At 42.7% G+C, this 121,896-nt stretch overlaps 1 protein-coding gene across 1 annotated transcript; it reads right to left on the bottom strand.

Moving 5' to 3' along the window:
* Nucleotides 1-324: 324 nt before the first annotated feature.
* On the bottom strand, nt 325-71,782 carry LOC148818499 (unconventional myosin-XV-like). The gene is made up of 71 exons (XM_088936875.1): nt 71,251-71,782; nt 70,414-71,115; nt 69,565-70,344; nt 68,325-68,691; nt 68,118-68,220; nt 67,452-67,526; nt 66,356-66,850; nt 63,198-63,280; nt 62,366-62,429; nt 61,360-61,469; nt 60,620-60,694; nt 58,261-58,351; nt 56,410-56,513; nt 56,041-56,104; nt 55,611-55,724; nt 55,022-55,183; nt 54,644-54,757; nt 53,175-53,233; nt 52,915-53,038; nt 51,770-51,865; nt 50,955-51,086; nt 48,706-48,831; nt 48,026-48,103; nt 46,766-46,920; nt 45,604-45,649; nt 45,264-45,388; nt 44,335-44,452; nt 42,793-42,968; nt 41,803-41,887; nt 41,232-41,285; nt 40,014-40,095; nt 39,179-39,309; nt 38,459-38,554; nt 37,746-37,981; nt 35,704-35,882; nt 31,343-31,415; nt 30,505-30,696; nt 29,683-29,798; nt 28,650-28,741; nt 26,978-27,098; nt 25,696-25,779; nt 25,208-25,269; nt 23,264-23,437; nt 22,866-22,950; nt 22,032-22,188; nt 21,377-21,470; nt 20,738-20,888; nt 19,054-19,169; nt 18,553-18,612; nt 18,307-18,382; nt 17,138-17,253; nt 15,899-16,017; nt 14,004-14,145; nt 13,508-13,619; nt 13,321-13,395; nt 12,373-12,595; nt 10,799-10,924; nt 10,630-10,702; nt 10,054-10,126; nt 9,743-9,816; nt 9,150-9,232; nt 7,947-8,077; nt 7,535-7,629; nt 6,947-7,024; nt 6,037-6,133; nt 4,222-4,382; nt 3,713-3,846; nt 3,198-3,331; nt 2,675-2,808; nt 1,978-2,118; nt 325-914 (listed from the first exon to the last, which is right to left on the bottom strand). Exons 1-71 carry the CDS (start codon nt 71,780-71,782, stop codon nt 813-815), a joined length of 10,209 nt encoding a protein of 3,402 aa, XP_088793001.1. The 3' UTR covers nt 325-812.
* Nucleotides 71,783-121,896: the final 50,114 nt, after the last annotated feature.

Genomic DNA, 121,896 nt, shown 5'->3' with positions numbered 1-121,896 from the left:
CTTGTAACAGGGTGAAAGAGAATTGTTAAGCCCTATTCTAGAAAGCAAAAGGTCCCCAAAGGAACAAGTGTTCCTTCATAATGTTCTATACAGAAATCAAACGAAGAACAAATCAGGAAAGAAGTTCAAGTCTGAGAAGCCCATGTGTGTTTTCAGTCTTCAGATACATAAGCCCCAGGCTAGACTTCCATTCAAAAAGAACATTAAGTCTAATTTTATCCCCCAATGAAAACATTTTAAGTAAAAAAGCTAGATTTCAGAAACAGATCCGTAGAAACGTTTAATGTTTTACAAAAATATTACTTCAAATTATGTCTTCTGAGATGAGGGCAGAGCGTTCACAGAGAAAGGCGTAAATATTGCAGTGAAGTACAAATGTTTGTTTGTTTTTCGGGCAGCATGAACAATCAGAATAGAGCGTGTTAGACATCAGTTGACTTAAAACAAAACACCTATTGCACTTTCACTTTGAAAATATAAATTTATAGTACAAAAATCTGTAAGGCAAGTGGACGTACAAAAAGATAACGCAGAAAGAAAACGAATAAATATGAAAGAAGGAATTTCTTCTTTCAGGACATTTAAGTTAAAATACGTTTGGATTACATTAGGGTTGGTGGTTATGCATTTGTGAAGAAGCATTCAGTAAAAATAAATGATTACTCAGATAAATAGTGAAACTAATAGATAATTTGTTTTAAACACTTAAAAGCAGTTTAAGAAAACATAGGTAGCTGAAATCAAGCATTTTTGTCTGATGATGCATGATGTAAAAGCCATGTGCATTCTAAATCATGAAGGGGGTTGCTGGGTCAGAGGAGAGTGATTTCGCTGGGGGGCAGAGTCAGCCGTTTCTCCCGGGCCGACAGGAGATTCTCCATGTGCATGGCAATGACGCGACACAACTCCAGTCCCTGCAGGAACACACACACACACACACAAGGAAACTGGAATGACACAAGGACCAAACCAGAGCTGCTTCTGTACATGGTTAAACCTGGTCTTATAGTTCTCACAAACCTACATACAATGCTGCCCCCTGCTGGCCAAAATAGAATACGTCTCTGCAATTGCCAATTTAAATGCTTGGCTGACATTTGTCTTGAAACACATCGTCTACACATATGTGCTATGTCCTGTTGGATAGGGCTTGGCTATCTTTCTAGTGTAATTTTATCATTATGACAAAATAACAGTTCCAGTTATCAATCATGCATACTGTATACTGTACAAGAAAATACGAATTTCTCTTAAATGCATAGAATAAAGACAATCCCTTTAAGAGCTGATTTTGTGATATTATGTACTCCAGAAACTGCCTGGTACTTTGCTCACAAGCACATAATGATTCATGGTCATAATTCCACTACCTAGAAAACAACAATTATTGTCTTTTGGGGAACTAAAAAGTAACAATATCTGCAAGGAGTGCCTCGTTACAGTTGAGCATGAAAAATAGTAAGGATTTGATTAATCGAGGTGAGATTTCAGGTGCAGATGTCTCGAAAAGCATAAGAAAGGCAGTAGAAAAAAAGTGAGTGAATGCATTTGAACTGAGAAATGAACAACTGCACATACTGTATAAATACAGGTTTTGCCTCCTGTGGGCAACAGAATAGAAATCAACTAAGGAACAGAACATAGTGCAAAACATTCAGTTCTTAATTTATGGTGTTGTTAAAGAGAAATACAGGAGGAGCTCCAATTCTAATCTTGCACTTATGCTGTCTTACATATAAATACTCATTGTCTGCCCACAACTATGCTCTTTTTTAGCCTCCCTCCACCCCATCTTCACTCTGCAGCTACCTCCCTGGTTCATTCCATGTAAGTGAGGATTGTCACAGCTTTCATTCCTTAGCCAGGTGAGTTAATGCCAAAGTATTCAATATACTATCCCCTTATATTTGTCAGCCTGTTTCAAAGAATTTGACCAAAACAACTGAAACTATTCTTGAATATACTGTAATAAAATACCTGCTCAAGCTGCAGCTGGGTGATGCGCTGAGACATCAGATCTCCCAGCATGATCTCCACATAGGGGAAGCTGGAGCCGGATGTGGGCCTCTGTGTGCGAGTGGACTGCACTTCCTTCAGGGGGAACTTCATCAGCAGCTCCTGAAAATAATGGGGGGTGGGGGAAATGGAGAGAAGCCATATTTGTGTATTAATCCTACTCCGTTGGGCCCCTGAGCAAGGCCCTTAACCCCAGCTTCTCCAGGGGAGCTGTATAAATGGCTGACCCTGCGCTCTGACCCCCAGCTTCTCTCTTCTCTGTCTGTGTGTCTCATGGAGAGCAAGCTGGGGTATGTGAGAAGACAAATTCCTAATGCAAGAAATTGTATATGGCCAATAAAGTGATCTTATCTTATCGTGTGTGTCTCCCAACAGAAATGTGCCTCCAGACTTCAAGAGGAAATAATATGGGCTGTAATATGGGCTAAAAGACAAAGGACAGTTCTTGGAATCTATTCCATTTGTGTAATGCATGACTCTCACTATGTGCATGTTGTTCATTATATTTCAGATTGTTTGATGCACATAAAATGGGTGCAGAATTGTATTTCTGCTAAGTACACAATGGATGTGTTAACACCTGCATGCACAGGCACCACCTCCACTGGCTAGACATACAGCCCTCCGAACAACAAAATTAAAAATTGTTACTGCATACATGAGTGTCCTTGTTGATGAAGTTGAGCCCGTTCTGGTTGACGGCCAGGATGCAGGGAGCGACGATGGAGCCGTTGCTGCTGCTCTGGATGTAGAAAAAGGTGGAGCCAAACATCGGGAAGGCGCTCACCAGCCCTGGGGTGAACAAGCAAAACGCCACCACATGTCACCTCCGTACGCACAGAAACAAAGACACGCAGTCACGTACAGCCACAGCAGCAAAGACAGCTCTGTGGGTAAGCTGCCTAGGAGGTAGGAGCCCATTTAAACCTCCGCAGTGAGATCAAACTCACCCCCCACACAGAAGTGAGATAGACATGTGAGAAAGTGGCTCTCCCAACAGTGACGAACGTTGACATTATAGAAACCATGGACAGCAACTAGAATACTTGAACAAATCTCCCTGGTCCTTAAGGGTAGGATGACTCCAGGGCACACAGGTATAGATCTCCTGCTGCTTACAGGTTTTGATGTGAACCAGAACATGTTGCCTGTGCAATCCTGCTCTATGACTGCGGTCTTACCAAGAAACTGCGCCCTGGCCTGGTGCGGGCTCAAGGCCTGGACCTGCTGCATGTGCTGGGTCACCATGTTGAGCCAGGGCTGCGGCCGCTGCTGCCCATACAGCTGAGCTGGGACGTAGTCCTGGACCTCCCGGCTGACAGGCACAGGGACACAGACAAGAGGACAGAGGGGAAACACAGAGGTTACTGCAGGCCGATAGAGGCTGTGCCGGGCCTGCAATGGAAAGGGTAGAGTCTCGAGAGGAAGACAGAAGCGAGGTCTCTCTGGGTCGATATCAATACAGAGCACAGGCCTGGGGTGTCTCAATGGTCCTCAACCCATTAAGCACGTGTTTATCAGCTTTTATTTTCTTACACATCCCTGTTACTCAAGCCATGGAGAACATATAGAATTAGTCCATGTTTCCATGAATTCATTGACCTGCATGGTCCAGAAACCTCTATCCTCAGCTGTAGGCCTATACTGCAGTGGCTAGTCAAATGGGAAGAGGCTGCTAGGTGCCCTGTAGACCTACACGGTGGGCAGGTAGATGCTGTCCTTGGCACGGTGCTGCAGGGCCGCCAGCTTGGACACCTGTTGCAGCTGCTGCTCGCTGACCTTTCCCTGAGGCACAACATTGAGCAAAGCCTTCAGATAGTCTGGGAGGACCTGAGAGAAGAAAAAACCCCAAAGTCAAACACACTGAACCTGAAAGAAATCGGAATACACCTCTCTAAGGTTGTCTTTCATCTCCTAACGTATTCTACAATTTACCACAGACTTCCTGCAGATATTACTTAAGTCGTAAATATAAAACCTTTTTTTTTTTACAGCTGCTTCTTGAAAACTGTTCGTTAAAACAAAACAAAACAAGTTTTCAAGAAGCAGTCGTAGCCACACAAAGTTTTGCAGCTTCTTAAAATAATGGACAACTGCGGTTTGGTTTCCTATAAGTGGATCTCGCAGGCATTTTTTTTGGCAATCGCACAAAAAATGTTCTTACAAGATGCCGGCTTTCTGCGGCCTAGCCTGCCTGCGCCCTACCTGGTTGTAGTGCATGGTGACGCAGAGCTCGTTGTCAAATTTCAGCGGCTGGCACCAGATCACCCTCCTGAACCAGAAGGTGTAGTTGCTGTCAATCTGCTCCGCCTCTGTGGCGATATCCAAGATGTACTCTTTCTTGTTCAGCGGACGGACGTTCTGGCCTGAGAAGAGCACAAATCAGCTGTAGAGAAGCAGCCAGTGCACAGCGTATCATGGGTAAAATCAGATCTTTGTATAATCTGCACGGCATATTACAGAACATACCTGCCTTAATCGGCAATACAATCGGAACGAATGACATAACAATGATTTTTCAGACGTCGTATTTTTTTATATGAATATTTGATTTAATTGGCAGTCAAAAAAAAAAACGGCGATCAAAAATAAGAACAAAGCAACCCCTCCAACCCCCTTCTCCCACCCCTTCTTACAACGGCAACCCACTCCTAAAAAGCAGAAGGAAAAAACACAAAAATCCCACGACTATAACAATGATAAGAATATTGAAATCTATGTCGAGAAACAGAAAAGCTCATTCGCGCCATGGGAGAGCACCACGGGTCAGCCAGTTGTGTTAGCAGGCATAGTACAGTACAGGAACAAGTAATAGGTTTATTCCATGCTGAAAAGAGAAGAAAGATAACACAACGTTTCAGCTGTGGAGCCTTCTTCAGGTGTGAGGGTATATTGTAATAGTACAGTATATTGTAAATATTGTAAAAGTACAGTAACAGCACAGAGGCCACAAAGGTACAGTATGAAGCAAATTCCAAAACGGTTCTTATTTTCTTATTACATGTGAAAACAGCATCCACTGTATATGGCTCTGCAGATCCTGTGTCCTTAATATGCTGAAAACGTGGAACAAGATACATAAAGACGTTAATAAACTGAAGACTAAAAAAGTGAAGTGTGTGAGGGGTTCTTGTTTTGTTTTTGTTGAAGGTAGTTTAGAGAAAATGTTTAAGAGAAAGACAATACCCCGTCTCCTATCACTCAACAGCTCACCAATGAATACATATACTTTAAATATATTACTTCTGACTTCCTTCCCGGTTTTCTTGGGTAAAGAGCCTGCTCCACCCATCACACTACCAACACCAAAACCACAGCTCTTCAGCTCATGTAATGGGGGAGCTCAGCCTGTGTCACCAATGGGAACATGTCCTGTTGCCCCTCAAGCCCAACAAGTTAAAACCAAAACATTCTCTTAGATGCTCATTTAACACAAACGCATTAATTGTTTTTATCTCCTGAACTTAAAGAAAAATGCATGAACCAGCTACCATTGACTTCTGCAATGAAGAGAGTTATAAGCAAGAAAATGATGAACTTCCTAGACAAGTTTTTTAGGAGGAGTAGCTCTGTGTTTTATAGTCCTTACAACTCAATACAAAAAAAAAATGAAGTAATCACGCCCTCTTTTGGTGATACAGTGTAATTACATCACTTTTTCTGGAGAATTTGCCTGATTCATTGACATCTCTTCTTGCAGCTTCACTTATCGGGACAGAACACATTTCTTTGATTTACTTCTCATTTGACCAATAAAAATGCTTCTAATCAACAAAGTTATTTGGAAGAATCGGTAACAGAAAATCATAAAAAAAATGTTTTGTTTGAAAACTCTGCTATTTGTGATCTTTGTCCTTTCAATTTCTTAGACGATTCCTATTCAGCGCCTGTGGTCTAATGGATCAGACAATCTTCTCAGCCACAGACTGTGAGTTTCTGTCTAATTCTGGGAGAGGAGTGGTGATGTTTATATCATTTTTCCTCGACAGTGAAATCCAGGATTGAAAAGGCATCACTCACCCCTGTTCGTGACGACAAAGATGGCGTACTCGTCCATGGCCTCCTGCCTGTGCAAGCCCATTTCATAGCACAGCTCCTCGACGACGTCGAGGGAGATCTGCGTGCAGGGGAAAGAAAAAACTTTACTTTATAAACTTTAATAAATACCTTTAAAGGTGGCTTCTCAAATCGCCTTACAGGGTGACAACAACGATAAATAAGAAGAATACACAAGATAAAACACAATTACAATATACAGAGGAGACCGTGGATGGTGGTACTAAGAAAAGCAGAGGGGTGAAGAATGGAACCAGTTCAGTAAAGGCTTTTCTGACGAAGAGGGTTTTGAGCCTGGATTTGAAGGAGTTTAGAGAGGGTGACTCTCTGATATCCTTTGGGAAAGAGTTCCAGAGCTTGGGGGCATAACAGGACAAGGCCCTGTCACCCACAGAGTGTAGACGGGCATGGGGGACAGTTAGGAGACCAGAATTAGAAGAGTGAAGGTTGAGAGGTGGGGAGTAGGGCGATAATAGTTCAGAAAGGTACTGAGGTGCCAAGCCATGCAGAGCCTTATAGGTGAGCATGAGGATTTTAAAGTCTACACGGAATTTGACCGAAAGCCAGTGCAAGGACTCCAGGACAGGAGTAATGTGAACACTTTATTTTCACAGTTATTTTGTAAACTTTCTTCAATCCAAAACAAAATGCAGCCTCTGACCAGCCCAGTTATTAAGTTTCCAAAACGATCAGAGCTGCCCCTGAACCTTACCACATTTCATTCCTCCTCTGCTAATGACTGTTGTCACACCAGCTTTTCACAATATTGTCTTTTTCCTTTACAATGTCACAGAACGCTGCACATGCACTGCCAGGAGTGTCTGCACTTCCGTTATCTTTCTCTCCGCAATGCGTCCTAGGATGGGAGACTTACTGAGCACGTTTTGATCTTCAGGTGTCGCTCGATTCCTCCAGGAAGTAGAAACAACTGCCTCTTGGAGCTTCTCCCAGCCTGCGGAAGTCAAGAGCAGCGCTGATCATCACATGGAGGCACACATTCCTGGATCAAATCAAAACTTCACACCAGCAGGCAATCTCAGTTACAAACTGAGCACCCTGTCGCCAGGTTTCTAAGATATATAAACAAGAAGCATCTGGCAAACCAAACTGTCACACTTAAGAGGGTCATACTTTTGATTTCATTGTTGGGGGTTCTTGAAGTAAAACAGATGAAGATCTTTTGTTTAAGTCTTTTCTGGTATATGTTTTCATAAGTCATTTGGCAGAGGCAGAAAGGACATGGCTTAGATATTACAGCCTTTACACACTAAAAATCATTAGTTTAGGCTTTTAACCAGGATGAAATCTTACACCACTATGAAGCTTCTCCAAATAATTCCCTCTTATTATTTACTGTAAGTGAATACTAGGACTCTGAACATTAACAAGCCTCAGTCCTAAGTCCTGCCAGCAGTCTGCAGCTGGAACTGTGATTGAAATGCGTGTTTCCCAGAATACTGACCACCATGGCCTTAAGCTCCATGCCACTGGGAAACTGGCTCCGGCCTCCAAACTGGAACGTCTTCCTTAGGTTCTGTTCACAAGCTTTAGCAATTCCTGTCAGCACAAGCAAAATCTATGAGTGGCATCTACTTATTTTTTTTACATTATTTATTCAAGAGAAGGCATTTTATTCCTCAACGGAGAAAGTCTAAATCACTAAATCCGTGGAAAATGCATCAATGATTTAATTAGCAAAAAACAATTTCTTTCATTAACCTCAAGTGCAGGCTATATTAAAAAAAAGGATTATAGAAATGCTGGAGAAAGGGTATATTTATTACTGTACAGATATGACAGACTCTGTTCACTAACTCTGCAATAGAAATGAAAAGGGATTATAGAACTAAGAAATGCCGGTTCAGGCAACATGCCTTGGAAATGCAGCCCCGGGCTCCTGCAGACGTCCTGCAGGAACTTCAGCAGGTAGGGCTTCAGCACCTCCGAGCAGCGGATGTAGGCAGTGAGAATGTACAGCAGCCTCCACCCCCTCTGGCAGCTGTCCCTGGAGAGCACAAAGCAACACAGCCTCTTTCACAGTGAGCCCCTTATTGTAACACCAACTGCTAACACTAAAGACCAAAAGGCCTTGTCTCATTTGTAGTCTTAAGTTAACAATCAGCCTATTATCATATAAACTAGTTCAGGTGGGTAGCTGCGTCAGCATGTGTAGGCTGCAAAGGAAAGAAAAAACCTAAAAAGCAGAAGGAAAAAACACAAAAGTCCAACAACTATAACAATGATAAGAATATTGAAATCTATGTCGAGAAACAGAAAAGCTCATTCGCGCCATGGGAGAGCACCACAGGTCAGCCAGTTGTGTTAGTAGGCATAGTACAGTACAGGAACAAGTCATAGGTTTATTCCATGCTGAAAAGAGAAGAAAGATAACACAACGTTTCGGCTGTGGAGCCTTCTTCAGGTGTGAAGGCTGAAGAAGGCTCCACGACCGAAACGTTGGGTTTTCTTTCTTCTCTTTTCAGCATGGAACACACCTATTACTTGTTCCTTTGCATCATATATACAGTACTATGCTTGTATACCCTTTATACTTTATACCCTGTCCTCTCCACATTGGATTGTTCAGGAATGCTGCCCCTACAATATGCCTGTACTATAGTTCCCTCTACAATAAGCCTCTACTACAGCTCCTACACTAAGTCTTCACATTAGGATGCGTCATATAGCCCCCTCCCATTACACTGTGTCACTACATCGGTCTGCAGCTGCCAAATAAATCATTAAAGCAAGAACAAGTGATCCCTGTTAGTTTTAACTGAGAAATTTACAATGCCTGCCTTCCAAATGCCATCCCTGACATACTTTATCTATTTTTATTTATTGTACAACTGAAACATTCATTGGGGATAGCCTCGTGCACCTAATCTACTTTCTTACTGCTATAGTATCTCTCTTCTTCTGTCAAGTGGGCACTGGAATGGTGGTTCACAGGCCATTGATGAACCACCTATGGGTCCCAGTATGAGCAGAGCAAGATGAATGAAGTGCCCATGTACAGTACAAGAAATAGTGTTTTCCGTCACTGGAGGTGGTGCAGACAATGAGGACTGCCTTACGTTTTGGAGCTGGTGTTGGAGGTGACCTGCTTGATGACCTGGCAGTACGCCTCATCCTTCAAAAGCCCGTACTCTCCACAGAGCTGCAAAACAGCGGCCATAGAGTTCACAGCCTGCACCCGGAACAGCAGTGCTACTGCATGGTCAAATGAATGTTGCATGGATTCTGTACACAGGAATTTAAATACTTGAAAAGAACAGCTCCAAGGATGTCAGATCAGATCACTTTATTGGCCATATACAATTTCTTGCATTAGGAATTTGTCTTTTCGCATACCCCAGCTTGCTCTCCATGAGACACACAGACAGGGAGAGAAGCTTGGGGTCAGAGTGCAGGGTCAGCCATTTATATGGCACCCCTGGAGCAGTTGGGGTTAAGGGCCTTGCTCAGGGGCCCAATGGATAGGATTCCTCTGGCAGCCATAGGATTTGAACCGGCAACCTTCCAGCCACAGGCGCGGATCCTGAGCCACAGAGCCACAGCTCCGCCATCAATATGATGTGATGTGATGTGATGATTTTGCTTATAGAGCAAAAATCTGGCGGAGAAGCCAGATAGGATATACCAGTCAGGCAGGGGGTCTAGTCTGTACCTTCAGAATGGTGCAGACAACATCCTGCTCGGTTTGACCTTTCAGAGGGTAATCGCCCATGAACTTCATCACAGCTACACACAAAAAGGTAAAAAACAGTCCAATGTTATTGATTTACAAAATAACAGCCATCCTCATAGTCATACGTAGTGAATTTAGCCTGAACAGTTATTAGGAACTAGGCAGATAATGTACAATTCTAAATGGTGTATGCTTTACATAGAATATTTTCTTGCTGTGAATTCCTGAAAACGAAAGTTTCAATTAAACATTGAAATGCTCAACAATTATTGCCAACTGTACACACTCACCCAGGAAAACCTCTGCAGCAACTTTGTTCATGCCTTCGTCACTGAAGTCTATTAAAGACTCTTGAATCGGAGACTGCGTCAGGAATAAAGACAACAACGTGACAGGGCAGTCCAGTGACAAAGGCGGTGGGGGGTCAAAGGTCAAAGACAATTCACCACAGAAATAGAATGGACAATCCTGAGAAGGCCAGGCTTTAGGGAAGTTAACTTTTTAAAACAGTACTGCTGAAAACATAGTTTACCACACCTCTTTCAGACATTTTACCATCTGCATTTAAACAAAAAGTGTTTTTTAATATCAAAAAGTTTCTTTTCTTATTTATAGATGTTAAATTCCTTGGTTATAGGATGGGAATTAATTGGGGGGGAATTCTTTTCACTTATTCTTTCTGTCCATGGCATTTGTGTGAGATGACAATACAGCTCTGAAGAGCTGTTCTAGTCCCACGGAGTTTGTGTTTGTAATTGTTTAGTAGCTGAGAGCACTTTTTCTATACTGTACTTTATGCAGCTTGCCATTAGATAGGGATAAAAGTTTTAAGCAGTGTGTACTGCGTATGTTCATGCAATCCTTACCTTAGTGTATTTCACCATTTCAGCAGGGTCTCTGGAATCTTTGCCTTTCTTTGACTTCTGTTTGTAGGATTCTCTGGAACCCATAAAAAAAAAATAGATTTTTTTCTCTATTATAAACTGGTTTAAAAGTGGAAGAGCCTGAGGAATGCAGCCATTTGTCCTGACTGACCTCTTTTTCCTCTGGGCTTCCCTGAAGTACTTCTTGGCAAACTCGACCATGGTGTATTGACTGTCCTGCAGTATTCGCTCATCGATCTCCACAGCTGCGTATTCCCCTTGGGCCTCAGCATACTCGCTGCTGGCAGGAGACAGCTGGAGAGAGCACCCGGCACTTAGTGGCCATTAGTGCACATAGACGCTAACACACATTATACTGGCTTCTTCAGCCGACTCTCCTGGCTTCTCGTAACTCCCTCTGCTACCAATCAACTGCATCTGCATTCTGCTCTTGAGCCTCAAATCACATTCCTGATGGTTGGAGGGTGTTCCAGCTTTAATTCTCAGGACCTCTGGTGTCTCGATTGATCAGATGTATTTGCTTAATTGGAAAGATTTTGTTTCCAATTTTTTTTAATATTCATGGAACAGTAAGCACAAGGCCTAGACAAGGGTGTTCATCTTGGTCGAATGATTAAACCCATGAAGAAAATGAAAGGGGGGTTGGAACAAAGAATTAAAGACACCACTAACCACCCAGGAAAAGAGTTGAAACCTCCACTTTAGATGCAAACCGTGGTTCACAGTTCAGTACAGAGTTAGTTCTTAACAGCAGGCCGAATCTTCTTTTGGGTCCGATACTTGCAGGTTTCATGCAGCACTGTCTCAGGGATGAAGTAGGACACATATAACACATATAAGCACATGTTCAAGGCTATATAGCGTAAGTACAGTACTTATATGTATGGAACAATTACTGCAATATGTTAACTAAGCTCTGTATTGTATCCATCTGTAGCTCTGTATTTGTATGTTAGCTCTGTGTCGGTCACCAAACTAACTCAAGGTCTGTTAAAGTATAATAAGAACTGACTTTCTAAAAACAAAAGTAATTGATCTGCTCCTAAAAAAAGTTATTAAGAGAAGAAGTGCTCAAGTTCAAAGAACAAGATGTAAACCAACTGATTGTAAAACAAACCAAACTGTCACAGACTACACGAGACTATACTGTACAAGAAGGGTTAGAAAACATCAGCAGTGTGTCTGTTCTTCGGGGCGGTGAGCTACTGAGCTTAATAAAGGCTGTATGTGCACAAGGCTGTCTCCTGCCCTTCTGTTGAAGAACTTCTCACAACGTGGGAGAAAATCAGATTACTGTGCTTCTGGCTGTAGTGAGAGCCAAGCCCCGAGCCCCAGGACCCATGCACCGAGCTCCAAGACCTGAGCTCCGAGACCCGAGATCCGAGACCCAAGACCCAAGCCCCGAGCCCCAAGCCCTGAGATCCGAGATCCGAGACCCGAGACCTGAGCTCCAAGACCCAAGACCTGTGCACCAACCCCCGAGACCCATGCACCGAGCTCTGAGACCTGAGACCCGACACCCGAAACCCGAGACCCGTGCACCGAGCCCCGAGACTCGTGCACCGAGCTACGAGACCCAAGACCTGTGCACCGAGCTCCGAGACCCGAGACCTGTGCACCGAGCTCCGAGACCCGAGACCTGTGCACTGAGCTCCGAGACCCGAGACCTGTGCACTCTGAGATCCGTGCACCAAGACCCAAGACCCAAGATCCGAGATCTGAGACCCGAGAGTGGACAGTACCTCGATGCTGCGGTCCAGCTCGTGGGCGGCGGCTGCGGACGCCACAGCTACGGCCACCGCTGCCGAGGCCGCCACCCGGCCCTGCTTGTCCTTGGGCTCCTCCTTCTTGTCCACGGGCAGGTTGATGAAGTCGGGGGCAGCCACCGGCTGGACGTACTCCGCCGGGAATATCCCCGACCTGCCGTGGATCGCTCCAAACTTCCAGCCTTTTCACAAATAAACACATTTCACTCCAGACGTGCAAAGAGAAGAAAGGGGAAACAGACCACAAGAAGTGACACTTCGTGCAACTCGGCGTCACAAGGGAATTCATTTCATGGTTCCTACACTCCAGTGGGCTCATACTTTCACTGGGATGTGAGAGCCATTCATCATAAATATTCACTCTAATGATGCACAGCTTCTGGGACTCTGTACTAATGTGCCTCGTGTCATGACAGCCCTGACATCAACAGCAAACCAAACAGTGAACCGCATATGGACTCAGAGGTGCCCTTAGTTGGAGTATGTTTATTAAAAAGCAGTGAGCATAAAGCTACATTTTCATAGTTCAAGTTTAAAAAGCATTTCTAAAGTAAGTTGTGAAGTAGCTCTCATTCTTTGAGAATTGCATTTGTTATAAAGGTATACCGATGGACTTTACTCCATGTTGCAGCTTAAATATCAAAGCTCCATATCATAATTAGTTCTTCTTACTCGTGATTCAGATGTTTTTAGGTTAAGGAGCTTCCCAACCAAAATGATAAAGGAAGACGTGAAACAGAACAACCTTAAAGAACTCGAATAACATTTTGCTTGGACTCATCTGCATAAGTAAATAACATGTACGAGTGTTTGCATCCGTCTGTGCAATGAAACTAGGCAAATCTTTAAGACGCATCCAATTAAAAGTATAAAAGTCAACCCATGCTAACACAGCACACAGACCCACCAAAGTCAGGTGTGCCTTTCTTTAACTCCTCCAAGTTCATCACCTTCTTTCTCACGATGCAGCCATAGAAGTGGCCTGTGAAACAGTGCGTGTTAAGACATGACATGTCACACAGTGCTTGTGATGTAGGCACGGCAGCCAGACTCTCTGGTTTAATGGCTAGGGAGAGACTGTAGTAAGAGCTCACCTGCCTCCAGACCTTCCATTGGCTGCAAACGGATGATGTCACCCTTATGGAAGCTCAGCAGAGTCCGGTCATCTGTAACGTAATTTCTCACGGCAACCACATAGTCAGAATCCTGGACCAAGGAAGGTAAAAATTAACTCTACTGTATCTTGAAGGAAACAGTTTGGACCTTTTATTCATGTACGCCCAATTATTTTCTTTCGATTAGAGTTTCCATATTCACAGGCTGTAGTCATTTCTATTCCAGCATTAAGGAAATTCATTAACAACTGATTACAGAGACATTTAAAGTGATATACAGTATGCTGTGTTAATCAATCATGTTCTTATAATTTATAAATTATTTATTAAATTAATAAATGTCATATACCTCTGTTTCTCTTGTCAGCATGATGTATTAGATAGCAACACTTTCAATAAATAGAGTAATGAATTGTTTCCTTTTCACAATCAAGTCATCTTATGCTTTCTCTTCATATATGGGATATTCTCTCACCTTCTTCAGCTCTTTGATGAAGTAGTCAATCATAGATTTGACCTGAAGAGCTTTGGATGAAAAGAGAATCAACTTTTCGTTCGTCAGGTTGAACTCCAGCATGTTCTTTGACGGGATTGTGACAAACATGATGTCAGTGTAGCTGGGAGAAAACAAAAAAACACGTGTGACAAACCGACAATGGACATCTGCTTTCTGTTGCATCTTGGAGTCAAGGCCTAACTGGTGGTGAGACTGAGACAATTCACGTTTGGTATTAGGAACATCTCACACTTGACAGGTACTGAGATTGGACCATGGCCACACATGGGCACCTCCAGCTTCCGAGCCATACAGTGCCACTCCACATGAAGAGGAGAATTCCACTATGCCAAAAGGCCAGGCCTCCTGCTAAGAGATACACCAGATTCCATGGGAGTGGCCACCTCTCTGCTTTTGAAACTTTGCAGGAGTAAATAATTATTTCCAAAGAAATTAACCTTCTATGAGATTCAAACATTGTGCATTAATCATTCTGTAGAGTATCTATATCCAGTGGTAACTCTCTGGTCCACTTAAAGGATAACTGATGTTATCGCAAAATTTTACAAGTTCCACATTAAGCACAAAATCGTGAACTTTGTGAAAGTACTGCATAGTCTCCATTTTGTTGTAGACCACTGGTCTCGCCGAATGCGAGAGCAAGAGTTCACACCAATTGCAATGAGATGCTGCTCTTCCTGCTCACTAGTCACTGTACTGACTAATGTAATGCAATGTACAAGTGAATAAGTACAGGTTGTGCAGCAGACATTTCATCTCAGAAATGTTCCCACGTGATCTGGACGCAGGGTAAACAAGTAAGTAGTATTTGTCAGCAAAACCATCAGGAAATTGAGAGCAATATTTCTATTGGATTAAAAGAGATGTATTCACAAGCCTGCTTGTTTACAATGTAATAAAGCCACTTCCCCTCAGTGGCATTTTGTCTATTTTGTGATGTAAATTAGAGGTTTTCACATTATCGTGTACATTTTACTTTCACAGTGGTTTGAAGCACACTCATCAATCCCGATTCCAATTCTGTCTAACCCCGAAATATAAAAATAATAATAACAATTAATAATTTCTTGCACTTATATAGCGGTTTTCTGGACACTCCACTCAAAGCGCTTTACAGGTAATGGGGACTCCCCTCCACCACCACCAGTGTGCAGCCCCACCTGGATGATGCGACGGCAGCCATAGTGCGCCAGAACGCTCACCACACATCAGCTATCAGTGGGGAGGAGAGCAGAGTAATGAAGCCAATTCATAGATGGGGATTATCAGGAGGCCATGATTGGTAAGGGCCAATGGGAAATTTGGCCAGGACGCAGGGGTTACACCCCTATTCTTTTCGAGAAGCACCCTGGGATTTTTAATGACCACAGAGAGTCAGGACCCTGGTTTTACATCTCATCTGAAGGACAGCACCTGTTTACAGTATAGTGTCCCCGTCACTATACTGGGGCATTAGGACCCACATGGACCACAGGGTGAGCGCCCCCTGCTTGCCCCACTAACACCTCTTCCAGCAGCAACCTTCGTTTTTCCCAGGAGGTCTCCCATCCAGGTACTGACCAGGCTTACACCTGCTGAGCTCCAGTGGGCTGCCACTGGTGAGTTGCATATAAAAATAGCGCTGCAGTTCCCCTCTACACTTGTTTTGGGTGCTATTGTATGTGTTTCCAGAGCACAGGAAGAGCGTGCTGTCAAAGTGCTTTGAAAAAGTCAAAAGTCTTAATCAAAAGAAAATTAAACTACCAACTCTGAAGTTAAAGTAAAACATACTGAGTGGCTCAGAGAGCCGTCTCTCCTCTGTCTGACATTCATTACTGAAAAGAAGCAAAAACATCCAGGCTAGCTGGGCCTACCTGTAGGGCCTCAGGACTCTGAAGTGCTCTGGGGAAGAGGCACTGCTCTTCATCATCTTCAGCAGCTTGATCCCGCTGTGTGAAACCGACAGTATCTGAACACCCGTGCCAACGCTGCCCTGTGTCAGAAGGGGAGGTAAAACAGGGGTGTGATACAATCCACAATGCCTGCCCATTTCTTATTACATTTATTTCCATCATTGAACAGAAGAGATTATATTCACATGCAGGTGAAAATCTATATCAAATTCCAATAAGACAAAACAAAATCCAGATGTAATTATGCTAAGGTATTAAAAAAATAAAAAATATCTGTCATGCATGTAAACAGCACATTAGAGAGGCAATGGGTTTCCATTCCTGGTGATGGAAGCCCACCTACTGGTTGGTTTTCATTCCACCTGAGCTTAAACACCTTATTAAACTAAGACATTGCTTAATGGAGTAAATGCAACTTCCTTTTCTACACAAATGTTTGGGATCTTATTTTGCGTTTGAAATGCAACAGTTAAGTTCAATTGTGAAACTGAGAGCTGGGCAGGAACAAAACCCAGCAGGTGTGTGTGGGTCTGAGGTAGGGTCCGGTACTATGGTCTGAATTACCCAACTTTCCATTTCTGTCACAATCTTAAGAGAACATTTTCATTAGATTCTGCCAATCTCCATCTTGAAGACCAAATTTGGGGAAGCTCATTGAAAGGGTTCTCCTTCAGTAATCTTTAATTCCCCCAGTCTATTTTGGGTGACTGCTTTCTCCTTAGATGGTCTAGGTGAACTGAACACTAACCCAGGTGGCACAGGGCTACACCTTGAATGAGATACAAGCCTAGCACAGCAATTTAGAGACACAGATTAACCTGCATATCTTTTAACTGTTGGAGGAAACCAGCCCGGTCATAGAAAACCCACATAAAACACAGGACATTTACATCCCTGTAATCTCCACACAGACAGAGCCAGATTTCACTGCAGGACCTTGGAGCTGTGAAATGATGGCATTACTACGCTGCCATACATTAAAGCTTATTTAATACATCATACATTATATTAACTTATATGTTGTGCCTCGTGTTATGTTCTGTTGTGTGCTTCCCCAGGACCTCCTTGTAAACGGCACTGGGTTTCAATGAGCGAATCACTTTCATCCCATCATCCATCCATCGATTCACTCATCCACCCACTCATCCATCCATGTGTCCACCCATCCACCTGTCTGTCCATCAGGGCAAGAGGACTCACGGTGGCTGGGAAGAGGCGTGAGAAGTAGATTTCCCAGGAGTCTCTGGCCATGGTGACGATTCTCTTCTTCACACTCTCGTCCTTCACCACTGATCCAGGCTCAACCCGTTGCTCCGCTGTGTGTCAAACAATCAGACCAGGCATGCAGCTTAGAGCTCGGGGTACCGAGTACCTCGGGGACTGGGAAAGTGCAGGGGAGACAGATTTCCAGTGCAACTCTGACTTACTGCACAGGAGACCCTGACACACAGACCATGCAAGAGGAAGAGATTTTCCTCCTCTTTACTTTAAAGCGTCTGCTCTTTCCATTGCCTGCAACTGTTAACTGTTACCGGGGCGGAGCGGTGGCTCTGTGCCTAAGGATCTGCGCCTGTGGCTGGAAGGTTGCTGGTTCAAATCCCGCAGCTGGCAGAGGAATCCTACTCCGTTGGACTCCTGAGCAAGGCCCTTAACCCCAACTGCTCCAGGGGTGCTGTACAATGGTTGACCCTGCGCTCTGACCCCCAAGCTTCTCTCTCCCTGTCTGTGTGTCTGTGTCTCATGGAGAGCAAGCTGGGGTATGCAAAAAGATCATTCCTAATGCAAGAAATTGTAAAGGGTTAATAAAGTGATGTTGTTATTATTATTAACACTTTACTGGAATGGGACTGCACAAGCCCATCATAACTTCTTCATAAACACTGCACAGCATGATATAAAAACATACACAAAACCGAATGGCAAAACCAGATTGAACATAAATATAACAGGAGCACTTTTACTAATCTGCACCTGCAGAAACTCTGTCAATTCTCAAGTGGTTATAAGCAGGTTCTTGTAGTGTCTACTGTCATTTTCAGCTTACTTCTCTTTACATGCAGTTTTGCTTTTACTGTAACGTTTGGTTAATATCTTGTTATAAGCCATTATATATAAATAAGTGCCTGCAATGTCACATGCACATATGGTTGTAAAAAATAATGCATTTTGTTGTACTGTGTTGTGTAGTTTTTTATGGAGGTGTTTGTCTCAAATAAAGCAATACATTTAATTCTTAACTAAACTATAAAGTTTTTAATCTTGTTTGATTACCTTTAGGGCTGAAGCCTAAGTTCTTTTTGTTACCAAGCATTATGTACAATACATATATGCAAAAACGTTTTTGTCTCCAAAATAAACAGAAATCTTACCAAACAATGCCTTCATCTTCAGTCTCTCCTCCTTTGTAATTCGAATGCATGCATCTGAAAAGGTGTCACTGACAATCTACAATGAAGCAAATCACCACATAATTTCAAGGTTACATGAGAGAACTGGAGAAAAAAAAAACACATTTATTGACCTGTATGCTGAATGTGTAAATCATATATGGAATGCTCTTTACACTTACTCAGAAAGTTAAAGATCGTATTCGACATGTCTGCCAACAAGCATACCTGTGTAAATATGAGATCCAACACTAATGGATTGTTTATGCTATCCTTGGGGTAAAAAACCTGCAACCAAAGGAACAGACAGTTATCAAAGCAGTATAAATCAATACATATAAATCATTATGTCAGAATTAGTGCCTGACAAGAACCAGGAGATCAGATCGATTCCTAACAGAATACAAGTAGGAATATGCCTATGAATATGTGGATGAATCCAACTCTAATCCTCAAATCCTAAAATGTCCATATTTTAAGGATTGCTAGAAAATGTTCTGGATTACGGTATTTAAAGTCTGCAATTGAAGGCCATGACTGACTCATGCTCATGATTAAAAAAAACAACTGAATGCCTACTATCTAATAAATTAAAATGTAGTTATTGTTAATGAATACGTTATTTTTTGAAGAGCGTTACAATCCTGCATTAAAAAAACCCATTGGCTCTCCTTGTCTCCTTGTCATGTCATGTAAAACTTCCTGGGGGACAACAACTTGAGACCCCACCTCCTTCCGGACGTAGATCTTCCAGGACACGTTGGTGTAGGTGAAGTGCTCGTCACTGCTCATCCTGTGTAACTGCGTTTGGATTCTCTCAGCCTCCACTGGAAGCTCCCGGAAAACTGTGGGCCAGACGAATAAGTCACTGACATTCAAGTAGATGGGATGGTGAAGGAAGAAGAAACCAAAAACAAGTGTGCAAGACGTGACACATTGACATCTCAGACAAACAACCTCAAAGGGCACAATGACCCCTCGTTTGCAACATCTTACTAATTTGTTTGAAAACAAAATTGGAAACTGATTATTTCCTTTTCAAAAGCACCTCCAATTTAAGACTGGAGAAGACTGCCCGATTCTAGTGGTGCTCAGCCATTTCTGTGTTGCCACCTATGCTTAGTTTCTCATAGGGCTTGCCACTCCTGGTCCTGGAGGAAACACACCAATACAGTAGGATTAATCCAAACTGTCTGACTGCTTTCAGCATTTAAACATGTTGAACGTTGCCTTTTAACTATCCCATTTCATGAGCAAAATACAATCTCAAACATTTTCTGTGGAACAATATTGTAAATATTCCAATCAAGCAGCTTGTAAGTTCAATGAAGGCTTTAACTAGGTAACTATGCCAGGCTGGAAGGAACACCAGCAGCTGTGTGGTCCTACTGTCACACTCCAGCTGGAAGTGGCCCATAGCTTGTGGTTGCCAGCAATGTCATGAGCGCTCCTCTGTCCACTCAGCCGGTGAGGACAAGATCAGCGTGTTTATCTGTGAAACCAGCTGCCTATTAATCAGGTAGCCAACCATCTATTTAATCATCCAATTAATAAGCAGTATTTAAGGCTTACTTTGCTGTAGGGCCTGCGCTCTCTCATTCAGTCAGCGAGACGACAGCATGTCTAACTCCTTCTGAACTCGGCGCTACTTCTCCCTACAGCCAGAGTTTGGCTACAGCCGGAGTTTGAATACAACCCTAGTTTGGCACCTTTCAAAGCTGCTAGCCAGACCTACGGCATCACTTCTGAGCAGCTTCACTCCTACCAAACTCGGCCTCTGGCACCTCACCCCAGGCAGTCCTCTGGCCGTCTTTCAGGACCGACCTGCCCGCCTGCAAACCTTCTTCCTTTCGGCTCCTCTTGGCTTCCACCATTAACGCTCGAAGCCCTGTGCTTGGACTCTCCAAAATCCAGTGCTGCCCTGCAGGTACGTACAGTGTAACACCTGCATGACCAGGACTGGGAACCTCTGGCTTAGCCCATGGTTGACATTTACTAATAATATTTCCCAGACCCGGAAATTTCTGCACCATAGGGCCCAACCTGCTCTGTGAATAAGAGCCTATACTGACTAAGCCACTCGAGAGCCGAACTATGTAAAGACATACAAGTTCCCACCAATAAAACAAGAATTTGTCGTGCATGAGTCTTCTAGCTACGCTGCTCTGAATGACCTAGGTACAACAGGATGGGTGCATAGCTTGTTCCATATTTCCACAACTCTTTTGGTAAAGAAGTGCCTCTGTTCTTGGCTTTAATGCACTTCCATATACAGTAGTTTCCCCTCGTGACTTCTGCCCTGTGGCTCATGTCTTGCCGTCGATTCTGAAGCACTTCACAGAGGAGACTAAGGAGTTTGAATCGTTGGATCTTAGGGTGTTTAACCAAAGCTCTCTTCCCTGTCTGCACCCACCCACTGGGGCTCTGGGGCTCCGGAAGGACCCCGCTGGCATCGGAGGTGCAGCTTTCATCGCTTTGGTGCTACCGGCTGGCTTCATGTTGGCAGTGCCCTCCTGGTATTCCTTCTCCTTGGCACCATAGGGGGCAGCAGGAACGGGACTTTTCTGGGATTCAATGGTGACGAGAGATGCAACGTAAACTACAGTACAGTGGACACAGATGTTTAAAGGACACTCAGTAAAGGAACATAGAAGGAAGGAACCACTCTACAATTGAAACATTCTTTGTTTGAGTCTGAAAAAAGGAAGAGGAAGATCAAAATGAAGATTAAATGGATAAAAAGAGGACCTAAAAGAAATTCCATCACAAAAATGTGTCTGACACTACACTACAAAGGGTTCAGGTAGTCAGAAGCTCAGAGACAAGCATGTATTGGATGTAGGTTACCCAGTTAGATGAAATACATTTTTATAGGGTCTTTTTGGGACGTCACATTGGACTACAGAAGGAGGCTACCAGGTTGCTATAAGCAGTGACAGAAGTATAATGTATATGAGAGGCATTGGAAACTAATCTGAGTGTGCACTCATGCATCCTAGCAAATGCTTCTCTTAATTATTGGGCTGCTCCTACTTAGTTATGATGTCAGTACCTGAGGGGTGGAAGAAGTCAGTTGTCCTTTTAAGATCATTAAGGCCTCATCATGTGGGTCTTTCTTCTTCATAAACACTTTCCCACCTTCCCTCCTATGACATCAAGGCAAAGCAGAGACAAGTTCTTAACTAGTACCTCAGCCATCGTGCTATCAGTCAACATGGCCCAACGTGAGCAGCCTATGAAGAAATGTGTTGCGACAAATTTGAAACCTTGCATTTACAAACCATTCTAAGCCACTATATAGAACATTATTTTTGCAGGCATTCTCCATTTTTTACTTTTTTGATGTAAGCAACTTCTATTCCTTCTGTTCCTTCCTGGGACAAATATTTTTGGCATGAATCTTCTGGATTTAAACATATTTAAAAAGGCATTTGGAATCTTTGATAGTACAATGGGCTGCGACCTGTTCTAAACTTGAAAAGGAAGGGATTCAGAAAACTTATTGGCAATATTATCACTAATAAAACCTAACCTGCTACTATTATTATTACAGCTATGTTCAAAGGCTGTGCAATAATTGTTTATAATGGTCATCACTAATAATTGTTATTATTACAAAAAATTCTGGAATTTGTATCACAATCCAAGACAAGCAGCTACATCATGCTCAATGAGAATTCTGAATGTCCCCATCACAGCGCGCTGACCTGGCTGGCTCTGTGCTCCTGGCTGGACTGGGGTACTGATACTGTCTGATGATGTCTTTGATGTTGTGGCTGGGTTCCAGGTACTCCGAGTTGGTTACAGTGTACCTCACCAGCTCCTCTGCGGGGACCCCACGCGTTTGGGACAAAGCAGGAGCTGCTAATGATGGGGGAAAAAAAAACAACAACTCGCTCATGCAAACGCCCGAACTCGCATGCCAGAGGAAAAGAAAATCGGTAGATTTTTAAATGAGAAAAAAACGCTGTAGTATTTTTTTTTTGCAAGCAGTCTGTGTTTGCAATGAAAGAAGCTTAATTAAAAAAAACAAAAAAAAACATAATTAGTTTGTATCCTAAAGTAGACCTGCTGGCTTTTCTCCAGCTCAGCTCTCAGGTACACAGTTGGATCCCTTAATAGGATTCCATTGATACGCATTCCTGTTTTAAACATATTGGAGGTTGAAATAGTTCAAGCTGGGAGCTGTGTCAGCAAGCGTAGGCAGCAAAGGAACAAGTAAAGTATTCCATGCTGAAAAGAGAAGAAAAGAAACACGACATTTTGGCTGTGGAGCCTTCTTTGGGTGTCTAAAAAGAAGGCTCCATAGCCAAAATGTCGTGTTTCTTTTTTTCTCTTTTTAGTATGGAATAAACTCTTATTTGTTCCATATTGGCAGTTGTCTTTTACTTAAATCCCAAACTTCTGAGCAGAAAAAAACAACAAACATTATTCTTAAGGCGTCAATGAGGTATTTAAGCTCAGCTGGAATGAACACCACCAGCACAAGCACCAGTATTAGAAACCCTTGCCCTATAGGAGGTCACGCTGAGCCCATGTACCTGATTTCTGATAGGCAGGCCTTTCCCTCTTCATAGCCGGGGCAGGAATTGGCTGATGGGTATGGCTGCTTCGTGGTGGTTTACTCTGCAGAAATAAAAGCAGGGAGTTTTGTGTATTCGTAACAGATTTCAAATACTGAGGTTGGCCAACCTTCTTAACACGTTTTCCTAAACCATTCCAAGCACTAGAATCATGAGGATCGAAGGGCCTAGTTCCCCACTTCCTCAGAGGAAATACCTGAAAGTCAGCAACCACTGATCTTACTGAGGATTTTGGAAAATGCTCTGTCAGGAAGTCCTAGAGGTGAAGAGCTCCTTCACCTGAAGGGGGTCCGATGGGAACTGGAGTCTGGAGAGTTATCGGAAGCCAGTGCACAGCTCCGGTGGCACAGACTCACCGGAGTAGGCACAGAAGCCCGGGGCAGGGGGGCGATGCTGGCACCGGAACGTGGCTGGAACACTGGGCTGGAGGAGTGACTGGAGATGGGGCTGGTCGCTGTGCTGGTGACCGGACTGGCGGCACTGCTCATCTGCTGCTGGAGAGCCATGGCCTGCATTGTCATCTGCTGGGCCTGCGAAGTACACACACATGCACACACACATGAACAAAACATGCACACACATGCATACACAAACACACGAACACACACACGAACAAACACGCCCACACGCACACACATGCATGGTCAGTGTTCTTGGAATTCTTCACTTTGGTGCTGCTTCATTTAAATACCGAACATTTAAGTTGGGGATTGTCAGACCTGTCATTTTCATTGTGCTTCGTCACAAATTTAAATGTATAGAAGAATTTGCAAAGGAAGGTCTTTTATATATACTTATAAAGGTCCTTGCAGCTTTGATCACAAAATCTTGATGAATTCTATCCAGTATATGTTCTCAGTGGAAAGTCTAATAGATGTGAGATTAATAAAATAAGTGGTGAATAGTCAACAGGGATTTAGAAAAGGTAGGACGTGCTTAAACAACAACAGTAATGGATACACACAGTGCATATGATATAGCATAATTCGATTTTTTAGAAGGCTTTTTTATAAAGTTCTTCAGAGAAGATTAGTTCTCAAATTACAGGTGGTAGGCATTCAGGGAATCACCTGTGTTTGAGATTGAGAATTGGTTAATAAATATAAAACTAAGAGCAGAGACAAGGGGTGAGGAAATTAGTGGAGTACCATAGGGATCTGTGCTAGGCTCCTCACTGGTTTTCCCAATTCTTCAGTTATCTTGATTCTGGTATGGTAAGTGATCTACTTACGTTTGCATATGATACCATATTAGGAGATTTAGCACTACAGAAGCAATATAATAAAAAAGATTTTCCTAAAATTCAAGACTGCGCAAACTCTTAGCAAATAATGTAGAAAATGATTAAATGTAGTCTGATAAAGGGCTTTGCAAGTAGGTAGCAGTAAAAATAAAATGGGAAACAGAGCTAGGAGGGCTACATATTTAAAAAAATGGATTGACACAATCTTACATCTTCTGGACAATATAATGCATTGTCTAGAAGCAACACAAAACGCAAATAATAAGATAAATGGTTGAAAACATCTCATTTAAATCAAGGAATGCCATGTTAAAACTGTATAATGCACCAGTAAGACTGTGTGCTACTTTGGTCACCACATTATAGCAAATATGTCAGTGCTCTGCAATCACAATCAGGTACATTCCTGAGCTTAAACGAATGTCCTTCACTGACAGGCTGAAAGAACTGAACCTGTTTATTCTTGAACAGAGAATTAGGGCACCTGACCCAAGTATTCAAAATTCTCAAAGGCACTAACAAAGTCAACCCAGCGGACGTCCTCAGAACTCACAGTGAAACACAAACCAGAGGACAAGTCGGAACTACATGGAAAATGGATTTAAAATTGAGAACAGGAGGTATGTCTTTATCCAAAAGACTATGGGAATATGGAGAAAGCTGCCCAGCCATGTGATGTTGAAGCCACTAACCTGGTTTATTTTAAGAATTGGTGTAATGAGATCCTTGGATCAATACGCTAGTAATCACCAAATGGTCTACTTGTTCGTAACCATTCTGATGATCTTAAGGTTCAAACTTTGATCACCCAGCCAAAGGAAATAGAAATCCTACTTCTACCATTTTATGGCAGTAAACAAATAACCATATTAAAATACAACTTGGTGGGTTTTACTGTATAATATGCCAAAAGCTGAGGAAACAAATCAATTCACAGGCTGATAGTCAGTGCTATCCAGCCCCTTGTGATGTGGTTGACTGTATTATGAGCAAGCTCTGCAGACACAATATGTCATGGTAACAGCTTTGATGGTCTTTTGGTTATCTGGATACAAACCAGGAGGAATGCTTGCTGATTGATGAAGGCTTGTTGCTGAGCCAACAGCGACTGGTCCAAACCTCAAAACAGAAAGACAACCATGGAAATATAATATAATAATATATTTATTTATTCCATATGGAAGCAATGAAACAATGCATATCTTATATAATTCTCTTCTCAGTGCCATCTCAAAACACAAAACAATAAGGGCTAACTAAAGGCCACATTCTTTGCCTTTTCTAGAAAATGCTTTTGAGTTTCATAGCAAATTTCATATTTCAATCTTTTGCTGTTCAGTAAGATCACTTGCTGTAGTCTGACGAAAGATCAGGTATACGAGAAGACCTCTGAAGATGTCCCTTGATTAAAATATCTGCAGCTATTTTTCTCTCGTTAAAGAAAGAGACACATGCCTTTTTTTTAAACTGGTACTTTGTTATCACCACTTACAAAAGCCCCGAGGTTACCCAGTCTCTGTGTCGCCCACTATTGATTCTGTTTACCTGGCACATTGGGTATTGTTGGCATCATAGGCATTGACTGCATTCCTGGCATCAGCTCTCCCACTGCTGACATCACTGGCACAACTGAAAACAGTAGGAAGGCAAGCATTCAAGCTGCAGGCTGGCAGGGCAGGGCAGAGGCACAAACATTAACCAGCTAAAATCGCATATTAACTAGAAACGACTTTAAAGGGACAGTGGAAACATTAACAGAAACCAATATATTTTTTTCTCTGAATGCAGGAAAAAAGAGAGTGCAAAAACGTTTTCCACTTCTCACAGTCCGTATAGATTACAGCTTAAAGAGACGCGTGATGAGACATCTATTGTTGTATCGGAGGAAGCACTGCACATACTGTACTGTATGATGTTACATAGGAAACCTGATTAATTATCTATGTGTTTAGATTTAGGAGTAATTATTTTTCTTGCTATAATTAAAGTACGATGGGTGCCATTACAACATATGTTATAGAATTGTGGAGTTTAAAACTTTTCAATACTTTTCAGAGAGGTTACATGAGACAGGGACATCAGGTGCTCTAATTGTCATACCAGCTGCCAAAGAACTAAAGGAGGCTAATTGCACACTGACAGAAACAGGACAATGCAAAGGGTTTTGGCTGAAACCTTGTGCAGTCTTTGTCAGATGTGCGTGAAGAATCCCCAAACCCTTGGTGTTTTCCTCTTAATTATTCAGAACGATATTAGGCCCTACTGGCTTTCATTTACTGTACATTTTATACATGTTTCTTTCAGTTAAAATGTTCTGAAATGTGAACACCCTCCTCTATCTGTCTTGCTGCCTCTCTCCTCTCCCTTCACCACTGCTTCACTTCCTACTGACTTTGTATGGAAGACTGACGCACACTGTACAGCTCTGTCTCCGGCACCTGTTTCAATGTCTTCCTGGTTGTATTCAATCACTGAATGATATTACCACAATAAAATATTGTTGTGATGAAATAACAACATAGGAATTAAGAGTATTGCACAAAATTGTACAGACATATTTCAATCATGATGGTGTCTTCTAGACATGTTCCCCTTAATATCTTAATTCCCATCAAATAAATGGTTATTAAGACATGGGTTTTCCACAAGGTAGGATCGCAACTATTGTGTTACAGCAGAATTGATTAGACTATCTTATATATTTGGATAGATTATAACGCCATTTTTAGAAGGGGAAATTTGACCAATTTAGAATCTTTTTAAACATTCGGAGCAGATTAGTTCTGTAGGGCCCTCCTTCTCTAGTTAGGGGACAGGTCACACTCACCGGGCTGCTGTCTGGAGGCAGGGCGATCGCTGGCACCTCTCGGCTCTCTGTCACCACCCCCTCCCCCAGTCTTGCCTCCCCCCTTCATCCTGGTTGACACAACTGCAGGTTTCTCCAAGTCCTTGAGAGACGGAGTAATAGTGAGCACCAAGTCCTCCAGCTGGGTCCCATCACTGCCCAGCCTTATCAGAGAAACCTATCTTCTTCTATCATGACTGTATACCCCCTAAAAGAAGCACACCCACCTTTTTAAACCACTGAACTAGGCAAATCTCATGGACCTTCCGACTGCCAATCCTTTAGCCTTAATGCTGTCACTGGTGTAATGTTTCATACGTGCCACACCAAAGTCTTGATATTATAAGATGGTAATAACACTTCATGAGCACTGTTTATAAATCCACTTCAAATACAAATGCTTGCAGCCCCTCTGATAAATGTAGAGTTACATGGACGCACACACTGTTCAGATTTTCTATTTATAGTAAGTTGTCTCAGTCTCAGTCTTGATAACTAATCATGCTGTCTTTTAGGCTTCTCACATCTTTAATTCATAGCAAAGGTACAGTAATGAATGAAAATGTTCGTTCAGATAGACATAGCATAGCACTTCCCTACAAGGAGATCGGTTATCTCCTGAGCTTTCCCATGCAGACATATTTCCTTCCATCCTAAGTAGCCTTATGCATTTCCTTATGCACCATAAGCAGCCTTATCCTACCACGACCTCGACAGTCTCAAACAATCCTGGTCCCAGAGGGCTGGTGTGTGTGTGTCTGTGGTTTTCTAGGGCTCTTTGAAGCACCAGAACCTGAAGAGCTGGGACAAGCTATTGAACTGGTTCAGTTTGGCCAGAAATGAGCTGATTCAAGTAGTTATGAGCCCAGCTGGACTGAAAAAGCTGTAGACACTCCTGCCCTCTAGGACTAGGACTGGTGACCCCAGTTGGAGCGTCAGAGATTGGATTTATCCTATTCCAGTTCAGAACTGAAAATATGGATCTGATATAGAAACCCTTCTTTAGTTTTTCCTGCTTGGGACTTTCACTAATTCTGAGAGGCTCTGATGTTTTTTCTATAATTCTTTAAATATCATTTTTAACTCTTGTGTATCACATTGTAGGGCACTGAATCCTCAAAACAACTGAGAACCAACAACATTGCTTTTAAACAAATATTGAAAGAATTTCGTTATTCAACTGACACTGTTTACAAACAGTGGAACCAGATCCACTTCAAAAACAGGCCAACATTAAAAGCGTTGATCCTGCACAAATCAGTAGATCTTATAATTATAAGAATTACGGTAATACAGTAACTTAATCACCCCTATGCTAGCAGGAATCCAATTGCTGATAGAACACATCTGATACACGCAAAATCTAATACACGCCAGATCAAATAGCCCACTCACAATACACAGTGCCGCCAGTCACTTCTCATTTTAATATGTATAAATTACAGTATGTGTACACAGTAATGGAGAATGCAATATTATTATTTACTTTTAAAGACTTTTGTAAAAAACAGTATGCATGAAAAGAAGACTAAACTATAGAACGTTCAAACATAAACAGGTCTTTCCTTAGACAGGCTATGAGCTTGTGTAACAGGTGTAATGAGACACTGTGGAACAGATACAGGGGGATGAGACTGAAGAGGCGCGTTCTCACCCCATTGCCATACGAGAGCACTGGATCAAACAGGCTGTCGAGGTAGCGGTCCAGCCCCTTCTGGGAACGAGGCTCGCTGAACGTGTCAGAGTCTGCGGGCGGCGACAGGAAGGTGGGAGCTGCAGTGTTAGAGAGCCACACGAGTCCAGCACATTCACACCATTCACTCAAGACAACCGAATCAAAACTACGATCAGATCGACTATAATAATTCCTTACACTTATATAGCGCTTTTCTGGACACTCCACTCAAAGCGCTTTACAGGTAATGGGGACTCCCCTCCACCACCACCAGTGTGCAGCATCCACCTGGATGATGCGATGGCAGCCATAGTGCGCCAGTACGCTCACCACACACCAGCTATCAGTGGAGAGGAGAACAAAGTGATGAAGCCAATTCAGAGATGGGGATTATTAGGAGGTCATGATTGGTAAGGGCCAATGGGAAATTTGGCCAGGACGCTGGGGTTACACCCCCACTCTTTTCGAGAGACGCCCTGGGATTTTTAATGACCACAGAGAGTCAGGACCTCGGTTTTTACGTCTCATCCGAAGGATGGCGCCTGTTTACAGTATAGTGTCCTCGTCACTATACTGGGGCATTAGGACCCACATGGACCGCAGGGTGAGTGCTCCTTGCTGGCCCCACTAACACCTCTTCCAGCAGCAACCTTAGTTTTTCCCAGGAGGTCTCCCATCCAGGTACTGACCAGGCTCACACCAGCTTCAGTGGGCTGCCAGTGGTGAGTTGCAGAGTGATATGGCTGCTGGCCATATCAGACAACATAGCCAACAACATGACAACACAGCCTCAGAGCTGCCGAATAAACACAGAGGGAAATTAAGTCACCTGGGGAGAAATAATGCAATTTTTTTTCCATTCCTGTGAAATCCCTCTCACATTTGTTACAACAGTAACAAACAGCCCCCTATCGTTACTCAAGGACTAGAGCTTCTCTTTGGACCCTTTTTGTTCTGGGTGAGAGGTTGATTCTGGACAGAGCCGGTGGGCACCCCTGCATTTTCTGCTCACCGTGGCTGTGATACCCGTCGGAGTCGGGCAGGCTGGAAGCTGGCATGCCCGGGGATCGCGTGGCATGAGGGACAGGGCTGTCCTCGTCAGATTCAAATCCATTCCCAAACACGCTGCTGCCGAAACAAGGACATAGACATCCTGAACCCTGTTCCAAGTTATTTCCTCAGATTGCGCTTTGCTACAGTAGGTTCTTGCAAAAGATGGTCACTAGTTAAGGACTGATTCCTTTCAGGTGCCAAAGTATTGATTATATAGCTTGCATTTGTAAAGGAAATTTAACTCTTATCCTTGCGAAACCTTTGGAAATGTGTTACTTCTAGATCACAGGATACCATGTCTCTTTTTGGATTCCATGTCTAAATTTACAGGTGTCCCCAGCTCCCCAACAAAGACACATTGTGATTGTTTTACTACATTGAAATTCCCTGAAGTAGCCACAGCTGCTCTTAAATTCACATATTTTACACCTTCATAGAAAAATCTACCTGGAATAGTTTTTTTCCCAGTGCAGTTATTGGATTTGCCTTTCATTCTTTAGGCATCTTGGCCATAAATTATGGGGAACTGAATTTGCAGTTGGCTGCTGAATCAAACTTTTGACTGACTCCAGGCCTTATTGAAGTTCAGATTTATTTAAGCTATATGAATTTTAATTGCAAGAAACTAGTCATAATATACTACAGATTGAATTGACTGCTCTTCTATCTTTGTGGTCTTCCCTCTACTGTGTGCTTTTTTGCTGTTTCACACAACATACACTTCTTTTACAAAACAAGAAAACACTTTCAGTGTTGCTGAACAATGCACTGCATCACCTACACATTGGCATTGGGCCTGACTCTGGCTGGACCTTCGGAGGAGATGAGGAAGTAGGATTTCTGCTTGGGGAAGTCTGGGATTAACTCCAGGTCGGAGATGAGATCCATCACGTAATCGTGTCCTGCCAGCTCCACCCACTGGCTCTGGTCCTTCATGGAAATGGAGCAGCCCCTCCAGCCCTCTGTCACACCCCTGCAGGCGGAGCAGCAAAGCACCAGCTGGGACAAGAGAGTCCAAAGAGGACTGCTACACTGATGTGGCACAAAACTCCAGGTCAATGGCTTAGGTCTTTCAGCAGTTTCAAATGGGCTGGCATTAATGTTCTTCCCCTGCATCAGATTTGACCATGTTTCTCTACTCATGAGGGGCGTGGCAGTGGCACTGTGGCTAAGGATCTGCGCCTGTGGCTGGAAGGTTGCTGGTTCGTATCCTGCAGCTGGCAGAGGAATCCTACTCTGTTGGGCCCCTGAGCAAGGCCCTTAACCCCAACTGCTCCAGGGGTGCCGTATAAATGGCTGACCCTGCGCTCCGACCCCAAGCTTCTCTCCCTGTCTGTGTATCTCATGGAGAGCAGGATGGGGGCAAATTCATAATACAAGAAATTGTATATGGCCAATAAAGTGATCTTATCTTATCTTACTCCCTGTTTCAGTTTCAGAGTTCTCATTTATTCCTACAGCAGGTTTTAAAAATGCGCTCAACTCCTTTCAGTCTCACAGTGCCAAACCTTCAGCAGGTAAACATGGGACGAACGCCCCCTGGCTCTCAAGATGAGACTATTAATCCTGTGATGTTTTTCAGAGGAGGGCTGAAGAGCCTGTGGAAAGTCAGGCCTTACCTGTGGCGCAACACGTCTCCTGCCAGCTCCTCTCCAGTGGTCCAGGAGTGAACAGGACACAGGAAGGATTCGCCTGGAGAAGAGTGGAGAGCTCTGAAGCCAAACATTTTTTGCCACGGATGAGAAAACACCCGGGCACAGGATCTATCGGTCTCTATGAATTACAAATGAATCCTGCAGAATAACAAGAACTCCTATGCAATGTAACTCCTATGCAAAGCTGAAAACCACCAGACTATCCAGGACTGATGTTGTACAGTACTTCCCTGGTCTGGGATTTGGAAAAATGAAAGAACCTGAGATACTGTATATGTAATTTTTATCAACCACATAGCAGCTAAACTTAGTTTTTTTTAAGCTCTATGAATAGTTTAGCTGCAAACTGACTTTACCGGGAAAGTGCTTCAAATACTAAAAAGTATTATCTTTTTGGCAGATGTCCTAAATGATTTACTGTATTAAGGCTCAATGTTAAGTAGAGGTGGAAAAGGAGACAACAGATTTACAAGTTAAGAGAAAGTACACCAGAATTATGAAAAGATTGTTGTAGAATTTACTAAACAAATCTGAGAGTATTCCTAATAAGTATGAATTGCAAGCACACACAGACAGCAATGCCACAAAGCAGTAACAGACACGCCCAGCTGGAATGTGTTGAGTGTTTCCAGTAAAAACTGGCAAAGTGGGGATACAATTACCAAATAAATAAAACATTAGCAATCAGTAATTAGCGAAAAACTAGAAAGATGACTCTGGGACATGAAGTGCTTAACGCTGCTGTAAGCGAGTCCTCCACCGTTTTATTCCAGCAGGGGTAAAGAAAATTAGCCTTCCGATTTCCCATTTGTCAAATGACTTAGTGGCACACTTCAACGAGGATCAGATATCGATCTAATCCTCTCTAAACTTTCCACAGAGACAAAACTAACATCTTGGTCTCCTGACAGAAGGAAATGGGAGAAAACAGGAGATGCTCTTCTGGCAAGCAGTGAAACTTGTCTCATAGTAACAGCTATAAACAATCAGTTATATATAGAGAAGACTACAAGGGTGCCAAGAGAATCTACTTTCAATCACAGTCTTGCTTAATTGAGCAGTTGAGTCATTAAAAAGGGCTATTGATTTCTCCAATTGCCATTCATGTGATAATTGTTTGCTCAAGGTGTCCTGACCGTATAAAATTTAAAACCACCAGCTACATATACTGTATGTATAATTAAAAAGCTTCTGCACGGAACAAGCGTATAACAAATGCATTCTCTCCACCTGGCATCAAGATTCTTGCTTTCAGGGAGAATGATTCTGACTTCAGGTGACTGACGCAGTATTGGGCAGAGGACGTGCTAGTAGAAGGACGTTGTCTACTTGAAAAATCCCCAGGCTCCTCTACTCATTTGCATCCAAATCGTGAGAACATGATCTTCACAAAGAGCACTTTTGTTGCAAAATCAAAATTGATGTGCTGTAAAGCAATATACCTGACTAATATGCCATTTCATAAGTGCATATGATGTCAAATAACGTATATCACACTATATAAAATATAAAGCTTTTAAGCTTTTGTTTTTTAAATTTGGAATGACCAATTATGTTAATTATAAATTTGGAAAAGCCAGCTGTTTCTTTATAATCATCTTTCTGGCAATGATCCCAGCACCTGCAAGCATTTATCATCTGACGTGCTGTGAGCTCCACAGTGCCTGACAGGAGAGTGACCACCCATTGGAGGAGCAGAGCATCTCACAATGATGTCACTGCAGGCCTGGAAAGCCAGAGGAGTGGCTGGTAGCTTGTGAGAGTGTGAGAGCCCTGGTTGAATAGCCCCAAGCCTGAGGCAGTGATGGTCTGCCAGCAGAGCCCTGCCACATGGAGGATTCTGCACACAGGCAGCTGGTGATCACACAGATCAAAGAAAAAAACAAGATTTTGCATTAGAAAAGAAATACAACATTTCAGCTGTGGAGCCTTCTTCAGGTATCACCTTCAGGTGGAATAAACCTTTACTTGTTCCTTAACAAATCACACAAGTTACAAAAAACAAATGCCCCAAGACAATAAGCAATTTCAGACCAGTGGTATTGACCTCTCTAGTTGTGAAATTATTTGAGCAAATTGTTAAAAGGCATATTCTCCACCAGGTAGAGCACCTACTGGATCCCATGCAGTTTGCCTCATGTTACTTGAGTCTCTTATATTCACATCTAGAAAGTGCCAAGACACCTTTCAGCCTTTTATTTACAGATTTCTTATCAGCCTTTAACACCACTCAACCACACTGATTAGTGAAGAGCTTACTCTCAAATTTTAATTGGAACTTCAATATTGTAGACTGGACCCTAGACTTTTGGACCAACAGATCATAAAGATTGAGGATAAATGACCTTATTCAGAACAGCTTTGTTCTGCTACTGGGTCTCCTCAGGGTGTGTACCTTCCTCCATCCTCTACCATACATACTCAATACAGACAGCTGTAGAAGCCCTTTTGAAGACAGACACATACAGTAATTAATAATAATAATTGCTTACACTTATATAGCGCTTTTTATGAACACTCCACTCAAAGCACTTTACAGATAATGTTAACCACCACCACCAGTGTGTAGCCCCCACATGGATGATGCGACGGCAGCCATAGTGCGCCAGAATGCTCACCACACACCAGCTATCAGTGGGGAGGAGAGCAGAGTAATGAAGCCAGTTCAGAGATGGTGTAAGAGGAACTGGGGAAGGGTCATTTATAACCGGTATTTCCGGAACGAAACGCTGAAAATACTCGATATAGACCTGGGCAAGATGGCCACCCAGGATAACCAGCTGACCCGCTATTGGGAAAAGCCTACGCAGCGAAACAGGGAGACACAGCTAAACGACATTAGGAAACAGGATATAAATGCCCCAGAAGCGATGAGCCGGCGTGGGAGCCGATAAGGTGAAAGCGTGTTGGAAGAAGGAGAGATTTAGGAGTGAACTGAAAGGAATTTAAGAATAACGGACTACTGGTTACGGTTTTGACTACGATTACAGATTACGGCTTGGATACGGCGCAGAGTAGGGTGGGCATACGGATTTAGGAATTCGGATCGTTTAAGGATACTGGCTACGGATTGCAGATCGGACTTGGAGAGACGTACCAACGAAGAACAAAGAAGACCCGTGTGGTGTGAGTTAGATCTCTTTTACGCCTGTTTTCCCCTGGCGACACCACAATGGGGATTAAGTTTCATTAAGTTTGCTGACCACTCTCTCTTCCAAGACGCAGACATTGATCATGCGCCTGTAGTGGATTAGTTTGTTGATGGATGTAACAACTCCTTCCCTCAGGTGTGTTTGTCAAAAACCTAAGGCAGGCACCAAAGACACCAGCTTCAAAACCAACAGTCATTGAGGAGCAAGAAATCGAAATTGTCAACAGTTACAACAGGCACTGCTGTTGATCACAAGCTTTGAAGAAAACAGGGACATCATATGCAAGAAGAGCAAACAGTGATTGTTCTTCCAATGAAAACTCCACTCTTTTAATGTGTGTACTACAACAAGGACTTTATTCTGTATAACTTTCATTGAATCTGTCCTAACAGTCACTGTGGTAGCCTGATTTGGTAGCCTTAATACACGTAACAAAAAACAGACTCAGCAGGATAGTGAAGGTAGTCAGCAAAAGTATTGGTGTACAACAGCTACAGCTTTCAGACATCTACGTCAAGCACATAGCGCAGAGGGTCAATATAATCGTTGACTGTCAGGACCACCCCTTGCACCGTGAATTTGAACTCTTTCAATTTAGACTGCCTAGATTCTAGAGGAAGAGAACCGAGTCGTCTTTTATTCCCACCACTATCAACACAGGTCAACTGGGACAACTGACTGTACATTCACTTTATATTGATTTTCTTTCTCATTATACAGCTGTTAAAAGTATTATGTGTTAATTGTATTGTATAATGTGTAATGTCTCTTAAATGGATTGGGTTATGTCTCTACCTGCCTATAAAGCAAAGTACCCATCTGGGACAATTAAGTAAGTATCAAAGGTTATTTGAGGCAGAGGAATCCTACTCCATTGAGCCCCTGAGCTTGGCTCTGCCAGCTTCTCTCTCCCCGTCTGTGTGCCTGTGTGTCTCACGGAGAGCAAGCTGGGGTATGTGAAAAGACAAATTCCTAATGCAAGAAATTGTATATGGCCAATAAAGTGATCTAATCTTATTTTATTTCTGAGGCACTGGAAACATAATTTCACAAATCAGGAAGGAAAGGGTTAAAAACTTAGGACAGTGGAGCCCAGTCAGGCAATCAGTTTGATACAGACCACAATAAGCAAAGACAAGGGTTCAGTCTGGTGCACAGTGTTCATCTACTCACCATCAAAGCAATGCACTTGCAGTACCATGCTTGCACGTTTCCTATTGGCTGTCCACTCCAGTAGAGAAAGCGGGTAGGTTCTGGCTGTCTCTGGGCCATACTGGGACTTCTGCATGGCTTGGATGAGCCTATGCTGGCAAACAGCTTTGTAGCCATTGTAGGCATAGTCGGAGACATACCTGCACAGCAAGGAACCAAGCCAGGACTGAGCTAGCCTTCTTATTAGAAGGGCAACAATGAACGCATGCACAGCCGACTGATAAAATAGAGATACATCTGATGAACTGATGTGTGCATTTTCAAGAGGATGCACTTGAAATACGAACCTGAAGAGCCACATCACTCCTGGGACAGCTCCAGACTGGGTACAGAATCATCTATTTATGTATCTGTTCATCTGAGACAGTTCACTGGCAGGGGATTGATGGAAGGGACCTGTAGATTCAGACCCTCCATGCCTATTTTGATCACCTGCGTATCGGAGTCTAATTTCGAAAGCGCATGCTTGTTTGCCATGGAAACCTTCCATGCAATGTGTGTGAATTGGAGAATATTGTTCTTTATAAGGAAACACAATCTGGGCTAGTTTTTGTCTTGCAGGAGAGAAGCAAAAAAAGCCCAACCAGTGTGGAATAATGGTTAGGGCTCTGGACTGTTCACCAGAAGGTTAATAATAATAATAATAATAATAATAATTGCTTACACTTATGTAGTGCTTTTCTGGACACTCCACTCAAAGCACTTTACAGGTAATGGGGACTCTCCTCCACCACCACCAAGGTTGCATATTCGAGGTCCCAGGACAAAACTACTGCTATTTGTGGAAGTGTGTAGCAGCATGGCTGTGGGATAATGCCACTCCACACACAACAAAGGGACCAGGACTACTTCCTGACTTTACACAGGTTTAAGATAAGGAAACAAACTAAAATTAACACTAACCTCTATTGGGTCCTAACTATGCTAAAAACAATACACTGTTTTTCTGACAGCTATTCTACTGTATGTTACTGCTCAGATCAAAAATAGTTTGCTACCTAGTGTATAGACAACAAGTGAAGTGCACACCCTTTTATAAAATCAAAAACCATATGAACATCCTGCCATCATACAATTAACAACATACAATCGATGGCACACAGATTCTCCTGTGCTCTATTTATGGGACAGATGCCATGGGCGGAGTGGTGGCTCTGTGGCTAAGGATCTGCGCCTGTGGCTGGAAGGTTGCTGGTTTAAATCGCGCGGCCAGCAGGAATCCTACTTTGTTGGGCCCCTGAGCAAGGCCCTTTACCCCAACTGTTCCAGGGGCGCTGTACAATAGCTGACCATGCGCTCTGACCCCAAGCTTCTCTCCCTGTCTGTGTGTCTCATGGAGAGCAAGCTGGAGTATGTGAAAAGACAAATTCCTAATGCAAGAAATTGTATAGGGCCAGTAAAGTAATGTTATATCACTTATCTTATCTCAAGTGAGCACCAGCCTCTTAAATGGCCTTTGTGCTGCCCCCTGGTGGTGGGGCCATTGTAATTACAGGTCAGGAGTTCACTCCAACAGGGGTGTAAAATGTAATTATATAATTTAAGAAGTGTATAGATTATATAATTATAAGATATTTTCCCCACATGCTCCAGGCCAACCAGCCATATACTGTGAGTACAAACATCGGCTGAGTCATTAACCAGAGACAAACATCAGGTTAATCCTGGAGATTCCAGTATTCTGTCTGCTTACAGGTACGAGGATAATAATAATAATAATAATAATAATAATTGCTTACACTTATATAGCACTTTTCTGGACACTCCACTCAAAGCGCTTTACAGGTAATGGGGACTCCCCTCCACCACCACCAATGTGCAGCATCCACCTGGATAAGCTATAGGTAGATAACTATAGGCTTGTGACAGATTGAACTTGGAACAGTCCATTCACTTGGGGACTAATTCAGTTTGAGCGTGTTAACCAACGTTCAAGGCTTAGTATAAACATTTCCTACACAGAAAAATTCAGTGTCCAGAGTGGAAAGGCAGGCATGTCTTACTTCAGGAGGTACTTCTCCAGCTTTGCCGAAGGTGCGAACGCACTCAGGCAGGCCGACAGCAGGAGCCAGCCCCGCTCAGCATTGACGGTGTTGCTGTTCTTCCAGACCTGATTGGCGATCTGGGAAAGGATCTCATCTCTCAGCTCTGGCATGGACAGGCCCTTCTGGAGGATGTAGTTCCCAAAGAGGTTCTCCTGGGCCCCGTTAAGGTGCGGGTCCCCCATGAACCGCAAAACCTTAACAAAAAAATCATGTCACTTACATCGGTTTGGGGTTCATCCTGTCCATGTCTGTACACCACAGCAGTTTGTCCGCCCTTTTCAAGGGATTTTTACCTTTTGCAAAACAAATCTTGTTTTCCTTCATCATTATTTGCTTTCATTTTTCAAACTATTGGGGAACCCAAGCATGTTACCTACACTCTGCATACCTGCATGTTATAAAGAGTAATAAGATGGATCTGACAATGCCGTCCCTTCAATCAGTCTTAATTCCTTTAAAATATAGTCTCATTTCACTCTGATATTATTTCACTAGAGTTTTGTGGGTTGATGATGATGATATTGTTCTTTCCTATAGCCATGCAGCCTCTGATAGTAGCAGACCTTAATATGTTCAGATCTAATAATGTTTTGTTTTCATTCTGATTTTCATCATCTAGCATACAGTACACACACCCATTTATGTGCATGTTGATAGCATGGTCCTCCTACCATTATAAAGACATTCAGAGCCTCCTGTCTCAACTCCTCTTCAATGTGGGTTAGGGGGTGATCCAGGGGAGCTGTCAGCATTCCAAACTGAGGCTCCTGCAAATCAAGACAGGGTGTGTCATATGTGGGGGCAGAGGGTGGGTCTTTCGCCTGCCTTCCACTTACAGGTAACCTATAAGGAATCTGCAGAAAGTCTATGGATAGTGCTGTGACTATAGACCACACACACTGCTTTCTACTGAAGGGCTTTGAGTGCTGAAGTCTGCCCTCTGTGAAGCAGACTGGAATGTCAACATGGGTGGAGCAGTGGCACTGTGGCTAAGGATCTGCGCCTGTGGCTGGAAGGTTGCCGGTTCAAATCCTGTGGTCGGCAGAGAAATCCTACTCTGTTGGGCCCCTGAGCAAGGTGCCGTATAAATGGCTGACCCTGCACTCTGACCCCAAGCTTCTCTCCCTGTCTGTGTGTCTCATGGAGAGCAAGCTGAAGTATGTGAAAAGACAAATTCCTAATGCAAGAAATTGTATATGGCCAATAACGTGATCTTATCTTATATAAACTGACGTATAAGCAATTCATGCACCTTTTCAGTTTCTCCAGAGATAAAGATGTTCGGAGTCTTTCACTTTGCTCATTCAGCGGAGACAATTCCAATACGGCATGCTTTTAAATAAAAAATGTAATCTTTAAAAAAATTCATGCAAACGAGTGAATGTCCTTACCCGGAAATGGACTTGAATGTACTTGGAGATGGGGTAGTTGTTGATGTCTAGGGGCAGAGTGAGTTGGGTCTCAGTCGGTATCTTTGGGGCTTGGACCAGGGCCAGGCAACCTGAGTGCAGTTCTTTACCAGCTAAAATGCAAACCAACGAGATGAAAATCAATTATAATGAGAGCTGAAGGCACATCCATCTCTCAGGTCAGTTTTCATTTAATTGTCACTGTAAGGGTTCTTGCTTGTACAGCTTTTTTTTAGTTCTCCATTTGGACAAACACAACACTTCCTGTTAACAGTAATAATAATAATTCCTTACACATATATAGCGCTGTTCTGGACACTCCACACAAAGTGCTTTACAGGCAATGGGGACTCCCCTCCACCACCACCAGTGTGCAGCCCCCACCTGGATGATGCACCAGTACGCTCCCCACACACCAGCTCTCAGTGGGGAGGAGAACAGAGCGATGGAGCCAGTTCATAGATGGGGATTATTAGGAGGCCATGATTGGTAAAGGCCAATGGGAAATTGTTGTATATTCCGCTTTTTATTCTGAATTCCTACTAATCTCTGTGGCCTAATGAACACAAAGCATTGTTGTGACCTAAAGAGAAGATCACCTATTGCATGCCTTAACTGAGGAAGTGTTTCAGAGCAACTGAACCCAAGACCACCCTGCTGTTTCCTCTGGTGACAAACAGTGCCCGAATCAGAACAGAGATCAGAGAATACCTATGGTTTTGCAGCAATGCAGCAGGTCGGAAGAGTTTGCAGAAAGAGAGAACAGGCTATCAAACATCCTGCATTAAAAAAGGAAGATGTTGGAGACGTTGGTGACCTGCAACAGCCTGCAGCAGCCCCCCCAGCTCCGCTGGGATGACCAGGTGAGTGACATTGATGACCTCTCTTCTCGTGAGCTCCTGGAAACACACAGGGGTCAGAGTTACAGGCGGCAGCTGGTGAGAGTGATGTGGTTCACAGACAGAGCATTAGGACCAAAGCCATTTTGGCTGGGCAACTGAACAACGGACTGAAGTCACTGCAATTTGCCACTAGAGGTCAGTACAGGACCAGTACAATGTTTGTAAGTACAGGTTGAAAATCCTTTATCCGAAATTCCAAAATCCGAAAACCTCCAAAATCTGAAACTTTCCAGCTCACAGTGATGTCATCAATGACATACCCTCTCCCTCAAGTTTCTCTGACCTGATGGAGTTGTAATGTCTGGGGCTGCATTTATCTTCAAGTTTGTAAGCGGTGATCATCATGTTTTGTTTTGTTTTTTTTTACAGTAAGTACAAAACGTTATGTTTACGTGAGATCTGAATTTCACCTCCATGTATGAGTGTAACTTGACTAGCGTCATTACTTGTACATTACTCTAAAAATAAAATGCTAACTTTTTTCTTTTTCATTTTATTTACCTGTAATCATATTCAATGCTTTGTTTTTATACCTTACATAAAACTTAATACCTGTAAAAAATAAAATACAAATGGTGTACGTATACTGTAACCTTTTTAATCAAAACATGATATCGTAGGTGGAGACTGATATCTTACCTTTCTGATGGTATTATGTTTAAAAAATTATTAAAAATGTATATAAAACTACATTCAGGGTATATGTATAAGCTATATTATGAAATGTAAATGTTTAGACTTGGGTCCCATCCCCAAGCTGTCCCATTTTATAGATGCAAATATAAAAATATTCCGAAATCCGAAAAAATCCGAAATCCGCAACACTTTCGGTCCCAGGAGTTTCGGATAAGGGATTCTCAACCTGTAGTTTGTAAGCGGTCTCACAGTGGGCGATGGGTGAGTGGTGGGTACACATTCTCACATGTGCTGGGCTTTCTTTTTGCGTATTCTGAAAAAGACTACAATAAACCTTCTGGATTTTACGTCTTGTGGCCATTATGTGTTTTTTTGCGTGTAGACTCTTGTGACCACTCTGCTTAATGGTAAGGTCTGTCTCACACATTCCATTTAAACTTCAATAAAGGATTCGCTGGACGTCCAACAAGGCTGGACAGCTGGACGTCTGCAGTTACCATTTCAATTTGTCTCTTCTGTTCCTCTATTTTTCTGCGAGCCTCTTCCTTCATCTAAAAAGTGGACAATGAAAAGATAAAGCTTTAGATTAAGGATGGGAAATAGCATTTAAAAGCAGTTTACAAATATCTAAAACATAAACAGGATGACATGAAGGAGATAATCCTCTGTTGTCAGGGTCTCCAGGCCTGTTACTTCAGAGCCATATCAAATGGATGTTAGTAATAAAACCCTAATCCTGACAGCAGCCAGAAACACATGCAGCAATTATATTAACGTTTATAACATGTTATTAACATGCCAATAGATTGTTTATAGCTATTATATAAACCCTAGCCTTTTTAATTAGCAAAAATTAAATCACAGCCACAAGAAACAATATATTTAGAGAGTAATTAGCACAAATAATTAAACTGGCTGTTTGACAAACTATAAACAAGAGGATAATCTTCTTAGTTAAAATAGAGATTAAGCGTTGTCCCAGGAAGAAATAACAAACTATATTTGTAATGAGAATGTAGAACAGGCTCTTTGATCTACTGTATATGGAGTCATGTGTCTGGTTCATACCTTGATGTATCTCTTGCGGTTGACATACATGTGGATTAAGGAACGGAATTTGATCAGACTTGCTCTCATTTTCACATAACGTTTTCTGTACAAAAACACAGGAAAATGTTTTAAGGAATTCGGTTTTCATCTTCCGGTCTTAGCTCTGGTCTCTGAAAAATAAATTCATGCCTTGAAAGATTTGGATGTTCAAAGTACCACTAAATGTACAAATCTTAACATTTTCCAAAGTATTCGATTTTTAGTTCATTTTAGTTTGCACTAAGCATTAAAGAAGTCCAGCAAAATATGTCGGTATAATTGTTGAATGATTTTCTAAAGGTTTTCTAAAGGTTTGCTCTTTATTTCCTATTTACAAAATGAATGCATTTAAAATAAATGACAAAGGTCCAGTATAACTCAGACCTGCAGTATAAAAGTTGAATAAAAATGTCAGGGGAAAAAACAAAACCGATAATGCAGAGCACACACTGTACAAATATCCATCTGTGAAATGAATACAAATGACTGCCTCCAGTGGAGACGTTTAACTGTTTGTGGACATGCTACAAGTGTAAATCCCAACTGCCAGATTGGCAGTGGACAGCCCAGTGGGCAGTACTGCAGTGTGAGCTTCAGTGGGCTGCCAGTGGTGAGCTGCAGGGTGATAATAATAATAATGTTTCTTTATTAGCCCTATACAATTTCTTGCATTAGGAATTCATCTTTTCACATACCCTAGCTTTTCTCCATGAGACACAGACACACAGACAAGGAGAGAAGCTTGGGGTCAGAGCGCAGGGTCAGCCATTGTACAGCGCCCCTGGAGCAGTTGGGGTTAAGGGCCTTGCTCAGGGGCCCAACGGAGTAGGATTCCTCTGCCGGCTGCGGGATTTGAACCGGCAACCTTCCAGGCTTGTCCTTAGCCACAGAGCCACCGCTACGCCCTGTAGCTGTTGTCTACCTGCCCCGTACATGAGCAAGCAGCGGGTACAGGCTCCGGGTCGGTACCTGGTGAGGTATCCGCGGGAGTGCGCCTGCAGCCTGACGATCTTCCTCCGCAGCGAGCGGTACCGCTTCCTGACGAAGAACATGCGGGTGTAGCGCTGCAGGGTGAGGGCAGCCAGGTGCAGCACGCGATCCCGCTTGCTCTCCAGGAGCTGGTACAGGTCCTCCTTCAGGAAGAGCTGGGGATACACAGGCACAAGGCCTGAGCAGACAGTACCTCCATCCCTGCAGGAGAACCCACTAGCGAAAAACTCTCTGGCTGTTGTAGATCTTCGATGCACAGCCTCAAAGACGTAGGCACTTTCAGAAACAATGAGGCACAAGGGACCTTGATGATCCATCTACCCACCTACAGTATGTTGCAAGTGTGATCCCAGACCAGCTGAGGATAACCGATCATGGACACTAATCTGAATGAATTCATGCAGGGTTTCCCACATTTTGGGACTCCCCCTTGCAGTCCAGTTGGTTGATTATTTTAACAATTCATTCTAAAAACAGACACCATTACATTAAGTACCCAAGCACAGGAAATGCGTATAGTAAGTGCAACAGAATAAAACTAAATAATAATGCACGCTCAGTAAGGGAGAAGTTGTAACGCAAATAGTTCTAAAAAATCAAACAGAAAAACAAATTGACTAAACCTTTTCAACTTTTAAAACTTTTAAACGCGCCCCACTAATGGACTCTTTGTATTCTCTTCTTATGCATGCATAGCAAGGAATAAATATTTCACTAAGTGCTAACATAAGAGAATTCAGAGTTCAGAACTCAACGCTTCTGCAGACATCGAAAGGTTCAATCCATATTCCAGGAGGAAATGCCGCTCAGTTTTGTGAGAATAATCACCATAGTGACATCCAGCTAAAGAAAAGTCTTCAGGCTACTCTTCTACATGCACTAAAAAAGCCCCACAAAAGAAGACAGATGATACAAAACACCAAATCCAAGTCAGCCAACAAAGACAAAGAAGCCAAGCATACTTGTGCTTTCACATCCATTTTTAACAATTTCTTAATTGGTCCTAAATGATCTTAGGGGTTAGTGGAATGTACAGTACATGCAGATTTAACATTTTCTTGGGTACATTTCTAACCTGAAGCTGTGCTCTCCTGCTATGCTTCCAGAGAGCCCCATGAATTAGATTTTATATGGCAGCTAATAAATCATCCATTTATAAAGAGATGGAACGGTTTAACTATGATCCATTAAAATATTCTTAACTTGGAACCAAAACAAAACTGAAGATCTATCAACCCCAAAAGACCAGATGTCCCTAACTGAACATATTACTTGTTGAACTGATCAATAACATGCAAGCCTACCTAATCTTAAAAACAGGTGATTCAGGGTAACCTACAAGACAAAGTGGAGATTTGGGGTGAAGACCCCTGCTTCAGAAGCTTTCGTTATATGTGTAAGCCGATGTCACATAATACCACTTCCCGAGTCCTGGTTGAGTCAGGGCTGGCCTCCCGCTGTCATGGAGTGAAGAAGGTTGAATAATTTGGGAACAGAAGAGTCTGTGGTTGACATGCTCACCTTTGTGACTCCAATCTGGTACGCCCCCTTCTTGACAGGACACAGTTTCTTCAGGACCGCGACACAGTTCTCCCCATTAGGGATGATGGGGTTCTTCATGCCCAGCAGAGACATGTACCTGCCAAACAGACAAGGCACTTGTCCCATTTTTCTTCCCACAGACTGCTGGGAAAATCAGACACTCTCAGCGAATAATGCCTTTTTTGAGAAAGTAAAATCATGGTGATTCACTCTCGGAAGTGGACCCTCCTTGGTCTTTATTATTATTGTTTTTATTAATTATTAAGTTGAAGTCCCACCTGCGACACAGCTTACATTCTATTACGGTTTCAGCCAACCCAGTTCAGGTGATTTCTGAACCCACTGTTGACGATTAAGAAACCACTTCTCGAAAGGGATTGAGCACATTTGCCACATAACTTGCAAGGAAAGCAGGCGATAGAAGATTGGGATGATTCATTGATCATCAGTCGGAAATGTATTTTCAAAATGAAACTGTTGGAGTCTAGACTAGACATGTGAGCAGACACAGATGTTAGCAGCCTGCCTGAAATTGAGTGTTGTTACAAGTTGTGAAACAACAAAAGGTTCTGTGGTGGGGGGAGAGAGGGCTAGAGGCTGGGGTCCCTGAAAAACTTTCTGCCTCCCCTCACAATGGTCCTGCTGGGCTCATTGTCAGAAGACTGTCAAGTCCTTTGCGGTTTTTCAAAGGGCTTGAGTAAACATGTTTACATAACATAGAAATCTACTATTGCAGGGTTTCACATTTGGAATACTGTGATAAGTTGAGCAAAGATGAAAAGACAGTGGTGAAGGCAGTGTAGGAGAATACTATTCACCTGCCTCTAAAAGGAAATTTTGCACCACCTCTAAATGTGACTAATAATGCCCTCTTAAGAACCCTCTTCTCTTATGAACAGTGCACTGACCTGTTGATGAAGGTTTGGAAAGGGATTCTCACAGGAAAGCCTTCCTTTCGGATACGAATGGTTTCTAAGATTCCAGAGTAGCGCAACTGGGTGCTAACCACTTCGACCTCAAATAAGCCAGGCTCCTACAGAAAAAGACAACACGCCATCAAATAGGTCAGCCCTGCTTCAAAATAGAAAACTAAATTATACTCAGTGGATTTACAAAACCATTAGTCCTGTATCTTACTCAAAGAAATCTTTCTATCTCAGCAGATCATCTTGCACAAAAAACAGTGAGGCTTAGGAGATTTAAATAAGTCTTTTATTGCCAGCAGACACTGGGGAACATTTTTCTTACCTTCTTATTATTTGGCTTTAAGCAGCGTACAAAAAATGGGTTACACCTAAAAAACAGAAACATTGTGCTTTACACACCAAAGAAAGTGCAAGACTATAATTCAACACAGAAACACACCATAGATACTGTCTCAGCTTCCTTGCTTTGAAAGGTGAGTTAACGTCACATTTGTACTTTTACACTGCTATATCAAGTCCACCTATAGCAGAGGAGAATCAAGAAACATGCAGTTTGTCTATCAATACAAATCATTAGGTTGTGGGAGTGTGCAACAAAACTCCCCAGTCATGTGGCATCCTTCAGGAAACTCAGAGATCAAATAGCTATTTTCTATCAAATGGGTTAAATGAGCCAGATGTCCTCATTTCAAGCATTTTTATGTACTTTTGATCTTGTCTTCCAGTCTTTGCTAATAATGATTTATCCTCTTCATCGGAATAATCAACTTAACACTTAAAGGACAATTATGTCAATAAAGAACAAATTGAATCAAGGTCCCTGAAACAGAACAGTATACAGATAGTTCAGGTGCATCAGCATGCGTACATAGTCGCCAAAGGAACAAGTAATAGCTTTATTCCATGCTGAAAAGAGAAGAGTGAAAACACAACGTTTTGGCTGTGAAGCCTTCTTCAGGTGCGAGAGTGTGTGAGGGTGCCTTCTTCAGGTGCGAGGGTGTGTGAGGGTGCCTTCTTCAGGTGCGAGGGTGTGTGAGGGTGCCTTCTTCAGGTGCGAGGGTGTGTGAGGGTGCCTTCTTCAGGTGCGAGAGTGTGTGAGGGTGCCTTCTTCAGGTGCGAGGGTGTGTGAGGGTGCCTTCTTCAGGTGTGAGGGTGTGTGAGGGTGCCTTCTTCAGGTGTGAGGGTGTGTGAGGGTGCCTTCTTCAGGTGTGAGGGTGTGTGAGGGTGCCTTCTTCAGGTGCGAGGGTGTGTGAGGGTACCTTCTTCAGGTGCGAGGGTGTGTGAGGGTGCCTTCTTCAGGTGTGAGGGTGTGTGAGGGTGAGCTCACACCTGAAGAAGGTTTCACAGCCAAAACGTTGTGCTTTCACTCTTCTCTTTTCAGCATGGAATAAACCTATTACTTGTTCCTTTGCTGAAGATACAGATAGCCTACTGTGTATATGCAGTACACTGGAGCGACAGGAGCTTCCTTGCTCTTTACTTACCTGTCCATCTTCTCCACCAGCTCCAGGAGGGACAGCTGGAATTTGGCTGCCACTGTGGGGGGCTGGTATCTCCTGGTCACTGTGCTGTTCTTCCTCAGGAGGGACTTCTGCTGGGAGAGGAACTGGGCGTGGCTGGAAAAGAGGTTTGCCACCATCTACACAAAAAAAGACCCCAAAATTATCATCTTATAGTGGTAATAATTTGTGCAATCACAAATGCAGACCAGTTGTGGTTTGTGTCAAGTGTTGCATCATTGGTGCAATAATATTCACAAATCCTTGACAGAGCCCTTATTATAAGAGAAAAAGTCTGTCATAATACCTGAGAAACCCCTACTACAACTAGTGTTGCCATTTTATTGTGTTTCAGACCTATCTATTTTCATTAGCTTACTTTCTAGCCAGCAACCATATCACCCTGCAACTCCCAACTGGCAGCCCACAGCAGGTGTGAGCCTGGTCAGTACCTGGATGGGAGACCTCCTGGGAAAAACTAAGGTTGCTGCTGGAAGAGGTGTTAGTGGGGCCAGCAGGGGGCGCTCACCCTGCAGTCCATGTGGGTCCTAATGCCCCAGTATAGTGACGGGGACACTATACTGTAAACAAGCGCCGTCCTTCAGATGAGATGTAAAACCGAGGTCCTGACTCTCTGTGGTCATTAAAAATTCCAGGGCGTTTCTCGAAAAGAGTAGGGGTGTAACCCCGGCGTCCTGGCCAAATTTCCCATTGGCCTTAACAATCATAGCCCCCTAATAATCCCCATCTCTGAATTGGCTTCATCACTCTGTTCCCCTCCCCACTGATAGCTGATGTGTGGGGAGCATTCGGGCGCACTATGGCTGCCGTCACATCATCCAGGTGGGGCTGCACACTGGTGGTGGTGGAGGGGAGCCCCCATTACCTGTAAAGCAGTTTGAGTGGAGTGTCCAGAAAAGCGCTATGTAAGTGTAAGCAATTATTATTATTATTATTTTTAATGTATTATCTATTTCAAATGATTGGTAAATTACTCTTTAAAGATAACACAGTTATTAGATCTCATGTGTTAACTTGAACATACTGTACATATGGTTCTGCAAAAAAGATCTTAAAAATTCCAGGGTTTTTGTTCATATCAGGTGAATTTTGAATCAGTGTAAAAATGAGGCTATAACACCTCCTATCTGTTCAAGTAAATTGAACGACCAAGATGCAGATGCAAAAATAGCATTTTGGAAAAATACTGAGCAACTTGAAAGCTATTTTGAAAGGACCTCTTACCTTGTTTCTACTCTGGGTGAAGAGATCCAGCACTTCCTGGCGAACCTGATCGTAATTCTTGTCTAGGAACTTGTGGACCTGCGTAGACAATTCAGTAAGAGATCTGAGAAATAAAAGTGCTCAGCCCACACAAGCATTCACTGTACTACATTTATTTGTTGAAAGACTGAAATGATAAAGTTATGTATCTAAGCTAAAATTGTAGATTTCGAGTACTATTACTTTTATATCCAGTAATACTGGATTTTACAGGTATTTTACAGGTCATGTTGTTGACTCCTGCCTGTTTAAAAAGGTGCTCTCCGCAATTTTCTCTTTCTTTTGTAGACATGTGGAAAAGATTAAGGACACAGTGGCTAGCTGTAAAATGGGAATGCTTTCCTGTCCTACTGCTCCTAGTTTTACCAGCTACAAGTTAACAAATCATTTACAAGCTTATATCCTAGCAGTGCATAGCACCTAGACTTCTCCTACAGCTCAGAGCAAAAATGTTAACTTGCTCTTCAAAAATAGCTTTGAAAAAAATAAAAACCTCTAACACAAACAGGTGTGTTAATTTGACTTTATCTGTTATTTAATTGTTTATCTAATGTATTCACCTTAACATTAGAAACGAACATTATTATGAAAGCATAGTAACCTAAGCGCCCTCTGGTGGGCCTCAGTAACACCAGCTGTACCTGGTAAGTGACTTTGCCAGCAAAGTGCTTGATGGTGAATTCAGGAAGTGGCATCTTTGGCCTTGAGTAGAGGGTGTTGTTGCCATGGTGATAGTGACACTTTTGAAGGAAGGTGTGGTCTGTTGCCTGGTGTGCAGATAGAGTGCAGTTAAAACACGTCATTTTTTAAAATAAGTCTCAAAAACCACCTTACGCAATTACACATTAGAATAACTATTACTGAAGTCGGTAAATAACAGTAAATATGGACAGTGGAGCTGAATTAAAACAAAATCTGAACAAAAAATACTATTTGCCTGTGTAGTTCTCTGTTTCTGAAATAGCTTTGAGAGGGAAAAACGTCAACGGGAGATGTTCATGACAGATGGCAGTGAAAGGTCTTTTACCTATAAAAAACTGAACTCTTGTGTTTGCTTACTGAATAACAGTATTTTCTCATCCTGCATGAAAACCACAGTTTCCAAAATTGAACACAGCAAAATAATTTTACCCCCCCTTTATACTGTACAGTGCCTTTGCAAAAGACCCATCAGACCCTTGTGCAGGTTTCACACTTTGGTTCTCTAAAGGTTGTAGTCATGACACTCTGAAGTAGCAATTAATATGTTATATGCAGTACACAACCTACATTCAAAGCAAAAAACCAAAAAGGAATAAGTAAACATAATCAAAGGAAAATGGAAAAGGCATAATTACATAAGTGCTCAACCCCTTTTTGTTGTGGCAAACCTAAAGACATTTAGATGAACAAAACTACTTTAATGAGCCACACAATTAGCTGAGGGGCCTCTGTCCATTTGTAATAATAGTGGGTCGAATGATTTAAGGACAAATACACTGTCTCTGTCTCAGTCAAGTAGTACAATTGCAGGCAGTTTCTTGAGAAACACCTACTGTAAGTGATGCTACAAATGTGGCAAAATGTTCTGTGGTTAGACATTAATCAGAAATCTGAACTTCTAGGTCAAAATAAAGTCTTAGAACTGACATAAACCTAAAATTGTGCGTCAGTCAGTCAGCACCTTCCCAACTATCAAGCATTGTGGTAGGACCATGTTATAATTCTGCTTCATCTCAGAGACTGGGAAGCTTCTCAAGACTGATGGGAATGTAGAAGGAGCAAAGTACTGGCAATTATTAAAGGAAAATGTGCTTCAGACCTAAAACTGGGGCAGTAATTCACTTTTCAGCTGGACAATGACCCAAAGCACAAGGCCAAAGTTACACTGGAGTGGCTTAAGAATCAAACAGTGACTATTCTTGAGTGATCCAGTCCTGACTTGAATTCTATTGAGAATCTGTGGAAAGACTTGGGAGCTGCTGTCTGTAAGTGATCCCCAAAGAGTCTGATCAAATCTACCAAGAAGAATGGTCAAAAATTGCACTAAGCTTATGTGCAGAGCTGGTAGAGACATACTTAGATATACATGGGCTGTATATATTGCTGCCAAAAGTGTACCCAACAAATATGAAGTTTGAATACTTCAATGCAATTTTCAACATAATCAACATACTACAGTTTTTTATTTTTTATTTCTTGCTATTATTACAACTTATCTTACACTTAGAAGTCTTCAGTCTAAACAGACAGGTTTTGAATAAAATATGCAGTTTAAAAAATGTGCACGCATCATTCTGTAACACAAAACGAGACACCATAGGATTTATATACATGTACTGTAGCACTATTCACGCCACATATGGGAGAGGACCCACTTCATCCACCACTGGGGAGGCAGCCTGGGTGAAGCCTGGCACCCATACCGTGCCAGCTATGCCCCATTGCACAGAAGTGAGCAATGTCCTCACCAATTCAGAATTTAGAGAGACCTGATTTTCCAAACCCAGAGTGGAATTTAGCCTGGTTAAACTGGGGTAGACACCTATACTCTTTTGAAACCTACCACAGGATTTGTAATGGATACATCAAGACCTTATTTTATTGTCTTCTCCAAAAGATGGCTCCTGCTATAACACAATCTCCCTGGTCCCCATGCCTGGGCATTGGTTTTGGAAATTGTGATCCAAATAAAGGAGCGCCACCTACTGGTCCTCCAACACAAATTGCAAGCGCAACCTTATTTTCCTCGGGGGTCTCCCATCACAGTGCTGCCCAGGCCAGGCCCACCCATGCTTCCTTTCTGAGAACGGACGAGATCAGGCTCAAGGAAGTAAGGTCGTTTTATATCCACATAAGTTTGGATTATTGGCAAATCTAACAGGCCACATCTTCAAAATGGGCCACTGACCTGAGGGAAACAGCTCTGGTCGTCGAGTATTCGCAGGACCCCATAGGGCTTCTGGGAAATGAGGTCAATGCAGGCCTGATTGTCACTGAAAGCGATTTCTTTCCAGTCAATCTGCTCCCTGATATATTCATCCTTCGAAAAGCAGAAAACAAAACTTATTAAAAGGGCACTTAAACTTTTTGTTTGTCAACACCACCCTATAAATGTTTGAAGATGCAAAAGAACAGGTGTCGGCTTCTACTTTGAGTCAGTCAGGACGTGCTTGCTACTGCACGAGCTCATACCCTATGGCAGGTCATCTTTCAGCACCTTTTGATTCTGTCCAGAATTTGCTCTGTGTCTGCTCCAGTGTCAAACACCAACACAGTTCTCAAATGTTTGTAAGTAAAAAAATATTTCATCCCTCTTTTTCTATTTCTGGATTTTCTCTCCCAAAACGTACGTAGTTAAGCCTTCACAACCCGTTTAAGAAAAGCAGGAGATGGTTTTTCAAGTGGGGGGAAATAGCCGGGTAAGGCCATGTTGTAATGGTGCTGAGGATGAAATCCAGCACTCGGAAATGGCCAGGAGCATGGAGGACTATGTTCAGGCCTAACATGTTTACGCCAGGGGCAAAGACTGCACTGCTAAATTTAAAGTTACTACAGCACTGCATTTGTTTTTTTGGATTCTGGGGAATAAACTGTGGAATAAAAAGTCTAAGCACAATGCAGGCCTCAGCCATGCAATGATACAAACTACAACCACGCCTGATGCGCTGCAGCCCCACTGTGAAGTACTGGGTGGGGCGTTATTCTCCAGAACAGTCTGCTTACCTGCTCCTCCTTAAACACAATCCTATTGAAAAAGAACTGCAGGTACTCGTTTGCGTAATTGATGCACAGCTGCTCAAAGCTGTTGAAGGAGAGGTCCTATGAAAGGCAGGAAAAAAGGCTGCATAAATATACACACGCACACGACACAGTAAACACATGAAGCACAAATAAAAATGGGAAATGCTGAGCTACTAAGAGGCTACTGATGAAAAAGAAGGTTTGCATGTTCACACTTCATTTCTATCTTCTGGACAATGTAAGGAAGCAATTAAAAAGGCAAACAAAATCCTAGGATATACAGTGAATCTCATTATAGAAAAAATATTGCTGAGGAATCTGTCCAGATTCCAGTTCCTGACAGGGTTTTTAGGCTTGAACAGAGAAGGCTACAAGCAGACCAGGTACAGTACAAGTACTCACAAACCTCAAAAGGCCTTATCAATGTTAACCCAGCAGATGTCTTCGGCATGAACAATGAGACACAAATCAGAGGGCACAAGTGAAAACATACAGTACTGTATGTGTAAGAGCACTTCTTTACCCAAAGGAGTGCAGCAGTATGGAACAAGCTACCCAGCCATGTTTTTGATGCCGATACAGTATATTGGTTCTTTCAAAAAAGAGCAGGATGAGATCCTTGGATCAATTAACTACTAACTGTCTGTGAAGAGATGGATGTTTGCCCGTTATGACTTCGGACATGTAGGGGCAGCAACATCCTGTTGCTGTTTCCGTAACATTTGTTTTTTTTACGGGACAGGGTTGTTAGCCTTGTGCCCAAACTCCAACATGGAGGACCTGGCGCCCAACGTGGGACAGGAACTCACTACCCTGAGATTATGAGTCTCATGCTCGAACAACAAATTTATTCTTATATAGTCCCATTCATTCTAAAGATTCCCACCAGAGTGCTGTAAAGAGTTTAAAAAAGCGTAGGAAGATATAATTCCAACTTAAAGGCAATACACAAAGGAGAGTCAAAAAGAAATGTTTTCAAAGAATCTAGCATTACAGCATTTCTAATATGAATGAGAAGTCCTAGAAAGGTGAGCTTAGTAGCTACAAATCTCCACTGAATTTTATTTTTTCCTTAGAACCCCGTGATTCCTACATAATGACTCGGCAGGAATCACTCTTTTTTTTACCTCAAATCCATAAATGTCGAGAATGGAAATAGAGAGAGCTTCATTCCTTGGGTAAACCAGCTTGTTTATCCTGTCTGTAAGCCAGCTGAACAGAAGGGAGTACAGGATCTTGGCAATTGCATCTCTAGGGATTGGAGAGAGAGTCATTCTTAAAACGGGGGTCATTTTAAACACCGGCTCTATGAGATGTGTTCTTGGAAGGTCAGCTCTGCTTACCGACTCTACTATGTGCAATTTCAAAACAAGAGAAAACAAGTTACCTGGCATCAACTGCACTTTCCACAGTGAGAGGAGTGAATATTTTCTCCCTCATGGTTTCCTGAAAGAAAAACAATCTGTGTTTAACAGGTATCTTTTTATTTTAGATGATGACAGGGAAAAAATGGCTAATGCATTAAAATAATATTTCACTCTGTTTATCAACAGAGACAACATGCCTCAGGCTGAGCAAAGACAAAGTTCTATATTAAATTTTATTAGCATAGAAGAGGCAAAGGTGTTTCAAGTAACAGAAGCACTTACGATGAACAAATATTCAAGGACTGATGGTATTCTGCCTGTTACACTAAAGGAATCGAGAAATGTTTTCATTGGCTGGTAAAACTCTCTAAAGTGACTGAAGTGAAGGGCAGGACAGGTCAGCAGTGCACTATCCTTAAAACTGTGGGAAGAACACAGATAAGAACACAGAATCTGATTGACCAAGGAGACCATCTTTGACATTAGTCTCCACTACCATTTTCTTCTCCAGTTCCAGAAGATGCCTAATGAATCTCTGCGAGGACTCATGGCTTTCTGACTAAGTAGACCTTTGTACTGAGGACCACAGCCATGTTGCCCATGTGCTCCTTCAAAGTTCTCTAGCTATGGAGGAATCTGCTGAAATCGGAAGCCGGGTGGTTTGGGCCAGTGTGTCATCGGGATCATTATGGTCTCCTTAGCCAATCAGGTTCTGTGTCTCTGTGATGTAATGATAAGGCTTGCTGGCAACTGCTCTGTTTGGGTGTTAATGTCTCAGAGGCCCAGGATAACCCCTTACTGGATTACAGCCGTTTCCATAGCACTGTAACCTGCTATAATTAGCTCCTCTGGTTATTCAACCCCGTGGACGCAGAGCTTATATGCATCATTTGAGGTTTTGTTTGGCCCCATTGTTGCTGTTGTTTGGTGGACAAATTGAAATGTATCAGCTGTTGAGTTTGTTTCAAGTTTCACAAGGACAGCACAGAAAATGACATATACTACACTGACAGACCGATAAGGTCTGGAACAGGGCCAGAACATGACAGCTCTTCACAGCTTCACAATTTGCTGCAGTTCATACAGACTTTGAAATACCTTCTGATAAATACAATGTGCTGTTAGTTTACAATTCTAACCTCAGCAAGAGCCAACAAAAATGGGTTACTGGAAATAAAAATGTTGTAAAGAAGAGGGCTTGTATTCACTCTGTCTCCAATTTCAAGAAACCTATAACTTCTACTGTGGATTGTGGCCTGAATTCTAAGATCAGAATCTTGAAAAACATCTTGAAAAATTCCATGGCAATTGATGTGACCAACGCCAGTAGAATTCTTGAGTGGAAAAGGTAGGTACTACACTTTCCTTACCCTAATCTGAAAGACAAAGGGCTTGAACAGTAGCAGAACATTTCACAGCCCCTTGACATTTCCTCAAATGAAGGATGAGACATCATGGAATTGCCCCTTCTGCCAGAATCCATTCTTACCATCATTTTGTAGGTTATGGACTTCTGCAGCCCCTCTGGAGAGATCTGGAGAAGTTCCGCCACCACCCGGATCTCCTGGGCACTCACCACTGATGCTACCTCCTGGGAATCTGTCTGTGGAAGAAGACAGCTGTCACAGCTCTGTTTTCAATCCAGATACTGATTCTTCATTGGACAAATGGGCTGACATTGGCGGAACTGAAGGACAACACTACCAGGAGGATCCATTAACCATTATGCAGCCAAATGCACGAACTGTTCTCTGTCTACATCCTCATAAACTGAATAAGAGCACTTGAACAATCATTCCAGGAATGCAGAGATTCCATTTCTGAAAAAGAAAACTCTTTGCTGGGTCTGCCAATGACTTCAATGTACCTCGTATTTTTCGAAGTACACGTTTCCCAGGTGCAGGATGGAAGACAGGACCCTGAAGATGCTGTTCTGGTCTTCGACACTGAAGCTCAGAATTTCCATGGCGCTGAGGAGCCTCCGGAAGTCCTCACCATCACTCTTTCCAGGGATTTCACAGTAGCCACCCTGCGGGAAAAGAAACTCAGCAAGAAGCCCAATGTCTGGACGGCCGGAATGGAGTTCAAAGACCAGATCTATCGTGTTAAGCCCAGGTGAAAAAGACTGATTAACACAATAAACTAAAACCAACACTTCAGAGATGTGAAACTGTGCTCTGTGTCTCTGCAAGAGGTTTTTTACAATTTTACAAGTCTTTATAAGTGAGGTGCGTCAGTGTGTAAATACCTGCAAGCACCATTTCAAATTAAAAAGCCTCCCTTTCATTGATTAGAGTTACGGTTCACATAGGTTCAACCGATGATGTACATAAATCAATCGATTTCACTGGGTTGGGTGCGTCTCTGGTTCTGGGTTAATGAATGTTGGGACTCCTTATAGAACGGGACTCAAGAACTTATGAAAGTGGAGTAAGTTCATGGACCGCTGTGTCTACCTGGTTGAGGTAATAGTACGTCTCTGCCTCCTGAAGGTAGAATCTCTGTTTCTGTTCAGCAGGAAGGCCCGCAAGCATCTCGTAAAAAATGTGATAGTTCCGCTCATTTTTGGCCTGCGAAACAACAATACAATAAAAATACAGAAATTACAATAAAAAATATCCTCAGGTTCTATGATTAAAACTCCGCACCAGCTGACTACAAATATACCCTTTGTGGAGTTTCTTTTTTACCTGGGCTGGAGTCAACAATTCCCCTGTACACCAATAAATTTATTATCTGAAAGAAATCCAGCTCTAGTACTCTCCTGAATCAGGAAAACTGTCTTTTAATTTATTCAAGTTCTCACATGAGTCTAAGTGGTGGAGTCACTGCTGCCTCATACTTCAGAGGTTCTGAGAAGAATAAGTTCTGTGATGTAATTCTCACCTGAAATACAATCCTGGACTTCTCAAGTAGATACTGAGAGGTTATGGCACCACTGATCACACCCCTGTATTAAATAATGCAGACAATTGCGTTTATAATGAGAGCCAAAGAGCACCTCATTACGACACCTTAACAAGTTACTGTAAATAAAAGCTGTACACTCTTGTTTGTAAAAACCATTCAGCTCAATACAGTACATTAGAACAATGTCCTTTTTCTTTGTGTGCACTTATGTGTCACTTGGATGGGAAATCCTTGTAAATGTTTCAAAGTTGATGTTACACTGTACTTGCTATAACCGGTAATGACTATAAATAATAATTTAAAAAAAACATTTTGCACGAACAAAAGAAAAAATTGTCCACTTACTCTTCCAAAAAGATTTCCACATATTTCCCAAACCTGCTTGAATTATCATTCTTGACAGTTTTGGCATTTCCGAAAGATTCCAAAAGAGGAGTTGCTTCAAGGATCTATGACAGAAAGGTGGGAAAAACAGAATATTCTGATTTTGAACGGCACCATCAAGTACTCTCTCTGGAGTAGAAGACCACTGATTCTGGAACTATATTTTTATAGTCCATCTGAAAAGTAGCAAAGCAATTTCAAATATTTCACACTTCACACAGGATGATGTAAATGTGTGGAAATGTTCTTAAAATACAGGCCTAATGCACATGTTTTAAAAACGGCAATTTGAAGAGAAATCTAGTGTTAATCAGGTCAGTCGAAAACACGGCGCTTTATGACAAGCATGGCATATCTTTAAACTCAGTATTAGAAAAGTTTTAAAAAAGACTACAAAACACACAATTCCATGCATTTTACTGCAATGCATGTGCTTGTTTCCAACCCAGTACAGCACTGAAACTGTAGGGTCATGCTATGTACTATGTGCACACAATCAAACAGACACAGTACCTCAATCTGTGGTATTGCAGATCACGGGTAATCCAAATGAAAATATGGGAAAAAAAAACAAAATTATGTAAACATCTATCTAAGCTGAAGCGGATTTTAAATACACCAACTCCTTGTTTTACAAAAGTGGTGTGTTCCTTGATAATTGTTTAAGAGAAAATTTGTGATATGAACGTTTTCTATTGATTAAAGGCAGTATTTAGAAAAATGCAACCTAAGATAATACATTGTGTATTGATAAGAAGGCAAGTAAAGAGTATACATACCAGTATTTATTACAACAGACAATACTAGTTAAAACAACACAGCATAATGGAACAAAGGACTAAGAAGCAAAGTACTGGTTATCTGACTTTAACAGGGATGACTTGTTCAATGCTAGAATTTGACAGGTGAGGTTCTGAGCCATGTGACTGAGGACGTACAGAGGGAGAGACAATGGGAGATTAAACTCACTTGTGATAGGCTGTTTGAGGGATGACAGGCAGATTTGACAATATATGTGTAACTTGGTAGGCTTTCATTGTAGCAGAAAATCATTTCACATAACGAATAAAGAGAGTATTCATTTTTTCAAATGCGTTAATGCGAACATTCATGTCAGCGTTTGACTTCAGGAAGACAAGTCCTGCTTCAGGAACACATTTACACTTCATGGTATTCCACTGTGTAAGCCTGTGGACACACTCCAATCTACATAGGGGTCTGAGCCCATTAAAATTGATGATGGCTTGACTGGTGCCTTGAAGAGACTTTACTGTAACACAATCTTAATAGATGCAAAAAAACTGCTGTTCAAAAGCCCAACCACTAGCTACCACTGAAGCCCTTTATATGCCAAAAAGACCTAATTATACCCATTTATGCAAATATGACACTTAACTAGTCACCAATTAACAAATAATTACAAAATTCATCTCTAGTGTGGCAATTTACAAGTATTAGAGGCTTAATTCAGTGCCTATTGACAGGTTGTCTGGAATTGTCTTTGTGAAATTGTCCTGCAACAAAGACTCAATTTACATCTCTTGAGATTCTAGTAGAAAGTGAAATGAGTATAGGTATCTAATGCTGCACACTTCCACATTCCGAAAACATTACTTGATGTCCTAGCATGAACATGTTTATCAAATGGAAGCTTTCCGAGCTGCTTTCATTTGAAAATTTGAAATGTTTTGCCAGTTTTGCAAGATCTGCCAATGAAAGTACATCTACATTCAAAACGTCTGATCAAAAGTCCACTTCTTTATAATGTTCGCATTGGGCACATTTTACATGCCCGGTCAGGACCGTTCATACCTGCTGTGTGATGTTTCGTTTGTGATGAATCGCTGCTAGGTATCGCAGGACCAGCTTTGTGGCTTCGGTCTTGCCGGATCCACTTTCACCACTGGAATAAAAAACAACCCACCTGCGTCACGCACAATCCCATTACACTGTCTTTGTAAACACACTGGCCTGCACATGGGTGGAGCGATGGCACTGTGGCTAAGGATCTGCGCCCATGGCTGGAAGGTTGCCGGTTCAAATCCCTCGGCTGGCAGAGGAATCCTTCTCCGTTGGGCCCCTGAGCAAGGCCCTTAACCCCAACTGCTCCAGGGGTGCCGTATAAATATAATTTCTCTCTCCCTGTCTGTGTGTCTCATGGAGAACAAGCTGGGGTATGCAAAAAGACTTATTCCTAATGCAAGAAATTGTATATAGCTAATAAAGTGATCCTATCTACTAGGAGTAAGAGGGCGAGGGCTGTCTGTCCAGCTGTGCAGGAGGAAGAGGACGAGGGGCTCTGTCTAGCTGTGCAGGAGGAAGAGGGCGAAGGCTGTCTGTCCAGCTGTGCAGGAGGAAGAGGACGAGGGGCTCTGTCCAGCTGTGCATGATGAATAGGGTGAGGGCCTGTCTGTCCAGCTGTGCTGGAGGAAGAGAACGACGGGCTGTCTGTCCAGCTGTGCAGGAGGAAGAGGACAAGGGGCTCTGTCTAGCTGTGCAGGAGGAAGAGGACAAGGGGCTGTCTGTCCAGCTGTGCTGGAGGAAGAGAACGAGGGGCTGTCTGTCCAGCTGTGCTGGAGGAAGAGGGCGAAGGCTGTCTGTCCAGCTGTGTAGGAAGAAGAGGGCGAGGGGCTGTCTGTCCAGCTGTGCAGGAGGAAGAGGGCGAGGGGCTGTCTGTCCAGCTGTGCAGGAGGAAGAGGACGAGGAAGAGGGCGAGGGGCTGTCTGTCCAGCTGTGCAGGAGGAAGAGGACGAGGAAGAGGGCGAGGGGTTGTCTGTCCAGCTGTGCAGGAGGAAGAGGGCAAGGGGCTGTCTGTCTGGCAAGTCTCCACTGCAGGGACAGAGAAGGACCTAGGCAGGAGGTGAGGACCTGCAGACTCTGAGTTATTAATTGCTGTGAGAAAGTTTTAAAATGAGCAATTAAATGCTAGTTATGGTGGCTGTGAGACAGTGAGAGTGACAGCGAAAGAAATAATGAATGTTCAGGCAGGTCCGTAATTACAGTAGCTCACCTGGTAGGGGTGAGGCCTGTCTCTCACTGTATTTTGTTGTTAAGTGCTTTGTAATGTTTCTACATAAAAGGCACTAAACACTGATAACATTGATAACACTTTAGGGACTGCAATTTGCGTTTATAAACAATTTAGACATTAAATATTATTATGTACGTTCTATATAAACAATATGAAAAAAGTTAAGGTCATTCTGAACTGCAAGGTATTCTTCTAGCTCTGTTGACTGTTTTAGAATGGAAGAAGTAACAAGAGCATAAAACTAATTTCTCTTAAATATAAGAAGAAATCTGCTGTATCATGACATTTTTATTATACATCTGAGGAGAAGATGGTTCTCGCAGTGCCTCGGATGTTTTAGGTCATTCTATACATCTGTCACAGCTGTGATTGATAATTTTCCTGTTTCCCTTTCAACATCAGACAGAGATGTGAAATTCAACTCTGGAATGCAAGTATCACGCCAGCCTGCCTGAAGTTACAAAGGATTTATTTCATAGAGTGATGTGATCTCACTGTGGGAAAAAGCTTGGCAGCAAAACTGGGATTCTTTTCTTACACATATCTTCTGTAACTGAAGGTCTGAAGAATTCCAGCAATTTACCAGCAGTGGAAAGCAAGACCAACTGACCTGGACTTTACAGAGTGTTTGTAAAACACTAGAAAACTTAACTGATTAAACGCAGTACCTGACACCTACATTGAAAGCTGGCCCTTTTTCTCTGTTAGAAATATCTTTTGCAACAATGGTGTATTTGTATAAATACTAAGGCTGACAACATTTTACATTGCTTCGGAAATAAGCTAATCTTCTGCTTTTTAATGGGTCCTATTTCCAATATTTCAAATGGGGAAGTGTTGTTTGTTTAGAAAAAAAAACTCCCACAGCAGCTCATACTAATGTATTGAACGTTAAAGCCCACAGACTGATTCTCTGATAGACAGTGGCCACAATGTGCATCACAAAGAGGCATTAGTTGAACCAGGCTACACTGGCAAAGATTAGAACACAGAAACCAAGGCTAGCAAAGAACCTGCCAGGAAAGGAGGCTAAATTCATAACTTGTCCACAAAAAGGTGGGACTGATCACACGTTAAAACAAAACTTCATCAGCAATACAGAAAGACCTCTGATCTACTAGCAACACAAATGTGACCCACCTGATAATAATGCACTGGTTCTGTTTGGCATCCATCATTTTCGTGTAAGAAACATTTGCAATCGCAAAAAGATGTCTAGAAAAGAAATACAATGCTCTTCATCAAAGCAATTAAATGATAACGTAAATTACATGACTTTATACAGTATGTATATCAACAAATTATTTCATAAAGTATGCTAGACTGTATTGGCTTGTTTCATATACAGTATATGCACACCTACTGATAATATATTTGGCACACTTGCCTATTGTTTAATAATTGCAAATATTATTGAAACTTTTTCATTTCAGTGAATGGATTACAGTCTAGAAGTGAACTGACACTACTCTTCTAATAAGTTCTAGCACTGCTGGATTGACAGCATGCGGTTTATTGGGTATTATTTCCATGTCAACATTTGTTGAGTCCTGTGCGGCCTTGTAACACTCACCCTGTTCTACATACATCTCCTGTTACCTTACATGTAATATGGCCTTCAATCCATAAACCTCCCCATGCCTAGCTCCATTGCAATTTGTTAGTGGAAATATGAGAATCTCGCATATATCAGAGTGCTTCAGAAAAGTAATTACTCAAAGTGTAAAGTGCCCGGGAAAATCCGTTTTACAGTGGAACTGAAAGCTTTGGCCAAAACCATATGATTAACAGCACATGTTTAGAATGTAATAGCAACGGGACTGCACAAACACAGACTGCTGATAATACTGTAAGGGTTCTCTTTCCAGAGCGACACTCACGGTGGATTCTCTCCCAGTGCCCGTCCCTCATACTGCAACACCACGTCAGTCCCATAGATATTAAACATCTTATAGGGGTTCACAGAGACTAGGATACTGCCAATATAGGTCTGCAAAAAAGGCAAAAGAATGCCACTTTAATCATTAATAATAATAATAATTGCTTACACTTATATAGCGCGTTTCTGGATACTCCACTCAAAGCGCTTTACAGGTAATGGGGACTCCCCTCCACCACCACCAGTGTGCAGCCCCCACCTGGATGATGTGATGGCAGCCATAGTGCGCCAGAACGCTCCCCACACACCAGCTATCAGTGGGGAGGAGAGCAGAGTAATGAAGCCAATTCACAGATGGGGATTATTAGGAGGCCATGACTGGTAAGGGTTACACCCCTACTCTTTTCGAGAAACACCCTTAGATTTTTAATGACCACAGAGAGTCAGGACCTCTGTTTCACATCTCATCCGAAGGACGGCGTCCATTTTACAGTATAGTGTCCCCGTTACTATACTGGGGCATTAGGACCCACATGGACCGCAGGGTGAGCGCCCCCTGCTGGCCCCACTAACACCTCTTCCAGCAGCAACCTTAGTTTTTCCCAGGAGGTCTCCCATCCAGGTACTGGCCAGGCTCACACCTGCTGAGCTTCAGTGGGCTGCCAGCAGTGAGGTGCAGGGTGATATGGCTGCTGGCTGCTGCCACTTTAGAGGTGTTGCAAACTAAAACAACTCAACCAGAGCGACTGTATGGGAAACATCTGCTTCACTATGTGTTGATGTGCACTTACAAACATAAGACCTAAGAAGAGTTTATGTAGTACCATTAAGACACTGTAAAATAAGAAAAAATAAATTGTTCCTGAGCAGACGAACAGTGCGTTTAGAACAGCTCTTTTAAAAAAGACTTGTCACCTTCTTACTGCTAGTTAAAATCTTGCTGCCACTGTGGAAGACATGCAATGATGTATTACACCTTTTTCAAAGGATACAGTCAGCCTACTTACATAAATTAATTCTCGATTGAACCTTTTCTTCAGGTTATATAGCACAGTGCCTTCATGGAGCTCCCTGCAAAAAAATGTAAGAATTTCTTCATTACTGTTCACTAATTGAGGAAGAAAGCATAACATGCACATGATGCAATACTTTAAATACTTTAAACTGCAACATCAAAAATGCATACTTTAGTCCAGTCTAGAGACAAGAAGAAGAAATGTTTCTTGCTGGATTTTGCTATCCTGTAAAGGTAACCTCAGATAATCCTGAGCTGTGTATTGGTGGGGAGCAGGCCACTGCAATAGAAGTTCTTTCTCGTGTGGTACAAGAGTTAATAATGAGATGAGCTACAATAAACCTGCCCCCTTCCCATCTTTAAGGATCCAATCATTAATGATCAGGACTGGATAGGACTGATTGGCTTCAGTAACCAGTAATATCCAGTGAGCACAATCTGGGTAACTTAGCCCGTACTGGAAAGTAACAAAATCCTAGAAGTTTCACTATCTAAGCAATCGGAGTGCAGTGTTTTCATGATTCTTGAAGGATTCCTCTGTACAGAATTACACAAAATGCATTACTAGTTCTGTGTAAATCTAGCCCCAGATAAAATCCAACTTTTAACCTGTAAACCAGTTTTTGAAATCATTGGGTAGGTGCAGCGAGCCTCTGGCCAATAGAAAATGTCCATCAGGCGATGTGTGTAGAAGTTACTGTAGCTAAGACTGATTTAAACTGAGGGCTCAATTGAATTGAATTGAGCCCTAGAACAAAGCCATTTCATAGTGCTGCCACATGTGATTAAAATAATACTTACTTAATACTTAAAATAATACTTACTCCAGCTGGGTCATATCCTCCACCCCATCTTCTTCAGCCTGTTCCCGATACCGCATGGAGGGAAGGGTTCGAATGGAGTACATCTGCATTCAAATAGGAATAAACCGTGTTCTGTATTTCTTGACTCATTTGCACTATGACCACTTAAGTTCTTTATAATGCTAAAAGAACAAAGGTCAGATATATAATATTTCATCAAAACCCTCACAAACGTCAAACCAAGTGTGGCAGGCAGCAGATCTAAGCACTGCCCAAGAGGAGGAAGCTGTCAATCTTTATCATCGAGATGCTCCACAGCTGTGTTCCCTGTAGCTGGTGTGTGAGGTACTGTAGCAGGGCAAAGGGAGACACAAGACGCACCAGAGGTCCAAAAGACAGAGACCCAAGCCATAAGAGACCACTAGACAAACAAAGCAAAGAGAAGATGCTTACAGGATGAAAACCCACTTGATCCTTTTAAAAAAAAAATGGTTTCTAGGGTGGAACAATAAGGTTGTGCCGTTGAACCTGAAACTTTGTTGTACTGTCTCCAGCCAGTACCACGAAGCTTAAACTGTTTCAACACCGACGCCGGTGATGTTTAAATGTACAGCCAGCACAAGTAGACCATCCTCAAACATTTGTAAAGAACCACTTAGTGACATATATCTTAGAGCCCATAAATGGTCCTCAAATGTTTGGACATCCCTCTTGTCAACCATACGCTGAGCATCCAAAGAAACATATCACTCATAACTGCAGTAAATTTCACAAAGACACATCAACAAAATCTCGACATATTAGTGACCAGACACAATGGATATAAATTGATTGTACTGATTAACTCTTGCCATCATCAAGGGTGTTTAACAAGGTATATACTGTGAAAGTCACGGGTACATCTGGTCACTGTTGGAAACAATATGATCTTTACCTGCAACCTGTAATTATGCATCCTGCAATTAAGTTGTAGATGATGTCTTTTGGAATCCTGTCCTGTTCCTCTTGTAGAGTCTGGACAAGCATTTGAGTGACCAGTGACCCCTAGAAGCTGGGGCAATGGGATCAGGCAAGGGGGCTAAGATCTGGCAGGTAGGGCATTCACAGATTGACTGTCACGTTCTCTGGTGTTATATGAGCAGCACACGGTGCCCTGCTAGGATGTTGTCACGTCAGGATGAGCCAGCAGGAAGGGCAACCGGTGAGGTCTGAGGACTTGATCAATGTAGCGCCAAGTACTCAGGTTGCCATCAATCATTTCTTGTGACCTGCCAAATCCACTTCATTTGCGATGCAGTGAATTTGGCAGAGAGAAAACAATCATGAAATTGGAGCATGCTGATTTGGAGATTTAGCAAGGGGCAGTGACTCATGGTCTGCCAGAACGGGGCCTATTGAGGACAGACTACATATGCTGTAACATGCTGTAGAAAGTCTGACTTAGTCCAGCCTCCAACATACTGATCACAGGAATGCATTGTGCTCTTGATACGCTGGGCATATTGGTTACTTTTTGTGGTCTTCTTTCCTGATTTTCAGCAGGGCTAAAATTCAGAAGGATACCTGTATATCACCTCATTGCCTGTGCCCAATCACCTCTTTCACTAATTAGGAGATCACTTAAGTGTATGTCAGCCATGAATGATTAGGTAATCAAAATGGTGCCAAAAACATTGAATTAATATCCAAAATCCATGTCTTATTTTTCTAAGAACATGCTTGCATAAAGTGATAACTTTCTTCTTATACTCAGTTTATACATATATTTTAAATGCTTCATCTTTAAAAACAGCAAAGTTCCTTAGGGATTGTACACATCAATTATTACTGCAAACTATTACATTTCTGCAATATGTGGAATCTTTATGATGTAATAAATCATGTAAACAAATCACATACCATCTGGTTAATTTCTCTGATTCCAAAGCTTTCATTAAAAAAAACCATAAACAAATAAACGCAGTACAATACAGAAACCCTCTTCCTGGCTTTTTTAGTCTCAGGTTTTGATTAAAAGCTCTCTCTTCCTTGACGTCACAAATAAGCAGCTCCTGCTCAGTGATAGTGCTCATGGCTCATGGAATTAATCCGAGATGAAGCTAAGAGGACAGAGTGCCTCAAAAGTGGTTTGGCAGTAGCTGAGTCTTCATAATCAACCTTGTAAATCAACAAAAAGCACATCAACAGTACAGTAATTAATTCAGATGTTTGCCTTTCATATACACAAAGGAAAATCAACCCTGCTAGCCTGGCTTGGAACCAGAGTCCATAAGCATAGCCTTTCAGTCCCGGGAAATAGCTGAGTTGCCAGACCAGGTAAGCTAATACCTACCCCTGTCATTTCCTCTCGCACTGGGAATATCTCAGGTGTCTCCCTGTCCACGTACCAGGCTGCCAAGAAAAACCTTCTACTTTCTAATTAAAAGTGCTCCGCAACTCCCAAGAAGACCCCTGCTGATCATCTTGCTTTTTCTTCCTGCATTTCTGAACCAGCACAGAGACAAAATACCCAGGAAATTACCAAAGCCGTGAAGGAATAACCTAAGTTCAATAACCAGTCTATTATGGCTCTTTGAAGTAATGCTGAAATCTGCAGTCCTGAGACATTTGTAGATACCTATGGAAACATTTAAGTGCTTTAGTAACACAGTAATGCAATACTGCTTAAAACACCATACTTTCATTAACACGCTACACGTTTATTAATGTATTTTTACGGCACTTTTGTGATATCCAGTTTGCAGACTGTGAGGTGCTGCGTTTTTAAACAGCTTACTGTGGTTGACAGAGTTGTAAAAACACATATAAACGATGTCTTGTGTAAATGGATGTTTTGAAATCTGAGAAATTATTGAGTATCTGAACGGCGTTTGCCTAATTATTAGTGTCAGCACCGATTTTGTAGAACTATCCACACCCCAGAGGTCTATAGGTTTTGTACGGAGTTCTACGTTTTGTGTTGCAATTAGCAGTCACTGAGTGTGTGCTATATCTCAAAACCATTCCTTGACCCCCAAACTCAAGGAAACTTAAACACCGTTACTCGTTGTTACTCTGCATGATATGTACTGTACTCTTCCACTTAGACGCTAAGACAATGTGGAAACCCGTAAATACAGCATTTAGAGAAATTAGGGTTTTCAGTGATTTCAGGCACCGGTAAGATCAGCTGCTTTTACCTTCTTATACCATGGCCCTTGCCTTTCACCTTCTGTGTCTGGTTCCCAGTCACTTTCAGAAGTGTCCGCGTGTTGTGAAGTGGAAACTCCTGTCAGGAAGTCAGACACATTGTCCTCTCTGTACACTGACCATTTGGTCAGGTTCTGCACGGTTGGAAGGGGAAGGACTCTCTCTGAAGACCACACATCCTGCAGCTCTTCGACCTCCCTCGTGTGGTTCTGAGCCCAGTGCTGCTTCAAATGTTGGGGGGCTCTGTGCGACGGTCCCATCCTCTGAACCTGAGGCATTACCACTGCGTATCTACCCCCGGGGTCATCCGAAGAGTGCTCTTCTTCGACTAGGTTTGGGGAACTCGTTCTTGGGAAGCTTTGGGGACCCCGAAATGAAGAAGGTGAGTGTAAACGCCCGTTGGTTCCTGGAGGAGGCTGTCTGAAGGAGGCCTTGTGCAGGTGAGGTGCACCGGCTAGAAGAGGGGATGAAACATCTTCCTTCACCTGGCCATATTTTTTCACCATTGGAGAGTGAGGAGCGGGCTCATTGGGTGAGGCTGCCCTTGAGGGAGTCGGGGACCCTTGTTTAAAGGAAGGGTGGGGTGAAGGAGGTCTGTGGGGTTCCCTGATACTTCCCAGTTGCTTAATTCCAGCCTGTGGGGATGGGGGACGGAAAGCCTTAGTTGATGGATGCCTTAGAGATGGCTGTGGTGACGGTTGTCTTTGCTGTTCCCCTACACCTGCAGGTCCAGTTTGTTTAAGGAAAGGATTTCCATCTTTTCCTTGCTTTGGAAGAGGTCGGCCACGGCCAAACATTTTAATATGGGGATGTGGAGGCACAGAGGCTGAAGTGCTTTTCTGCAGAGAAGGCGGAGAGGAGGGGTGTTTTAACGAAGGTTGTGGAGATCCAGGCCTTTGAGCTTCATTTATACCTGCTTGACGATTCTCCCCTCTTACCGACTGCCTCAGAGAAGGAAGGTTCCTAGGAATTCTGGCCACAGGACGGCCCCTGCCCTTCAAGAAAGGGTTTCTTCCTAGTGCAGGGGGCTGTGACATTTTTTGGGAATCTCTTATTGCTGGAGGTTCAACCCCTGGTCTTACTGACATTCTCCTCGAGGGAGACCTCTGGATTGGCATTTCCTCTTGTTTTGCTGGATCCCCCACAGGATGGGGGGGTGCTCTGCCAGGAGGCAGACCAAACGGGTTCCGAAACGGATTTCTTTTAACAGCTGATGGGGACGGTGGAGGTGAGGCTCCCTGTGGCCTTTCTGGATTTCCTGGGCCTGAAGATGCTTGCCTGCCTCTTACTGATGGTCTAGACGGGGGAGCATTTGGTGGGATTGGAACACTTGGATGCCCCATTCTCTTCAAGAAAGGATTGACCGCCCCTGTAACCTGCCTATTTCGACCAAATTGTTTAAATTTGGATGCAGGACTTGTAACACTATTCACCCCGTTGACAGAAGGGCCGAACTTTCTTGATGGTGACGGGGAGGGAGGTCTTTGGCTTCCTGGTAAATGAGGGGAAGGTGGGCGTTGGGGCTCAGCTCCTGCAGAGTGACTCAAACGTCGCAAAGGTATGGGTGATGGTGGCCTTTGAACTCCCCCTCCTCCAGGACGTTCAAACTTCTTCATGAAAGGATTTCTAGCCACTGGGTTTGGGGCACTGCCTTGAGCTTTAAACAGAGCGATTTTTAATTTTGGATTGGGAACAAGAGATGGGGCTCTCCGCATTGGACTTGGGGATGATGGCCTCTCTACATCTGCATGCCGAATACTGCCGGAGGTTCTCAAACTTGGCTGAGGGGAAGGAGGTGGGCTCCTTCTTCTTAAAGATGGCTGAGGGGATGGGGGTCTTTGAGATGGAGATGGAACTGGGGGTCCACGATTAGGTGGTCTGCCCAACTTGTTCAGGAAAGGGTTGGTTGAGACTTTTGAGGCTTCACCTTTTTTGGGACCAAAAAGTCTAAATGGAGACTTTGGTGGAGGAGGGGGCACTGGGTTACTTTCCCTTCTAAGAGATGGTCGAGGTGACGGGGGAGGACTTCTTCTGAGCGATAGCTGGGGAGAGGCAGACTGTTTATTAACAGGGCTGCTGTTCAAAAAAGGATTGCGTGGTGCAGGCGATGGAGACCTCTGTCTTAATGATGGCTGCGGAGATGTTGACCTTTGATCATTTCCTCCCCGGACACTTCCTCTTCTGTTGAGTGAAAGTTGGGGGGAAGGAGGAGGGCTGATTTTTTTGTTTCGCAATTGCGGGGATGGAGGTCTTTGAGCATTATTATTATGGGATGTGTGACCAAACCGTCTAAAGAACATATTGGGAGAAGACGGTCTTGAGTGTCCTGGAATGGGAGATGGTTGACCGAATGTTCTTGAAGGTTGTACTGGAGAAAGAGGGGGCTCTGTTTCTTCTGCTAGGACTCCAAACCTGCCTAGCTGCCTTACAGAAGGCAGTGGAGAAGCAGGTGGGCTTAACCGCCTGACAGGCAAAGGGGAGCGATTTCTTCCAGCAGGATGATCAAATCTTTGCAGCATAGGATCAGGAGATGCAGATCGATGAGGCAGTGGGCTTGAAAGAGGTGGTCCACCAAACCTTCTTATGGGTGGTTGAGGGGAAGGTGGTCTTGAAAGCTGAGGAGATCCCATCGGTGCTACAGAGTGCCTGCTTGGGGATGGGGACGCTGGCCTTTGAACAGAAAATGGTCGCACTTGTGGTGTAGGAGACATTGGTCTTTGAGGGGCCCTAGGAAGCACAGGGCTCCCAAAACGTCTTGCACTGGGTGTTGGAGAAGGAGTTCTTGAAACATTTCCTTGCCCGCTGCCGGCACCAAACAGCCTGGCTGTAGGGGTAGGAGACAGTGGTCTCTGAAATGTAACTGTCTGTTGGCTCATAGCTGGCGGAAATCGATTTGGTGAGGAAAATTGAGAGGACATTGGAACAGCAAATTGCCGATTCTGACCACTGAAAGGACTTAAATGTGTATTGTCGTATTCATCTTCCTCAGACATCTCATCAAAGTCATTCAGAGATATGTGTGGAGAGGGTGGCAGTCGAATGTCAAGTTTATCCTTCCCAAACAATTTGACCTGAGGTCTGGGGAAGAGTCTGAACTGCTTTTTAGATGGAAATGCAGAAGGTAGTGCTGTTCCTATGTCATGCCCTGTAAAACTGGAAAAATTAGGTGGTGGAGAAAAAAAGTTTCCATACTCATTACTGTCAACCTCCTCATTCTCCTCTTGTTCCATTATATCCTCCATGATATAGGGATAAGACAGATACTGGTTATATGATGATTCAACATAAGGTGAACCTCCATATTCACTGTAATTAAGCTGATACTCATCATAATATGGATCATCAAAGCCTGAATATTTCATGTAAGGATCCGATTGCACAGCAGCTCCATAGGGGTTTTCGTAATGACCTTGCTCATCTTCATAATAATTATATTGTTCTAAAGGATACACATGCTCATTGTAATCCATTTCATTACCATAATATCCATACTCATCCTCTATTGGATAATCAGTAGCATCATAGTAGTCCATTCCATCTTCATAGTATGCATACTGGTCATCTGGTTGGTGTTCATAATCATAGTAGCCCATTTGATCCTCATAATAGTCATACTGATTCTGTCCTTGATATGGATCATAGTAGTCCATACCGTCTTGATAATATTCATAGTCATCTTGGTAGTCCGCAGAAGGATCATAATGGTCCTCTTCCTCTTCATAGTAACCATACTGCTGCTGAGATGGATGTTCATAATAATCTTCATCATCCTCATAATAGTCGTACTCTCCTGCTGGAAGTCTTGAATATCCTGGCATGTGACTGCGCTCCTTATACCTGCTCCTCACAGACTGTCTTCGGGTCGTGGCTCTTTGGTATGGACCTCTCTCGTAATCATTGTCCTCGTAGCTATATTCATCATCTTCCTGCTCGTAGCCAAAATTGTGATGACCACGAAACCTCTTCATGTTAGCCCTGTGTCGCATGACTTCATCGCCGGATGGGAATGGTAACTTTTTGGCTCCAATTTTTGAAAACCAGGCTTCATTGCTGTGCCTCTCCTGGGAGCTCCTCTTTCCTTTAGTGGACAGAAACCTCTTGGTAAGCCAGTTTGCCGCGCCTGCAAGCTTGCCTAAAAGCATCCCACGAGATTTGAAACCGGTAGAGCTCGTCTTCTTTTTGCCAAACAAACCCATCTTGGTTTTCTCCAGAAATTTTCCAAACCCCGTTTTCTTGGAAGCTTCCGCTGAGCTTTCCGGTTTCCCAGAACCTAGTCTAATTAACAGAAACGAGGTCTTTCTGGGGGGAGCCTTTTCTTTTTCTGCTTGTTTTTTCTTTTTACTCCGCTGGAACCGCATCATGAACTTGGAGGTACTCTTCAGCACCGATTTCCTCTTCTTGGCCAGCAACGCGGGTCCTTTCCGCCTGCCAAATCCTAGAAACAGCTTAGAGGTATTTTTAAAATTTCGGCCTCTCTTGGAACTTTTGGTCCTGAAGCCTCCAAATCCCATGAAAAGCTTAGAGGCGTTCTTTAAGCCTTTTTTAGGTTCTCTTTCTACGGGAGGTGGGGACTTTCGTCCAGCAAGCCCTGTAATTGCCTTTGAAGCTCCTTTCAAGTGGGCCTTGGCCTCCTCCCGCTTCTTCTTTTTTATCTGTTTTCCATCAACGGCCAGCCCCATCACAGCTTTAGAGGCGCCTTTCAGGTGCAAATCCTTACCTTTCCTCACCTCTTTTTTGCCATCAGATTTAAACCCAGCTACCACTTTGGAGGCAGCCTTTAAGTTGGCACGCTTGCGATTCACTCCACGATCGTCCTCGTCCTCGTCCTCGTCCTCCTCCTCCTCCTCTGCCCCCTCCTCTTCCCCGTCCTCCTCCTCCTCGTCCTCCTCCTCCGACTGCAGGTGCTTCGCCTTGCCCTTGGCCTTCATGCCTGCCATTGCTCGGGAGGCTCCCTTGAGGGCCGCCGTCCGCCTGCCTCTCCTCGCGCCATCGTCCTCCGTCTCGTCCTCCGTGTTCTCCTGCTCGTCGTCCTGTTCTTCGTCCTCATCCTCCTCGGCCGCCCCACTGGGCTCCTCGCTATCATCCACCTCACTCTTCAGCGGGTCTCCGTCGGAACCTTCCTCTGAATCACTGGTCACAGCCTTCTTACCCTTGCCCCTGTCCTTTCCTTTCTTCGCATCGGCCTTTCCCTTTCCCTTAGGGGGCTCTTCCTTGCCCTTCTTTAATCCTTTCTTGTCTTCTTTCACACCCTTCTTCTCCTCCTTTCCCCCCCTTTTATCCTCCTTTGCCCCTTTCTTGTCATCTTTTTCTTTCTTGGCATCGCCAGATTTGCCCTTATCCGCCCCCTTGGCTTTCTCGGGTTCCCCCTTCCCTCCTTTCTTCGCTGTGGCTTTTGAATCACCTTTTTTGGCAGGCATTCTCCCCCTTTGCCAAACTCATGCTACTCCATGTCTCGCGGCCCGAATGATCAGTTGTCAACAGGGAGAGCGCAGAGAACCAGTCCCATCTTCCCCAGAGGACGTGCTGTACACAACACGCTGAAAAGGTCAGGTGTTTTGTTCTTACACCGTTTTAAAAATGGATTGCAAATCTGTGCTACAAAATACAATTGAAAAAAATCACTGCGTATCGGTCAATAAAATCACAAATTACTGCTTCACAAAGTGCTAGTTCACAAGTTAGTTTTCTAGCGGTGACAGAAAGTTTTTTTTACCTTATGATAAGGTGTATTCCCATTTTTCTAAAAAAAAAAAAATCCAGTATCTTCTTTTCCTCTTTAGAATGTGTACAAATCCTTTCTTATGGCAATTTTGTTCACAACTTTGGCAGAAGGCTGAGAAATCCTACAAATAAAGAGTCGCTCTGCTTTGTACGACAGCGGTATCCACGACTTTCAGCATCCTTTTGTTTACCATATAGTGTGCATTACAGTCCTCTTCCTTTCAGCTCTTGCGATCCTGCTGAATGAACTCCTTCCCTCTGGTTTTAAACGCTGTAAGTCTTGAGACTACTACAACATGTGCCCGAAACTATGTTTGCTCTTTCTGTTGTAAGTGTGCAGGAGGACCCTTAATGTAAGAGCTAGAATGCCTTAGCGTAACATTATCTCTTCAGCTCATTCCTGTATGAATTATGCAGGCAGGCTGAGCTGTTACTACTCTGAGACTGAGAAACATATCCAAAGAAGTACAAAATATAGACACGGAGCAGAGTTCAGTAGAGAAGTCCCGTCTTAGCTCAACAGAGTGGTGAGTTTTACAGATTGGGGAACAAACAATGTTTGGAGACAGCTGGCTTATTTGGCAAGTCAGGGCATTTTTTACTACTGGGGTAGTAAAAAACAGGCAATTTAAGAGGACATTGGGCAAGGGTAATTAAAATGTGTTTTTAACTCTAGGTATATAGTTTTTACATTATTGGGTACTGTTTTGTAGTCTAATCTGGTCTTTTATTGAACATCACTCACTGAGAGGTAAGGAGCAGTATGTTTGTATACTGCTGGTTCTGTACTCAATACTTTCCCAAGAGTTTGCTTCGTTTTACATGTGTTTGAGAAAGTTAGGCAGCACCTTCCATAACAAATTCAAATTTCTTAGTGTAAGCACAAATATATTTCTTTCTACAAACTACAAATCAAATAATAAAAATTAAAATTATTATTTTTGGTCATGGATATGAGATATGAACTGGATAACAATAAGTACCCAACAATGAAAACAGACCCATTCTCCGACATTCTACATAATTTGCAATCTGTTCAAATAAAATTGCACATCACGTATAAAGATATGTAAACCTGAGTATATAAAACCTCAAATTCTTAATGTTACGAAAACACTGCATAATCCCTAAAGAATGTGACTTCTACTAAATATACAGATAAATATTTTTAAACCATAATATGGTTACTCTAGTGCAACTCACAGTCCCGTTTTTGTACATCGTATGTAACCAAAATGTTCAGAACTGGTGCATTATTTGGAAAAATTCGATAAAAAACTAATGGACACATTATCAAAGCTTTTTCTTAGTCCCTTCCTCTTCAAACAAAACCAAAACCAGAGAAAAAAATGTTTATTTACAGTATGTACTGACTGATGGATAAATCGGTCATTGAATACACATAAATGTTATATTTCATTATCATTCTTAATAATGGCTCTGTAAAAAAATATATATTTTTCCCAAAACGGAATGCCAGAAGTATCCCAGACATATTAGAATGTTCTCTCACAGGTGAATTTCTCTGCACTTTTAAATTACACACACAGAGTGACTTTAATTAGAATCATCAAACTTACTGTCACAAAGAGAGTTTAATTATAGTCCCATTAAAGTCACAAAGTGACAGACATTTTGAGGATGCCCGATTCTGCTGAAAACAGACAATGTGCAGAGACATTTCCACTAAATATTTAATAAATTCTCTGTGAATGGAATAAAAAAAAGGAATGAAACTTTACATCAAAAAAAGGCATTAATTGATGCTAAATTATGCAAAAACACTTTGTGACTTTTAACACAAGGGACAGTATTTTAGGAAGTGAAGGAACAAGTAGAGGAACAATTGAAGGTTTATTCCATGCTGAAAAGAGAAGAAAATAAACAACGTTTCTGCTCTTGAGCCTTCCTCAGGTATCTTCTTCAGATGTACACTTCATTTTAGGAAGTGTACAGCAATTTTAGGAAACCTCTATCTGAGGCATTGATTCTGGGTCTTTTTTGTATTCAAATGGGGAACTTTGGTGGAGTTCTCTCACTTCCAGATGGTCTTTCACATTGTTGTGCTAGAGCAAGGCAATCTTTTCTTTATAATCTGAGGCCCAGAAAACCACTCTGGGACATCTGTAGTGGCCTCACACGAAAAGCTGATGCTTTATAATTTAACAGAGTGATAAAGAATTAACCTTATCTGAAACAGTTTTGTGCTGCATCACATCAATCCCTGGCTTCTGTTTCTAAAACTTCCAACACCATGCAGAAGGCTCACTTTAGGTTACTTTTGCACTTTTGTCCATAGGCCAGTATTTGTCAGCCTCATTTAAGGTGTTTGGGTTGGGGAATCTACCTACTGAACCTATACAACTTGACCAGAGGCATGCAGATCCTCAGAATATATTAAAAGCATATGTCACCATTCCTTTGGAGCTTCCTACCCCATTGATTTGACTGAAAATAAATATTCCAATTAGTACGGCTAGTCAGATTATTCTTTTAACATCACAAGGCTTTATCAAGGGTGTATTAGCCAGGGACAATATGGCCTTTCTTACAATTCTCCGAAACAAAAACAGTGTGTAAATGAAGAACATTTGATTGACATATCTGACAATCATATTAACTGTTGATTATTTTTTGGAGTTCCTGACAGTAGGGGGGTATTAAAGTTTAATGCCTTTTTTGTATTTGGTTCACCGAGAATTCATGAAAGATTTAGTAGAAATGTTCTAAATTGGTCAGAAGCAAACCCAGTTTCCTAACTGGCTCTAGTAACGTACAGGTACCTCTTATCAGCACTCTATCGCTCTCTGTGGAAACCTTCAGGACAACCAGGACATTTTACAGTTTGACCAACAGTAAAAAACATACATATTCAACAGTTGAATACGTAGCTGGGATTCTTGATGAAAAACTTGTCAATTAGATTGCAAAAAAATGAGATCTTCAGTGCGCAAGAGCATTTCACTACTGCAATGCACAGTTTTACTTGTTTATTGCAAATAGGATTTCTTCTGGGATTCACATACAATTAGAATGGAATACCAGCTTTCTGTATTTAGAAAGGCCTTGCCTAACAAACCACATCAATTTGAAATTATACTTAATAAGTTTTTTTTTCTGCAAAGACCCTGCGTGCTCCTGGGACTAAAGAAGACCCCAAGAATGATGCCCCAATTCTTCAATGTCCAAACAAAGATGTGGAATTGCATAGGTTGATGCTCTCTTGTTCAGACATCCCATGATGTGGATCTGTGCTGGAATCTTTGACTGACAAATTGATTCATCTTGGGGTCCAGCTCTGCTGGGGTATCTGGTTGCGTTTCTCATCTAGCCCTACTCGGGTGTAAGCTTATCTGGTCATTACGATGCATGGCCACAAGTCAAAGAGGAGATATCATGCTGTTGCTGCAATCCCTGGGGTAATGTTTGCTGCTAATCACCAGGAACCCTACCCATCACATCACTGATAATGGCTTCCTTGTGAGTGCTTGTCACCACATTGCCATGGTCGAGGAAAAGACAGCCACGTCAAGATAATTAAAGCCGTAGTGGAACTCAACCCCACTTATCAAAAAAAAAAAACTACATCTTGCAGTACAAATGTCAGAAGATTAAGTTTCATGTGTGAGCTGGATCTACTGTATATTACAGTTACAAGAAAAAGTTTGTGAACCCTTTGGAATTACCTGGATTTCTGCATGAATTACTCATAAAAATGTGGTCTGATCTTCAACTCACAGTAATAGACCAACACTCTGCTTAAACTAATAACACACAAACAATTGTACTTCTTCTTGTCAGTACTGAACACGTCGTTTAAACAGTCACAGTCCAGGCTCGAAAAAGTAAGTGAACCCTTGTATTTAATAACTGGTAGAACCTCCTTTAGCAGTAATAACCTCCACCAAACGTTTCCTGTAGCTGCTGATGAGACTTGCACAACGGTTAGGAGGAATTTTAGACCATTCCTCCTTACAAAACTGTTTCAGTTGATATTTCTGGGATTCCTTGCATGAACAGCTCTCTTCAGGCCATGCCACAGCATCTCAATTGGGTTCAGGTCTGGACTCTGACTTGGCCATTCCAGAACACAAATTTTCAAGCCATTCTGTTGTTGATTTGCTCCTGTGCTTCGGGTCATTGTCTTGCTGCATCAGCCAACTTCTATTAAGCTTCAGGTGACGGACCACTACCCTGACAATTTTGAATTCATTGTTCCCTCTATGATAGCAAGCTGTCCAGGCCCTGAGGCAGCAAAGCAGTCCCAAACCATGATGCTCCCTCCACCATGCTTCACGGTTGGGATGAGGTTTTGGTGTTGGTGTGCAGTGCTTTTTTTCCTCCAAACATAGCGTTGCGCGTTAGTGCCAAAGAGTTCAACTTTTGTCTCATCCATCCACAGAACATTGTCCCAGAAGTGTTGTGGAACATCCCGGTGGTCTTTTGCAAACTTGAGACGTGCAGCAGTGTTTTTTTTGGAGAGCAGTGGTTTCCTCTGTGGTGTCCTTCCATTAACACCATTCTTGTTAAGTGTTTTTCTTATAGTGGACACATGAACGCAGACTTTGGCAAGTTCAAGAGATTTCTGCTGGTCCGTTGCTGTTACCCTAGGGTTCTTTTTCACCTCCTTTGGCATTGCACGCTGCACTCTTATAGTGATCTTTGCAGGACGCCCACTCCTGGAGAGAGTAGCAACAGTATTCAATTTCCTCAATTTGTAGACAATTTGTCTTAGTGGCCTGATGAACACCCAGGCCTTTAGAAATGCTTTTGTAGCCTTTTCCAGCTTTATGCATCTCTACAGTTCCTCCAAGGTCCTCCGATATTTCTTCTGATCAGGGCCTGGTTCACATGAACAGCTCTTTCTTGAGAAGAGCATACTCTCTCAGTAACCAACCTTTGTGTGCCTTTTTTATAGGTCAGGACACCTCCAGCCCACACCTCCAATCTCATCTCATTGATTGGAACACCTGGCTCCAGTTAGCCTCTGGAGAATCATTAGCCTAGAGGTTCACATACTTTTTCCAGCCTGGACTGTGACTGTTTAAATGATGTGATCAGTAGTGACAAGAAGAAGTACAATTGTTTGTGTGTTATTAGTTGAAGCAGATTGTGTTTGTCTATTATTGTGACTTAGCTGCAGGTCAGACCACATTTCTATGAGTAATTAATGCAGAAATCCAGGTAATTCCAAAGGGTTCACAAACATTGTCTTGCAACTGTATATTCAAAATAACTCCAACAGACACAAGCAGCACATTTCCATGATAGATTCAGATAGAAATCACTGGGAGCATCCAAATGTTTGTCTGTTCTGATAATGGATGGAACTACAGGTAAAGAGAAGAGGAGAAGCTACATGGTGAGCATCTGGTCCACTTTTCCCATCGCCACAATAAGTGGAATTGATCTCATTTTCCTCGACTTTCCAACATCAGGTGTTACACATCTTTCTAAGAACAAAAGCGAGGGTAATCCGATGGCGTATTTCTCCAACCTCGACAGTAAATGTGATTTTTAGCAACTTGTTCAACACATTCAAACACACTCAGGACCAGAGAACCGTTTGTCTCTGCCTCCAGTCTGCAGGGCGCCCTCGCAGTTGAGATCTCCGCTCCACAGGCAGCTCGTCTGTCCCATTTAACAGTCGAGACAAAATAATAGCGGGAAAATAACGCAAATGAAAATGAACTTAGCTTTGAACTAGAAAGGGCGATTGTCTCAGCAGGCAGAAAAATGTACAATCTATACAGTCACCTCGGTTTTTAATTGCGCCATGAAATCATCATATTCTGTTTCCATCATGGAAGGTGCAGAGGTCTGGACATGAGGGAAAAAGAAAAACAAATCTGTCTGACAAACAAAAAATCATTTTTCTTTAATTTTTTTTGAATTATTTTTGACAATTTATTCATTTACCAGCCCCTAATCTTCTGTCGATGTCTGATGTGACAGGAGTCTTGTCCCTCAGTGATCTCTGACAATGTTGCACGTGTGCAGCAGGGCATGTGGTAGTTAATAATGCAGCCATTTCTATTATTCTGACTCAGACTGTGAGGTAGATTGCCAGGCTAATCAGGTTGTGACGCACAGACCTTTCGTGACTACAGCTCTTAACTACAGTAACACTATATAGGAAGGCAGACCTTATCCATGTACACTAAACCCTATTAAATCACTTCATTATAACTCATGCTGGTTCTGATCTCAGTCTTCCAACATTTAATCTGGCTGCAACCTTCAAATAATCAACTGTGCTGCAGAGCCACCTAGTGGCTCTTATTTAATATCTTTAAGGTACCCAATTAAATGAGATATTTTTCCTGTCTGATAATATTGTAATGATAATGTTTCTTTATTAGCCCTATACAATTTCTTGCATTAGGAATTCATCTTTTCGCATACGCCAGCTTTTCTCCATGAGACACAGACACACAGACAAGGAGAGAAGCTTGGGGTCAGAGCGCAGGGTCAGCCATTGTACGGCGCCCCTGGAGCAGTTGGGGTTCAGGGCCTTGCTCAGGGGCCCAACGGAGTAGGATTCCTCCGCCGGCCGCGGGATTTGAACCGGCAACCTTCCAGCCACAGGCGCAGATCCTTAGCCACAGAGCCACCGCTCCGCTGTGCGCTATGTGCAAGTAAAAACCACAGAACAACTGTTTATTTTCTGTCATCCTAAAAATCAAGGACACTTTGATTAAAAAACACTGCTAAAAAATGTTGTAAAAAATTAGACTGCCCGATTCCACATACTGTAAGCAATATACTGTAATAAAAGTCCAGTGAAGAAAATCTTTCTATTCAGCATTAACACTAAATACAACAATCGTTGTTTCACACTTTTTGTTTAGTTTCAATTTCTTATTTTTTTAGAAGATATTCTAAAACCTAAAAGCAGATATTTTACTCCTTACTCCTACTTGCAATTAAGTAAGGTGTTAGTGTTTTATAACTAAGCACCTTGTTTTTAAATGACAGGACTTTTCAGCCTCAGGTTTCACAGTGCTTTGCCGGAACTGTGTTACTTCAATTAAGGTACGCAACACACAATAATGCCTTAGGCTACAGTTCCTTAAGCTTTGACATATATTGTTTCTACCATATACTGTATTCAAAATTTCATGTTATTTCTTCCAGTTCATACTTTCCAAAGTTGCAGCATCCTTTTTCAACTAAATTCCATTTCGCAACATGACTGTGCCTATTTATAGCTCCCTGCATGTTTACATCACAGACACCTCAAGTGACACGCATGCAAATTTCAGGATCAGATTCTCCTCAATGAAAGAGGCCCAATTACTAAAGCCAGTGTCAGCTTTCTAACACAATGACATTAATGCTCTGGTGCGGTGGCTAAGACAGAGCGGGGCACTCTAGTATGAAGAAAATGCAACTTTGCTAACAACTACTGGGCCACTGCAAAAGACGGATAATATCCCTGACTCAGGGTGTCAGAGTTTTCTTACCAACACTTCGTTAGCCAACGAACTGTAATTCCACATCTTGTTTGACTTGCTATCCAAGGCGGAAAAAAAATCACTACTGAATTATGCATTCAGAATTAAACTTCAAACAAAAAGGGCCACTGGAATTATAATCAATAGCCAATAATATCCTAAAGAAGGCAAAACATTACTGAATGTTCTCCCGTTGGTCTGTATCCTCTGCCTGAGGGACAAGGACTCTTTTCAGCCATGATTAAGGTGTTCATTCATATCAATGTTCATTCACAACCTTTAAATCAAAAACACTCTTTTAACTGTGTAATTTGTATATATTCCAAGGTTCACATATTTTCTAAGAAACTCTGACCAGCTACTTTAGACTATTTGGCAGCTCGAGACTGCTTTGTGGCTGTTCGCTTTTTAGCATCATTCAGCTTGGAGTCTGGAGTACCTTCGACACTATCTCCGTGGAAAGGCCTGCAACCACCTTCACACAGAGCCCTCTGGTGACATCTACTGCCAGAGAAATGTCAGGTGCAAATACAAAGCATGACTCTGATGCTGCTGTTATTGATCCACTTCTGAACGGACATACAGTAACTGTGTTTTTTTCACATATTAGAAGGCACCCCAAAGAGGCAGACAACAAGGTGTTAAATTCAGCACTCAGAGTCTCCCACCGAAGGAAAAAATGTACCGAGCAGCAAGAGGCTAAAAGCACGCGTGTGGAAACCATGTCCAAGTGTATTTAAAATGGAGACGGTTTCAAGGTTACAAAAGGTTGTTTGGTCCATCTGGACCAAGGAACTCATCCAGGCATTTCTTGAAGGAAGGAAGAATATTTACTTCAACCACATGACAGGGCAGCTTGTTCCACACTCCCACAACCCTTTGAGTAAAGAAGTGTCCCATGTTCCTGGTATTGAATGCATTTTTAATTTAGATTCTACTTGTGTCCTCTGGATCATTTTTCACTGTTAATTCTCAACTATATCCCTTTGGCTTTGAGAATTGTGAATACGTGTAGTCTTTTTTATGTTCAAGACTAAAAAGGTTCAGTTCGTTCAGCCTGTCAGTCTAGGACATTCCTTTGAGTCCCTATAAAATGGCTCTTCACTTGACTGAATCCATAGCTGTAATATCCATTTTTTATTGTTTATTCTAATATTGTATAGTATTCATGTTCTGAAAATTGAAATATTCACATTCTGCGTGGTTCTGTGGCTAAGGATCTGCACCTGTGGTTGGAAGGTTGCTGGTTCAAATCCCACAGGCAGCAGAGGAATCCTACTCTGTTGAGTCCCTGAGCAAGGCCCTTAACCCCAACTGCTCCAGGGGTGCTATACAATAGTTGACTCTGTGCTCTGACCCCAGGCTTCTCTCCCTGTCTGTGTGTCTCATGGAGAGCAAGCTGGGGTATGTGAAAAGATGAATTCCTAATGCAAGAAATTGCATAGGGCTAATAAAGTGATAATATGTTATGTTATTATAATGCCCTGAAATATACAGTAAAAACAGCCATTTCCTGCCCAGTTCTGCAAGACTGATACAAAAGTTACAAGCACTCCCATTACAGAAAAATCTTCAAATGCACCTTTAAATTGTATGTTTAAAGGGACAGTTATCTCTGTTTCAATAATACATCAAGAATGCAACGCAACAAATAAACATCAAACATCAACGCAACATCAAGACTGCAATGCAACAAATAAAACTTAAGTACTTAAAGAAGCTTTTGCTTCAGATATGAAACAATTCTAACAGCAAAGATTCAGTGACTAGACTTTTTGTAAATTATAATTAACATCTGGACAAATGATTAAAAAATATATATTGCATATCCAGTAATGCACTTTAAGTCAAAGAGGCCTTTAACCAATAATTTGTTTCCTAAACAACGATGAGCAGATCTTTTGGATAATAATTACTATGGCAAAAATCTGCCAAACCATCGAAGTACAATATTCTCAGAGAAAACCAATGAAGAACACGACAATAAATTGAAAAACAACAGTTTCGCCTCTCTGATTTACTCTCGACTGCACATAAAGTTTTGTCAGATTTGTCAGGGATTGTTCCTTTGTGTAATTCCAAGAAAAAATACATCTAAAGAAAATCTTTTAGACACCACTAGTTCTTTCATTGTTGCTTATTTATTATATGTTGCAAAATAAAATACAGAGCTGTAAAACATTTGCACAGAACTTTATATTGGGAATAATGAGACACTACTGCTTACAGTGAAGTCCTCAGTTAGACAACAGCAGGTCAGGGCCTACATTATATCACCTAGTGTAGGAGTAGGGGTGAACTCTGTATCTCATATTACAGCAGATGTACAGTGACACATCAGATGCAACACCACGTCTGTAGTACTTTCCAGAGACTAAGGTATGTTATTTCTCCTTTAATTTTGTGCTATTCCAAAGATGTGCCCTTTGCCCATTTTCCATATTCACAGGTAGGAAAGAATTTAATTTTACCCAACGCACTACGTTTTTTGCTGTGCAAATAACTATCCTTTGGAGAAAAAATACTTCCTAATTTTGTTTAAGGCTTACCTTGCTCTAGTTTACTTCTTACTATTCCAAAGGCCAGAGCCAGCCTCCCACTTGTAAACCAACTTCAGATCATCCACCATTCACAAGCAAATGCAGTGACTGTGGTCTAAAAGCTACAAGGTCCGAAGAAAACAAGCCAGGAATCTCTGCTTCACACTCCAAGTCTCCATCCTTCTCCAGCGCAGCGTCACAAGTGTGTACAAGTGTTGTGACTGGCTTCCTAACAACCGTTGCTTCTCTGCTTAGTTGAAAACCTAATCCCTCAGGTCCGTGCTGGTACTTGGACGGCTGTGTGCTTTAGTGCGGGTCTACACAGGCAATGGAGCAAGATGGGAGCTGGCAGGGTAGAAAAGCTGCCTCCCAAAACAAGGTTTATGTATTTATTTCCTCCCTTTTTCACTAGTGGAACAATATTTCTTTCATTAAAAGATAAAAACCTTTTGTCGCCTTGAGAAGCAGACAGGCATCACAAAAGGTCGACATCTCATCATTTAAAAAAAAAAAAGGCAGGCCATTCACTGGCCTCACTGATCAATCGCGGATAAGGCAAGGTCAGGTTGCTAGGTAAACAAGCTGACTCCCGTCCAGAAAATTGCTCATCGCTTGATATATTAGAAACCTCCCTGCTACCCCATTTGCTGGGTGCAATAATTATCATCCTGGTTCACAAAGACACAACTATTGTTTTCTACCGAGACCCACCCTTTTCCATTGAATTGCTTTGAGGACAGAAAAGCTTCAATCATTTCCTATTATCAATCTGAATACAAAACATGGTTATTATTAAATGAGTACAATGGCCTTCTGCGGTTATCTGAACTCTGCATGCCAGAACCAAACTCGTTTACACAGAAATTAAAGTATTATGCACACAGTGTCCTTTCAGTGGGCTGTATTTGTGGTGCTCATATTCTTTGATGATGTTGAAGATGATGATAATTTTATTTTTATTGCACCTTTAACATACATATAAATACAAATTGTATATTACAGTACGTATATGTTATGTAATATAATAATACAATTTCTTTACAACTAGAAGAACGAAGGAAAAATGCAACCTAAGTAAAATAATGTACAGTGACAGATAAATGAAGTTAAAAAGCTGTTTACAGTTTTATTAAAAATCATATTATTGCAGGCTTTGCTCAAATCTGCAAAAATGTCTTTTCAAAACAGACAGAGACTGGGAACCTCAACAGCAACCCTTGCAATATTTCCACCAGGTTAAACTGGGTTAGAAAAGAACACCCAGATCATTCACGTGGGTAGCTGACCTAATCAATAAAACATTGATTAGTATGTTAAGTAGTAAGTAGTACAGCATGTATGAAATGAGCCAACACCAGAGCACAATGATTCATTAGTAACAACTGGGAAAACAGCTTACAATCTGGAAGATAACAGGAAGACAGTACCATGTCTGTCAGAATGTCTACCAAAATAAATTAAAGGAACCCCAGTAATCTCTAGTAGAGAATGCAGCACACAGTCAACCAGAGTCAATGAAAGAAGCTGATTTATGATATTTTCTACTTATTTTGAATGAATAACAACAATACATTACATTAACATCTAGTATACTATCAATGATGTCTTGAAATTAGCCCTGTGGTGGACTGGTGTCCTATCCAGAGGGAAGCCCTCCCTTGCACTCTTGGGTGGGCTCTGTGTTGCCATAACACAGACCATGATAAAGTGGTTTCCTGATCATGGTTAGAATTGAGTTACAGAACTACACCGATCTTGCAGGTGTAAGGGCTATATGTGTTTTGTTGTTTCCAGGAATGTTGATGAAAACCGAGCTCAGTGTCCCTCCAGCTGCAGTCTTCACAGAGCGTAGTGGCTTGGTACTGTATATGCAGAAGATTCTGAAGTTTTTCCCCCTGGCTGAACAGTCATGAAGTTTAGAATACATTTGCACAATGCAACCTTATCATCTGGAATTTCAGGCTGGAGATTCAGAAATTGAACCGGTGAATCTGGCAGGAGATGGTCTATTTAACCTCTGGAGGAAGACTTTTCCTCTATTAAACCCTTAAGGCTGCCTGATACAGCTTTTTAGTTCAGTCAAGCTTCTAAAGACTATCATTACACTATTTCCAATTGTAGTCATGTAAAAAGGACTCACAAACATGTCACATGAAAGTTTTTTTTGTTAAACTGAAATGTCTGCCTCCCTTTCAATACACCAGGGTTCAAATTAAGTTGCCTCTGTCAGGCAACTGTGTCATCACTGCATTGATACCACTTGGGGGAAATCTGGCAAAACAGCAAAATTATCTCCAGTGTTATGTATCTGCAGCTGATTATCATACAGATTTAAGACCAAATCTACAAAACCAGCACAAAAGCAAACCAATGAGTCATCCCATGGTGCTGGTGACATCCAACAAAACAGGGAATTATTCATGACAGGCCACTTGTTATTAATACCACTGCCACCAGCAGCCCTGGTCCCTTTGAGATTCCATGGTGCAATGACAAACAGTAACACTCCCCAGACAGCACAGACTTCCACTACGCCAGTGACCCGAGCGTCAAAGGATTCCACCTTATCTACGTTCCAAGGGAGTGACATCACCTTCTATAAGTGCCTCTGTACCCAATGAGCCCTGTTACAGATGCTCAGCTACATTAACTGGCAAACATATGTACAGTTGTAAAATTATCTGACTCTATTATCTAAGTCATAATAATAAATAAAGACAGTCTCATTTAACAAACAACACACACAACATTTTACATGGGCATATCTTTATTGAACAAATGGTTTAAACAATCAAGGTCATCGTGGGAAGCTCTAGGAAAATGACATCTTGAAAAGTGGGTAATGGGAGTCAGGTATTCCAATCAATGAGTCGGGTGTTCCAATCAATTCAGGTGTGGGTTCGACCTGCCCCAGCATATAACAAAAAAATCACACAATTTTGGTTACCTGCTCTTCACAACAGAATTGTGCAGAAGTGCAATATGGCATGATCAAAAGAGATTTCAGAGGGCCTCAGAAGAAGAGTTGTTGAAGCTCCTAGACTGGCAAGGGTTACAAAAGAATTTCTAAAGACTTGGGCCTCCATCAGTCCACAGTCAGGCAGATAGTTTACAGATGGAAGACATTCAGCACTGTTGCTACTCTCCCTACAAAGATCAGTGCAAGACCACACCGTACAAACCTCAAAAAGGTGACAAAGAACCCTAGGGTGACAGCTAAGGATCTGCAGGCATCTCTTGCACTTGATAACGTCTGTGTTCACGAGTCTACCATAAGAAAAACACTGCACAAGAGTGGTGTTCATGGGAGGTTACCACGGAGGAAACCACTTCTCTCCAAAAAAAAACATTGCTGCCCGTCTCAAGTTTGCTAAAGACCACCTGGATGTTCCACAGCACTACTGGAACAATGTTCTCTGGACAGATGAGACATAAGTTGACCTTTTTGGTAAATGTACACAGCGTTATGTTTGGAGAAAACAAAACACTGCATACCAACACCAAAACCTCATCCCAACTGCGACGCATGGTGAAAGGAGAATAATAGTGTGAGGCTGCTTTGCTGCCTCAGGGCCTGGACGGCTTGCAATCATTGAGGGACCAATGAATTCCAAGTTATATCAGGAAATTCTACAGCAGAATGTCAGGGCGTCTGCTGGTGATCTAAAACTCAAAAGAAGTTGGGTCATGCAACATGACAATGATCCAAAACACAGGAGTAAATCAACAACAGAGTGGCTCAAACAAAAGAAATTCTGTATTTTAGAAAGCCACGTCAGAGTCCTGACCGCAATCCCATTGAAATGCTGTGGTGTGATCTGAAGCAGTCCGTTCAAGCAAGACATCCCAAACACATACGTGAACTGAAACAGTTTTGTATAGAGAAATTGGGCCAAAATACCTCCTAACCGCTGCGCAGGTCTGATCAGCAGCTACAGAAGGTGTTGGGTTGAGGTTATTGCCTATAAAGGAGGTTCCCACTAGTTACTAAATATAAGGGCTCACAATCTTTTTCCATCAATGACCTTAATTGTTTAAACCATTTGTTCAATAAAGACATGGCAATGTAAAATGTCGTTGTTTGTTAAATAGGACTTTACTTATTATTAAGACTCAGATGAAGATCAGATCACATTTTAGGAGCCATGCATGCAGAAATCCCGATAATTCTTCAGGGTTCACAAACTTGTTCTCACAACTGTATCTCTAACTGTCAGAGCATGCACGCTGTCTCTCATTTGCAGTGCTTGTAAGTCTTATGATGCCCCACCATGTTACTGCAGATAGTGTAATAAAAGCAGCATAAATAATAGATAAAGAATGCTCTTTGTTGTCACATGTGGCCAGCTTTCCGACATCTTCCTTTTCTCAGAACAAAACTGGCCGGCCTCATCTCCATTATACGTCCATGTTTCCCAATGAGCATTTTTCAGTAAAGCAGAGAAGATCTAGTCATACATCAATAACCTTGTCTCCTTTTCTTATTTACTTTCAAACAGCTGGATGCTACTGTACCTCACTCACTTCTATGCAGCTATACTGTACTTAGTAAATGATGCCAAGTTATAAAAAGTGAGAAGGAAGTTGTAGCTGTGGCATCTTTTCTCTCAGTACCTCAGAGACATTTCCTCTAGGAACAACAGCACCCAAGAACTAAGCGCATTGAAAAGTTTATGTAGTATTTTAGACATCCTGGCCACAGGGTGAGGAGTCTAGGACTGTTTTCTGTTTGACTGTTTTCAGGTCCTGTCAGTTGTCACTAAATAAAGAATAATTAAATTTGTTTTCTCAGAAATTAAAAAGACTGCCCCACAGTACAAAATTAATGCTGTTACTCTGTTACTCAGGGTGTTACATCTAAACAGTCGTAAGTCTGACTTGACTAAAAGCGCAGTACTTTCATCTTGCATCTTCATGTAAAATTGTCAACTTACAAGAAATGATCAGTAGCAGTTTTCATAGCAAAGGTTGTTACTGTTTTACCTGCACATTCTTGACTAGTAAATGCAGACTTTTAAACTGCCTGATGTTTGCCTAAGTCTTTTCCCTCAATACACTCCGTGCTGTAGTACAGATCTGTCCTGGGACCTCATCTGACCCACACGCAGGGCAGAGCGGTGGCACTGGGGCTAAGGATCTGCGCCTGTGGTTGGAAGGTTGCTGGTTCAAATCCCGTGGCTGGGAGAGGAATCTGACTCTGTTGGGCCCCTGAGCAAGGCCTTTAACCCCAACTGCTCCAGGGGTGCTGTACAATGGCTGACCCTGCACTCTAACCCCAAGCTTCTCTCCCTGTCTGTGTCTCATGGAGAGCAAGCTGGGGTATGTGAAAAAGATGAATTCCCAATGCAAGAAATTGTATATGGCTCATAAAGTGATCTTAGCTGAACACAAGTGCAAAGCAGGCCCTGGTTGAGTCTGGGAAGTGGAAACAAGAGGCACAAGCTGTGAAATTACATTTACAGTGTAGAGATGTGGTTAGGGCTCTAGACATGGAACTGAATGGTTGTGGCTTCAAATCCTGGATGTACTGTAGCAGTGCAGTTGTACTCTAGAGCAAAGTATGTCAAACAAATTGCTTGTATGTTTATTTAAATAAATGAGTGAGAAAAAGGTGGCCTTGTAGCACTGGAGCCCAGGGTTCTTTTTTGGACGTGGGGAGCTATCTGTGTAGAGTTTGTATGTTCTACCCATATCTGCATGGTTTTCCTCCAGGTGCTGCGATTTCCTCCCACAATACAAAAGGTGGGGCTTCGGGGACTATTGGCCCTGGTGTGAGTGTGTGTGTGTCTGCGCTGTGATGGACTGGCTTCTCATCCTGGGTGTGTGTGCGAGTACAAGCCGAAAAAAGCGCTTGAATAAATTAACAATGACAAATAAATATCCTAACATCAAAAGACAAAAACCAACCAGGAAGACAATCTACAAGATTACCATTGGTAGCCTTTGAAATACAGGCTCACAGATTCCATAGGTATTTATAGAGACTCCTAAGAGCCAAGGTAATAGGGAAAATATTAGATTCAACAGATTCAAGAATAAAGATTAATGGATGCAATTAAATAACTGAGCACTCCTATGGAGAGAAAACTGAATTTGCTGATGATGTCTAGGATTTAATTTGAGAAAAAGTTTTTATTCCAAAACAATAAGTCCTGGTTACTATTCCAGATACATAGTCTATTGCAAGGTTAGTACTCTGTTGAACAAATTACAGTATGTGCTCAGTTGAGAATCTTCTGCTTATCACAGTAACCAAAGCCATTCTGCTTGCATCCCAGAAAGCATATGGTACAGTATGTGCTATAGTGTATAGAGTAGCTGGATACACTGCAGGCCAGAAAATATGTTAAGGCAGAACACGTGCTTGACAGCAGGTGGCGCCAACTCTTAATCCAACTAATAAAAGAATAACCAATTGTCAGAATACCTCGATCACTTAATTATTTTTAAAGTTCTACTGGACTAGTGCCCTTAAAAAAATCAGTATAAAATACTACAAACTATGGACATTTTTTCCAAATAAAATAAAAGCAATATCAATCACTTCACATACGTCAGAAGGAATGTGATGTTGGCGAAGTGTTTCTAGCAATCTTAATGTATAGGAAGAGCTAAACTGTTTGTACATACAGTAGCTTCCTTTGGGCGTTATTTCAAGCACAGCACACAATTAACACTGACACCAAGCTGCAACTAAAAACATATTGGATTCAGGGATTCACACATTCCTAAACAGGACAAAGCAATTATTTGATAATAAACCCGATAAAACTTTTTAACCTTTCCTGGTTAGATGCATTACAAAGAAAAGGTTTGACTAGTACAGGCTTAATCCAGAAACAGGACCATATGGACTCAGTGGCATCAAGTGTCATTCCAATATTTATAGTAAAGGCCTACACACCTGCCAGCGTCTTACCTTTGTTCCACTGTCACTCTGTCACTCACTTAAAGACCAGAACCTCAGTTTATTTCTAAGAGTTTTTCCACAGTCGACTTTTTCCATGTTCCCCAGTAGTGCGGCCAGTGAAGATGTTCCCGGCAGAGAAAGCCTGGGCCCAGCAGAATAACTAAAACACACAGCACGACGAAAACAAAACAGCTTGACACTACCGATGCCTCCGAACCCACGCCTGTCCGCTGTTGTAACGCCCTGATGCCTCCTGCTGCATATTTAATGATGGCTATTATTCTCGTTTTCACTCATGAATGGGGGCACCGGTTCTAAGCTTTCAAAAACGCAGAGGCTACCGGAAATTGTTAGTACTAGCGCTGGAGCTGAGCTGCAGTTGTGAGCCGACAGGCAGGGAAAGCGCATCGCTTAGGAAGGCCGGGGATGACCCCCGTTCGCCACACAGTCTCTTGGGGTACCAGTGACAACAGGGACAACTACAAGAAATAACGTCAGAAACTACCTGGTAGTTGCTGGGGCGCTATCCTAAAGTTACAAGGAGAAGAAAAACAAGGCACCCGCCAGAATTTGATAGCTATACTTCACATACTGTTTAAAATTATTTGGAAATCTTAAAAAATAAATTTAGAACACAGCCTGTTTGGTTCCCTAAGAAATTAAACGGCTTCTTGGTTTCATCTTTTTTTTTCCCTAAGATGATACAAGACTCGATTTCAGCTTTACATAAACCATAAATTCGGTCATTTTACTCCCTGATTAACAATTCAGACAAAACAAAACTGACCTTATATATTTGGCTTTGCATGTCTCTTTAGTGTCATGAAGGATCAATATAATATCCCAGAACCGATGATGATAAAAACGGTTGGGTGAAAGTACTGTTGCTCGGACTCGCCAACAGCTGATTGCTGCTCAAATCACTTTGGGTTCAAACACAAAATAAAATCTCTAATGGGATGATTAACACGACACAATTAAAACATAACAAGATTCACAGTACTACTCAAGCGACGTATTTGCTATTTTAGGTTTGGTGCAGAAATTTTTTATTACTTTAATGTTTTACACCTTCTTTGTTAGTACAGTACGTTGCTCTGAAGGCTATAACCGTCGTTATCTTTCTAGCCGCTGTTTAACCAAAGCTCTTCAGTGTAAATCAAATCAAATCAGTCAAAACACCATTCATTCCACTGAACCAAAACAAGAACAGGTATATATTTTTTAATTAATACTAATACAGTACATGGAGCCTTTGTATTGCAGCTGACAATGGGATATCGTTTTACCCTTTAGAGTTAAAGAAAATGGTACTTTAATTGCTTCGCAATTAATTTTATTTGATTATTTAATTATACATTGAGATAATTAACTCGTACAATACAACTTTACTAATCCATTCTATTTCACAAAGGCAGCGCTATTTCGTAGCAAGGTACATTAATGTCATTCAACGTAATAATTCGTCATTCACAATTACGAAAATGCAAAAAAACATAGTGCTGTTTATGCTTTTGCTAATTGTCATTGCACATGAGCTCATTTTGGGCGAATTCACATCATATTGAGACAATGGGACTGACCTGTTGAGAAATACGCTCTCTCTCCTCAGCCATAGTCCTCTTCCAGGACGTTATGTGAGCGCCACCCTGTTCCCAACAGTTTAGGTGTTTTGAGATATTTTATGGAACATCAGTCTGAGAATTACTGTCAACACTGTTTACTGCCAAACCCGTGAATAAGCCTTGAACTCTGAACTCAGAACGAGAGGACTACTCTGTCATCCCAGCACTGGAGTCAGGCGAGGCCGATGAAAGCAATCTTTATTGCTGCATTGTAAAGGTTTTGCCAAATGAATGTACTATAAAATCAACAAATACAGCAGCTCGGTTTAAGAAACAATACAAATACGGACCGTAGTGGTTCTGCAGATCTTTTTTTTTTATTTTGGGGAGGTGAGGTAGAGAGATTAGTACCTGAAAACGTAGAAGAATACTTTATCCCGGTTACTATATATGTTAACCGGTCTCGGTTTGAGTGTTGTATACTGTATATTTAGTATATATGTACATGTGAAAAATATCTTATTTTCCCGTATCGATCAGCGAGGCATTTGCAATTCCGAGTTCATGTCTAGTTTCGTCATGTGGTATTACTATTAATTCCGTCGCTTTCAGCCTAGGCTAAGAATAAAAAAACAACAACAAATTAATAACGTTTGTGTCTATGACACTGTTCTCCCCCGAAAAGCTGGTAAACAGCAAATTGAAAGGGTAAGGCACCAAACTGAGGCGAGTTACCTTCACCTAGGATTACAAACTAAATCATTTTACTACTACCTTGGTTCCCTTTTATTCGTACATTCAGAAGTTTTCAAATGTGTTAACATTTCAATAACAGCTTCATGGTTTAGAGGCAATTTGGTGCTCGAAATAGCTCGTTTGTGAACCGCTGACGTCATACTCTGACATTTACAGTATGTACCTTCGAACCAGCGCTGAAATCACGAGTGTGTGCAGCGCATTTCGTCACATTACCTTAAACATTCAGACCTGGAGTCCATTTAACGGACATCACATGTTAAAAAGTATTTTTGTTCTCATTTTACGTCACAATGCACCACTGCCTTCTAATTGGTTGATAAATTGGTCTAACACACCAATCAGCATCAAGCAATCGCACGTCCGTGAAGTCTTGAGAGTAATATTTCACATTTATCATCAGCATGTCAGGTCAGTGGCCTTTGGTCCCGAGCAAGGAACATTTTTATATGTGATTATTAACAGTGAGGCCATAATATAATGCAATAAAAATGATATTTAATCTTTATATTTATCTATTCAGGCATTACTTGCAAAATAAACTAAGATTTTATGCTGGATTAAAAAAAAAATGTTGTCCATTACAATGGTCATTGGGTCTCAAGAGAGGCAATATAAGCTATGACTTGGATGTGTCTCAACATTCCTAAAACATGTTATCAATTTCAATTAATTATGAAAAGTTACTATTTAAAAATTAACCAGGTCACACACAGACCTGGAATGTCCGTCTGACAGCCATCTTTGAGAAGCTGAAATTGTGAATACTGGTGCTGAGACTGCAGATAGTACCATATATGAGTCGCGTGGTAAGTCTAGAGACAGTCAAAGTAAAACACTAATAATGTGGAAAGTATTCTATATTTTTATTATTAATACATAGTAAGTTATTTTTCTCTTTTATGGACCCTACATGGAATAAAGTATTGTAAGCAAAAGAGTGCAGAAGAAACATTTCACAGTGTTATTACTTGTATAGTGTTTGATATTATTAGAAATATTAGTGACATTTTCATCAAACAAAAACTGAGAGCAAGGTATATACTGTGGATAGTATTCTTACTGAGCAGATAGGGATGAAATTCCAGATAAAAAATGGAGAGTGCCAGGAAGAGAGGAACTAATGAAGATAATGAGGTCTTGGACAACCCAGCGTGGCTGGAATTTGGGAAGAGTCCTTCTGTTTGCTGCCATAAACAGAAAAGACCAAATCTGGCTGTGCCATTGCAAATGCAGGCCCCATCACTACGCCCTGGTACCAGCTCGCATGGAAAAATCCATCAGGTCAAGAGGTTCGACAACCGGTCTGTCCTACCGGCCTCCGGCTTTGTTTCCCTGAGAGAAGAGGGTGAGGCGGACAGCTGGGACATGAAAGAGAGAAAAAAAAAAATCGCTCACACAATCAAGTGACCTGCAGGTGTCAGAAAGTGCGATGAAGCCGCGGGTGGGGTAGATAAACCAACTCAATCGGCCTATCGGCCTGTACTGCGTCCGAAATGTGCTTCACGTGTTCAAAAACGCGTCTTCATGCGTTTCACAGAATCCCCAGCAACTAGGGAAAATAAAAACCCAAATCGTGTCGCTGCATGATAAATAGTCATGTCATTTACCAAACCGCTGAACACCAAACGGTGTCGCGGGAAGCCTACCTGGCAAGCAATGAGCGCAGGGCAGGGTACACCCTGGATGGGACGCCAGTACATCGCAGGGCAAGTGCAAGCCAATCATACATGGGGACAATTTGGAGGCCAATGTTAAGGCCGAGGGGGGGAAATTTGGTCCGGACACTGGGATAACTCCCTACTCTTATAGAGAAATAACTGGGGATCTTTAATGACCCCTGAGAGTCAGGACCTCGGTTTCACATCTCATCCAAAAGATGGCACCCACTACAGTACAGTACAGTGTCCCCACCGCCATACTGGGGCTTTAGGACCCACACAGACCGCAGAGTGGGCACCCCCTGCTGGTCCCACTAACACCTCTACCAGCAGAAACCATAGCTTCCCAGGAGGTCTCCCCTCCAGGTACTGACCAGGCTCCCACCTGCTGGGCTTCAGTGGGCTGCCAGTGGTGAGCTGCAGGGTGACATGGCTGCTGGTCGTTCAAGCGTGTTTGTATATTGTGTCATTCAGGCAGCTTATTTAAAAAGTGAATAGACTTCATAACGTCAAATGAATCGATTCTGCAAATCGGTTATTTTGTTAACCTGATCCTTTTGCTTCTGCCTTCAGTTCTGTGGCTCCAGATCCTCGGCGCTCTGACGATCTCCTTTCCAGCATCTCGTTGTGGCCAGAAAGTTACTCTTGACCATGTGTGCCTTTCCTTAAATTTCATTCTTGACACCAGTGGCTTGATCTGTAACGTACCGATTCACTCATGTATCTTGACGTTCCTAGCCTGAATGTTTCCTGTTGACTGCTGCTGCGATCGTCACAGTTCCGCGCGGGGTCGTGCCCCCCGCCGCCCGTTCTGTCCCCACACCTGGGGCGCGAACCTGGGTCTCCAGTGTAAAGCAACAGGGCACCAACCGCGTGAGCTAAAGGAGACCTCCCCCAGCCCAGGCAGCCGAGGACCCTGCTACGCGCAGTGAGGGCGTTGACGTCACCACACTAGCTCTGCTACACCCTCCCCTGCTGAACTTCGGCTCGGCGAAGGACACTTCAGCGCCCTCACTGCGCGTAGCAGGGTCCTCAGCTGCCTGGGCTGGGGGAGGTCTCCTTTAGCTCACGCGGTTAGTGCCCTGTTGCGTAAAGCTAGAGACCCGGGTTTGCGCCCCAGGTGTGCGGGCCAGAACGGGTGGCGGGGGGGCACGACCCAGCGCGGAACCGTGACTATCACATTACACTGCTACTGTGTGTGCTGTGCGTTCTGCAATAAAAGCTGCTGATTGTATTTTCAAGGTATGTTGAAAGGGTTTGCTCTGGGCTGCTGCCTCACTGTTGTACATTATTGGCTGGTGGATTTGGCTGGAGCGACCACAAGCAGATTCCAAGAAATAATGCAATGAGTTGTTTTGTACTTTGCACCATGGTCCACAAGGAGACACCCTGTTGCATCTTTTCTTGAGAATTGCAGGGGCTACCTCCATTTTAAGTGGTTCCAGATTTTCCCACCAATTTAAATTTAGGGTTTATGTTCCCTAGCAGTGAGTTTAGGTACAGCCCCTGGGGGAGGATAGCTCTAGCCAAGCCCCCTCACTCCCAGCAGGAGGGGAAGGCAGTTTACAAGCTGTGACAGACAGGCTGATTCCACCCTGGGTGACCCGTCTGTCTGCTGGGACCAAAGCCACCACCAGCCTGCCTTCCTCTCCTGCTGGGAGTGAGGGGGCTTGGCTAGAGCCCTGGTCAATCAGCCAGCCCCCGCCTACCCCCCTTTCCAAAAATGGGTGGATACGCCCTGAAAAATCCTGGAGATAGTTTTTTGGCGGGAAAATCTGGAGACACTTAAAAAGGGGGTAGCCTCTGAAGTCTCCACGTCAAAATGCGATAGGGTGTCCCTTTGCGGTCGGTGACTCCGAGGATAAAACAGTCCATTGCAACGATTCTCAGAAACTACTCGCAAAGTCTCCCCGCCAAAAACTCAGCAACATTAAGGATTTTCAGAACCAAGAGAGTACAGAATTCTGCATGAGAAATAAAGGAACAATATCAAACTTCATTAAACAATTAATTCAGCGAAAATCGCATACAAAACAAAGCATTCCAGTACGACAGATGCACAGGCTTTGAAGTGAAAATTAACGTGCATTTAAATTACAAAGTGTCAAAACACGGCTACATTAAAGCTAAATGTTTTTAAACAGAGTACGAAACGATTTGCATGCAACTGCACGGAAAAGCACAGAAACGTACAGCACGTTACTGTTTTTCTCCAAGGGATATGTGGAGGCAGCGACTGGAACTGCTGCATTTCCTACAAAACAACAGAAATCATTATGCTTTCTGTTACAAACAGAATTATTCCATCTAGTCAGATCTACTGTAGCTTCTGTATTGACTGACACGTTCGGAAGATTGAGCAGTTTAAAAAGATTTATAATTGGAATAAAGCGTTTAGCCTGGTGTAACTGGAAATGTTCATGTTTAACAGGGTATTGTAGCATTCAGGTGTAAAAATGCCGAAGCCACAACACATCCAATACAGCTACATGTGTATCGATTAGATAAAAACTACTATATTCTAATGTGTTTTTTTTACGATTTTCATTGATTAACGTATTCTTTTTTCTTTTTCTAAAACAACTTAATTAACATGCGAACAATTAATCCAAATCTTTATAGGTTCTGTTGTTTTAATTGTTGTGATGCAACGTAGTAGAAGCCAAAACGGTTTCTTTTGCGCAGGTATCATGCGCATCAAAAAAGCTAAACTAACTCGTAGTTTTAGCAGAAATTGCTTTCAATAAACAGCAGGCCTACAGTGTTGTCGTCTCAAACTATTTCTGCCGTGGAGAGATCTAATATCGCCTAGTCTGAGTTTTGCATCACGTTTTCCAACCACAACATTCGGGAGGTACAGTATATACTGTACTTCAATATGGTGCAGTATGTGTAAACGAATAAAAAGGTTTATACTTGGCTAATTCTAGCAGCTGAGCCAAGCATGTCCTAAACACCAAAAAATCGCTTGTGTTTCTTGTGGAAATACAAGACCACATGTATTTAGACGATCAGGTTTCGCAGTATCAAACGGTGTTTTCACCAGGACAGATAGCGCATAATTTATTTCAATAAGATACTGCACGTGTAAAGAAATTAAAAAAATCTTTACACTTACGTTTAAACTCCCATTATTTAGTGCGCTACCACTATGGGCACTAACAGGCATATCCGACACTTTAACAAGGATCGCACACTAGAAAAAGGAAACACACTAGAAAGGGGGAAAGCACACTTTGAAAAGGATTGCACACTAGGAAAAGTGGGTGCACACTAGAGCACAATAGAAAAAGGGAGCTCCCACTAGTTAAAGGAGCGAACGCTTTAAAAAGGAGCTCACCCTAGGATAATAAGTATATTAATAGTTGCTTACACTCATATAGCGCTTTTCTGGACACTCCACTCAAAGCGCTTTCCAGGTAATGGGGACTCTCCTCCTCCACCACCACCAATGTGCAGCCCCACCTGGATGATGCGACGGCAGCCATAGCGCACCAGAACGCTCACTATGGCTGCAGTCGCATCATCCAGGTGGATGATAAGGAGTGCACTCTAGAAAAAGGAGCGCACACTTGACAAAAAAGGTACAGTACACACACTAGGAAAAGGTGTGCACACCAGTAAAAGAAGTGCACACCAGAAAAAGGGAAAAACCGTGAAAAAGGGGTGCAAAAGAGTAAAGACACTGGTTAAAAAAGGCACACAACTGAAAATGGTAATGCACACTACAAAAAACGCAAATTAGAAAAAAACTGCACACTAGAAAAAGGAGCGCACACTCTAAAAAGGGAGTAGACTAGAAAACAGAGCGCACAATGAAAAAAGTGTATGTATACTAGATAAAGAGAGCAAACACTAGAAGCAAAGGGTCAAGGCACAGGAAGAAAAGACACCAGAAAAAGGAGCGCACTAAGAAAAATGGAATGCACACTAAAAAAGTAACACACACTAGAATAAAGGAGTGCACACTAGTTAATAAATTAGCGCGTACAAGAAGAAGGGAGCGCTCTCTAGAAACAGGAGCACACACTAGAACAAGGGTAAAGACACTAAAAAAAAGTGCACACTAGAACAAGGGTAAAGACACTAGAAAAAAAAGTGCACATTAGAACAAGGGTAAAGACACTAGAAAAAAAAGTGCATACTAGAACAAGGGTAAAGACACTAGAAAAAAAAGTGCATACTAGAACAAGGAGCCCACAGCAGAAAAAGAAAATGCACGCTAAAAAATTGAACGGACACTAAAATAGGACGGTAAATACAAATACTGGAAAAAGAGAGCGTACACGAGAAAAAAAAGGGTACAGACACCTGAAAGGGAGAACACGCCAGTAAAAGAAGCGCTCGCTAGAAAAAGGGAACGCAGGACTTTAAAAGGAGCGAACACTTTCAAATGGAGCACAGACTAGTAATAGGAGCAGACACTGGAAGAAGGGAGCGCAGTCTTGAAAATGAGGAAATTTAACGCACGCTGGAACAAAGGAGCGCACGTTAGAAAACGGGTACACACACACTAAAGTGCACCACAAAAATGAAACACATACTAGAAAAGAGACATTGGAAAAAGGAGAGGACGCAAGAAAAATCAGCGCACACGAAAAAGGGAACTCACACAAGAAAAGGAGCGCACACTTTTAAAAGGAGCGCACCCTAGAAAAAATGAATCACACACTAGAAAACGGAGCTCACACAAAACGGTAACACACACTAAAACATGAGTGCACATTAGAAAAAGAAAACTCACACTCACAGAAGGACCGAACACTAGAAACATGGGTGCACTTCCTTCGGATGAGACATAAAACCGAGGTCCTGACTCTCTGTGGTCATTAAAAATCCCAGGGCGTGTAACCCCGGCGTCCTGGCCAAATTTCCCATCGGCCTTTATCAATCATGGCCTCCTAACAATCCCCCTCTATGAATTGGCTTCATTGCTCTCCTCCACACTGAGAGCTGGTGTGTGGGGAGCGTTCTGGCGCACTATGGCTGCCGTCGAATCATCCAGGTGGGGGCTGCACACTGGTGGTGGTGGAGGGGATCCCCATTACCTGTAAAGCGCTCTGAGTGGAATGTCCAGAAAAGCGCTTTATAAGTGTAAGCAATTCTTATTATGACGTTTATTAATTTCATTGACCTCTGTGTGGAAACACCTTTCCTTTTTCAAACACACACCCACAGAGCAGCTGACGAAAAAGGAAAACTCTCAGAACAGTCTAAATAAACTCGTACGATCAGTACTAGTGTCTCCAGTCCAGGCTCTCTCAAAATACTGAAACTCTGTAAAGATAAAATGTCGACGTAGTTTACAGATCGTTTGCACTCCTTCTTGTTTCAATAGGGTACCTGAAATAGATCAAATGACCTGAATGCAATAAACACTCCAACATTTTTCAGAAACCGCACAAGATGCTTCTTAAACATATAAACATATTTCCTGCGGCATCTTCTCAAAATCACGCCTCTACAACACTACATCTAGAACAAAAATGGTCGTCTGTCACTTTCCGCTGAAATATTTGACCTTTACTGTATTTATAATACAGGGCTTTATGAACAAATCTAGTGTGTTCTCTGCAGGTTTCCCAGGGAGAATATGTGATAACGTCCCTTCTTGAGTCTCTGCGAGAATGCCGATTTCTCACTCACTGAAATAATTTGATGTGCCTATGAGTCATACTCAGTGAGAAAAATAGTACAGCAAATTGAGACTTTAGGTAATGAACTCATTACCCTCTTTCTCTGAATCAGTGTCTTGCGAGTGGTCAGTAGTGCAGCACAGCTCCGAGTTCTGGATTAGACATGACCCAAAACAACACTTGCATATACATGTTTCACATACAAATCAGAATTAAAATCCAAAACCTGTATTCTTTACTCTCCCATGAGACGTGTTTTAAACTCCACGGTGTGGCTGTACTATCTTTCCCTTCTAAGCGTATTGCTTTACATCGGGAGGGGTCATACGGACTAATTGGAAAACGCTGTACAATTTCTTAATTCAATGGGGGACGAGTAGGACATGTGAAGTGCCCCCTCTGCTGGACGATCACTGCAATTAAACCGAAAAAAAGCGGCGAAACTGCAACTCGTGTACTTGCAGTAGTTCAGCAGATGAAAGACGCTTAGTTAAAACACATGGCGATGAAACTGAAACTCTGGCAAGTCATCCGGACTCTCTGGGGCGCTGAAGAGTATTTAATCTGATTCTGGATCTTACCACTCACAACAAAATTAAAATATGGCGAGTTAAGACACGCAAAGAATTTGGGAAGAGGTGACAGCGGTACAATGCCAAACACGAAGGTAACCTGCAGGAAACGATTAATGTAATCGCTGATATTACACGTCCACGCCGCATAAGCTTCCAGAGTTGTGTTGGCACCACGTGTTCATTTCAGACCTGGAAACCAAGGTTTCCTCAACAGTGTCACAGGTGAAAACTGAAAGGAAACGCGAAGGGAATCCGGCAAGGAAAGTTAACTTTTGGGAGGAAAATAAAGTAATATCTGTGATGACAGGCCGAACTGGTCGCATGCGACGTTAAGAATCTGAAATCGAAGCAGACACTAACCAGTCTGCAGGGTTAATGCAAGTCTCAGTTTCAGCTGCTGCAGAAAAAAAAATCTTTAGAATCGGCGGCAGTTTGTAAAATAAAAGGGTGCGAAACCAGGACAAGAGCAGCGAATTTAGCGCCCAGAAATAAAAACAAACAAACATGGAGACTGAAAGCATTTAAAGACGAATTTATCAATAATGTGATTTCACTCGACTGTAAATAACTTGGCCAACGATGATTGGAATATAATAATTACTCTTTGCATTTAAGTACAACTATCCAGGCTCCTGAAATGCTTCACATGTAGAGAGCGACTCACTGTATCCAGTGCTTTTTTTATTTTTATTTTTTAATGCTGCAGCGACCCACTATAGCCGTCCACACACACCTGAACCTGTCACCGCAAAATAGCATAACAAGACAGGCGTGAGGGACAGGGTTTTTATCCAATCAGCACAAGGGTTTTCAGTATTAAGGATGAGTGATGCACTTCCCGTCCAATGACCGCGGATATCCCGGAACTTGGCGTGAGTGACGCGGCCTCCGTCCAGTGATCGCAGAATTCCGCCTGAGTGACCTGGCTTTTGTCCAATCAGCGTCGGATTTCTAATACTGTCCAATCAGCGCCGATCCACTGTCCATTTACTAGATCTGTTCATAAAGCGCTGGAATGAGACGTGACTGACGCGTCCAGGACTTTAACGAATTGCAGTAGAAGCCGCTTCTGATAAATGTCCACTGTGTGGCAACAGTTGCACACCAGTCTAAGCAAACGAGTTTTAAAGTGCTTCTTAATCCCAAACCTGGTTTACACAAATGGTGAACAGGTTAATTATTTTATCTGACTCCTAACGTCATGTTTGTAATGTGAATCATGTTCTCGCTGTTTTGCTATTTCATTTTATGTTGTTTTTGTGTTGTTATATTGCAGCGTCTAATATGTACTTACCTTTAACTGTTGTATTGTCTTCTTGGAGTAAATAACAATAATAAAATACAAAAGCACTGATCTTTCTTGCTCCGTCAGACTCCTATCACCCCTACACTTGACAAAGTGTGTTGCAAACTCTCTTTTCCACTTATGACTACTCCCGCTGTGAAATGATTCATTTGCAATACCTTTTTTGTCTTCTCCACGTTCATGAATACTTTCATGGCTTGCAAATGACACTCAATGGTCTGATAAAAAAAATCAAACAACAATGAAAAAGATGCAGTTCAACGCACAAATATATGTGTAATTATACTAATGCTTACAAACCATGAGAACTACGTGCAATCATATATTTTCATCTTACTGTCACGCCCTGTATTCCGAGAAGGCGCTCTAAGTCTGTCCTGTTCCTAGTTCCCTGTGATTATTCATGTCTTTCTGGTGTGTCTTGTTGTGTAGTCTATTTACTTCCTGTGTCTGCTTTGCTCTTGGCTCACGGATGTCCTGAGACCCGCCTATTACCACGTCGCCCCACGTACAGTACGTGGCCTGAGGGCATAGGTTTCTACAACGACATCGTCCGACCCCCTGAGCCTGCGCTAACCCCCGGGTTGCCCCTTTTTTTCCGCTACGCTTAGGGTCTTCCTGTTCTGCCGGACTCTCTCCACGGCTAGCCTCTGGCTTCCGCGACACAGTACCTCTCCAATGAGCCACTCATCTGGCTTCAGAGACAGAAACCCTGAGTGTCTGAGAACAAATGTATCCGCACTGTGTTTGGAGGGGAAAACTGCATCCACTAATTGGCTGGGGTGGGCTTTCCAAAGGGTCGGCACCTTACAAAAGTAATTGTCGAAGCAAACACGAGCACAACAGATTAGTGCAGTTAAAATAATCTTGAAAATTGAGAGCTCATAGATAGATAGATACTTTTTGATCCCGTGAGGGAAATTGCAGTGCAACAGCAGCTTAACACACACAACACAGCCACAGTGTAACGAATTATATAATAATAGTACAATACATACAATACAATACAAGAGTTACTCACAGTCCGGACACACAAGAACAAACTAGAACAGAACAGTACACAGAAAATCGTATCACACATATGAATATAAATATAGATGTAACTATAGATATAAATATAAATGTATTGCACAGGTCCCTGGCATATATTGCACAAAAAGTGGTTGTAAACGGGAAAAAGAAAAAGAAAGAAAGAGAACAGATGTAGAAGTAGATGTGTAGATGCGTTTAGTCCAGAAACAGGTCACTGTCGATGTTGCCTCTGCCAAGACGCAAGGTGGATGCGTTGTACAGTCTTATGGCAGACGGCAAGAATGACCTCCTGTAGCGCTCCCTGTCGCACCGTGGATGAATCAGTCTATTGCTGAACGTGCTCTTCATTCCTGCAAGCCTGTCATAGAGGGGATGGGAGAAGTTGTCCATGATGGCCTCTAGTTTGGACATCATTCTCCTCTCAGCCACTACCTCCAAGGAGTCCAGGTCAGACCCAATGACAGAGCTTGCTGTCCTGATGAGCTTGTTCAGCCTTTTGGAATCCACTGCTCTAATCCCAGAGCCCCAGCACACCACTGCGTAGAAAATGGCACTCGCCACAACCGACTGATAGAACATGTGTAGCATCTTACTACACACATTGAAGGACCTGAGCCTCCTCAAGAAGTAGAGTCGGCTCTGTCCCTTCTTATAGATGGCCTCGATGTTCTTAGACCATTCCAGTCTATCGTCGATGTGCACTCCCAGGTACTTGTACGAGTCCACCATCTCCACGCCACTCCCATGGATGTAGACTGTTAACCACAATAAAAAGTGAGTAACAAGTAACATACTTGTTATATGTTGTTTCTGTCCATAACTGTTGCCAATGACATTAATAAGCACTGAAAAATATGGAAGGTGAAATGGTAACAACACTTTTTTCTGGAATCTGTTTTCTCTCTCATCAGTTTTGAAATGGAGAGAGTATCGGGTTTAGGAGTGATCACCCCACCCTTGCCTGTTATATTGCCTGTAGTGAACACAGCGACGTGCTTGGGTGACACTTTTCCTTCTTTGTGTTGCCATTCGAAACATTTGGTGTTTTTTTCCTTTCCCCTGCTGTATTGTACAAAGTTGTTGTTTTCTTGCTGTGTGCCGCTCGTTTCAGTTTTCAAAATCGTCATCTCTTTTTAATTTATCCCTCATTTTTTTTAGGGGTTGGAATTCTCAGTGGTGCACTTTTGAGTTTATTTTTTCTTAGCTTGCCCACATCTGATGTCTTCTTTGCCCACTGGGCTGTTGGTGGTGTTCAATCTTGCCATCAAAGCCTTTCCTGGGAGTGCATATTCTCTGTAGTTCCTCATTTTCAGGACAAATTCTGTTGGCTTTAGTTTCCTTCTAGATAAGATCACTTTACTGGCCATATACAGTACAATTTCTTGCATTAGGAATTTGTCTTTTTTCACATACCCCAGCTTGCTCTCCATGAGACACACAGACAGGGAGAGAAGCTTGGGGTCAGAGCGCAGGGTCAGCCATTTATACGGCGCCCCTGGAGTAGTTGGGGTTAAGGGCCTTGCTCAGGAGCCCAACAGAGTAGGATTCCTCTGCTGGCCATGGGATTTGAACCGGCAGATCCTTAGCCACAGAGCCACTGCACTGCTTCTGTGCTGAAGGATTGAATGCTTGACAATTGCAAACCAGGTCTCAACATGACAATCTGTGGCTCTTGTTTGTGTATCCTTTGTCTTTGATTTGCCTTTTTTGTGTTCTGAAACATATCTTCCCAGGTTTCCCAACAAACTTCCACTCCACAGAGGAAGCAATGTCATGTGTTTTCCCAACAAGAAATGAATTATGTCATCAAAGATACAGGGGTTCACACTGTTACATCATCTCTTTGACCTGATATCCTGTCCTTATATATTGTATAGTTTGACACTCTGCAGCAAACAGAGAGTGTTTAAGTATGGTTTTCATTGTTGTGTGCTCTTCCTCATCTGTAGCTTCAACTGTGGCTTCAGTTTCTGCTGTCTGTGGCATCTATGTTTAAGAAATGTAAGCAATAAAGAGGCTGATACTGGCTTTGACTTCACTTGTGAAACGCCCGGTTGAGAAAACAATGCACATGTGTTTGAAAACTGTTTTGGCTACATTCAAAGATGTGCTGTTTTTCAGAATGGGAACAAAGAAATGGTCACGTCTTTCAGACCCTTGTTGTTGATTTTCCCAGTTGTTTAAGAGACATCCTTTATAACATGAGCAGAGCAATGGTGCAGAACAGGGAACGTTGCAAGTTCTGTATTTTTTTAGTTCTCCAATCGTAGACTTTAAGTGCATGATCTAGGTATGTAAGAATGATCTCCTTGTTGAAGGATTCAACGCTGTGAATCAGGGTCCAGCTGTAGTGAGTTTCAACTTGCTACAATCTCTTGGTGGTACATTTAGAGATGTCATGGAGGAATTTTGTGAGCCAATATGTTATACTAGGTGTGGTGTGATCATCTGTCAAAGTTTCAGACACCGGTAATGGAGGTTTTGTTTTTCCACCTCCAAGTAACAAAAGACTTTATTGCAGAAAAGCTTTTGGTCTGTGATGGAATCTTTCTAACTACCCCTCCTGTTGCATCCAGGAAAAAGGCTTATTTTTTTTCTTCTGCCTTAGATGTGCAACTAGAAATTCCATACCCTGTGTTGTGTAAAGACAGGCAGCAAATGGGTCGATCTGCAGAAGCTGTATACTGTATATCCAGGCCACAGTCTGTGTCACATTCTCTCATTATCTTTTGGACCAAACTTAATTTCCCTGTAATATCAAAATGGATGTGTGCACTGTTCCCAGACTCCGATGAGATGACTTTCAGGACACCCCCTGTTAGTGGCTTACATAAATTGCCAGCTCAAATTTCAGCTGCAGGAGTTATGCTCAGCTGGCTGTAGTACAGGAGCTGTCTAACCACACCACACCAGACCAGCTGTCTAACCACACCACTTTCACAGCTTTGATTTGATTAGTAAAACCTCTCAATTTTTGTGATTTCTTGAAAACGTGTGTGTATAGTTTCGTATTGGAAAAAAAATCATAAAAAGTAATGTGATGCATGCTGTTTTGGTTTTGGGATTTTGCTTGCATAATATTTGGTTGTAGCAATAAATTGAGTAAGTTTACTTTGTCTATTAGGAATCTATCTGCCTTCACAAGGATTTACAACTCACAAAATATATTTATTGATGCATAGAAACAATGTGTACATAAAAGCATTCAGATAATCAAGCTGGTACAGAAAAGATACATAAAAACAAGGATACTATGGTTAGTATACCTTTGGTTATGCTAACATCCTAATCCGTCTCATTAAAATAATCACCATTCAGGCACTCTAAAGTAACTACGCCTACTTGAATGAATTAAATTGATATTAACGTGTTAATATAACAGTTTTATTCTCGAGAGGGTGAATATTGAATTATACTCATCCACGACCATTGACTACTGTAGTAACTCCCTCGCAGAAAGATGGAGAACAGCTGACTGGGTCCGTCGCAGCGCTGTCCAATCCCTGCTCTGCTGGCTCGGTGCCACTCCAGTCCTGAGGCAGCTCGAGGTATCGGGAGGTATCGGGAGAGAGAGAGGAGGATCCGGCTGTAGCCTCATGCCGAATGGTCAAATGGTTTGTCCGGGTCAGCTGAGCTGAACTGGGACAAAGTCTGTACACAGGGTGGTGACTGCTCAGTTGGAACGAGTCACACAAAAAGGGGAGAAACTCGGTTTGCTCCCGGTGTAGCAGCTACTGCTGAATAATGCTCTATTCAGGCGTGTTGACAAAAAGTCCAACCGTAGTGCTCCGGTGATCAAGCTGAACATTGGGGGCAGCTAGCTGGTCTGGAGGTCCTGCTGCAGGCTAGACCTTGGGCAGAATTCTGTCCTTACATAGGGCTCACACCCTAACTCAGCACTTTGGGAAAAAGTTTAAGTCCCAAAGTTCAGACATCAAATGTGGCAGGCATCTGGTTCTGTTGTCAGCCAGGTTGCTTCAGAGGAGGGCCGTGGAGTTTGAGGGAAAATATTGTTGGTGATTGATCAAAAACTACCAACACCCACACCCTGCAGATCCCTGATTGGTTGGTCATCTTGTTAGATGATTGACCATAGCCTGTGACTTTAAGGATGATCTCCAGCTGTGCCTGTGTCCCTCTGCCAGACTCTGAGGCGCCAGCAGTGGACATCCATCTTAAAGGGTTATTGATAGTGGATATGGACTGTCCTGGGAAAGATTCTTATCCAAAAGATAAGCTCATCTCCCTTACCTGCTCACTCACAAAGACTACTAGGTCATCCTGTGGCAGATATTCGCTAGATTCCTGTGACAACAGGCTGTTTGGTCCAAGCACACAAAGATTGTCAGAAATGCTTAATATCACTTAATTCTAAGTGTAATAATAGGCATTGTCTCTACAGTACTGTGGTGAGAAAGATACTGAGAACAGAACATCTTTCGTTCTGTCAAAAGTATGTGTAGCTCATTCTTATCTGAGTAAAAACAGTAAATACAGAAAGTGTTTCACAAATTAAAGACATGTTGAACGCAATACTCAAATAAGTTGCACAATTGTAAAGGATTTTGAGTTTATGTTATTCTGCTTTACATGGGGAGGTATGTCGCATACATACAGTACAGTACAGTAGCTTTTGAATAGTAATTCTCTATTCGAGCCTGTGTGTAATTGCACATAAACAAACTAAGGTTTCTAAAAATGCAACCAGGTACTGGTTAACTGGATGTTGTTTAAATACAAATTGTGAATGTTGTTTCACAAATTGCAATCTTAAAATGCCTTTGGTATGAAGGCTCTGGGTGTTTTGCACGCAAAGGTATTGACATCTTGTCTCAAAAATAAGCAGGCGTTTTAATGAGAAAGTGAAGGTTGTGAAAACAATGAAAAATCACCCTCAACAAAATGCAAGCAGATTAAAATATTTAGACTGTTTCCTTAAGACATTATTGATGTTCCAAAATGAATATCGAATTCGAGCTGGCTTTACCGTGATGCACAGCCTTGCTATTGACTGGATAAACCACATGTTCCATCTCCGAGACTTTCAGCACATTTCAGCTGTTTCAACACTGTTATTATGGGACCACAGCCACGGGACAGAGAATGTTCTGAAGAGCTGTCACAAATAATCACTTTCAAAAAGAGTTAAGAGTTTCTTTCTCTAACATATTTAATGTACCCTTGCATTTGCCTGCACAACTTATTCTACGTACCCCCAATTCCTGAATATCCCTGCTTTCCCACGAGAACCACAAGTGTCTGACTGTATCACAATAAAAATACAGAAAACCTAACAAATCTTGGCCCGTGGAGTCAAGGTCCGGACAGACAGGTGCCGGGCCGCTGACAGGATAGGACCAAGCTCCGAGAATACTGTTTGAAATCAGTTTGTTCACTTGAGTGTGTGACAGTCTTAGACATATTGCATTGTGCTGCTCTCTTCATTCACACAATTTCACACTGATCTTCCACTGAATCCGTCGTCATTGTCACGATCGGAAGTCCCTCCTCTTAAGGGCCCTCCGGCTCTTTCTTGTTTCTGTTGATTTTTTGCACCTGCCTCCTGTTCCAGCCCCTCCCTATAAAAGCCAGACGCTCTGGGCTCAGCTTTGGAAGATGGACGCCCGGAAGCCCGCCTACCAGTGGGTCCAGGAGTGGCCTGACGGCATCAGCTTCACAACAGCGTCCTGGCGACCTGGGTGTGGGGCTCGGAGTGCCTGGCCCCAGTACCCCTTTTTATCCCCCCCGTCCCTGCACTGGATCCTGCTCCGGGTTTTAACTTTTGTTGTGTCTGTTGAGGATGGATTACCCGGTTCTGGACTTTTGCTCAACCTGGATTTCCCTACGGACTCCCTTTGGACTTTCACCTGGACCACCCCCCCCCGAGCACCAGTGCACCGTCGACATGCCCCCCTGTTCGTCTACCAGCCCCTTCTAGTCTAGTCTTTCTAGTCTTCTCTCCCCCATGTTTGTTTCACTCCCTTCCGGATTCTGCCGTCTGCATAGGGTCCTGATTAACGCTTCGTGACAGTCATTAGGATTTTAATAGTTAAGCCTGACAGGTTTGTGTTTCGGATTTCAGAATGTGGCCTTCGAGCTTTATGGACTTGTGGGAGAATGAAGTTAATGGTCTTTCAAGACTCAGCTGGATGAGATCCTGGATCAATTAACTACTAATTACCAAACGAGCTGACTCCTGAGCTGGAGTCCTCTATTTTGTAACTGTTGTTCTTTGTGAATATGTTTTTAGAATAATTTAACTAACATCACTGTGGAGACTCTGAGTCGAGGTGTTCACAAATCCTGATTATGTCCAAGATGTCTTAACCTTGAGCACAACTTTCAAAATCACTGCAAGAGTGAGCAGTACAATGCTCATAGAGGTGATAAAATACAAGGGCAACAGCTAAGGATCTTCGGGCATCTCTTGCACTGGGTAATGTCTGTGTTCATGAGTCATCAGTCAGAAAAACACTGAACAAGAGCGGTGTTCATGGGAGGTTACTATGGAGGAAACCATTGCTCTCCAAAAAAAAAACATTGCTGCCCGTGTCAAGCTTGCCAAAGACCACCTGGATGTTCCACAAGGTTACTTGAACAATGTTCTGTGGACAGATGGGGTATACAGGGTATCCATCCATGAATTTAAGCTTAATAGTAGCTGGGTCATGCAGCATGACAATGATCCTAACCAGAGGAATAAATCTACACAGAATGGCTCATCCACTGGAAATTTTACATTTTGGAATGGCCAAGTCACAGGCCTGACCTTAACCCAATTGACCTGGGTTATGCATGACCTGAAGCAAGCTGTTCACGCAAGACATCCCAAAAATATCAATGAGCTGAAACAATTCTGGAAAGAGGAATGGGCCAGAATACCCCAGACCAATGTGCAAGACTGGTCAGCAGCTATAGGGGACGTTTGGTTGAGGTCATTACTGCTAAAGGAGGTTCCACCAGTTACTAAATCTAAAGGTTCACATATTTTTTCCAGCATGGACAGTGAATGGTCTTAACTGTGTCTTTACTATAGACAAGAAAAATACAATTGTGTGTTATTTGTTGAGTCAGATTGTTTATCTATTATTACGACAGAGATGGAGATCAGATCACACTTGATCACACTTGTCCTGGTGAAAAGGAATCTTGTTGCTTGCACACCAAGCACTTTATTTTCCTTTACTTGTATGGTACAAGCATATGCAGCATGTGTGCTCGTGTGTCAAAGGTCGAGTTGTCTATATATTAACTTTCAACGCTTTCTGAACAATCGCTTGCTGTCTGTAAGGAACGCGACTGAAAAACTTGGTGACATGATACAGTACGAACCAGATTCGAACCTGCAGCACTTATCAATTCCTGGGGTGCTATCTGTGTGGAGTTGGTTTGTACAACGGACTGGCATTCTGTCCGGGGTTTATCCTGCCTTGTGCCCACTGCTTGCTGAGATAGGCTCCGGGCCACCATGACTCAGCACTGGATAAAGCGTTTTAGCAATAGATTTGCTTACAACTCTGTAGCAGTGGGGAGAACTTGGGCACTGCATGCTAAAAATGAGTACAGAAAGAATAATAGAACCTGTGTCCATTTACTTAAACCACTGACGCCGAAAGTAATCAATGAAAGCATTGTGCTACATGCTTCCATCATTAGTGTGCTGGAGCAATAACACTATTCGGTTCATGGATGATTAAATTTCTGTTTGCAGCCGAAGATACTGTACATTAATATATGACTAATTCTTGCCATCTGATTAGCCAGTACCAATCGAATGAGTGGTTTCCTCTTGATGTGTAAGCCTCTCTTTGTTCTGCTCTTGCAGATAATTGGTCATGGTTGATGTGGATGGTGGGGAGCACTGAAGAATTTGGCGACGGGAGAAGTTTTACTTCAACCTGGGCACTTGTCTCCGTGCATTGAAAACAGATGTGCACAGTCTCGTCTTTGTTTTTCGCAGCTGTTGGACAATGGGTGATTGTAACACGTCAGTTTATTCTGAATGCAGGCTCTGCATTTGATGGGCAAGTCTGAAAGGACTTCTCTTTTCTTTTAAGATGCGTCCTTCAGTGTGACTGAGGGGAGACAGAATTTGACTTATTTTGGAACCTTGGATGAGGTCATGCTGTGTGTAACCTGGTCCAGGTGAGATTATCTGCCAGTCCTGATTCGTATCATTGGAAAATGTCAGTAGAGTGTTCTTCAGAAGGAAGTTTGGGGTGTGACTTCAAACACTGTTGAAGAAACGCAAGGAAATGTATTCTCTTCTCTTCTGACTACTTTAATTACAACTGGTTGCAAACCACAAGCATTTTATCCAAAAGAGGGAAAATCAAAAATGTATTTGTATTGTATGAGAATTACAGGACATCGAATTTTAAAAATAAATCCACTAACAGAAATTTGTTGTGTCTTCTTTAATGTGCTGAAAAATGTGACTGTTATGTTGGCTTTTGTTGTAGTTGCAGCTTTTCTTGGACAGATTATTAATCTAAAGTCTTGCTCAGCTGTTAGCAGAGCTGCGGAAATAAATTATGCTGATTTGCAGCTCGAGCTCCAGCTTGCATTCCTTTTTATCCACTGGGCATGCTATTTAAAAATCTCTGCATTTGTCTTCAAATACTGTATGTACTTTTTTTCTCATTAAAAAAAAGTTAATCTTGTGAGATGGAAACTCTTTTAAAAGAGAAAATCTTTTAATTCAGGATTAATTAATAATCCTTGAGTGTCCAGGGTTAGTTCAAAATGGTTTCTATGTCATACAGTATTCTTTCTAGTGTGTGCTTGTGTAAAGGTATTACTTTAAACTGAGTGTACAGCTTCATTTTAGGAGGTCACATAGTGACTGTTGCCCCACAGTTCTTGGATCCTGGGTCTTGACTTTGACACTTTCTGTGTGGAGTCTGCATGTTCCCTGTAACCCTGTGGGTTTTTTTTGGGTGCTTTGTATTCTTCCCAGAGGTCAAAGACATTCTAGCTTAACTGGAAACTCTGAATTATAATTACACTTATATAATAAGTGTATTATAACTTAATAACTTAAAGCGCTTTACAGGTAATGGGGATCCCCTCCACCACCACCACCTGGGTGATGCGACGGCAGCCATAGTGCGCCAGAACGCCCCCCACACACCAGCTATCAGTGTGGAGGAGAATAGAGTGATGAAGCCAGTTCATAAATGGGGGAGGCCATGATTGGTAAAGGCCAATGGGAAATTTGTCCAGAAGAGTGGTGTTACACCCCTACTCTTTTCGAGAAATATCCCGGGATTTTTAATGACCAGAGAGAGTCAGAACCTCAGTTTTACATCTCATCTGAAGGACGGCACCTTTAACAGTGTCCCTGTCACTATTCTGGGGCATTAGGACTCACACAGACTGCAGGGTGAGCACCCCCTACTGACCCCACTAACACCTCTTCCAGCAGAAAACTTGGACCCAGGAGGTCTCCCATCCAGGTACTGACCAAGCTCACACCTGCGTAGCTTCAGTGGGCTGCTAGTTGTGAGCTGCAGGGTGATATGGCTGCTGGACAACTTGAAGAATTGTCTTCAAATCAGTGAGTGTGTGTTCCCTGTAAGAGACAGGTGTCCAGTCCAGGAACTATCCTACCTTGCACCCACTGTCCACTGGGATAGGCGCTGGCTTGCCTCCCGTCTGTAGTGGTCCATGTGGTTCTTGGAAACGAGTGGGTGTACAATAGGGGCAAAACCAAGCACAGCCGGTGGTTGAGGTTCATACTTAAACTACATTTGTATAAATGCCCAATAGGTGTCACTGTTGATTTGTGAGTAAGCCTGTGACTGTGGTACTGAGCATTTGCAGTGCGCTGCCTGGATGATATTCCCTATGGTAGTGTGCGATTTCAGAGTTTGGACCTCACAAATATAACTGCATTATTTATGCATCTGTTTGTTTGTTTTTTGGCATCTATGGAGAAAACGGGTAGTATTCTGGTAGACCTATGAATATTTGTATTTTTGTTAAATGAGTACACCCATGATTCAGCAAATGCAGTCTCAAATGACTTCAAAATATTTAGCAATGTTTATTTAAAAAAGTTTATTTTGCGTAAGTGAGTCTCCTTCCCGTTTGAACCCCCCTCCCCTCTGGAAGGGCTCTTTGATTGGTGCCTCTTGAACGTCTGTGTTAACGAGCGCCTTGAGTGTTCGGAAGGGGCAGGGAGGGCGTTGATTAATGGGACCGCGAGTCAGTCCAAACCGCAGTTTCAGCTGGAAAACATTTCTTTCATTTGGCACCAAGCTCCGGGTGAGAGGGAGCTCTGCGCTCGTAAAACCGTGCAATAATTTTTACGGTGCCAGCGGGGATCTTAAGCTGCGGACCCGAGAGCTGTGGTGACACTCCGCCGCGCCCCCCTCTGATTCAGAACATCCGGCGGCTTCCGTGACCCTCGACCCTGCGCACCTCAGCCATAGCGGGTGGCGGGCGTGAATCTGGGTGGGGGCCCAGTCAAAATAACGACTGGTTCTCGGTTATGGCCGCCTGATTGAAAACGTTTCTCGCCCTTTTCCGTGTGTCGAACTTGACGTAGACCCAGCTCATTTTAATCCCCCTCTCCCGAAAATGAATTGAAAAACGAAAACGGTGCAAACGACTTTCATTGTTTGGTTCAATGGATTTGCGGAGTTCGGTTGGTGCTTGCGAGTGCTTGGACTTGCGAGTCTGAAAATTAAAAGTGCTTTCGCATAGTTTCTGGCCTGGCGTGGCTTAGAAACAGACCCTGGAAATTTGGAAACGAGAGTTTTCTGAGTGCCACAGAGGCCCCGGCTTCTGACAGAGGCCACGGCCTCCTGGCTGGTACATCTTCAAGCTGGCACTGGGAGATGAATGCGCTCTGTGAGGACTTTTTCCCGTCACAATTTGGAAAATGAAAACGTGGCTCCACTTTGCCCAGTGACTGAGTGGTTTTGCTGCGGTATGTCTCATACGATGCCCATTCAAAGCTATGTGTGACACAGGCAAGCAATGCCACGGTCTGACCTCATTTGTGGGGGTTTTTTACTCTCGGAATTGATCCCATTTATCTCGTGTTCCCCTGCTGAGAAGGTATCACATGTTGTGCCACCGTGCTCTCTCTCTCTCTCCTGACAACAGACGGATTGTTCCCCTCCCTGCTCGACGCAGAGCACAGTTTTTACTGGTGCGGTCTCGTGTTTCGCTTAGCGGGTATCCCAGAGTTCTCCTCCACTGAGCAGTAGATAGGTGCTGTGGGAAAAGTTTCACGGCCGAGTCTCCACCTGGGTTTCTTCCACCCGGCTTGGTTAATGGACTGTCACGCCCGGCACTCTCCCTCGCAAACGCCGGTTCATTCCCAAACCCCCTGTTTCACGACCTCATTCCTAACTGAACCCATCACATTCCCACAGGCACCAGATTCCACAGATTCAGAGTCAGCGCAGCTCATCACCGGTCGTGAGCTACCAAACATCCAGGATATCTACTCAGCTAGATGTCTGAAGAAGGCCAGGTCCATTCTCAAGGACCCCAGTCATCCCAGTCACAAACTGTTTTCCCTCCTACCGGCCGGTAAACGGTATCAAAGCATTCGGTCCAAGTCCAACAGACTACGGAACAGCTTCTACCTCCAGGCAATAAGACTGCTAAATAGCCAACCTGCACCTCCTTTAGCAAATCACCTGTAATGATTGTATTCAGCATAACTGCACTACCTGTATATATTGCACACACCATGGACACACAGCAGCTCTACTCATATTGAGTTTTATTCAATTAAAAAAAAACGTAACCTCAATTTTGTGATTTTTGTGTTTTTGTGAATTTTGTGATTTTTTTGGTGATTCTTCTGATTTTTGTGAGCTCGCAGAAAAGACATTTCATTGCCAGCAACTACTGCTGCACGCCGTATTGTGCATTTGATAAATAAACTTTGATTTGATTTCTCCCTCCGGGACCACTTATCCAACCACGTCCCTCTCCCCTCAGTATTTAAACTTCCCTCACACCCCAACCCAGGCTCACTATCGAGAAGCCACCTGTAGTACAGTATTCTCTTGTGTGCATTTCTAAACCTTTTGACTGATCTCCTGGTTCCTAATCTTTGCTCCTGCGTTTTTTGACCCTGCTCTTTGGATTTCATTGTTTCGGATCGTCTTACTTGGATTTCCCTGGTTACCGGACTCATTGCTTCTCCAATCGCCCAAGTCCCTGGATTACGTGTTTTGGATATTGTCCCTGTGCTCCACATAAGGATCCTCCTGTTCTACCTATCGGTTCCCTGACATGGACTTCCTTTCCCAGTGGGAGAACAAAACGAGCATTGCTAATGGAGAGGCTCGAATGCCCGTTTAAGAAAACAAGCATTAAAAATAGGTCTCGGCTCAGTCTCGGTCTTGTACAGTTCCATCCTGCTGCACTGCAGTAGCCCCCTGATTACAATTAATGGCACTGCATTCAACAGCTGCCTTACCAGGCTGTTTGGCGCAGATACAACACACCTAAGAAAGACAGCCCTCATGGTGCCGGTCCAGAATGTAATCAGCCTCTTGGCCACCATTCCTCAGAGTTTCCCACTCGAAAATTACTTGGAAGGCAAAAAGAGTTTTTAATTCCCCTAGATGCCATCAGGAGCATTTACTTCATTTTGTAAAAAAAAAGAAATATAACCAATACTGATGTCTGGAAATGCCTCGTTAGGAAATAGTTTGGTGTTTTCTACAAAGATCTGCAGTTATTTGCACCTGGTACACCATACAGTTCAAAGTCGGATGTACGTCAAACATTGTTATTTTTTTCAAAAATTAGGATTATGTTCTTCGGCTAGTTCCTTGGCCACCAATTTTATATTTCAATATCCTGTACATGGGGGGGGGCGCTGTTTTTTTATTTTAACTGCAACATTATAGGGAACACATGCCTGAAGGTGGAGAATTTTGTAAGTTTTTATCCCTTCACCCAATCTACATATGGGGAAATAAATTCCGAAATCATATTTTTCAAACAAAGATAAGCTTCCCTGTAATCTTCAGTTTGAAGTTCCGTGTGTTTTCAATATTTACACACCAGTGCCAAACTGTCTTTTGAGAAACAAAGTAGTCCCGTTCCAACATCCTTGATTGTTTTAAGTGCCAAAGCATGTATTTGTATTAAAGGGTTATTATGTTGATACAGTATATAAAATGTCAATGGCAGTGTGAAAGGGAAACTACCCGGGGTGTTTATGTTTCTGAAGATTAAAGATTAGATTTTTAGCCTGAGAACAGCTTTACACAGATGTCCAAGCCAGCAATAGTATTGTTTAAGTAACCGAAGCTATTGCCACACTGCAGCTAAAGAGCCAGTCAGTTAGACCATACTAATATGAACCAAGCAAAAGTTACTTATTTTGTTAAGCTTTTCATAGGATATTCTGTACAGTTTTTTTATTTGTTACCATACAGCAATAACATGAAATGGCCACTGGGTGGCACTGTATGCTACAGAAGACTCACATTAAGAAAATTCTATCAATCACATGCACAAAGTAAAGTAGCACAGTGTTCCAGTGTCATGTCCATCTGATATAAAATTTCCAGTTCTGTGTTTTTCATTTCACCTGCAAGCTACGCACGCTGCCTGCAATCATTTATTTATAATCTTTATTGCTATATCTTTAACATACAGTTTCATATGCTATCTCGTGTGACTTCCACAGGTACTAAGGGTGTGGCATTGCACATTATTGTTCCTCAGGCTGAGGCGGAAGTTAATATGCGATTCTTGGTCTGATGCAGATTGACCTTTGACCTTGTGGTGTTTGGAAGGTCAAGCACATGGTCTTCAGAATGGGACCTGTGGCTGCTGGCTGTCCTGCTGGTACAACGCAGGGGTAGCATTGACACTCGATGGTGAAAGGGTTCCTCTGTCCAGAATTTGCAAGATGGAGATCAAAATCCTTGATACAATGGGCAATATTAATGTCCATTTATGATGCACATTAAAAATTATGTGCAGTTCATGGGCCAGTTAAGATTCCTCACAGCTTGTCTGAAGGGAAAATAGGGCCCTATAACTGGACACTACCTGCTGGATGGCTTTCCCATGTCCATTGTTGTTAAAATTTGCAAAATTCAGTTCTGAGGAGCGCTTTGAGGTCTTGGACCTCTGTGTGTGTTGTCAGCTGGGCACCAGCTTGTGAAAAATGGGCATTGTTGGGTCAGGTGCCCAATTCAGCAATAAGGCACGAACAGAGCTTCTGCCTTGAACAGCATCTATGGCCTCTGTTGAGCAACTGCAAAGGATGAACCATGAGCAAGTGCTGAGTGTCCTTCCCACCTTTAAAATCCCCACGTCTTTTAACAAGGAGCTTACATGCTGACAATTGCCTTGGTGTTCCATCTTAAGAGCAGGAGTTTTACTGGACATCAAAGGACAACAGCATTTCCAAATAACAGGGTTATGGATTACAAACATAAGATCTTTACCAGATGTGCCTTAAGTGCCACCTTCAAATAGGGTGAGAAGTGGCTTCAGAAGAATGCTAAGCAGCAACAAACAAGAAATTCTGGGAGATTTAAGTGTTCAAGTGTGCTGACATGGAACTTCCAAACCTCTTAACAGCGGATAAAAGGAAGAACTGAAAATGTCACTTTTGATATGACAGGATAAAAACAAATCCTTTTTCGCGTTCTTCAGAAGGCTATCATTCTGAAGTGTGTGATCGATTGGGAAACTGAATTGAAGGCAACTTTAACATGAAGTGTAATGCTTAACAATATACAGTTGTATGCAAATGTTTGGGCACCCCTGGCCAAATTATATCTTTTGTTGATTTTCTAAGTGAAAAGAAGTTAACACAACCTCTGCTGTGAACAAACGTAACACCACTTTGACACTTTGAAGAGTCAAAATTGAGTTAAAAAACGAGTGAAAATGTATTAAGGTCTGGAATTGTCATCACCTGACTTAGATTTAGGCCTAGTGAGTCAATTACATTCTGAGACCTTACAAAAAAATAACACTAGTGGATCAACTGGAAAGGTGCCCAAACATTTGCATATGCCACATGTACTGTTTTAGTTTTTTTAATCTGTTAAATTCAGCAAATAAATAGTAACTGTGAATTAAAATCTGCAGAAATATGTCAAGTTTAAGTTTGTTTGAGGTTGTGTTAACTTCTTTTCACTTAGAAAATCAACAAAACATGTCATTTGACCAGGGGTGCCCAAACCTTAGCATACAACTGTATACTGATGGGAAAAAGAAGTGCAACATTTTCTGGAATGAGAATACTATAGGTATAATTTATGTACTTTCACAAAAAGTGGTCAATTTGTTTTAAGCCCTCTGACCAGCAATACAGCTTGTGCAGTGAGGCATTGCAAATTGCCAATCATACGAAAGCTTGTTAGCTGCACTTTTACTCAACGAGGTCCAGGTGGATCAATGCCTGGTCAGGTCACCTTTAAAAAAGCCTTTTAAACCTTTTAAAAAATTCAAAGCTTAGGTCACTGCAAGAAAAAGGCCACACTTAGTCAGTTTTCTGTGCATTCCATAATGCCTCAAATGTCACCAGAAGCAAGGGAGAAGGCTATTGGCATGCTGCAGGCAGGCATGTCATGTGCCAGCGTTGCCAGACACTATGGAGTAAGCTGCTCCACTGTGTCCCGACTGCAGAGAAGGTTTCAGCAGACTGGAAGGACAGGTGACCGTCCAAGATCCGGTCGCCCTCGAATGACCACACTAGAGCAGGACTGACACATCAGACTGGTCCATCTGAGAGATCGTTTCAGATCCGCCACCTGTACTGCTGCTGAAACTGCTGGCAGACACAATGCCCGCATCAGTGACAGGACAGTGAGGCTCCATGCTGCTGGACTTAGAGCAAGGTGACCTGTCAGAGGCCCTCTGCTCACACCTCCTAGATGTCACACCCGACTGGCTTGGACCAGACAGAGGCTGTGATGGACTCGTCAGCAGTGGCATCAGGTCCTCTTCACAGATGAATCACTCTTCAGCCTGTTCCACGCAGACAGGAGGGCCAGAGTGTGGAGCAGGAGGTGTTGCGTTTCTTTTTTCCATTAGTGTCTATATAGAATTAATAACAGCTTGATTGGAAGAAAACAGCAGTAAATAGGACACCAGGAAGGACCATCATTCCACAGCCAGCCTTGTCATCATGGCTGTTAGCTTACTACAGACTCCCACAGCCCTTTGGGTGAAGAAGAGCCTCCTGTCCTTGATTTTAAATGCTCTTCCACTTATTTTCCACATGTGTCCTCTGGTCGGTATTTCACTGATCATTCTGGAGAACTGCACTGGGTCGCCTTCTTTGTTAATGCCTTAGAAGATGAATACTTGAACAGACAAGATTCCAAAGGTGACCTGACACAAGATTGAAAGGGTTCGGTTCCTTGAGCCTGGGTGTCATCCGACCCTTTTGTATTTTACTTTCATTATCATGTTCATCTGCCCCTTGTTCCCTGTTTATAATTTAAACCTCATGCCTCTGAAGCTCAGGGCTCTGTATTGGAAGACGGACGCCCGGAGGCCCACCTAGCATCAGGTCGCCCCACGTCCGTGGCTTCAGAACAGCATCCTGACCACCTGAGTCCAGGGCTTGGAGCGCCTGGCCTCGTCATTCTTCTTTTAGCTTCCATGTTCCTGGTTCCATGTTCCCGTTCCCTGTTTTTATTCTTGTCGTCCTCTTGGACGGACCTCCCGGTTTTGGATATTGGACTGTTTTGGACTTGTTTGCCTGCGCCATGCTCCCTTGAGCACCGGATCACTGTCGCCCCCGCCCCCCTGTCTGTCGTCCCGTCCTGATCCTGTCAGGGAGAGTTCTTTCCGGACCCTATGCAGACGACATGATCCATGTCGTGAGAAAACATGAGGAAAAAAGGCATGCAGGATACAGGGATGAAAACAAGGGGTAGGTGTGGCCGAGGCAAACGATCCAGGGATGAGACGCACGGGAAATCCAAAAACGGCGCAAAAAGTCCAAGGCCAGGCGATCCATCCGAGACAGATGATTAAAATCCAGAACCGGGTTGGGACCGGCAGGGGGCACGAGAACGGGAACAAGAAACAGAAACTAAAACCATAACGGAGCCAGGCGCATCCAGGTCCCGGGCTCGCATGATGCGGGAACCAATGCAGAGCCCGGATTAGCGTCAGCGTCTGGCTTTTAAGGAGGAACTGAAAAGGGGCTGGAACAGGGAACAGGGAGCAGGTGCGGGAGATGAAACAAACAAGGAAGGGCTGGAGCGCCCTTAAGAGGAGGGGTTTGCGATCGTGACAGATCCTGACGTTTTTCCCTGGCGTCCTACTCCAGTCACTTCCGGATTATACCGTCTGCATAGGGTCCTAAACTACGCACTTCACGGGAGTCAGGACCGGCTCCCGTTACACTGGGGTTGTTACTGTTAAACTATTTAGCATGTTTAATTAAGCAGGGTCCAGTTCAGACCCCAGCTGCTGCAAACTGTGGGCGTGTCTGTGGTTTGCGATTCGGGAAGGGGAGCTCTCGAAGCTTCTGTAAGAGAAGTTTCAATGGGACAGACGTGTCAGATGTCCCATTTTCCCTCGCATGAACTGGCACTGGGTATATTGCCTGAACTTGCTGCAGGAGTGACTTCGGCTAAATCGTTTTCCCACTGAGCGTGCAGCGGTGGGAGAAGAGGGTGTGAATGTGCAGCCGTGGCACGCAATCAGTCTTAGTTACACAACATTAAAAATGGGTTCTCAGGGGTTAATGGTGCATGCAGGCAGCATCTGTTTTGTGTAATGGATGCTGCCAGTCTGGGCATTAGAGGCAGCACGGAGACAATTTAACACTATTAGACTTATTAACCAGCAGGAATGGCCAGGACGCCCAGGGCTGGGGGCGGGGTTGTGGTTATCATTACTGGGCACTCCACAGACTCCCACACTGCTCTCCGTCCAGACACATTCCTGCAGAGGGAAATGAATCAACTTGAATTTCAAAACAGGAGTGAAGGAATGACCGCAAGCCACACAATCCGACTTTCAGGACCTAAAATCTGCTTTAATTCTAGCAACGGGGCCTCAAACAGTTATTTTCGTATTTTAGAAGACATAGAGACAAAGTGTTGATACTGTGAATTTATTACTCTTGTGCCTAGCTGTGGTCATCTTCCTGGTGTGCTCAGGTCGCCTGGCTGGCTGGAAGCCAAACAGGATGTTCTGTACAAGCAGCAGTCACAGGCCAGAGCACATGTGCCTGCCCATCTTTATTCATGCTAACTCCTTTTAGTGGACATGCGAGGTCGTTTTCTCCATGACAGTGTGACGGTGAGGTTATATGCTTTCCTATAAACCAGAGTTGTCAATAGTCCAGAATATGGGTAGCCAGCCCTGGTCCGTCCTGGAGAGCCACAGTCCAGCAGTCTGGATTAGATTTCATTTAGACCCCTGGAGCTGAATATGTGTTCCATTGAGTAGTTTAGTGATCTTCTAAAACCCAATACCAACATGATGTACCTCTCAAGGGTTGCATGTGACTATCCAATACTTAATTGTATTTAATTGATCAAAACTCAGATGTGCTTGAAATTTTTATGAGTTGATGATTTATTGGATACCTATGAGACTTTCTGGACTGTAGCTCTTCAGAACCAGGGCTAATCACTTCCTAATCTCCATGTGCAATCAGGACAAAAGAAAGTGTTTGACTGGTAAAATGCATCGTCTATCTGGATATCTTATATATTGGATATGTTAGGTTTTATAAGTCTGTACATACAGTATGTATGTAAACTATGAGACTCAACAGCGAAGGTAACCAGCGAAGGCTTTTTAGTGATTGTTTGATGGGATTTTTTTCATCACATCTCTTAAAATGCTAAAGGTGTTTCAACCAGGAATGATTGTCATTTACTGCCTTATAATCATAATTTCTAGCAACTGCAAATATGGGAAAAATATTTCAATTATTTATGTTGAATTAAAATATTTCACTTAATGCAAATTTAAATTTTACAAATAGATTGTAAATTTTATATTGTTTTTGAATGGGATTTTCAGTTCACATTGTACAGCTGTTTTTCCTGTTTCTGCAATGGCTGACTTTGCATACTGCTGTATCCGCCTTATTCAAATTTTTAGCCACATGCTGCAGCTTCCTGTTGTGCTCTGTTGGTGAGTAAAGTAATAACAGCAAGTAATAACCTGATCTAGCGGCTCTACCTGTGGCCTCCTGGGCACTTGCATGTAGTGCTGTTAGTGAGTGACATACTTTTCCACCAATCAGTGCTGACTCTCTTGCAGTGGGCGGTGCTACCCATGATGTGTTAAAATGGGGGAGTGGTCAAAAGGAGGGACGGGGTAGATGAGACCGCCCACACTCCCTCCCCTGTGTGCGGCTGTGGGGTTTGTAGCTGTGAGCCGAGATGTGCTAAACTATTTTGGCGGTTCTGAATTGGGAGGCTAAAATGAATTTCACAAAAATAATTTGTGATTGTCAAAAGAAATGCCATCACGTGCAAGAGGCAATCATCTCTTTACCAGGGACTTGAGAGTTGTAATAATTACAATGGAATCAAATATGCAAATGGAAGAAAAATGAGCATGGTTTGAAATTCTGGAACGTGGCACAGCTGTGTGGAGCAGTAATGAGAACAGAATAATTAGATTTCAGCAGAAGCAAATTTTATAATCCTAGCAGCGTCATTCTGCAATTGACCTTTTTGGCTAATTCCACTGACGAGCAGAATGCAGCCTTAATTAGATTAAAGCACTGTGCCCACCACAGCATCATCACGACTCCCCTGAGAGCACACCTGTCAATAGCAACAATTCATACAACATCTGGACAAACTTAAGAGCTTATTTCACTTCAGCAGTGGGTAATCACTGCATCCATCTTCTTCCAGGTTCGCTTTGGAATTAGTGGGAGAACAGCACCAGTGGACAGCATCCACTGGGTGCACGTCACTGGCTTTCTTCATCAGTGCTTAAAAAATTATGATTTTGTAAAAAAATCAAACATTGTTCTTATCTGCATAAATACTCTGTACCAAAAACATAAGAAAGCAATCCAGGTATAGGGGTGGCTGAGTGGTGTGAAGGTGAGCACTGCTGCCACATAGCTGTTGGGTTCTGTGTGTGGTGTCACCCTGGAGCACATTCTGTGTGGAGTTTGCATGCTTGCATCGGTTACCTCTGGGAACTGAGATTTTCTTTCACCTTCCGAAGACACAGTAGCTAGTCTGTCTGTGTCTCTGAATTATCCCTGGTTGTATGTGGAAGGGTGTCTCGTCGAAGCTGTAGGTCCACCTAGTGTCCTGTGTCCGCGTTGATAGGCTGCAGTCTTGGCGACTGCATCTTGCCAAGTTTTATTCCTTCACAGGTATGTGGAATCCTTTGCTTTTACACTTTTGGAACCCTGATCCCTA

The sequence above is a fragment of the Atractosteus spatula genome, chromosome 18 (genome assembly GCF_055471065.1).
Source record: "Atractosteus spatula isolate fAtrSpa1 chromosome 18, fAtrSpa1.hap1, whole genome shotgun sequence".
NCBI lineage: Eukaryota > Metazoa > Chordata > Actinopteri > Semionotiformes > Lepisosteidae > Atractosteus > Atractosteus spatula.
Note: the sequence above shows the minus strand (reverse complement) of the source record. Positions and strands in the feature narration are given on the sequence as shown.

Excerpts from the sequence above, each read along its gene's own strand:
- LOC148818499 (XM_088936875.1), bottom strand. The coding sequence starts at position 71,782 with ATGCCTGCCAAAAAAGGTGATTCAAAAGCCACAGCGAAGAAAGGAGGG. Across the intron at positions 18,613-19,053 it reads AGATCTACGTCCGGAAGGAG|GTTTTTTACCCCAAGGATAG; the intron begins GTGGGGTCTCAA and ends CTTTGGTTGCAG. Across the intron at positions 3,332-3,712 it reads AGCATCTACCTGCCCACCGT|CCGGGAGGTCCAGGACTACG; the intron begins GTAGGTCTACAG and ends TGTGCCTGTCAG.